We start from the raw sequence: 143,257 nt of genomic DNA, 5'->3' as shown, positions 1-143,257 counted from the left end.
TGTTTATAAGTGATGACATCAATGGTTATTGGCAGCTTTTCTTTCGTCCTTAGTGGGACCTAAACTAAATGGTGCATCTTACAATGAATGCATTTTAGATTTGGCGAGTTATCATTTAGTTGGTTGATGTACTTCTCTAAACCCATTGAAGCAACACCATCTTCAGGCTTTCATTTGAGTTTTTTTTGGCTTCCCTTGGTTTCTATCCTGCTCCTAGCACACTTATCACCTTAAATGAACATCAATCAGTTACTTGTCAATAATCTTGAAATTAGCAAGCTTAAGGCTCACTTGACATTTGATAACCTTTTCTTCTGTAATGAATTATAGATTAGGATTCAATGTGCAATACTTTTTAAGAGGATAGTTTGAAGGAGTGAAAAATTAGAAATGGACTAAATAGGCAACAATGAAGGATAGGTTTAATAAATCATGACACACCTACATGACAGCATGCCATCTACCATGAAAAATCATGTTGGCAAAGATCTACATAAATGACAGGAGAAAATGTTTGCATCTTATTAATACACTAAAAAAGCAAGTCAGACACAGTGTGATCCTGATTATGTTAAAATATTTATACACAGATATATACACAAAATATGAGTTTTGTTTTCTTTGTAGTTTTTTCTCTATTTTCCAAATTTCTGCATGAATTTGTATTGCTTTTATAATCAACAAATTATGTTAAATTCACTACACGTATCTGAGAGCTGGGAAATTCTTCACTGTGACCTTTTTAGGGTCAGGCAGGACTTCTTTAACTTTCATTGGAATTTTGCAGTCCTAAAAACAGAGACTAAGAGTATTCGCAGACTGTTTCCTGAAGACAGGGCCATTAGCTGTGGCAGAAAGAAGGCCAACAGGATGCTGAGCTTTGTCAAGAAGGATACTGTCATTGCCGTGCCTTCCTCATACCATCCGTGGTGCCAACACATTCTACTTGCTGTGTCTCAAGTAAAAATAATAGAGAGGTCACCCCAAGATCCAGCTCATGGAAGACAATCTGTCTCCCTTTACAGAGGACTCCTCATGTTGAAAATATAGAGGTTGAGGAGTTACACTGGACATGTTTATGAAGCTATCCAGGGTGGGAATAGAGTAAATCCAGATATGATTTTCAACACCTTCCCTATGAGAAGAATGGAACATCCCTGGAAGCACGAAATGGGTAATTTTAGAAAAGAATTTCAAAGAATGAAAACTTTCCAGAGACATTAATACTTTCTGTAGAGATTATTACCATCCAAAGGTGGTACAGGTGGGTCACAGAAAGGCATTAGTGAAGTTAGTGGTGTTGGGCATATGTCCCTAACCTGGTGGCTTCCAGCCTTTTTGCACTCGTGGCATAATATTTGAAACACACTTAATATGATTAAAGAATTCAACATAGCACATGATAAGCCAGTAGTTACTAAAACACAGTCAATGACAGGAGTTCAATAATGTCTTTCAGTATCTATAGAAGCATCCAGTTTCCTCATCAATCGCTTGGGCTCCTTTCAATGCTGTGGTTCTTATGAGTAAGAGCTCTTTATTACCCTGACACACTGTCTCACATTCTCTCCAGTAGGTTCTTACACGGTCCACTGAACATGTGCTCTTTCTTCAGAACTCACTTCTGTCCCTGTTAGGGGCTGGATGTTTGTGTCTCCTCAAAGTTCGTATGTTGCAGCCCTAACTCCCAATGTGACGGCATGTGCGGGTGAGGTCTCAGGGAGGTCTTTAGCTTTAGATGAGGTCACGAGGGTGGGGCAACCGTGATGGCATTAGTGTCCTCCTAAGAAGAGGAAGAGATGAGAGGCCTCTCTCTCTTCGTGTGCAGGCGCCAAAGAAAGGCCATGTGGGCACACAAAGAGAAGGTGGCATCTGCAAGCCAGGAAGAGGATTTTCACCAGAACCCCACCATGCTGGCACCCTGATCTTGGGCTTCCAGCTTCCAGAACTGTGAGAGCATAACTATCTGTTGTTTGAGCCCTCTAGTCTATGATATTTCATCATGGCGGCCCAGCAGACTAATACAGTCCCCTTGCCCACAGCAAGCTGTACCTGCTCTAAACTGAGTCACACAGTATATCAGCTCAAAGAGCCACATGACCACCGCTGTCCTACCAGGGTGTATACTCAAGGGCAGCAAAAATAAATGTCACACTTATTCAGATTTGGTGGCCACTGGGTCAGGTTGGGGGACAGTGGTCACACAACCCCGCCCCAGCCTCCGCTCTTAGGGTGTCGGTTGTCCACACACCCCAGCACAGACAGAGCGCTGGCAGCGCTGGGCTACTTGCACCTTTGGTCTGACCTGAGGTGACACCTCTTATATTTTTGCAGAACAAATATTTGTGAAATGAGTGAGTGAGGTATTCTTGGTGTTTCAGAGGTCCCATTGTCAGTAGGATATTTTCTTTGGTGGTATCTCTGGAAATCTCTGGGGTGGTGACAACCCATTCATTCTCCTTTTCCACTTCCTATTGCCAAACTCCATGTATAAAATGAGAAAAAGGCGAGGGTGAGGAATGCCACATCGGGAGAGAGAGGGCGTAGTTCTGGGGGAGACCACTTCTTCTGGCTTAGACCAGCTTCTTAGTCTTGGCTTCATGCCAAAGCCTAACTAGGTTCTAAAACGGTGGATCAAACTAAAAGTGTGTGTGTGTGTGTGTGTGTTTTGGGGGCTGTTTCGTGGGTTTGTATTTGCATATGGGCTAGGTTGTGTATTGATGCCCTCACAGACTAAGCTCTCAAGGCTTTGGTCCTCACAGAATTATGATAATCCTGATGGAGTAGGAAGTGTCTGTTGTGTGTCCTTGTGGGTGGAATGTGAGTATAGGTGGATTCCGGGTGATTCTGATTCACGCCTCATTTGAGAACTACTCATTTAGGGAATTGTCGCCTCACTTTTGCTTCCCCGTGAAAGGGTCGTTTTGACGTCATTTCTCTGGATCTCGTTCATCCACATGCCGGGCTCATCATTTTCTAGGATTATTATCAAAGGGAAAAAAAGCCCAGCTCATTCCTGTGCTGATGGAACACCAACTGGCTGATTTTGCAGAGCAGCCTCTGGCTGTCGGAGAGGCAGGTCACCTGGGTTTCTATTAATTAAGCGCTGAATCCCAGTGGACGAACAAGTTCCAAATCCCAAAGTTCTTCAAGTCTTTTTCATGGGTAAGGCTGGGCTGAGGTTTGAGTTTGCTGGATGGAGGCTCAGAGTCCTTGACCCTGAAGGTGCTGCCTGGGGAGGGGCAGGACAAGGCCCAGAGGGGCTGGGGTGTCCACTGGAAAGGAGCAGCAGGCAACAGGTCAGGCCTGGAAGGGAGAGGCCTGAGCCTCCGGCCAACCAGAAAGTGTGTAGGTACTTGAACGAAGCATGAGAGAAGTTCCGTGTTCTCTCTTCACTGCTTCGTAAGACGAGCAGATGAACTGTGTCAGGAGCATGCGTGCGTGGTAGGCTGTGAAGGTGGAAACCCACAGCGAGGTCACTTAGTGTATTCGTTTTCTATTTGCTGCTGTAACAAGTTCCTGCAAACGTGGTGGCTTAAAGCACGGTGACTTTCTTATCTTACAGTTCCTGTAGTCAGAGGTCTGATGCAGGAATCGCTGGCCTGCAAAAAGCAGGGCTGCCTTCCTTCCTGGAGGCTGTGGGGAGAACTGGTTTCCTGGCTTTTTCCAGCTTCTAGAAGCCACCTACGTTCCTTGGCTCAGGGTCGCCTTCCTCCATCTGCAAAACCAGCAACAATGAATCTTTTGGGGCTTTTCTTCCTTAGTCATATTGTCTTCCAGCTCTCCTCTTCGGCTTTCCTCTTCCACTTCTAAAGTCCCTGTGATTACACTGGGCCCACCTGGATCATCCAGGCTACGCTTCCATCGCAAGTTCAGCTAATCAGCAACCTTATTTCCATCTGTGACCTTCATTCCTCTTTGCCGCATAACTTAATATATTCATAGGTTCCGGGGATTAGGGCACGGGCATCTTTGGGGGGCCATTATTCTGCCCGCCATACTTGGTTTTGGTCCTGGTCCACCTTTACCATCCGGGGCAGGCACAAGATTTGTGTTTTGGCAGCAACTCACCTCCACAAATTGAGATCTCAAAGATCCCCTCCTTTCAGTTCTAGCTTCTCCTTCTGCTTTCCTCCTGGAACACTCCCAGAAGTGTGTAAAGAATAGTTTTAGAGAAGAATTTTAAAAGATGCAGTACTAAATGTGCAATTATCATAGGGCCTAGCAATTGACTCCAGAGCATTTACCCCAGAGAAATGAAGGCTTATCTTCATGCAAAAGCGAATGTTTATAGCAACTTTATTTGTAATGGGAAGAAACTGGAAACAACCCAGATGTCCTTCAACAGGTGAATGGTTAGACAAATAGCGGTCCCTTCACATGATGGAATACTACTTAGCAACAAAAAGGAATGAATAATGGATACAGGCAACTGCTTGGATCAATCTCTAGAGAATTATGCAGAAGGAAAAAAGGCAATTACAGAAGTTTACATACTGTAGGATTCTGTTTATATAACGTTCTTGAAATAAAATTTTAGAAATGGGGAGCAGACTGGTGGTTGCCAGGGGTTAAGTAGGAGGAAGGGAAGTGGGTGAGGCTCCAGAAGTTCCACATGAGGGACCCTTGTGATGATGGACATCTTCTGTATCTTCACTGTATAAATATCAGTATCCTAGTTGTGATGTTGTACCATAGTTTTGCAAGATGTTACCCTGGGGGAATTGAGCAAAAGGTGTAGGGGCTCCCTCTCTATCATTTCTTAGCGTAACTGTATGTGAATCCACAATTTTCTCAAAACTGTAGATTCACATGGAGTTGTAAGGAACTTTACTTTAAAACCAAAAGCTTTTGATTTACAGAGCCGGCCATGGTCTCGGAGGGGTTCTTCCCTTTCAAGGCGGCGCAGGGCGTTCCTAAGGCTTCCCAGGTGCCCTCAAGGAGAGCTGGTGGGTTCAGGGCACGTCTGTAACTCAATTTCGGCCACTTTGGAAACATTCCTTTTCTTCAATTTTGAATATGGTCAACTCATTCATTTCCTCCACTGCCAAGGAGTTATTTTTACACACAGCATCAAGTGCACGGGGCCACGCAGGGTTCCAGCCAACAAGAGGGCACATCCCTCGCTAGGCGCCACCTCGTCTGTCTGCCTGCTTTGTCCCCTCTGCTTCCATACGCTTCGGGAACCCCGCGGGCAGAGGGTGCCTGGTGCTGAGCCCGCCTGCGTGCTGGGGCCTGGCGGAGGAGTGGAGCGGGGGAGGGGAGAGGGTGGCGGCTTCTGTCTTGGGCCCTACGGGTCCGCTTTCTCTCCCCCTCCCCCGCGGACGAGACACAGCCACGTGCACGCTGCGGCGGCGGGAGGAGCCGGTGGGGGGAGCTGGATCAGCAGCACGGGCTCCTGGCTGGCCCCCGGGGTTGGCTGTGCTCAAGGCGAGAGCTGTCAGCTCTGCCCTTTTGAAAATGAGCAACAAAGGGGAAAAGGAAAGAAAAGAGAAAGGGAAGGGGGGGGGGGACAGGGTGGGAGTGGGGGAGGCAAGGGCTGGGAGAACAGGTGGGGACTATTGAAACAGAAGGCCTGACTCAGCCTTTTCCTTTCACTGAATTTCCAAAGCACTGTTTGTTTTAGCTCCCCCAGGGAGTGACAGGAGAGGCTGGGGGCCGCCCCTGGGGACAGAAGGAGCCTGGCTTTGGGGGGTGGGTGGGCAGAGCAGGCATCATCTGGGCTCACAGCAGCCCGTCCTTCTCCAGGGACCGGGGTAGGGGTTTCATTTTGCTCTCTCTCTGGTTTCTGAGCTCCAGGGTAACGTTTGTGAAAGGGCTTTTACCTAGGGAAGCTTCCGGACTACGGAGGCTGGAGACGTGGGCATGAGAAGCGCCGGCCCCCAAAGGGAGAAGACAAAATAAATGCTATATGTTAGAGATTCTAGGTATTGATCTAGAAAATGTGTAGATGAGAAGAATGACAAAAGGTCAGGAAAACAATTCTCAGGCTCTCCCCAGTCCAATTAGTGTGAGACACCAGAAAGTCGCTTTCCCTTCCCAGAAGGATGCCTACACTTTCTGAGGTCTTAGTTCCATAATTAGATTCACAAATAAGGCAGAGTCTGGGACTTGCATTTAGCTCCAGACAAACCACACATCCTACAGGAAGGCCTTCAGGTTACCTTAAAGGGAGTTACATTTGCATTTTATCTCCCCAGGCTCTCTCTTAGTGAATTCACCCTGGACCTGCATGTGTAACCCTGGAGATCAGCGACATGCTGTGTAACAGAGAAGTGCACTTTGTAAACCCAAGGGGGTGTTCTTTTGTTTAAGCAACCATTCTGAAAGCTAATTGGTTTCAAAAAGTTCAGCCTTATCGGACCAGTATTAGTGCCTATGAATAAATGAAGCAATTTTAGGATTTGATGGATTTCTCACTGGGGAGTCAGGCTCAACCTGACTGCGAGCTCAGAATACATTTGGTCAAGTGCAAAGCTGCATTTAAATCAACAAATGATTAGCATTAAAGAAGTGTAAACAAGACTGTCGTTCATGAATTGGCTAACTCACCCCCACACCACACAGCCTGGGAGATTGTCGCCCAGCTTGATCTCACCAGGTCCCGTCCACACTCTCTGTCCCTACTCTGTGTTGGGCTCCTGGCCCCTCCTCTGTCTCCTCCTCCCCCTGGCACCCCCTATTCCTCCCTGGGGCAGCCTGGAAGTAGCTCAGCAAGACTTTGCCTGAGCCTGTCCACTCCCAGAGGTCAGGGAATCTTGCCTTTCCCCTGCGGGGAGCTCGGCGCACTGTCAGGCGTACTTGCTTATTAATAAATACCTTTTGACTTTGATGACAGCGAGCAAGGGAAGGAGGTGGGTCCGGGGCAGGCCTGCAGTATTTTACCTGGTGATTTTGCTTGACATCAAATCAGTGAACTCTGTGTTGTTGGATGTTTGAGGTTAGGATCTTTAAGGATAATGTTCTGTATTCCAAATCTTTAAAATCAAAACCTTAGCTGCCAATTAATACGTAACTGATATTTACCATATGGAGTTTATTTAATTTCAGTAAAAAAACCCTGCAATTATTCTCACTGTTGCTAAGAGCTAGATCCTGTACTGAGCTCTACATGCTGGGTCTGCTTTATCCTCACCCAAACCCTTTAAGGTAAGTTTCATTATGTCACCTTTTTACCCATTACACCCATTTTGTTATTTATGTGTTTTTTTTTTTTTTTTTACTAAGGCTTGGAGAAGTAATTTGCCCAAAGTCACACAATTGGTAGGAAGTGGAATAGTCAGGATTTGAACCCAGATCTATTTTGATCCAAGACCCTCATTTTTCTCTACCATCAATACTGCCTACCCTCCCAAACACAAAATATTGCTACCATTTCATTTCGCTTATTGGCTTTCTTTCAGGTTCAGTTTCTATTCTACCTTTTAACATCCGAACATAGCTCATGAGCCTTGTCGTTAGGCTGGTTGGGACCACGGAATAAACTACGCCAAAAACATAGACAAGAGGTGAGTACTGAAATAGAGTTAAATACTAAAATAGATAAATTGGACTTCATCAAAATTAAAAACTTTCGCACTTTAAATGATGCCAACAAGAGAGTGAAGGGACAACCCATAGAATGGGAAGAAATATTTTGCAAATCATATATCTGATAAAGGACTTATATCTAGAATATATAGAGAACTCTTACAACTTAATAAAAAGACAATCCAGTTAAGAAATGGGCAAAGGATCTGAATACACATTTCTCCAAAGAAGATGTATAAATGACCAGTAAGCACATGGAAATATTCTCAGCATCATTAGCCATCAGGAGAATGCTAAATCAAAACCACAATGAGATACATTTCAGCCTCATGAGGATGGCGCTAATCAAAAAGTCAGATAATAACAGCAGCAAGTATCAGCGAGGAGGTGGCTAACTTGGACCCTTATACGTTGCTGGTGGGAGTGTGGACTGGTACAGCCTCTGTGGAAAACAGTCTGGTGGTTCCTAAAAAGTTAAACATGGAGTTATCATAAGGCCCAGCAATTCCACTCCTAGTATATGTCCAAGAGAATGGAAAACATGTCCGCACAAAGACTTGTAAGTCAATGTTCACAGCAGTATTATTTATAATAGCCCCAAAGTAATAATAACCCAAATATCCAACAATGGATGAACGGATAAACAAAGTGGCGTATATCCATACCATGGAATATTATTTGACAATAAAAAGGAATGAAGTGCTGACTCATGCTACTACGTGGCTGAAACTTGAAGACATTATCTGAATGCTAAGTGAAAGCATTCAGACAGAAAAGACCACATATTGTGTGGTTCCATTTATATGAAAGGTCCAGAGTAGGTAAATCTATAGGGACAGAAAGAAGGTCAGAAAGTAGATTGGTGATTGCATAGGGCTGGAGGGTTGGGAAGGAATGGGGGAGGGGCGACTTCTACAGGGTTTGGGGTTTCTTTTGGGAGTGATGAAAATGTTTTAAAATTGATTGTGACGATGGATGCAGTGTGTGACTAATTAGTGACTCCATGAATACACTAAAAACCATTGAATTGTACATTTTAAATGGATGAATCGTATAGTATGTGAATTAAATTTCAATAAATCTGTTACAATAAAAAAAAAAAAGTTAAGTGCTAAACTCCCTGCAGTGTGGGTGAGAGAAGGGCATCGGGAGAGTCAAGCCCAGCTGCCCCGAGGAGGTGGAATTCGGGCTGGGTCACAAGAAGGAGAAGGATTGATTGTGGAGCAGTGGCTTGAGGTCTTTCCGAATTTGGGGTGGGGGTGGGCAGTATCAGCAAAGGCCTGGAGGCCGGGTGGCCTAGCTTGTGTGGGGGCGATGAGAGGAGAGCACGCAGCGCAGAGCTTCTGCAGGAGGAGAATGAGCGGGTGGGATGGGACCAGGCTGAAGGCGCTGAAGTCCCCGCGGGGCGCTTGACTCGGCTCCGCGGGCGGGGGGACACTGCAGTTCCTTGAGTGGTTTGATGAAAGCGGTATTTTAGAAAACTTCGAGCTTCATTTGGCAGAGGTGTGCGAGCACAGTGGGAGTAGCGAGAGACTAGAGGCAAGAAAATGGGTAACTTGTCTGAGTAAGTCTAACGAAGGGGGCTGTCATATTTCCCATTTAAAGACACCCCTTGTCACTCTGGTCCTGTCTCCCTGCAGCCCCTGCTGCCCACCCTGTGCCAACCGCAGGGGCTCCCCTGTCTCCAGATGCTCCGCTGTTCCACACCATCACCTCTCCACACACCTTCCTCTGGCCTGGAGAGCCGTGCCTCTTCTCCATTTAGTCAACCCCTATTCAACTTTGAGGACCAGCTTGAATGTATTCATGTTCCCCCTGGGGGGGATAAAGATCAGGATGGAGGGTCCCTGGAACAGGGAGAGCCTTACAGGGCGTTGGGGGCAGTGTTCCAAGGAGCTCTTGCCAGGATGGACAGCTCAATGGTGGTCTGGTGGGTCCTAGGTCATGGCATGCATCAAAGACAGAGGACAGGGCAAACATGGGGCTTGAGACATCGCGGAGAACCCGTGACCAGGAGAGCCGAGAGGGGAGAGGTTCAGGGTCTTATCTCAGTCCAGAAATGGCTTCGCAGTGGGTGTGTCCCAGAAGTAGGTGCTGTTAAGGAGCCAAGCTGGGCTGAACAAAATGTCACTTCTCTGGGCTCTCCTTTCAAGAGATCTCATCACTTCCTCCTCTTGGCACTTGTATTTGTCATACCACGCCTTAACATGTGGTGTTAGTCTTCACTCACGTCTCTGTCGATTCAGTTGGACAGTGGACTCCTGGAAGCTGGTGACTCTGCCGTTTCTTCCTCTGTGGTTCTGCCCAGATCCTAGCATCCTGCCTGACACATTGTGCAGGGTAAATGCTTCTTTTTGTTCTTTCAATCCATGCTCACCTCAGGAGGAAACTTAATGGCTTTGAGATGACTCTGACCAATTTCCTAAAGTTCTGGCAGCTCAAGTGGTCAGTGTCTACTTATTTCATGTGGTCTAATTAGGGACGTGGACACTGTGTCTCACCCGTTGTCTTCTGCCCTGGTTAATCATGGTCTTCTGATTCCAGCTGACCTACAATGGTAGGAACTCAGGTGAATCACAAGTATTAGGACCTCCTTTTTTTCCTGTGACTATTATTTGGAGGAGTGGTGTTTCTGGGTCATCTACTTCTTTATCTGTTAGATGCTCCTTTTCAGTCACGTACACCGAGCAACTACTGAAGTGGAGTCGCATTAAATAACCTGAATTCAAATATGGTCATGTGTCACTTAATGACAGGGATGTATGTTCTGAGAAGTGCGTCATTAGGTGATTTTGTCATTGTGTAAACATCACAGAGTGTACTTACACAAACCTGGATGGCATAGCCTACTACACACCTAGGCTATATGATACTAGTCTTAAGGGACCACTGTCGTCTATGCCGTTCATCTTGATCGAAACGTTGTTATGCAGCGCGTGACTCTATATGTAATTAAAGGAGAGCAAGAAAGAAACACTGAGCAAGTGTATGTGGTGAAGGGAGCCTGAGATGGGTGCTGTCAGTCTGCCACCACCTCCCAGCCTCTGTCTCTGAGTACCTCCCCTAGTGCCAGCAGCTCACCAGGTGAAGGGTGGCCCCAGGGCCTACACCATGGCCGCTAAACACAGTTCAATGAACTCAGGTGCAGCACAAGCAAAGAAACTCTGACCTCTTTCTGCACTAGATTTAACACACACTTTGCTGGACCTGTTGAGAGATGGTGTGCGCTCAGCAATGGAGGGAACTGAAAGCTTATGTTGGCCGCATGGGATAGTTGCCTTAGGTGCTGACTTTGCAACCAAATCCCCAGGTAAGATGCCTCACTGGAGCTACTTTTCCTACCTTCAGTGCCTGTTGCAATGGTGAAGTGAACTACGTCAAGCCTTGAGGGGGCTCACAGTCACTTCCCTGTCCCTATTCCACCCCTATTCCACTTCCTATATCTTTAGAGGTGACCAGATGACCCTACCCTGCCTGTCTCTCTTTATAAATGATTTGACATGTGAGGATGAGGAGGAAGTGGACCTGATCCAGTAAATAATTTCTAACAAATCCAAATGTAAACTTTTGATGGCTCCTATTCTTTTTATTTATCTAGAGGAAAGAGCTCTCTGCTCATTCCTGGCATTGAACACAAGGTTGAGTCACCCTCTCGTCATATAGTGGCTGGCACACCAAAGTCAACCACCATAGTGGATTTAAACAATTGCCTTAGAGTGTTCCTTGTTTACCATCCATCCATCCATCCATCCATCCATCCATCTCTCCATCCATCCATCCATCCTTCCGTCCATCCATCTCTCCATCCATCCATCCATCCATCCATCCATCCATCCATTCATCCAACCTATTTACTTACTTTAAATAAAAAAGTCATCTACCTATGGCAAAATTTTATATAATGTAAAAGGACTTATAGTGACAAGCAAACATTCTCTTTTCCTGCTCATCCTTATTCCTCCAGTTCCTCTTCCCAATTTTTAGGGTATACTTTCACAGATATCCCTTGCCTAAAAACTATTATATTTAAGTCCTTGTATTTTATTTATTTTTCTTGTATTGTATCATAAAACATGTACTGTTTCACCTTTCTTTTTTTCACTTAACAATATATTTTGGGGATTTCCCATTTCTTAAGCTCCTCTTCTTTTTCACTCCTTCCTGGCACTTCTTTCTTAGCTCTCCACACTGGAGTTCAAGTGGCCTCTTTAGCTTTGGCCATGTATCTGAATAACAGCAGTAGCAACAACAGCAAATACAGAGCACTTTGTATATACGAGCTCATTTAATCTATACAACAAAATCATCTCCACTTTATGGATGAGAAAACTGAGGCATAGAGAGGTCACAGCGGGGGGTGAGCAGTAGAGCTGGGATCTGAAACAGGCATCCTGACCCTGGAGTCCACCAGCCCCACCCTGTGGAACACCTGCCTTGGCCGTATGTGTTCAGCTCCGTTTGCTGTATTGATTTCAGTATTTCCTACATCCACAGGTGAGAGGCTCCTTCTTTTGGGCTGGGCTCTGCCCTCCACCTCCTGCTTGGGGTGATGAAATTCAAACCGAGTCTGGGGATGATAAACCTGGGAGTCGTGATGCAGCACATACTCCTGGAGGTAACTCAAATGTTTATCTGTAACTGCACCTGCCTGATTGGGGAAAAAAATTCGGTCATGGCAAGTCCCCTAACATTATTTCTCTGCTCTGGCTGAGGTATCTTTGGGAACTCTCTCCGGTCCTCCCTCTGATTTCTCCCACATAGGTTTTGGAAGCTTGAAGACTGTCTTGTGTGTGCTGTGCAAATCAGTCCTCTTGACCATCTCCCCTGGAAGACACCATCTTCCAGCCGCCTGTCCCGGCTCTCTGCCAGGGTGCCTCTGATTTTGCAAATGCCACAAGAGGCAGTTACGTTCCGGATGACTGCCAAAAGGGGCTGCCACTGCTGGTGCCTGCCTGCTCTGTAGCAGGAGGAGATAAGTGTCCTCCAAGAGCTCTGAGCAAAGTGCTTGGAGAGGGCACTCAGAGGTGCGAGAGAGCCTTTGGATCTGGGGATTGGGGACTGCTCATAAAAGGGGGCCTTTGATCTGGAGACCGTGTCAGGGGATGTGGGCTGATGCTATTCTGGGCAAGAGGAACATCCCAGATGAGACACACATGTGTCATCTGAGACTAATGAGTTGTCTTCTGTGTAGATCCTTGGACTTGGCTGGAGCTCCCCCTCATCTGCCCGTGATTCAAATCCTACCTGGTTGCGTGGGGTCCAGGTAAAGCTCTGCCTCCTCCCGCTCAGCCCATCTTGGAGTTCAGTAGCATTATCATCCAGGAAAAATCAACAAGTATTTATTGAGTGCCAGCTGTTTGCCCAGTACTGCTTTCCATGTGGTGTATACCCAGAGGCCTCTCCCTGCCCCGTTCCTTCACTGGTGTTGGGTGAGGTGACGCCACAGCAGGGTACCTCCTGAGTCTCCTTGCCCTCTCCTCCTCCCAGGCCGTGACGTTTTCTTCATTATTTAGCATCCATTGAGTGGCATGGCAGTCTTAGCCAACGCACAGCCTGGAGCTGGTTTTCCTGGAGCCCAATTTAGATTAGGTGATTGGAGGTGGTAAGACAGAGCATGAAAGAGAGGAGAAGATGGGTCGGTGGATCCGGCCGCATCAGAATCTCTTCTATCTCAAGGTCCTGAGTGGTGTTTTGACTCTTGTGCATGGATTTGTGAATTACTGGTCAAGTTCTTTGAGAGTAAAAAAAAAAAAGGAAAGAAAAGAAAAGAGCAGAGAATACCCTCAGTCTGGACAGCAGAGAAATCAGAGCAGTTGGACTACTTCTCCAAAAAGGCAGCAAAGGGCAGGTGGGACTCAACGGGGACCCTGACATGCTGGGACTCACACTCAAGTTCTCGTCACTTCATACTGCTGCTTCTTAGAGTCTGAGATTCTCAATGCTGCTTACTTGGAATCCTCCGAGAGGATCTGGGTCTCTCCACACACTGTGGAGGCGGCCTGCTCATGGGATTTCAGGCTATGTAACTAGGTTAGCAGCAAAGGAAACCACATCCCAGCCTCATAAAGAGGGGCCATGGCCACAGAGGTGGGACTGCTGGCCTTGGGGGAGATGCTTGGAGTTCCTTGATGTTTGAGAACAAGAGTCAGTCCTTATTTTCTGAAAAGAAGTGGAGTAGCATTGAAAAAGAGCCAGCCCAAAGGACCCGGAGTAGGGCGTTTGGAGGGGCAGTTAAAGTTCCCAGCCCATGAGCTTTTGAAAATGATAAGAGTTGCTGCACTTTTAGAGATTTGGGGGTGCTCTGGATGGCACTGGAAGTCTGTGGAAGCTGAGTGGAAGGGGAGGGAAGCGGTGCCTAAAAATACTCCGTGGAGGAAGGGCCCATGAGGTCATCTCCCCAGGATACTCCATCCACCCTGGCTAGACTCTGGCTCCAGTCCTTGTCCAGCTATGAGTACAGTCATTTGAACAGAGCTGGAGCTCAGGAACGAGTGATGACTGACGGGCAGTTTGAGAGGGACATGGGGAACCTGGAGAGGGTTCAGAGGAGACACCCAGAGGTGATGAAATGGCTGGAAACTGGAGCTCAGCGGCAAGGTCAAGGCAGTGGAACTGGCTCCACCTGGAGCGGAGCGGGTGAGAGTGAGGGCTGGGGACCAGCCATTCCTAGTGCCCGAAGCTCCGGCTGGCTGTGCTCCAGCTGTGCAAGGCTAGAATCAGAGTCACAGCGTGGTTCTGCTCTTGGGAGTGGACTGTGAGTTCCTGGAACAGTTGAAATCTCATGGCGAGGCCGAGCTGCATTTTCAGGTTATCAGCACAATTTCCTCTTTCTGTAAATGAGAGTGGCTAAGACTTACAGCCATTGCAGCTAGCAGATCCCGAGGCCCTCCCAGCCTAGAAGAAAGACTCGTGAGGGGTGTGTGTCAGACAGCTGGTGCAGAGGTGGTGGAGACAGTTTTGAACAGGTGGGGAGCCTGCCTGGTACCCATCAATCACCCTTAGCGTGAGGTCACCCACTTTGACACTGGACCCTGGAAGGGAGGATGGGAGTGAGGCCAAAGTGGGTGGGTAAAGACTCTCTCTCTGGGGGAAGGGAACAAACTCACACTTATGGAGCCCCTACCCTATGCCCAAAACTTTACGTGGGTTTCCCATTTAACTTTTCAACAACCCTATGCGGGAGGAAAGAGAGGGATTATTCTCCCATTTTATAGATTAGGTGATGATAGCAGAAAGAGATCAAGCAATTTACCCAAACTGGCATCATTTGTGGTACAACTGAGGTTTGAGCTGGGGCAGGTCTAAGTCCAGAGCCCATTTCGAGGTGGCGAGGGGAATCTGGAGCTTGCAGTTAGATTTCATCAGTACCCAGGAGAACATCCCTAGGTCGAGCTCACTGCTGACTCTCAGGGTCCATGTCTAAATGAAGAGAAGGCCAGCTGAAGCTTCTCCAGCACCTCTCCCCATCTCTTAGCTTTGAATCTGCTGTAAGTGGAGGGTTCAACTTGGAGCATCCTTGAGGTGCCCCGTAGGGTGAGAGGCAAGCTGTGTGGGAGGAGGAGGGATGCGGTTTGTGTGTCTGGAAGCAGCAAAAGAGATACAATGCCCAAGCTTGGATTTACAGTGGGTGTCTGGTTGCCTCAGCATGGAATCTGAACCGAACCATTTTCCATGGGCGAATTAGCTAAACAATCCAGCCCACAAAGGGAGCAGCTCTGATATGTCAGTTAACAAGCTCAGAGGGGTGGGGGCTGGGGGTGGTGGTGCATGGAGCTGGGAGGGGAGGGAGGGGACTGCTGGCGAGAAATTGACCTTCTCTTGTCTGGCTGCTCTGAGTCCAGCCTTTCTGCTTGGGAACCTGGGAGGGAGGCTGGTCTGATTTCCCTGTGGTCTGAACGGTGGGAAATTTTTTTGGTGGCAGATTATAGTTTCCTGAGGCAGTTTGAATTACACCTGCCCCATTTCATTTAATTAGGGCTGGGGTTGCTGTCTATTGTGTCCAGTGGGCCTTGCTGCGTGATTAAATAGTAACATGTTTGTTTTCTTGCGGGTGGGTTTTTTTTTTTTTTTAATGATGAGGTTGGCCAAAGAGGGGAGAGCATAAGGAGTGATGATGAAACCATCAGAGAAGAGGATGTTAGAGGCCAAACTCTCACCCTACTGAGCCTGCAGTGGGGACTCTGTCCCTCCTTCTTGGACCAACTTCTACACAATGTATTCAGAGCTGCCTCTGTTTTCACATCTATTCCACAGCCTGGCTTTCTTTCTCTTTGCCATATACCTGGGAATCAGGTATTTCCTCCTTCAGTCCTGCTTGTCTCTCCCATCCCTTCTCATTTTACTGTAGTTTTCCATCCAAACTCTCCTTTTTTCACTCTCTCAACAGCTTCTGGCTACTCAAGATCATTAACAGGGAACTTGTTGAATAAGCCATGATACCGTCTTGCCATGGAATGTTATGTAGCCAAGAAAAAGAATATAAAGAACTCTCTGTATATTGATTTGGAGTGCTTGTCAAGAGATATTGCAAAGAAAAATATGTTGTAAATAGCGTGCTCCTTTTGTGCAATAAAGAGAAGCTTGTATGGGTACATAATATTTCTGGAAATATACAAAAGACCCACAAACAGTGGTTACTTCTGGAGAAAGGGAGTAGAGCCTGGATTTGGAGAGAGATCGACTCATGTTGCATTTGTTTCTGTGCTCTTTGATATTTTTCATTATCATGTGCATGTCTTACTTTTTGCAATAAAGAATTGATTTATAAAAGGAAAACATGAAATACGAAAGCATAATACAAGACAGTACATGGTTTATTACCAGGTGAAGCCATGAGTAAGATCCAGCTTAGAGGATCTGGGTTTGAATCCCAGTTCCACGAAACATTGAATATATGACTGTAGGCAATGTACTCAGCCTTTCTAAATCTCAGTTCCCTCATCTGTAAAATGGGAGTAATAACAGCACCTACTTTATGAGGTTTTAAATCATATAGTTTTCAGGGAAGGCCATTGTTGGTTAAATATATAACTAAATGGATTTAAGTTTCAATTTCCTTATACAATTTTCCGTGTAAATGCAAGATCATGAAAAAACTTGGTAAGACCATGGTTCTTGATTTTCCATTTAGAAAATGATAGAGCTGGATAATGAAAGCGCTAAATTCTGAGGAGAGCGAGAGCATTGTTTACCTGGGATGTTCCTAGGGGCTTTGGGGGGGAGGTGCAGACAGCTGAGCCTTGAGGGATGAAGGGAATTTGGTTAGGCTGCATGGTGAGGTCGTTCCTGTTAAGGGCAACAATGGGGTCAAAGGGACTGAAGAAAGAATAGAGGATGTTGCTGCAACAGTGAGTCAACCAATTTGGCAGGAGCAGAAGTTTCCTCTAGAGGAGGAGAAATGAAGACAAAGAGGTTGGAACCAGATTGTTGAGGGCCTTGAAGAACGAGCCAAGGATCTCGCATTGTGTTCTAGAGGCCGCGAGAGGCAATGTAGGTGTGGATAAGGGAGTGGTTGGGTTATCTATTGCAGTGTCATAAATTATCCCCAAACACAGTGGGTAAAACAACCATTTGTTATGCTCCCAGAGTGGATGTGTCAGGGATCTGGACTGAGCATAGTGGGAATGGTTTGTCTGTGCTTCCTCTTGTCTGGGGCCTCAGCTGGAAGGCAGAAAATTGGTGGTGACTCGATGGCTGGGACTGGGATCATCTGAAGGCTTGTTTACTCATATGTCTGCAGTTGATGCTGGCTGTCAGCTAAGTCCTTAGCTGTGTCTGTCTGCCAGAACACAGACTCATGGCCTCTCCATCTAGGCTGGGCTTCCTCGTAACATGGAGGCTGGGTTCCAAGGATTAGTGTCCCAAGACAGCCAGGACGCTGTAATGCCTTTGCTAACATAGCTTCAAAAATCATGCAGTGTCTCTCCGCAGATCCCGTTCATCAAGGTAGTTGCAAAGTCTTGCCCAAGTACAAGTGGAGGGGAAGTAGAGTCTACCTCTTGATGCAGGAGCAGCATCTGGGGCCATTTTTGCAAAATACAATCTGCTGTAGAGAGTGACATTCATTCCAAACAAATATTCAGTGAGCATCTGTTATGTCCTAGGTACCATGCTAGATGGTACCTAAGGGGATGGTACCTGGGGATAGAATGATGAGCAAAAATAGCCATGGTTCCAACCTCCTGGGGCTGACAGCCTGGTAGAGGAGGCAGACATTAATCAAATCATCACAGAAAAAATTTAAAATTTCAACAATGGTAAGTCCAGGAAGGGATCGTGGGGCTATGAGCTCATTTAACAGGGTGTGGATCTTACAGAGTCAGAGAGAACAGGAAAGATTCCTTGAGGAAGTGGTGTTAGGGCTGAGAACTGAAGGATGATAGAGGTAGAGTGAGCAGAGTGGGAAGGAAGAGCGTTCTCTGTGCTAAGGTTTCATGGCAGGTGGGAGAAGGCATATGTGATGACTATTTGTATAGCCCTGGGGACAGAGGACAGTGGCAATGAGAATAAATCGCCATTTAGTCTATTGAGAGAGAAATTTTGAAGAAAGAGTCAGCTGACTGAACATGGGGAACTTAGGAGAGGTGAAGGGTCAAACGTATCTATGAAGTTTTGGGTCAAGATGAGAAGGAAAATGACGCTACCGTGAATGGAAGTTGAGAAGTCGGGACAGGCGACAATTTGGAGAGTAAGAAATTGTGTTCAGGTTGAGAGATGTTGATTTTGAGGCAGTAGTGATATAAAATAACAGAAAAATGTGTAGAGGGTTGCCTGAACTGGTAAGGGGTAAAACTGTAGACTTTGGAGCAACTGATCGAAAACTGAGGGTTGAAATCATGGGAAGGAGTTCAGTTTTCAAGGGAGAGAGAGCCGTAGATTAAGAAGGGCCTGAACTCTGGGGAATGCCTGTGTTTAAGGGGAAAGAGGATGCAGAATGGCAAAGAAGGAGACTGAAAATCGTATGAGGTAGAAGAACGGGGGTAGGGAGTCATCTGGAAAGTCCAAGGAGGAAAACGTTTCAGGACGAGGAGGTGGTCTATGATGCCACGTGCAGCAACCAGGACAAGAAGAGCTAGTACTACACAAAAGCCCAGTATACTGAACTGGAAGGCTTGGTATAGAGTTTTCCTAGGGGGCTGGAGACAGAAGGAGGCAAGAAGGGCAAGTCAGGGTAGAAAGCGGGGTAAGGAAGTGGAAGCACATGATGGAAGTGGCTTGAAAACTTTGTCAGTACAAGGAGGAACCAAGTTATGGGGAGAAAGCAGAGCTGGTGAGGTCAAGGGGAGGCTGGACAAGATTGGAGAGACCTACTCTCACGAGAGAACATGAGGAAGGAGCTGGAAAATGCTGGAGAAGGAGCTAGGACATGTTAGATACGTTGTCTTTAGAACTTTGAATCTCCCCTTGTCTAAGGATTCCCTACTTATATTTAAGGATGGTGACCCCAAAGGGTCATGGTTAGAGAAGCCCCTGTCAGCTAGAGGAGTGAACGAGTAGAGACTGGTTAGTGTTTTAAATCCATGCCTAACCCAACAATTAACGTAAGATTATACCTGGAAACAACTAGTCTGTATGAAATTTTGCCTCAAGATTCCCTGGTAATGAAGAAAAAAATTCTTTGAATGTTAAAAAGCCCTCCAAAGACCTCTCATATGCTCCCATCAGAGCACTGATGTTATTTTGAAATGGTTTGTTCACACACCCCTCTCTCCTAGCTGGCTCCCTGGCTCTCTAGGACAGAGGTTGTGTCTTATTTTTCTTGAATTGCCAGGACCTGGGATCACACCTGGTGTTTCAGGGTCTCTCTGAGGTCATGAGGGCCTCTTCCATTTCTGAGGACTCCAATATCAATTGAAAATGGAAAAAATGACAGAACTAGGTTATGAAAATGATGGTATAATTCAAATGATAAATGGAGTGAGTTAACGCTTTCGCCACACTTGCATAAAAACAAAACATTCTTGTGTTATTCACAAGATAATTACAGATCTATTTAAAAAATTATTCTTAGTGAAGAATCTTCTTTCAATTCTGCCAGTAATCTCCGTGTTCTGCACATAATCTCATTGGGAGATGACGTCAGTGTCTATAGCTGAGGCTCTTAGGGCCGTGAGGCAAAGGCCACGTGACCTTCCTGCATGACAGTCATCCCCCCAGTCCTGCCTGGCACCCAGCTGGGCACTGTGGAATACAAAGGGCACTCAGGACATGTGCTGTTTCCTCTACTTGGACCACGCAGTCCGTAGATATCTCTTTGGCTCCCTTCTTCATCTCTTTCAGGTCTTTGCTAAAATGTCACCTCTTTGGAGTACCCTCGCTGGCCATTCACTTTTACATTGCAGCACCCACGCCCCTACACTCCCTAACCCTCGTCTCAGCTTTATTTTCCCCATTGCCCTTACCTTCACCCAAGTATGAAGATACTAATACAATCCTATACTGTGTTAGTTTCCTAGGGCTGTCATGACAAAGGACCACAAACCAGGCAGCTTACACAACAGAAATTTATCGTCTCACATTACTGGAGGCTGGAAGTCTGAAATCAAGGTGTTGGTGGGGTTGGTTCCTTCTGAGCACTGTGAGGGAGACTCTGTTCCAGGCCTCTCTCCTAGCTTCTGGTGGCCTCAGGCATTCCTTGGCTTATAGACGGCATTCTCCGTATGTTTTCACATCGCCTTTCCTCTGTACGTGTCTGTGTCCAGATTTCTCCTTTTTATAAGGTCACTGGTCATCTCGGATTAGGGTCCACTCCAATGACCTCATTTTAACTTGCTCATGTGCAAAGACCCTATTTCCAAATAAGGTCACATTCACAGGTACTGGGGGTTAGGACTTCAGCATCTTCTGTGGGGACACATTCAACCCATAATAGTACTCAAGAAGTATTTATTGAATAAATAAATGAGCTCATTTCTTTTGCTTAGGAGGAAAGTGTAGAACCAATCTTGATCTACGTTGGGGGCCATGTGACAGGCAATTACGGAAGACCTCGCAGGGTGGTGGGGGTGGCGGGGCAATGGAGAGGGATGCTCCCTGGAGCTGGTGTGGCTGAGAATGCTGAGCGGTGAAATGCAGGCGATGTCTACAGCCAGATTGGGGTGTGAGTGCCCTCTGCCCTCAGCAAAGGGACCTGGAGGGGCCAGGGCAGTGGCAGAGTGCTCTGCACGGAGGTCTGAAGCCAGAGAGGATATCTGGGGAGAGAGAACCAGATGGAAAACAAGAAGGCAAGTTCTGGAAGGGTCTGAGAATTCCTCTAGACTTGGCAGCTGAGAGGGCCTGACCTCTTGAGGTAGAAGAATGAGCGGCTTGGGAATGTCCTACCTGGGTCACAGGCGAGCCTGGGCACTGGGACCACGGTGCCCTGTGTGTGGTCTTGCATCATGTGATGATAGAATTCTGGGCTATGTGTCCTGCCTGCTTCTATGCTTTGAGACATTATTTTCTTTTCCCTTGGCTTCTTTTTTTCTCTTGACAAAAGTCACTTTTGCACATCCCAACTTTTTCTTGGCTGACCTAAGGCGAAAGGGAATTGCTGATGGGGAGGCCTGTTGGGGAGGGGAGGTTGAAGGCTCCACGTGGCTAGGCAGCAGCCAGCCCAGCTTGAGAGGAGAAGGAGCTGAGAGTACATAGTTCTAGACTCAGGAGGCGCCAGGTCTGGTGGGCTGACCACTGAGCCTTTCCTATTCTGGGCTTTAATTCACAGGATACAGAAGCAGACAAAACAGCTCATCTGTGGCCTCCTGCTGCTGTCAAGTCACCAGACCAACAGGGCGGTTATATACATACAGTCACACAGGCCCAGACTTGGCATGCAGGGCAAAGGCACCTGAATTCAGTTCAAGGAGCGATTATCCATCACCTGCCAGCCTCCGTCAGGGGCTAGACAACCCTGGGATACTGAAATAAGCTCTCAACCTAGTAGAGGAGACAGGCATGTAAATACAACTGAGTGCAGTAGGGAAAGTGTCAAATGAGGTACTGAGCTTCCCTGAATTAGTTTCCTAGGGCTGCTGTTGACTAAATACCCAAAACTGGGAGGCTTAAACAACAGAAATGTATTGTGTCACGGCTCTGGAGCCCAGAAGTCTGAAAGCGAGGTGTTGGCAGGCCGCGCTCCTCTCCGAGGGCTCTAGAGGAGGCGCTTTCCTTGCCTCTTCTCGTTGTTGGTGTTTGCCAGCAATCTTTGGTGTTTCTTGGCTTGTAGATGCATCTCTCCGGTCACATGGCTGTCTTCTCCCGGTGTCTTCACGTCGTCTTCCCTCTGTACGTGTCTGTCTCTGCATCCAAATTTCCCCTTTTGTAAGGACACAAGTCATGCTGGATTAGGGCCCATCCTAATGACCTCATTTTAACTCGATTACCTCTGCAAAGACTCTATTTCCAAATAAGGCCACATTCTGTGTACTAGGGGTTAGGGCTTCAGCGTATCTTTTTTGGGGGGACACCATTCAACCCACAACATTGCTCAGTGAGGGAGTGACTACCTCAAGGTGTGTGTATGTCATGGGTGGAGGATTAGGGATGGTTTCCCTGGGAGATGAAGGTGGAAGGAAAGGCGTCCCAGGCAGGGGGAATAGCACAGATAAGACGACGTAAAGATAAAGTTTTGGGATCCAGGGGAAGAAGGAGCTGACCCCTCCTGGGATCCTGCTGTGTTTGGGCACCATAGTGGGTGCTACATCGGACCATCATTTCGTTGAATCCTCACGCCATGGCCATTACTACCCCCTTTGACAGATGGAAACTGAGGGGTGGAGATAAGAAGTGACTGCCAAAGGTCAGAGTACAGTGTGACCCGAGAGTGGAGACAAGAACCCCCACTCTGCACCCTACGTCCAGTGACTTACCTAAAAAGCATCACGAAGCTGCAGAGAGCTCCTGGGCTGCGACTCACAGGTGGAAGAATGTTTGAGGGCAAGGCATCCTCTCTGGAGCTCCTGACATCATTGCATGAAGATGGGAGCCTGCCCCACTGTGCAAATGCTCCTGGGTCCAGCATCGCAGGAGGGTCTTGAGCTGATCTCTGTATCTCCTGGGAAACCAGCTGACCTCCTGGAGACTTATGGATGCAAGCAACAGCCATGGAGATGGGGCTGAGTGATCACATCCCATCGCCGAACTTGGCTCAGTCTGTTTCTCAGGTAGGGCAAGCCCTGCTCCCAATGAGAAAACTAGCTATTGATTTTCTGTGTGCCCACGGCCTTAAGGGAAGCAGGAAGCAATCAGGAGATCCTAGCTCTCCAGCCTCTGTGCCTATGCCCAGAGGCTCACCCCCACCCGCTGCCTGGAAAGCCCTGATGAATATTCAAAGAACTGCACTAAACAGTATTAGCTCCCCAAGATGTCATAGGACAGTCTCTGTCTTTGGAGGTGGAATATTGTGTTTGAACTTGGGTCCTCCCACTTCCTGTATGATCTTAGCCGTGTCAGGTCTGACCCTCAATTTCACCATCTAGACATTGGCGTAATAATAACTCACAGATTGTAGTGGGTATTGAAAAAGACCACAGATGCATTTCTTAACATTAAAGTGCTCTATATGCAAGTTATTAATCCTGGTTAATACATTTAGGACTCTTCATAGAGTTAAATCAGATAACCTGCCCCTGGAATTCTTTCTCTCTCAAATAAAACCCTCTAAAACAGGAATCTACAAACTATGGCCCACGGGCCAGATCTGTCCTGTCGCCTGTTTTTGTGCAGCCCATGAGCTGAGAATGACTTTTATATTTTTAAATGGTTGGGGAAAAAAATCAAAAGAATAATAATTCACAACATGTGACAATTTTATGCAATTTCAGTTTTCGTGTCCATACATAAAGCTGTCTCAGAATATGGCCATGCCATTGTCTACGTCTGTGGCTGCTTTCACGCTGTGACAGCAGAGGTGAGCAGCTGCGAGAGAAACTGCATGACCCGCTGAGCACAAAATATTGACCATCTTGCCCTTTACAGAAAAGGTTTGCTGACCCCTGCTCCAGAATAACAAAACTAAGCAAATAAAACCTCTGAGCCAAACCTCAGTCTTTAAGCATTCAAATCGGCTGTGTCCACAGTCCTTAAATCTTTGGGTCTTTGAGACATTGATTCAGAGCTGACTTCCAAGAGTCTGAGAGTATCAGCCTGAATGGCTCGTGGCCTGGACAGGGTTGACAAAGCCCCGGGAGGGAGCTGGTGCAGGGTGCCTGTAGCCTCTCCCTCCAGATCCGAGGGCCGGGGAGGAAGGCCTGCCCCTCAGTTGAGCTGCAGCTGTCGAGTCCAGAGCCACACAAATCCCGTCTTGCCTGCTGCACTTTAGCCATTGAAGTCGCCTCCCATCAGCTGGTGGGGCGCTTTGCCTGGTGACAGCTCTTTCATTTAGATATAATCACCTTTTTGTATCCATGTGGCTCTCTGAATGCCTCTTCCCACCCAGAGCTTTCCCCGACGACGGAAAAGAGCTCAGCCAACAAATGGCATTATCTCCTCTGAATGGCCTCAGTTTATCACCTGGACAAGCCCAGAAATTTCCACCTTGAGCTTCTCTTTGTTGTAGCAACAGGTGCTCAGGAAGGGGGTGGGGGTGGGCGAGGGGAAGGATGGGTTTAAACACCGGAACGGGCAAGGGGAGGAAGGCAGTGGAATGCTCTTCGGGGGAGATCTTTAGAAATAGGATCAGCTTCGCTACTCCGGAATGGGCTGGAACAGAATCCTTGCGGGACTCCGGGGTGGCAGGTGACGCCGTAATCCTTCAAAGTCCTGAAAAATGTTCTATGACAGACCTGAGAGTTGTCTGTCCTAACATGAAGGTCTCACAGAATTTTCCTAAAAAATTCTATGGGAGAAAAAGATTCCAAAGGAAGATTTAATTTTCTGTATAGTTTTTAGTTCTGTGTACAAATATCCCTCTGGCTTGAGTGAGTTTAGAGACCACATTGTCTATCTAGCCCTATCTGACAAGGGCCCAAGAGGGTTCCATAACTTCCCAAATGGCAATTCTTTTAGAGGTACTATAATGTTAGAACGTATTGTAAAGTTTGGTATTAGGGAGTCTGGAACTAAAGTTCAGAGAAAGCAGTATAGTGTAGAGAGCAGTGGTCAGCAGAGTTTTTCTAGAAAGAGCTAGATAGGAAATAATATAGGCTTGCGGGCCATGCGGTCTCTGCTGCAACTATTTGACTCTGCTGTTGTGCAAAAGTAGCCACAAATAACATGCAAATGAATAATTGTGGCTGCGCTCCAGTAACATTTTATTTACAAAAATAGGTGGCGGGCCAGATTTGGTCATAAGTTGTTGTTTGCCAGTCCCTGGCATGGAGTTTTAGGCTGCTCTATATTAGCACCCTCTGCTTTTCCCTATGAGATGCTAAAGCGCACACATTGTCTCCATTTATGGCAGGAGGAGCCCTAATGAGCCGGTGTGAGCTGAAGTCATGGACAAGGAGAATCCAGAGGAGGGGGAGATATGGAGATTCCAGGGGAGATGGCGGTGGGCAGTAGAAGGAAGGGGAGGAGCCAGGAGGAGAGGAGCTAGATCTGCTTAATGCAGAGCGTCTGAATACAAGATGCTGAGCTTGGAGTGCACAGTAGGGGTGAGACATGTGGTTCCTTGAGCTGCCTAGGACCCCAAACAACCTCGGTCTTCCAGGCTCCACCTGGGTCACTTCTACTGTGGTCTCCGCTCTTTTTGGCTATCCCTGAGCTCTCCCAGGATTTCTGTCTTCTTTATATCATCTACTTCCTTCTTGTAAACTTCCAATCTCTGCTCTCACAAAACCATTCAAAGCTCTCCTTTAATAGCCCTGCCTCCATGATACCTTTCCAGACTCGTGACATTCAGAATGAGTTGGTTCTCCTCTACGCTTCCTTCGTGCTGGTGTAGCCTTCTACCAGGTGTAAATTCTGTAACAGTGCAACTTTTATTTATGGCTTTCACATCGCTCACTTGTGAGCTTTTCATGTGTGTGTTCTACTTATCTTTACATTTTCAGTGGCTCGTTGGGGAAAATTGTTTGTCAAAGAAAGAAATAGGTGCAAGAAAGAGTTAATTCAAAACTGCTCAATTTAGTGTTGTCTTGTATGGCTTTCCAATGGCTTTGTTAACATCCTCTTTCCTGGGAAGTTATACTGTTTTTGGATGAACGGATAGTGTTGTAGTACACAACTTACAATTATATTTACAGTCGTGTATCACTTAACGACGGGACACATTCTGAGAAATGCGCCATTAGGCAATTTCGTCGTTGTGCGAACATCACAGAGTATACTTACACAAACCCGGGTGGTATAGCCTACTACACACCTAGCTATATGGTGCGAATCTTATGGGACCACCATCATATATGCAGTTTGTAGTTGGCCAAAACGTCGTTATGTGGGGCACGACTCTATTGTAGGTAGTACAGTCGCAAGTGGCAGAATTTCCATAACCAGCCCAGGCTAGAAGGAGGATTTATTGGTTCCTGTAACCAAAGCAAGGGAGGGCAGAGTGCAGCTGGCCTTGGGGACAACTGGGAATGGGGAAAGACAGGGGGACAGAACTCACTGTATTTCACTGTATTTCATCTTGGTTTCTGCCCATGTGCCAAGTTTCACACCTGCCATCTGTATCCCCTAAAAGAAGCGCCTTTTCCCCCTGAGGTTTAATTCAGAAAATCTTAGGGAAGTATCAGTCTACCTTGGATCATATGCCCAACCTGAGATCAGGGAGGCGGATTTTCATAATTGGGATCTCCTGGTGTGAGATAACTGGCATGGGGTGGGAGGAAGACACCCCCAAAGGAAGGAGGATGCATTTCCTAGAAGTAGGAGGAGACATGCCAGGCAGACAGAAGAAGAGACACCCAGTTCGGTGTCTTCCCTTTCTCAGGGCTTGGACTGCACTGGGCGGAAACACGCGTGGACGAATGTGAGCCATTTTTCCTCTGAGGTTCCACTGCTCATCCCTGTCCAAAACTTGTCTCTAGCTTGGGACTGCCAAAACCCTTTTCCAAAGTAGATGCATCCCCCTCATCCTGTTGCATTAAGAACCCACCTTCCATATGTTGTAGGACAGAAACACGATCATCAACTTTCCTCTTCCTTTCTAGTCCACAAACATTGAGTATATGGGTCCCAGCCATCCATCCTCCATTCAACACACGTCTGTCCAGTACTTTTTTTAACTAATAAACTTAATTTTTTAGGGCAGTTTTAGGTTCACAGAAAAATTGAGCAGCAAGTCCGGAGTTCCCATCCAGCACTTATTTCTCATATGCTATTGCGTGCCAGCTTTTATGGATATCCCATTTATTCTACCCAACGACTCTGTGAGGAGGGGACGCATTCTCATCTGTGCTTTTCAGATAAGAAAACTGAGGCCTAGAGAGGTAAAGAGGCTTGACTAAGACCTCACAGCTTTCCAGGGGTCAATCTGGGACGTTACTGGGCATTTTTCTCGGGCATGTTTGAAGAGCAGAAAATTCCAAGGCAGGAAGGACTCTTCCTGACTCTTTAGTGGTGGAATTGTCCACACCCATATTAGATGTTGGGAGAAATAGTGTTGGTCTTGAAAGGTTTTTGAACGCCCTGAACTCAGCGAACAGACCGGATTCTGTTGGGAAATCCATTCGAGTCATTCACCTCAGGTCCCCACTGTGCCCCTGGAGGCGACTCCGACAATTCAGTGAAGTGATGGGGATCTCCTGTGTGGCCCCGTCTGCAACATAGATGTGGACACTCTGATCTTTCAATGCTCATTTCGTTGGCACCAAATGGCAAAGTCCCTGAATCCTGGGGTGCTGGGGACGAGGAGGAGGTGGCTGGCAGGGCTCTCAGATGCCCCCCATCTGCCTCTTCCAGGACGCCTTCTCATGCCCGAAGGAGTCCTGTGGTTCAGCCCATGGGGCCCACAGGGCTACTATTCCAGTTTCTTCTTTCTTTGGTTTCAGTGCTTCCCAGCGCTGGTCTCTTGGGGTTAGGCTGTATGTGGCTGGGAAGTGGAGAGTGGGACAAGGGAGGGGGCAGTCGAGTCTCCACTGGGTGGCTGGTCATATTTTCCAGTTCTTTCTAAAACGTCTGCCTTCCCTTAATGGACACGGAAGTGAGCCAGCCGACTGACTGCTCTGACTGCAAGATTGGTTACTGCTTACATCATCTGGGCAGCCAGACTAGGGACGGGGTAGGGGGAGGTGAGGGAGAAACTGAGCAGGGATTAATCCAGCCCTAAGTGACTTGATAGACAAAGGAGGTGGAGATCAGGTCACCTTTTTCCCAAGCACAGGCCTTGGGGAGGTGGGGAGGAGCCAGGTAGCCGCATTAGTGCATGCATGGGTGCTTCGCAGCTGCTCCGCCCTTGACCAACATTTCAGTTTCATTCCATGCAACTCTATGCCGCTCCATCCTCTGAACACTGGTTGAGAATCTGGACCATTCCAGGAATACTCATGGAGGAGTGAGATAGATCTAAGATGAACTGGCCTCTAGATTCTCCCTTTCTAGTGAGGGACAGAGATAAGCATCGGTTAGCTTTTGCTGCACGATAAACCAGCCCCAGAGTTCGTGGCTTATGACACCATTCATTTGTTGTTTCTTAAGAGCCTGCGCAGCAGCTGGGCAGTTCTGCTGAATCAGACCAGCCTCTGTAGATCTCCCCTGGGCTTGCTCGTGTGTTTGTGGGCTGGCTGGTGGGTCAGCCAGCTGGTCAGTGACGGCCTGGACAACTGGAGCCTTCGTCCACGTGCTCTCTCACCCTCTCCTGGGCTAATGTGGGCTTCTTCATGTGCAGGGCAGACTTCCATGAAAGAAGAGGGCAGCGTGCAAAGCTTCTTGTAGCCCAGGCTTAGAGCACACATGAAGTCGCTTCTGGCCACATTCTGCTGGCCAAATCAAGTTACCAGGGCAGCCTGGTTTGAAGGGGTGCAGACAAGGGCTCCACCTCCTGATGGGAGGAGAGGCAGAGGACTGTGGAGATTTTGCCCTCTACTCTAGACACATGCGCCCTCATTTGTGCACATGAGACTGGTAGCGCTCTATTGCTACTCTTATCACAACTGCTGAGGAGGAGGGAGGGGGAGGACTGAATTCTGACAGCCGTGGGTTGGCTGGGAAAGAGTGTGGAAAAAACTGTGCAGAGGTGGGAGCCTTGAAGGGCAAATAGTATTTCAATGAGAGGAGAAACACACTCCCGTTTCTCTTCCTTTTCTGTTCTGTTCCTCTTGCCAAAATCTGGCCCTGGGCCCACCAGCTGCCACCCGGTCTGATTGTGGGGACTCCATCAGTGACCCCGCAGCATCTCTGCTCCTCGCATCTGGAGACTGGCCCTTCCAGTGGATAGAAAGAGGGAGCTTCCTTGACTCACGTTTTTGCCAAGTGGTGGCATTTCTCTTCTCGCTCTCTTCCCTTCTTGAGCTCCTTTCCTATTTCTCTATCTTTCGCCCACTGTGATTTCTAATGGATAGGGGTCATTGGATGTCAGCAAGGAGAAAAATAAGCAACGCTTTCATTCCACTGCCAATGGGAAACAAATAAATTCATTTCTCTTATTTTGTGGTGGGATCATGCAGACTATCCCAGGCACTGGCATGTGGATTCTAGGTAATTATTTGAGCAGATCTCTACTGCCTTAATAAAATTTGCTGACCTACTTTACCAGGATGATCATTAAAAACAAAAAAGCAAATACGCAACTTTGTTTTAGCCTATGCTTGGAGAACTCACTTTCCTTGAGACCAAAAAAAAAAAAAAAAATCCCAGAAGGAGCCTCAGTCTGAGGTTGGTCCTCTCCAGTGAAATAAAATCTACACTTGGAGAAATCTTTGGACCTCGCTTCCTGCTGCAGGAGGACAATCTGACCCCACCTGTCACTGTAGCAGGAGAAGACAAGAGGAATGCTGAGGGCACAGGTTGTTTTCTTCCGTTCTCCAGTTGCCATGACCAGGAATGTCTGCTCCTGGTGCAAAGAAAGGGGTGGTGCCCTCCAATACTGTTTGGTCTTTTTTTTGCTTCTCCCCTGCCTTTGAAGTTCCCGGGAGTCTTGTGCTTTTCTTGGCCACTGATAATGGAGTGGGCTGGGGTCTTCTGCTCAATTCGTTCCCAGTCTGGAGGATGTGGCTAAGAGTGGGGGTGTGGGCCAAGGCGGCCCCAGCATCTTCCATTCATCCCCAGATGTCAGATCTTCCTCCTCTCTGCTCTTTGTGAAACATGCAGTGTCTAAATCATAAATCTTTTGGTTGCAAGGAGCAGAAACATAACTCCACCTAGCATAGACAATGAGACATTTGTTCCAGAATTGACCAAGACACAGAGGTGCCTCACAGAAATAAAGAAAAAGCTGTAAGAATCAGGACCCTGTCTCATCACTGTTTGCCCATCCCTGCTTCCCTGTGCTCTCTCTGTCTGTTAGTTAATGCTGACCACTTCCCAGAGGCATTCCTCTTCCTGGCAGGTACGTGACCTCCAGCAGTCTCTGCTTAGCAACCTCCGTGGAAAGAGGGTGTTTTTTCTTTCCTGCAGTCTTCTTAGTTCAATCCCAGGGAAGGATTCTGAGTTTCCCTTCTTGAGTCTTGAGCCACTGTTTCCTGAACATGGGCCACTTGGTCATGGGCCCTTGGTCATGTCCCCATCCCTCTAAGGAGGGCTTCAGGTTCTGTCACCAGAAGAAAGAGAATGAGAATGTTTGTTGAACAGACAATAACCAACAAGTACTCTTGCAAGCACAAGGTGATATACTCTTTTGCTCTTTTTTCATTGTTGCCAGAGCCCATCAATGCACTTGCTGTCTACTCTTCACTTGTGTGACGGATTGGTGTCACCCAGTCATTGTCATTCTTTACATTGACAGTGACTGGTTTAGGCAAAAGCATGTGATGTAATTCTGGTCAAAGTGGTATGAGGAGATGCTGACTGGAAGACTTCAGAGAAAGGTTCTCAGTTCGGAAGAAGGGTGATCTCTTTCACCGGCCACTATCTAGTCTATGGAGGATGCCTGGAGTGGCTGGACTAGGACACAGCTGTGTGGACCCAGTCAAAGTCAAAGCTGAGAGGCTGAGGATGACAGAGGAACTGGCTGAGCTGCTGAGTCAAGCAGCTCTGGAGTCACCCTCCCCAGGGGCTTATTGTTTTTGAGAGAATAAGTTTCCTGTGTTGTGTAAGTCAGAGGTTTTCAAAGTATGGCCCCTGGACTAGGAGCATCAGCATCCCTTGAAAACTTGTTAGAAATGCACCTTCTTGAGTCTCACCCAGATCTACTGGATCAGAAACTCTGGAGGTGGAGCCCAGTCATTTGGGTTTCAGCGAACCCTCCAGGTTATTATGATGCGTGCCAAAGTTCGAGAACCACCGTGTGAGCCTTTGAGGCAGGATTGGAGGGGCATTTGGTTCTGTTTACTTGCAGCCCAATATTCGAATTGGGACTTTCATCGTAGAAAGAGCCTGTAAAGGTCCTAGAATCATTCTAATTGTGCCCTCTTATTTCATGCCTGTGACTGAGTTTAGGGAGGAGCCATATGAAAGGCGTGTAGTCTTTCTGCTCGGATGCTGCTCATGATGTCTGGGTCCCTCCTCCCTCAGAGTCCTTCTTCTCATCATTTGTGTTGTCATCATAAGAAATCTTTCACTTCCCTAACCTTGCTTTGGGGGCTGCATAGGGTGCCTCACACAGAGTCTTTCCATGATGCCTTTATCTCAAGATGCCTGCGTCAGTCAGAGTCTTGGCAGGAAACAGACAGCATTCAAACCAGGCAGTTAGAAGAGAGTTTAATAAAGAGACTGTTTACAAGGTGTGGGAAGGATAAAGACCCAACCAGGGACAGTGCAAAGCCCCAAGGCTAATAGCAGCATCATAACCCCTAGGCCTATAACGGCATTGAGAGGGAGCAATTATTAGAACCCAGAATGAGTGGGATAGTGGGTTGAATGGTGGCCCCTCCAAAGATAAGTCCGCGTCCTAACCCCTGGAACCTGTGAATGTTACTTTATTTGGAAAAAAGAGTCTTTACAGATCTAATTAAGTTAAAGATCTTGAGATAAGGAGATTATCCTGGATTATCCATGTGAGCCCTAAATTCATTGACAAGTATCCTTATAAAAGAAAGGCAGAGGGGCTTTGAGACAGACAGAAGAAAAGACAGAGGAAAAGAGGAGGCAATGTGAACACAGGAACAGAGACTGGAGTGGTGGGGCCACAAGTTGAGGAACACTGACAGCCACTGGAAGCCAAAAGAGGCGGAGAACAGCTTCTCCTGCAGAGCCTCCTGAAGGAGCACAGCCCTGCCGACACCTTGGTACCACCTTCTGACCTCCAGGACTGTGAGAGAATAAATTTCTGTCATTGTAAGCCACCACGTTCATAGTAATTTGTTACAGCAACCACAGGAAACGAATGCGGTAGGTCTACGGAGAGGATGGCGTGACTTCTGCAGAGGAGGCTGGTCGACCCGGGACAGGGCTGGGGACTCGCTCCTCGGGCTGCACTGTCTCCCTTGTCTTTGACCCTTGGATGGTGCCTCCCACTGGCTGGATCCAGATGAAAACCACAGGGCAAGGGAGCTCCTTGATGTGGTCCATCAAGATCGCCTCCTGAGACCCAGAGCAGGGGCAAGGTTGGAGGGAGGATCTGGAGGAATGTGTGAAAGCCACCCAGCACACACTCTCTTGCAGGAAAACACAACTGAATGGCAACCATGGAACAGACATGGACAGATAATGTCCGAACATTTACCTGGGGCAAATGTGGCCAGAATCCGTGCTCTGTGAAGTTAGAGAAAAACAGCAACAACAATCACAACGATAACAAAATCTGTCTGGAAAAACTAGCCTGGGAAGTGGAAATTCCAGTGATGTTTCAGTAGTGGGAGAAAGAAGGTTTGATGCTCTAGGGGTGGGGAAGGGGTTCCTTGTATATATCCGTGCTTGGAAGATAGCTAGAGATGATAGTGGGATAAGAGTGGGAAAGGTGTGTAAACAGCAGGTGCTTCAGAGGAGTGAGGAGACAGGGTGGGACAGGGAGGAACTGGAGAATTGCTCTGTGACCTAATGTAGGACTTTGACATTTTTGCAAATTTCTGACCTTCTGGTTCTATCAACAATAGGGTCAATGCTGCGCCATATTGGGCCCTAACCATCCCTTCTACTGACAGGTGGGGACAATCCCATAAGACCTAGCCTCAAAGCCTTGGAGAATTCTGCTTCCCAGAAAGGTGGCCGTTCTGTGCCATCTGGATGAGTGTGCACAGGGTTCAGAGGACAGATGTTGGGCTGGATGAATTAGAGGGACCGTGACATGTCCTGGGTCCTTCGTCCTAGAAGGAAGTTGCTAGGCAGGGTCTGGGGATGGAGTTGGCCTCAGATCCATCACAGCCACTGCCCTCTGTGACCCCAGGCGATGGTTTTGTCTTTCTCTGTGCCTCTCTCAGCACAATGGGAAGAATGAGGTTCTCTCTTTCTGTCTTGCAGAGACTCTGAAAAGAACAGATAATGGTGAATAAACCAAGGGAAATAAATAAATAACAACCAGTAATTTACCAAACTACACAAAATTGTCTAATTACAAAGCAGGGAAGAAAAAAGAAAAGGCAAGGGAGGTGGAAGCTGCAGAAAGCGTGTAAGTGTGGGCTACAGAGGATTAAAGGAGTAAGGATTTATTAGTGGGAGAGACAGCCTTACTCCATCTTTCTCCTCCTCCCAACAAAGGTTGCTTCTCTTCCCAATAATCAGAGACGGAGGACCATCTGCATGGCTCCTTCACTCTGACCTGTGAGCACTCTGCCTGAGGAATCCATCTCAAGGCTGTGAACTGTTTGGAGCTTCTCTTCTATGGTACCTCTCTACGCACCACGTTAAGGCACAAGCAACAACAACAACATGACACCAAGTTACCAAAGGAGATAAAAACTTGTCAGTCACTTGCCAAATGCTCCTGAGCCAGAGAGGTGGGCGTCTGACCCCTGAAGGCCCCTCAGCCTGAGCAGTAATTCCTGTGTGTGCGTGTTTCATCGTGAGCAGAGGCTGTCTCTGAGATGTGCAGAGAACAGTGGGTCCCCAATAGTTTGCATTCGGAGAGTGTGTGTGTGTATGTGTGTGTGTGAGGGTGTGTATGTCTCTGAATGTATCTGTGTGTCTGCATTTGACGCCGGGCCAGCATAGGTGGACATACTTGCATGCACGAGAAGGAGGTCTGGCTTGGCTGCGAGGGATGTACATGTGGGTGAGTGTGAGCCGATCTGGAGTCCAGGCCCGGGGCCTCTGGGGGCCTCTTGCCTGCATGGCTCCTTATAGAGGAGACCAGGTGCTTGGAGTATCCCCAAAGCCATGCAGAGTGCACTGTCATGAGTTTGAAAAATATTCCTGTGAGAGATATAAATAAAGACTCCCAGCCCAAAGCCGGGGTTTGAGAAAGCCATCCTTAAACACAGGATAATTTATAGCTGCTGCTATCCTGTCCCGTGGATGACTCAGCTCTCCTGGTCCAAGCAGGCCGGCCTGCTCCAGTAACCTTTGGGTTTGGCTGAAAGGGAAGAGCGAAAGCCGCTCCAAGGAACCCAATGAGCGAACCACCCGGCTACCGGACCGCTCCTCCTGGGCTCTCCTCCTCTCTTCCTTTTGGGCAAACTCCAGTGACGACGTGGATGAACAGATCCTGGAAGCTGAGAAACAGGACAGTTGGCTCTTCTCAGCTGGCTGGGCCCTTGGAAGCCTATGAAGCTCATTCCCGGATACCTCTGGGATCTGTTGGCCTCCGTGACCCACAAAATGGGCTGATCTTCCGGCTACCACACTTACCTCCGGGGAAGCAGTGATCTCAGAAGACTTCAGACCCGCTTCAGGCTAGAGAGATGTTCTCAGTCTCCGAGACTCTGGAGCCCCGTAGAAAGAATAGAATGAGAGTACTTTTCCCTTTTATTGAAAAAATAACAGTCAAGCGCCAAAAAGGGACTGAGAAGAGGGGCAGATGGAGCTACACTTAAATGTTGTGGTGAATTTGTGGTGGGAGGCAGGCAGAAATGAACAGGGTTAGTGTTTTATTTCTCTCTCCCCACACTCCACCGCCTCCCTTTCATTATATTTTTAGCAGACTTTTTGGCCAACCACGTCTAAGAGATAAGTACAAGTACAGAGGGTGCTATCGAAACCAAAGGATGTGTCATTTTATTTTCTTCTTCTTTTTTTCCTTAAAAACCTTCCAGGAGTGCAGAAAGGACTGGAAGTGCCTGAAGGTCTCTTTAGCCGCATGCTTCACCCCCTTGGATCTCAAGAACATTTTTATGCCAAGGCCCGCGTGCCTGACTGTCCGAGTGTAGGAAAAAAACATCATCATTCAGGGCTATTTTAAAAATAGTTTAGCTCTTCGATTAAATTGCTAAACAGTCCTAAATCAAGTTTTCTCTGTTCTAGTGGATGAATTTGTGCCATTGGTCTAATTTTAACACAAGTCCCTGCATGTTATAGGTATGCAATAATTGTTGAATAGGTGAACAGTTCCTTAAATCTGTAACTAAGTGTCTTCATTCAATGTGCATTTATTAAGCACGTTGTGTGTGAGTGTGTTTCCACAAGTGTGTGTCTGCACAGGGGGTTGTTAAGGATCTAAGCGAGGAAGAGCTGGGGTTTGGATGTGAGGCGAGGCCCAGGTACCCCGCACTTCAGTGGCAGGTGGTCAAGGGGCCTGACCTCTGGGCAGGGCAGAGGCCCTGGTGCCCATCCCTGCTGTGTGCAGGATTTATTGCTAAACTATCATCCAGGAAGGGGAGCAATGGCCCGATCCCCGGGTATTTATTGCTGTACATAGTGTAGGTTTGTGATATATAAAGTTTTCTTTCCTTTGTATATAATCAGTAAACATCTTTTAAAGAGAAGGAAATTTCTCCTTCCAAGAAGGACGTTTCAAGTCAGCCAAGTTCAAGCACATACACCCCCCCCCCCAACCCTGCAAATCTACACAAACTGACTTCATAAATTAGATGGAGACCAGATACTTTGGTGGCTGCATACCTGACCCGCACAGTTCCAGCCTAGCCTCGCCTGGCCTCGCTGGAAACACAGAGGGCCTCCTTCAGACCCCATGGCTCCGTCTGTCGAAGTCTCTCTTCTGTCCCCTGCCTCCTCTTCTTTCTGAGCTTTCCCTCCAGGTGTTGTTTTCTACCTGACATCAGTTTCTGAAGGCCCTCTGCTCATTTTTTTGTTTTTATTTTGAGGAAGATTAGCCCTGAGCTAACTACTGCCAATCCTCCTCTTTTTTTTGAGGAAGACTGGCCCTGAGCTAACATCCGTGCCCATCTTCCTCTACTTTATATGTGGGACGCCTACCACAGCATGGTGTGCCAAGTGGTGCCATGTCCGCACCCGGGATCCGAACCGGCGAAACCCGGGCCGCCGAAGTGGAATGTGCACACTTAACCGCGGCACCACCAGGCCAGCCCTTGTAATAATTGTTAAGTAAGTGCTACGGAGAAAATTCCACAAGCATCTCAGTTAGGACCCTTGAGGTGCTGCTGAGGTTGAGTCAAGCCAGTCTTTCTGCCCTTTCGATAGCTGATCAAGCTGCTTGGATCAATACTATTTGGTTCAGCTTCCAGTGGTTTCTTCTACTCTGTTTGGGGTATGCACAGTGTGTTCAGAACTCATAGACCTGGCTGGGCCCCTGGGATGTCATTGGCTCTCAAGTTCTCAGCCACCGGGCAGAAGAGTCGCAGCCCAGCAGTCCTTGGATCTGGAGGATGTAGGGAGGGCCTTTGGTAGGAAGACCGGCCTTGGATTTTTGGTTTCTCTTTCAGAGAAGAGAGAGGATCCTTCTGTTGGGTTTGCAAAGTTAGCCCTGGAAGTTGACCCTGGAAGCGCCTGCTGAGCACGCTCAGGTTGTCCACGGTTCTGAGTTGAACACTCCAAAGATATAGGACACCACTTTGGGTGCAACAGGTGACTCACAGAGCCAAAAAGGTGCAAACCTTCCCTCCCACCGTTAGGGTTGGAAGGAAGACAGATACGCATGAGATGATGGGGTGGCGTTTGGCCAAAAGCAACGCAATTCTGACCTGACAGACTTGTAGGATGGGCTGCTCATGTGTATCGCAGCCCGCATCGAGGTCATGGGGACCTGGACGCATGGCTAACCCGGGAAAGGAAGATTTGTAGTCCCTGGAGAACGTTCAGATGTGTGCAGAAGGAGAGGAGGAGGTGGAGAGCAGAGAGGGAGCGGCCCACCTTGCGAATCGCTCCTCCAGCTCCCCCTCTGCATTCCCATCCCCCCAAGGCAGAAGAGCCAAGGGCGTGTGCCAGCCACAGCCGGCTGATTCTGCGGCCTGTTTATACTCTGTAACCAGAGCCTGTTCTTGCCGAGGCTGCCTAACAGCTGCAGAGATAAGGGGGCAGGCCGTGGCTGCCAGAGATTGGATGACCTGTGCTGGCGTCTGGCTCTGGGGCAGCTTATCCTGATCATTTTCCCAAGCCAGAGGTGGGAGTGGGAAGAGGCTGGGCTGGCCACCAGCTACTGCTCAGGCGGTGGGGGTGATCTTCCCGAATCCGGGGTGAATCTTGGAGCCCTATATCGCACTTGCCCCTGTGCTCTCTCCAGCCCTCCTGTCTCCCAGTGGGGCTGCTTTCTACCGGGTCAAGGGAGGTGACAGAGGAGTTCTGCATGTTTCATTGGTTTGTTTTCCTCCCTGTTTATCTTTGTCATCACAGAAACAGAAACGAGCACGTGGTGAAGCCCTGGATCTAGATGCTGCTGCCAAATGCATCTTTCAGGCCAGAGTGCTCCTCGCCTTGCCCCCATCGCCGAGCCTCCGCTCAGAAGTAGGTCTCGTCCGTCTTCCCTCCCATGTCGGTCCCCTCAGCTCTCTGAGGCGGTGGCAGGAACTCTCTCCCTCAGTCCAACCTTGACTCCCTGCAGGAGCGCTGGGGTGGTCAGCCCTCCCTGCCGGGGTCTGGTGATGCTGAAAAGTCTTCAAACCAGGCTCATCCTGCTGGTCTTTCAATGAGTGGCGCCTGACCCCCACCTTCAATTCCATATCCGGATCCTTTTCGGTAAGCTCTCGCCACCTCCCAGTCTTCCTTTCTTCTCTCCCATTAATTGCCCCTCTGGTAGCTTCCTCTGACTGTGCCCAGCTGCTGGCCCAGTGGGTATACACTGTGTTCTTGTTCGCAGTCTTCACACCTCTCAAGTATGAGATTTGCAGGTGGTTAGTGTGCTCTTTCCTTTGGTGTCCTGCTTCCCTGCCATCTTTTGGCCCCGGGGGTGGGGGGGGGGTGGGGAATGGGGGTGGGCAGTGCAGATTTAGCTCATCCTGGAACCCAGCAATGGCCTGGCCCATGATCTGGGACACTTACGATGGCCTGCCAAACAGCTCTTTCACTGTCCTGGCCTGTCCCTCCTCTGATGGCAGTCTTGGCAGGGGTGGGAATGGAGCTCATGTGGTGGCCTGAGTTTGTCCAACAGCTGCCTCAGAAAGGAAAAGGTGAGGATGAGACTATAGGGTATGGAAAAAGGAACAAAAAATAAGGCATTTGAACTTAGAGAGATCTGAGTTCAAGTCCACACATGGTCAGTGACCAGCTGGGGGACCTCCGCCAGTTTCCCCATCGTTTAAAATGGGAATAGTGATGCTTCACGCTTCCTGGGGTAGATATCAGGACCAGAGGACATTATGGAAGGGAAGATGCTTGGGAAATTGTTTTCTTAGTGTCTATCTCAGTGGGTGTCAGCAATATTTGCTACATGCATGAATAAAAGAAAGAAAAAAGACCAGATCAAACTAAAGAGCTCCTGCACAGCAAAAGAAACAATCAACAAAATGAACATGCAACCCACAACATGGAAGGAAATATTTGCAAGCCACGTATTGGATAAGGAGTTAATATCCAAAATACGTAAAGAACTCACACAAGTCAATAACAAAAAAACAAAGAAGCTGGTTAAAAAGAGGAGCAGAGGAACTGAATAGACATTTTTCCAGAGAAGACATCCAAATGCCCCACAGCCAAGATATGGAAACAACCTAAGTGTTTGTTAAGGGATGAATGGATAAAGAAACGTAATACATACACACAGACACATATATATATACAATAGAATATTATTCAGCCATGAGAAAGAAGGAAATCCTGCCATTTGTAACAACAGAAGTGGACCTTGAGGGCGTTATGCTTAGTGAGATAAGTCAGACAAAGACCAATATTGTATGATATCGCTTATATGTGGAATCTGAAAAAGCCAAACACGTAGAGACAGAGAGCGGCATGGTGTTTACCAGGAGCTGCCGGTAGGAGAGGTGTTGTTAAAGGTACAAAGTTGCAAGTGGAAGGTGAATAAGTTTTGGAGCCCTAATGCACGACATAGTGATTATAGTCAACAGTACTGTACTCTATGCTTCAAAGCGGCTAAAAGACTAGATCTTAAGTGTTCTCACCACAGAAAAGAAATGGTGATTATGTGACGTGGTAGAGGTCTTAGCTAACGCTGTGGTGGTCATCACATTGCAACATATGAGTGTAGCGGATCAACACGATGCGCACCTCAAACTTACACAGTGTTTTAAGTCAATTATATTCAATTAAATAAAATAAAAGCAAGAAAAAGAGAGGAAGGAAGGAAGGAAGGAGAGCGGAGCGTGGAGCCCTGGCCTGCCTTTCCAAGCATTGCAATCTGAAGCCGACTGGGCCTGGAGGCTGCTGAGCTTGCAGGTTCGGGCTCCAGGATTTGCTGTGTGTCAACTTTGTAACTGGGCCCTCATGGAAGACGGGTTTTTTTCTTTTTTCTTCCCCTTGATCAGAGTCTAAGGGAGGGGAGAGAGCACCTCTTGTAAAGCTGGGCATGTAGCTGTTTAACAACGCTTGGTTCGTGTTCTTAAAGATTTCTCTTCAAGGGAGGGCTGCCTCTCTCCCAGGTCCTGCCCCTCCCACTGTCCCCTCGCTGTCTGTGCTCCACTCTCGTTGTTCTCCCCTCGGTTCTCGAGCTTCCCTGGCCCGCTCCCTCTTCGAGGCCTCTGGCGTGTCTCTCCTGTGCCTGGAACACTTCTGAGGCAGGGCACCTCCAGGACTCTGCCACTTTCCGGCTCGCTGACCTGCATAGGTCACTGGACCCCTTGGGTTTCAGTTTCCTTATCTGTAAAGAGAAAAACTAGACACGACCTTTGGCTTCTTGGGAGAAATAAAGGGGTCAGGAAAGGGAAGCACATGGCCCAAGACCTTGCCCAGGGTCCCTGCATAGCGATGGCAGCTCCTAATTTCTTTGTTCTTGATGAGCTCCCTCCACTCTCTGTTTTGGGGAGCTATCACCCCCCCCATTCTATTCCTTGCTCTGCTTCTCCCTTAGCAAAGATTGGCTTTTGCCAGTTTCCTCACTGTCACCAAAGACAAACCCATCATCTCCCACCCTACCTGCCTGCATCTTTGTCTTACTAGATGTGGGAGAAGTTATAAGGATTTTAGAACTTCACAAGGTCCCACAAGCATATACCTGTGTGAGAGCTTCCTGTTGGGATAATAGCTAGAAGCTCTGTTGGGTGCTTGCCTCCTGCTTGAATTCTTTTTTTTTTTTTAAGCAAAAACACTTCTATTTACTAATCAAAGGGTTGATCCTAATTAAACCAAGACTTTAAAATGGTTGCGTGTAAAATGTTTGTGATAAAGGTAATTGAACACAGCAATGAAAAAAAATCAACAATATGGCGATTTGCACTGAACTTTGCATTCTCACAGCTAACTGCTGTCGAAAGTGGTGAGGAAACTTTCGTTCTGCTTTTTCATAGATCTGAGGACAGGTGACTCGGTTCATAAGGCATCCCGCCACTAATTTTCCATCTTCCACTTTTCTTGTTGTTGTATTTTCCTTTCCCACCCCGTTCCTGGTGTTGAACCAACACACCGTTTGTAAAGTTGCAGATCTGAGTGTTCCTGCCATCAGCTGTAGTTTCTTCAAACTCCTCTCCCAGTTTATGAGAAACCTGTGTTGTTTCAAAGTCTTGTCAGTTTTTATGGTGGGGCTGTTGTCAGCAGAGGTGACACATCTAGTTTGACCATTACATCCATTTGTCACAGAGCCATTGCTACACCTACCGCCTTCACGTATTCCTCAAAGTCTATGCTCTCCACCAGGTACCATCTTTCTCCCAGCTGAATGGTGGCCATGGCGGGCATGGGTGTGCTTTCAGGGTGGGCAGAGCAGGGTCTGGCTTGGGGAGTGGGCATCAGGTGGCCAATGGGAGGTGCATCCTCCTGCTTGAATTCTTCTTCTTTTTTTTTTTTTTTGCTGAGGAAGATTCACCCTGAGCTAACATCTATGCCAATCTTCCCCTATTTTGTACATGAGCTGCCACCACAGCATGGCCACTGACAGACCAGTGGTGTAGGTCTGTGCCCAGGAACCGAACCGAAAGCAGAGCGTGCCAAACTTAACCACTAGGCCACTGGGGCTGGCCCCTTCTGCTCAAATTCTTAATAGTAGAGTTCACAAAACTCCAGCCCCCCTATTTCTGACAACTTCCACCTCATGGATGGCTCTCCCCTTATCAGAAGTAGATCTAGAGATGCAATCAATGGGTGATACCCATTCTCTGGAGACCCACCACACCAGCTGTGGGCCTTGACCTTGGGGTGGGGAGGGGGAAGTGAGAAGAAATTCTCTTAGCAATGTTCCATAAATTTTAGTGTGCAGAAAATCACTGGGGTGCTTTCTGAAAAAGGCCAGTTGCCAATCTCTCCCCCACCCTCAATGACTATGGTTCCACTGGTCTCGGGAGGGGCCCAGGAAGTTACTCTTTAATGAGCTCCTTGGTGGTCGGAGGCGGGTAGTCTAGGGAGCCCTACCCACAGTTGCGATTGCTCATTCCTGGTAAGTGTATCACTCCCAGGTTGTCACCTCCGTCACAGCCAACCTGAGTCAACCTGCTCAAGCCAAAGAAGCTCGGGTTGGGTGAGGTCGGCTGTTCCTTCTCGTTCCAATGAAAGCAAGGCTTGGGCCGGATTTGTAACAGAGTTGTCACATAAGCATTCACGGTTGGACAGGCATGATTACACATCTGCTCTGTTAGCCTAAATGAGGCCCCGCTCTGTCCTGTGGATACTTGGACCTCCGATGTTTGCTCAAGACAGAACCCACACAGTCCTGAAGGCGGGCTCCTGTTATGCTGGTCATCAGCACCAGGCCATAAGGAATCCTCCTGACTAAAGGCTGGACCCGGGACCACTCAGGGCCCGAGTCCCACAAGCCATCCTAGGTACAGGCCGAGGTCTTCTGGGGTTCTTACACCCTCGTCACTCAAGGTGGGGAGTGTTTCTAAATTATTTTAGCCAATTTACACATTGTGCTTTCTTTAATTTCACAAAAAGAACCCATTTCCATCATTCTTCATGCTAATAAACACATCACTAATTTCACAGGTAAAAACCTACTTTTGACCAAAAAATCAACAAAAAGTCTTAGATGTGATCTTGGTACTTGAAGGACTTGTGTGGCTGACCCTGGAATCATGACTTATCCTGCGGAGTCACACCCTCTTCAGCGCTTCCTCTGACCCGAATCCTGGCTGGGATCCTCCCCCTGTTTCCTTCTCTGCCTTCCTGGGGGAACACTTCCATGACAAATCATCGCGTAAAAACCCTCCTCTCAGGGCCTGCTTCTGGGGAACCATCTAAGACAGCCCGCTACACATTTCTGCAGGGCCTTGGTTCTCAGATTGGAGAGCTGATCTCAATCACCAGAGGAGTTGTGAAAAATGCAGATTTCGAGGTCACGTGCCAGATACTGTGGTCCAGTAGGGTGGGGCGCAGGAATCTGCAATTTTCTGAGCTCTCTGCGGGGACCCTGCTGTCCGTGCCCTTTGAGCCTTGTCTTGAGAATCACGACTGCAGCCCCTCTGGACGCACCAGTTGCGCCAGTAATGGGTGGATTGCTAGTTTGGGCTTCTGCAGCCCCGCCCTGTCCTGGTATCTGCTGACCCCACAACTCCCAGGGGCTTGGCTTCAACCAGGAACAAATTGCTGCAGCCTACGGTCCAACTGGCACTCCCTTGGTGTCAGGCTGATCCTCCAGGCCCGTGTCACTTACACTCGGCTCCAAGCCAGTGGGGGTGCTTTGTGGACACCTATGTGGTTGAACATTCGAGACCCATGAGACCCATCTTTGGCTGCTGTGCTTCTGTTCTTTCTTCCAGGTCCTGCCCAAGTTGCCCCATTTTCATCTCTTGGTTACTGAGCCATATACACACGCACATGCTTTATGTCTCAGATCTCCGCAGCATGAAAGTGGGACAGAAGCCTGAAACAGCCATTTCTGGCAGTAAATCTAGTAGTTACACACGCAGGCATTATTGTCATCCTTCCTGGATTGAATCCGGGACCCATCACTGACTAGCTGTGTGACTCTGGGCAAGTGATTTAACTTCTCCGTGCCTTAGTGTTTTCATTTGAAAAGTGGAAATGATAAGAGTCACTACCTCTGGGAATTTATTTGTTGCTAATGAGTGAAATGCCTGGCACGCAGCGATTGCTCATTACACATGAACTGATCGTAGTGTGTGGGCAGGGCACACTCCCCCGGTTCCCAGCCCGCCGAGTCATGAGGGGGTGGAAACCAGTTGAACAAATGTTTTGTAGCTTTTCCTGACTGTGTTCTGACTGTTGACAGACATGTAGAGATTTTGACTGTAGGGACAGTCAGGGGACAGGGACGCTCCAGAATTCATGCTGGAGAGCAGCCTGCCCCACATACTCACGCATCTACAGCACCTTCTCATACTCTCTGCACACTCACACATTCTCACACACATTTGTCATGCACTCACACTCGTTCTCACACAGACATGCTCACACATGCTCACACTCACAAGCACCCTCTTACATTTGCACACACAACTTCTGGAGTCAGAATTAAAGAGGCTTTTGTTGGGAGTGGGTGGGGTGGCAGATCTAGAGGGAGGCACAGGAGGAATTCAACAATCTTTCGTGGGACCTGCTCGTGACAGGACTGGGGAGGCAACGGGTAAGCCAGACTTGATTCCTGTGTCTTCTGAGTGAGGCGTCCATGGGCAAAAGCAATCCTGTTACAGAGCCAAAGAATTAATCCCCATACTAGAGATTCAGGCAGAATGTGGTTGGAGGGGGGTGGCAGGGCCGATGAGATCTGCCTGGGAGACAACGCCCCACCACCAAGGGAGGAGAGAGAGAGCTGTGTGCCAGGCTCTGGGCTGCATGCTTGCAACGAAGCATCTCATTTCATCTGCTCAACAACTGGTAGGCAGCACTGTGATCCCATTTTATAGATGAAGAAACTGAGGCACAGTGAGTGTGTGGGAGTTGAGTGTGACCCAGGCATCCTGGGTGAGGAGGGCAGCCCGCCCCCAGGGTTGCACAGAAGGGGTGATGTTTAAAGCCCAAGTGTGGGGGGTGGGAACACGGGAGGCAGAGACAAGGCCTCCTATGGGAATGTGGGTGGCATGTTCCAGCAAAGGGGAGGCAGCCAAGGGAAGTGGGGGTCAGGTCTCGGAGCAACGTGGATACTTGTGTAGGGAGCTGGCTTTTGGTTTTCCCCTGTGGGAAATGGGGGAGAGTGGAGGTCTGGAGGACATGGATGGTTTTTATTTTAGGAGGAGGATTCTGACGGGATGGATGGAAAGGATCAGAGAGCAGAGAAGGAAAGCCTGGTCAGGAAGCTATTACACTGATGTGGTCCACATGAGGAGAGATGGGGACCTGTTAAGCCCAGCAGCAGCCAGTTAAGGCCACTGCAGGGGTCCAATGGGCAGGGCTTCTGGCTGATGGCAGGAGGTGGCCGCGGAGGAGAAGGAAGGGAGAGGGCAAGTTTGATGGGAGGTTTCTAGCAAGGAAGCTGGAAGGATGGTGGGGCTGGTAACGGAACTGACAGCCCAGGAGGACCAGATGTGGGCGGGAGAGGCAGGGAGGAACACGGCGTGGATGCGCTCATTTGGAAAGGGCTCGGGGAGAAGGCGCGGGGGACTCTCAGCCACGGGAGGCTCTGCCAGCCCTGGGGCCTGTCGGACAGGCGCGTGGGGCAGTGCCCTGAGGAGAATGCCCGTGTGGGAGGCTGGGAGAGCTGCCAGTGTGGCCGCCAGAGGGGTCAGGCAGAGTATTGCGCCGAGAAAGAACAGTCGGTGTGTGTTCTGACACTGCGCTTCCTCGGCCCCTCCCTCCTAGGAGCCAGCTGTCTCCTTCAGGCCTGCTTTCTGCAACTGACCTCTTCCCCATGGCCACCGATGAGGCCCAATTCCTACTGCCAACCGGGGGTTCTCACCACACCTTTGCACTCTCAGGAGGAACCAGTGGGCTGTGTGTAAACCCTTCTCTTACGGGTGACCAACTGTGACTGAGCCAGAGCTGGGAACTACTGTGACGAGGAAGAGAGGTAGCGAGAGAGGATCTGTGGCCTTGACATGGATCAAGGTCTCCACTCTGCCCAGCACTGGGCAAAGCCCTGGGGGAACAAAGATGAGTGAGACCCAGTCCCTGCTCTCAAGAGTTTTGGAGACCAGCAAGAGAGAGAGAGAGCCACTTGCAAACGCGCCCTGAGGCCATCAGAGTGTAGTGTAGATGTTGTCATTGCAACACCAGTGGTGAAACCAGAGAAAAGGGACTGATGGAGTATTTCTGGGAGTGTCAGGAAACACTGCCGGGAAGGAGGAAATCTTTGCGCTGGGCCTGGGATGAAGAGCAGGCTTCTCTCGGCAGACAAGAGCAGAGGGTGGGGTGGGGTAAAGGGAGGGGCGGGCAATGTCGACAAAGAAAACCACTTGCACAGAGTACATCCCCACTTCACAAAGGTATAACCTGTCCGTGCCTCACCTCACACCCCTATTGTGTACCTTTTGCTATCTGTCCTGGGTTTCCTGATGGCACAAGATGAATCACACCTGGGAAACCACTAGGCATTCCCTGCTATGCAACTTGGAAGTGCAGAGCAGTTGATGCCTGGGCTGTGGGCAGCCCTTAACCAAGAGGGATGGGAGCTGATGGGTTAAGCGCTCCTCCCCTTTCTTCCCTCAGGTGGACAATCCCAAGATACAAATCATAAAGTTTTTCAGATGGACACAGGATCAAGCATGTAGTTCCCTTAACAATGGTCAATTTAATAACCCATCCTAGCATTAGCTCTCCCTTCTGCCCTGTTTCACTTCCCTTGTCCCTTAATCCTGATCCTGGGATCACATTCCTGAATAAACTACTCACACATAAGTCTTCATCTAGGGCTTTGCTTTCTCTGGGCAACCCAGGCTAAGACAGTTTCCCAATTTGCCACTTTGGAGCTGTGAGATTTTAGGTTGGTTACCTAATCTCTTCAAGACCTGTCTTTTTCCCCCTCTGGCATGAGAGAGATGCTCCCTGAAGCTCTTGGAATCATAGAATTAGGACGAAATGGGGCTCAGTTAAAGAAGAGTAGGAGAAATGATTGTCAGTAGGTGGATCAGGCAGGATCCTGGAGGTAGGAAGGAGATGGTACACTTGGAAGGAAGGGTTAAAAAGAGTTTAGCAAAGGAGCTATACGGTGTGGGCAGGGTTGAGGGAAACCAAGGAGTGGTGATACACGCAGTAACTAGCAACAGAGGGAAGCTGTTCCCATCCCTGCGTGCACGGTTGTCAGGCAGCTATAAGAGACGGCTGCCTGGCAGGTGCTATGGTGTTTTCTAGAGGAATTCAGCCACTATCAAACTCAAAAACCTGCGAGGAGGGAGTCAGGGGGATGAAAAGCCCCACCTTTCTTTCCTCGCACCTTCCATCACCTACTGATACCTTCTATTGTCTGAATGCAACCAGAAGCCAGAGGACAAGGAGGCCCAATTGATCCAGTCCATACAGGTCAGCCTCCTGGGGCACAGAGCAGGCTGGAAGAGGGTGGAGAATGGACCTGGAGGGGCAAATGGAGAATGTCAAATCTAGTGGGACTCAAGCATGTAACTTTATTTGAAATATATAACTGTAGTAACACATACAACTGGCATGGACAGATTTGGGGATATGATTGACTCTTGATGAGTAAACAACTCAGTTAGTGGGAACAGAAGTGCATTCAGGCATGAGAGAGCAATCGATGTGCTGTGGGCTTTTCCGGTTTCCTTCTCCATGGAAATGGAGGACAGAGTGTAGTCTGTGAGTCGGTTAGCAGGGGTGGGTCAAGAGAGCTGCGCTACTGTACCTCCTTTCCTTCCTGGGGTGGATAAGAAGCAGAAAAGATTCTGTTAAATACAATTTGGTATCGTTTATTCAGTGCTGCCTCTGTACCTATCACTGAGGACTAGATGCTGTAGGGAGAAACAGAGGAAAAACAAGATACGACCTCAAGTCTCCTGGAGCTTACATTCTAGGTGGGGAGATAAATTCCATAGATGAAACAGAATAATAAAAAATAGAAAAAATGAAACGCTAACGTGTGGGATCCAGATGAATCACAAGGAATTTGACTAGGGAGGCACCAGATCCAACTCCGTGGTTTCTTCTCTCTTTTTTTTTTTTTCTTTTCTGCTTTATCTCCCCAACCCCCGCCCCCGTACATAGTTGTATATCTTAGTTGTGGGTCCTTCTAGTTGTGGCATGCGGGACGCCGCCTCAACATGACCTCGCGAGCAGTGCCGTGTTGGCGCCCAGGATCCGAACCCTGGGCCGCCACAGAGGAGCGCGCGAACTTAACCACTTGGCCACGGGGTCGGCCCCCTGACTCCGTGGTTTCTCCGTGGTGCTCAAGGGGCTCCCACCTGGGCGGAACTAGGTTAAAGCCCTGATGCGTGAGTTTAGAGACCAGGGTGTGTCGAATCGAAATTGGGCAATGGGACTAAAGAGAATGCATCATACTTGGACTCCCAATTTCCTCCCTTTTGGGTGGAGTCCTCTTGGATCTCCTTGTCTTAACTGTGTCTGTTGGAGGCTCATGTTGGATTCCTCAGGGCCCAGACTGATGAGGGCGATAGGCTAGAACAGCACTGGGAATCCTTTGCTCTTTGCGGATATTGCATGTGTCCCGGGCAGAGGAAAGCCGTTTGCGAGCCTGTGTGAGTGATGTTCCATTCCAAGGTGGCGGGAGTGAATAAGAGGTCCAGGGTCCTCAGAAGCCCTGCTCTCCCAACACACCCACTGTGCAAGCGAAGGATTAAACTCATTCCTTCTCCCTCAAGGGTTAGAGACGGCTTTCACAACCTGTGTTCTGTGGGATCTAAAGGCCCAGGAGGTGATACGACATATTTCATGAAAAAAGGAGTTTCTTTGCTGTATAAGTTTAGGAAACACTAAATTAAACAAAGTTAAATAGGCTTCCTTATGCAAGGTCTCTCTGAACCTTTAATATGATGCTGTGTATTACGAAATTTCTGCAATGGGCTAGCAGTGGCACGCAGTGATTCCCAAACTTATTTGACCAAAGCACTGCTTTTTTATGAACACTAGCATTCTGAGGAATAGTTTCAGAAACACTCAATATGTGTGGAATTTGCCTTTTAAAAGGAGACCCTAAGAGAGGGAGAACAATGTTTAATGCTACGGGACTTCTGCTAATATATAGCATTTCAGACATTAGTGGGCAGTTGGGGGAATTCTCCCAGCATTCCTGGAATCTCCTCTCTCCTCCATTGGGCTGAAGAGTGTGTGGTGTTGAGGGAGGCTTTAGATGAGGGGGCAGGTGGTGGGGAGAACTCCTGCTGATAAACAGAACAAGATAAGCCACAGGTAGGGGATTTTGGAAGCTCTTTCATAAAGGGCTGAATGAACAAGGAGAGGGGCAATGTGGGACTTCCAAGATGGCGGGACTTGGGGGATCCGAAGGTGATGCCCTGTTTCCTGACAAAGGCTTTCACTTCTTCAACCCTAAGCCCATAGTGTGTATTTTGTGATTTTTATCCCCTCAGGGAGCAGGAGAGAAACTGAAGAGTCAAGAATCTGTTGAACTAGAATACACATTTTTACCAGGGTTTCTAGTTCACAGAATTGTCTGGCAACTGTAGCTCAGCTCTCTGAGGAAGGAACGCCCCCAGCATATTCGAGATGCTGAAGAATTTTTCTCAGAGCCTCCTTGCAATCACCACAAGAAATGGACAAGAACAACTGGCTTTGGCTTAAAAATAGGAATATTCAGGGATCACAGAAGCCCCCAAGCCTGGGTCTCTGGATGACATGTATTAAGTTGAGCCATATAAAATTGCCCCTTTCCTTGCATCAGAAATGGCTGAATGTTGGCAATTTTATATGGTTCGGCCTATAGCTGGCAAACATTTATGGGAGAGCCAGAAGGGAGAAGAGTGTGTGTGTGTGTGTAGCGGGGAAGGTGTGACTGGGAAGCTAGTCTTCCATGTAACAGAATTAGTCTCCCTGCTGATAAAAAGGTGGAAGAGGAAAGCTCTCATGTGCATATTTTCAAGGGGTGGATACCAAGATTAGACGTCCACGACAGGTCTGGACTCAAGGAGACAGACACAGAGGTTGTAGGCATTGGCTCTTAGGATTAGATGTGGAAAGGTGCTGTAGACACTGCTGGTCTCTGGGAGTGAGGCATTGGGATTGGTAGTGAATTAAGTCACAAGCATAAGTGACTTCGAAATAAGGAAGAGTTAAACAAAGGAGTAAATATTATTAGGAGAAATTGAACTCAACCTTAGGGTGGTGGCTTCTCCCTTATTCTTTGGCCTGTCTCTTCATTTGTCTTCCCGTTATACCTGACATCCAAAGTGGTGGATGGGTAGGACTGGGAGGTGGGTATATAGGAGACATGGTTAACACAGGGGAGTGTAATCAGCTCTGGGGGGTGACATTAGGAGTCTTCATCCCCATCACCTCAGCTAGTCCTTTTCCAGGACAAATAACAGCTGTAATAATGGTGTTTTCTAATTTCCATAACACTTTATAATTTACAAAACAGCACACAGATATTATTTCGTTTATTTTGATTTTCAAACAACCTGTGAAAAGGGTATTGCAATTCCCATTCTCCAGATTAGGAGATTATGCCTCAGAAAGCAAATTCCCCAAGGATGGTAATTGGCAGAATCAGACTCAAACCTATGTCTTTGGACTCCAGATGGAATATTGATTTTGTTTGATCTCATGGAGGATGACCAAGGCCATCACATAACCAGGAACTCCTAAGGCAAAAGCAATTGTTCAGATACTGGTAGGGGCCAGGCATGAGAGAAGCTGGTTGAATATGGGGCAATAGGGAGTGGTGGGGACTGTGTTTCAGGACTGATGAGCCCATGCCCTGCTAAAGGTGGTAATCACTACTCAGCTCCAAGTGATTATTTCCAAGAAGAAGTGCCAGACTGATTTTTTTGAGAGAAGCTGGAAATTCAATTAAATATTTGTTGAGTGCCTGCTAAGCATCAGGCACCTGGGATAAAGCACTGAATAAAATGGATTAAAAAACTCTAGATTTTTATGTAAACTTGTCCAATTTTTAAGTTTTGGGAACTAATAGAAAGCTAAGAAAATATTGTATAGGCCAAACAAAACACATCTGTGGGCCATATTTGGCCTGTAGGCTGCCAGTTTGTGACTTCAGTTCAAAGACTGTGATGGACCAAGTGTTCGCCGAAGAAAGGACTGTGCATATTGGCCCAGTAGGACCAGGGAAGAAACTGTTAGCATTGCCATTCAGGTTAGCTTTTTGCCTTGTCCTTTAAAAATTCTTATTTTTGTGAATGCTGTATCATGTACATAACTGATTTGTATAGAGCACATGTGTGTCCTTATAAATATTTCCACAGATATTATTTCTATTGAAATAACAATAGATATTATTTCAATATCTTTTGTTTAATAGATAGCTTATTTAAATAGGTATTAAATATTTCAATAGACATTATAATACTTCAATAGATATATAGGGGGCACATGACTAAAGTCCTTCTATTGATAGAGATGTGGATCAGGAAAGATTCAAGGCCACTGGGAACAGTCCTTAAAAAGCAGATATTTTACACCCCCTGCCTGAAATCGGGCTAAAGCTGTGGTCTCCAGTTGAGTGATCCAAGGCTTCTGGGAATGTGGGAGTGGGCAGAGTATCTACAACAAGATTGACTCAACCCAGACTATCCCCACTGTTCCTTCTGCCAGAGCACTGTCTTATGAGTGAAAACTGCAGGCGCTGCTGAGTGATGGAAGAAACAGCTGGATGATGGGGCCAGCACCCCCCGGGCCAAGGTTATGGGGCTGTTATGATCATGGTTGTTTCTACTTCTGAGAAAATGAGACATGCATGTGAGACTATGGCTGTGCTGGCGAAGTGAAGGTTGAGGGATAATTGAATACTCACCCTTCAGTGTCAGGAAGGTTGTTATAGAAAGGCAGATGATCAGACGCTCTTAACTTGCTTAAGGACAGAACTCGAAGATGTGAATGTAAACTGCTAACAGGCAGGTTCAGGTTGCAATTACTGAAGACACTTCTGACAGTGAGCTTTGTCCAAGTCCTATTCTAAAGCCTGTCTTGGACACTGTACTCACCATCTGTCAGTAGGGTGGCAACAAGGTGTTCTGAAGAGGGCATTGGACAAGGGGCCAGGAAACGAATGCCCTAGGTCCCCATAGACCTTTTGGTCTCCATGACCTTTAACAATGCCAGATTTGTCCTTCTTTGGATCTCATTTTCCTCTCTTGGATAGAGAAGGGCGTGGTCCACGGCCTTAGGGCTTCTTCCTTCTACTTCAACCATTAGTCTCATGTGAAGTGGCTAAGAGCTGGAGAGTACTTTCTTGGGCCAGAGCAAGTTGTCTCTAACCCAAGTCAATATACTAGCTGTTGTAGCAAGCAAATCCCAAAATGTATAATGGTTCATACATGGCAGAAGTTTATTTGTTGTTCACAAAAAAGTGTAAAATGTGTTTTCTAGATTCACAGGCCATTTTTCTCCAAGTGGCAGAGGGATCCAGGATCTTTCCACCTTGAGATTCTGCCATCTTTAGTACATGGCTCCCAGGTGGCCATGCTCATCTACACCAAGCTGATAGAAGGGAAAAAAGCATGGACAATTGAGCCTGGGATATTTATATGGGTCACATTGGGAAGGTGTGCATTATTTCTGCTCAAATTCTGTTGACTAGAAATCAGTCACATGGAAATGCTTAACTCCAAGGGAGGCTGAGCACTGTCATTCAGCTGTGTGCCCAGGAAAAAGAGAAAATGGATTTGGCCAATAGGAACCAATCTATGCCACAGAAAGGAGAGCTAAGAAGAGAAAGGATGGTATGGAGTGGAGAAGAGTAAGATGGGGGTGATGTTAATTATCTTCCTGTTTCTAAAGAGCGTGGAACAGTCCTCAGCTGATGAAGAATGGCAGGGCCTGGACTTTAGAAGATCTTCTGGTCCACAGGGAAGATCCTTGAGCTAAGACTCAAGACACCCTGGTTCTAGTTTTGGCTGTGTCTTGACCTTGGTACGGGACTGCATAGAATTTACTTGACTATGATGCCTCGATTTCCTTACTGTAAATGGCAACCAAAATAATTAACCTAGTTCCTCCACACGATTGTCTTAAGAGTCAGGTATATCAACATCATGCATGTTTCGAAAAAAATACAGGAATAATTACAATCGAGAATGAGGTTAAACTGCAGGTAGAGAAAATTGTTAGATAAGAAAATAAAACTTGCCTCATAGCGGAACAAGAAAGTTTTTAGGGAACGTGTAAATGACTTTAAGAAACGAATATGAAACAATTTTGAGAATAGCCAAAAAAGAACTCAAACTTGGGGAATGGCTTGTCGGGGGGTGGGGGAGGACATGAGACAAGCCTGTGGGTTCTGACTCTACAAGCAAATTTCTTTTTGATCTGAACGAGTGACTTGCTTTCCCTCTCGGGTGTTCAGTATCCTCCTTGTAAAGGAAAGGGATGAATTTATTAAATTTTGCTAAAGTCTCATTCCCAAATGGTCTGCTTCTGACTGCATTCAATCTTGTCTGAGTTCAGGGATCCAATGATGACAGCAGCTGGCAAATGGGCTCCAAACACATTCGATTGCCAGGTGAACACTTTAACAAGGAAGTCCAGTCGATGCTTTGAGCCTCCCACATTCGTCCAAAGCATTATGGTTATCTTCCCTCCCCCAACTTTTCCTCCTGTAGCCTTCCACATCTCAGTGCAAAAGGCAGCTATGCTGGGCGTTCTCTGGATCCCTCACTTTCACACATAGCTTGCATCCCACTGACCAACAGGTCCTATCACTCTACCTTCAAAAGACTCTCCAAAGCTCATCCCTCACCTGCCCACACCTTAGAGTGAACCTCCGTCACCTCTCACTTGCACTGGGCTACCTGCTCACTCTTGCCCTCTTATCATCTAGCTTTCACAGAACAGGGCGAGCTCTTTATTCTTTTCTCTATTAAAAATCTTCCAGTGACTTCTCATCACCTTTGGAATAAAACTGAACTCCTTGCCTTGGTCTACTGAGTTTTCTGACCTCATCTCTAACCCTCTGCTGCCCTGTTGTCCACTTCCCAACTCAGCTGTAGTCATTTTGGCCATTCTTCCACACACTTGGCTCATTTCTGTCCCAGGGCCGTGGTGCTTGCTGTCCCTTCTGCTCAGGGCACTCTCCTCTGGATCTCCTCTGGCTCCTCACCTTGCACCATTAGGCGTTAGCTCAAGTGTCCCTTCATTGAGGAGGCTTGAGTGTCCACTTTCTCCATCCTTTTCCAGCCCCTAATCCACTGAACTCTTCCCCTCACCTTTATTATTTCTCCTTTAAGTACCTAACACTCCCTGAAATTATTTTCTTACTTGTTTGCTTGTGTATTTTCTGTCTCTCTCCTCTAGAATGTTAACTCCATAAGTGCAGGGACATTTCCTGTCTCCTATACAACACGTTCCCTGTGGCGTATATAGTAAGCATTCAATAAATAGTAATTGAATGAATGGATGAATCAGTGAAGAGAAACTGACCATAGGACCTCCACAGAAACTGTTGCTGCCATTGGCCGACATTCTTCAGCAAACGGAAGAGCTGGGGACTTTGATTTGATGGCCAGAGATGAACCCAGGCCAACCTCCCCCAGCCCAGGGTGGTGGCACTTGAGCCGGGCAAGGGTCTCTGACACTGGAGGCCAGCTGTCTCTGCCCTGTAGCCCTGATCAGATCCTGGAGCTCAGAGTTCTGTGCTGCACCTCCTTTCTCTCTTTAGGAGGCACTTGGCTGGCCTCCCCAGGGGTATATTTGGCTTCTTCTTCAAGGCACTTGCTCTTGCTGTTGAGAAATGACTAAGCAGATTCTCCATCTCCCAGTGGCCAGCTGCCAGCCTGTGAGAGTTGACGCTGCCAGCTCAGACCGGTTTGGGAGGACACGTCCTCTTTCTGAAAGAGCCCCTTTCCTTTGCTCTGCATTTAGAAAAGACCCAAAGCAGACACCCCATCACTGCCTTCTTTGAAAGAGCCTTACTCACCTCCTCTTGATGGGGTTCTAGGCTGACCCCGACAAGGGAGAGGAAGGCAGAGATTAGTATGATTCCTGCTCTCAGGGTTCAATGTCCAAGTCATGCTGGATGTTGCAAAATGAGTGGTAGAGAATGTATGGATGGTAACATAATAATAACAACACCATTGTTTGCTTACTGAGTGCTTACTATGTACCAGGCACGATGCTAACCTCTTCAGGTACGTTAGCTCATTAGATTCTCACAATGATCTCAGGAGGTAAGTGCTGTGACTTGATAGATGAGGAGCTGGCCACAAAGAAAGGTTCAGGAACTTGCCCAAGGCAACACGGCTCATAAGTGGAGGGATTGCAGTGAAGCACAGGTCTCTGTTTCCAAATATGTGTGCTCGCTCGTCCGGGCTACGCTCCTCCACACCGCTGCACACATCCTTCCAAAAGCTGAGTGCAGTGGGAACACAAGAGTAAACCCAAGCAACTTTTCTCTGCCGCCATCCCCTTAGTTCACACCAGAAAGACCCCTGCCAAGATCAGTGGGAGGTTAAGAGGTTTAATGCAGAAAATTGGTTTAGAAATAAACTAAATTTGGGAAATACTGGGTGTAAATAAAGTTAGAAAAGACTTTGCATAACCATTAATGTGTTAACATTGATTGCAAGTCTTCAAGGAGGGTTAGATCATGTGGCTATTCCGAAATTCAATTGACCAGGGAACACTTTTTCCCCTCGGGAGTATCTTGGGGTTCTAGAGTTCCATGAACACTCTGGAAATTGCAGAGCTCTATTAATATAGTAACTGACCTATGAAGGTGCTGGACCTTCTTCTTTCCATCCCTGCTTTCCTCATCTGAAATCTATCCATCCATCCATCCATCCACCCATCCTTCCATCCGTAGAACACCTACCACGTTCCAGGCACCATACCAGGTGTTTTCTCCTACGTCATCTTATCCATTCTCACCACGACTCCGTCTTATAGATAAAGAAGCAGAGAATCAGCAAGACCACAAAGCTGGGCAGTGAGAGGGCTGACATTAAGACTTGAATTTCCAAATCCAGATGTACTGATTTTCCTTCTATACATCAGAGTTTCCTCCTTCAGTTACTTATTCAAATTCTGGGCATTTGTCAAAATCGCAGCTCAAACCCTACTTCCTTCAGAAGGGCATGTGTCCCTTCCTCCCTCTCCGCCCCGTGCATAGTGATCCCTCTCTCTCCTAAACTTCCTTTAAACTCACCATCTCTATTGGAATTTGGCACCCACTTTGTCAGATTGCTGGTTAAGGGGTGAGCAAGTGTGAGTGTGTATGTGTGTCTTGGCTCGCAAGTGGAGTTTAAGTCAAACACTTGGCACATATCATCTCTTTAAACTGGCACATCAACCTTACGAGGGAGGCACGATTACATGCATTTTATAGATGAAGAAACTGTTGCACAGTGAGGTTCTTTCATTTGCCCAAAGTCACAAAGCAAGTTGGTGATGAAGCATGGCCACAGGACTCACATTTCTTCCACTACTCTATGCTGCCTCTATCTAGTTCAACTTGTTTCGTAGCTGGGGGAACTGAGACCCAGAGAGGGGAAGTGACTAGCCCCAAACCACACAGCTTGTGACTAGCAGTACTAAGACCACCTGTAAAGCCTCACCATCAAGAGCATTTTCTCCCCAGCAGGCTGCCTGCCGGGGTTTAACACCAGTCCCCCCATCACTGCCAGTCAACTCCTGTTACCTGGATGCTGTGGAAATTGTACCCTGTAGCTGCAGACACAGCAGGACCCTGGTAGCCTGCTCCCTGGGGAACAGCCAAGGAAGGTCAGCCTACTAGCCTGCAGACCCAGCACCTAAAATAAACCAGGCACCAAGCCCAAAAGAAACCGCACAGCCTTCCAACAGTCCGGCGCCAGACGCAGCTTCAGACTCCCAGGTTCCCTTGGCAGAGCACCGAGTGCTGCCCTTAGTGGCTACTGCTTCTTCCTTTTATTTTAAAGAAAATGAGTTCCTGTCTCTCTGGATCTAGAATCTTGGGCTGGCAGGAACTGAGGCCACTAAGATCCAGGAGATCCTTGGAACGATGGGGAGGAGGAAAAGAATATTCTTCAGATTGTTGGCTCCCAAATTTGAGTGCTTATCAGAATCACTGAGAGAGCTTTTAAAAATGATCCAGGTTTCATCCCAGACCTACAGGATCAGAATCTCTGGGGCCTGGGCCTGGGATTCTGTATTTGCACAGGTTCCCCAGGTGAGTCTTTTCTGGTCCAGGTTTCTGACTCACCATCCCAAATACGCTCCTTCCGTTTCCTGGTCCACTTGATCTCTGTCTCCCATTCTCGGCTTTCACTTGGAGCACAATTTTTTTCACTTGTGCAATTTAAATTCTAAATTGTCATTGCCCATAGCGTTGTGGGTTGGTGAGGTAAAAAGACTTGGTAGGGTTTGTGCCATTTTTGTAAATGGGGATTTCAAGTTTTGCCTTTCAGTTGAAGTTTAGGAAGCCTGTTCTGCAAGAGGTATGGGTCCTCGGGGGAATGAGTTCTGAGGAAATTTGTTTCCTAAGAAGCCTGTCACAAGGGCACTTGGTATCCAAGACTGTCTGTAAAGGTTAGAGGTTGCTGGGGTGACCACAGCTGCCAGGAGACGTGCCATTGCATTTAAATTCCTCCAAACACCCTTGCCGCAGCTGGAAACACCTGTTGAAAGAAGAGAGTTTCTTTTCTTATTTAAGAAGAGGTTGGAAAGTTACTTTCCTCTGGCTCAGAAAGCGTGAGGGGTTTGAGTTGGGGGTAGAGGTGACTGTTGCTTTCTCCTCGTGCCCAGGGTGAAGAAAGAGGACTCATATGGACTGGGGGACCCTCCCAGCTCATCAGAGAACCAGACAGGAAGCACAAATGAAGCGGAAGCCCTGATGCACTGTCTGAGGGGCGAAAGTCATGCTGGCTGTGGTGAGACCCCCGATGGGTGTGGACATCAAGCTGATCTGAACTCCTGGGCTAAGTTCTAGATGTATGCTCTGGCCTGGGGAGGACGTGCTTCCGTTACAGGGCTTCTGGGGAGCGAGTTAGTGCACCTCTGTGGAAGGACGCTTGGCTTGCATTCTGCACCTTCCTGCTGGCTGGAAGACTGTGTCAGCTGAGCTCTCGCCACAGTGTCAGGTGTTGTGTCAGGTGCAGGGAAACAAAAATCCCCAAGACAGAGCCTATACACCCAAGGAGTTGCTTCTGGAGGAAGCACCTAAGTGGAGATGGCAAGGGCTGGTAATCTTGTTTGCTGACTAGCTTGTTGAGATTGGCTGTGTCTGCCATGGGTGTGCGTGCCTGCGGGAGGGAGAGAGGGATGCTGTTTGCTGTGTCTGGATCTAGATAAACCGTACCACGATCTTGCTGCTTGAGGGAGCTGTGCGTGCGCTGTGGCCTGGCTCAGGGCACACCTCCAAAGGTAGCGCCTTGCGTGCTGCCCCAAGATGATGAGGCGTCCAGGGAGGCAAGATGGGGGAAGCAAGTCTGGACAGAGGGCCTGGCTGTTTCAGGGTAAGGCCACAGGCCCTGTGTGAACTCAGAGAAGTTTCCCTGTTTGTATCCTTCATCGGAGCCCTGGGGACAGAGCTAGGCTTTAGCAATACACAAAGTGGACCAAGCTTTTCTTAGGGGGTCCCCTGTTTTGAACCTTTTGGCTCCTTTGGAAATTCCTACCCTAGGCCCCCCTTTATCTTTAAACAGGTCACTTTTTTCAGAGAGGAAAACTGTCAGACAAATAAAGTATACCACTAAGGATAACTTAAACGGCTTCTAGAATTCTACTTAAAAAAAGGGTCTAGAGAGAGAGCAATCCTTAATCCAAAACAGTGAATGTTGGAGATTTAGACATTTATCTAACTAGGGAGATTCTTTAGGCCATGGGTTGGCAAACTTTTTCTGTAAAGGGCCAGATAGCAAAGATTTTCAGCTTTGCGGGTCACGTGGTCTCAGGGCAACTACTCAACTTTGCCATTGTTCCGAAAAGTAGCCACGGATAATACCAGCTGTGAATGTGTGTGGCTGTGTCCCAATGAAACTTTACTTATGGGCACCGAAATTTGAATTTCATGTAAGTTTTGCATGTTATGAAATATTTTTTCTTTGCATATTTTTAAACCTTTTAAAAATGTAAAAGAAATTCTCACCTTGTGGGCTGTACACAAACAGGATTTGGCTCGTGGGCTGCAGCTTGCCAACTCTTGCCTTCCCATCACCTCTGCCATCACAATCTAGGATGAGATGCCCTGTGTCTGGGTGAGGTCACTCTGCTTGGAAATTCTCTTTTGTATAGCCTGGCAATTCATCCATTTAGTCAGTCAAGTACTTATTGAGGACCTACTATGTGTTCAGGGCTGTGCTGGGTGCTGGGGATTCAGAAGTGAATAAGGGAAAAGGCTTGCCCCCCAGTGGCTTACATTTCCCTGGCCCTGGGGCGAAGATTTGGGGCCTAGAGGCAAGGATTTGAGTTTTGGTCTCAGTCTTTGCTTCCCTGCTCTTGGCTCTCTTTTAGCCACTGTCTTGGGGGCTAAGCACATTTGCAGTGCAGTGCAGAGGAGCCTGAACACAGGTCCTCTAGGGACCAGCCACAGGGGAGCCATGTGGCATGCTTGGAACTAATGCCCTGGAATAGCTTTAGTGTTCTGAATTTCCAATTAAAAAAGTCCAGCCAAAAAATAAAAATGAATAAAATAGCTTAAAACCCAAGACCTTTCGAGCTCAGTGTACTCTGGCAAAGCATTCCAGTGGGATTCTGGGATGGTTTTCAAAAGCCGTGGCTTCTCTTGGACTTTCCCATGGCCTATTTCAAGACAACCACTGCTCTGCAGATGCTCCCTCAGGACCGGGTCATGGCGAAGGCTCATTGCAACAGCAGCTACCACTGCTGCCAGGGCTGAGAGGTCAGTGCTCACATCCCCAGCTCAGCCCTCGTCCCCCAGCTCTCTTCCATTCCCAGGCAGGTGATTGAGAAACTCTGAATCCTCCTCTGAGACCAAGAAGTCCCCTCAGTGATGCAGGGGAACAGATCCGGCTGCATTCAAACAGAAGAGAGGCTAAATCTTGAGTAGGAAGCTGCTCCCAGCCCGTGGGCCCTCCTGATTCACAGGACATCTGTTCCACGTCTCGCCTCTTTGCTGTGTGCTGGAAGGAGGGGGTGGAGAATTGAGCCTGGAGAGAAGGCAACAGAAAGATGAGGGGTGTGGTGTGATCCCTGCTTCCAAGTTCCCTATAATCTGACTAGATGGGAACTTACATGAAACAATTAGGAAATCCTAGGCAGCAAAGCCTTTGTTCCCTCCTAAAACTCAAACTGGCCTAGTCACCAAGGAGCCATGTGACCTTGATGTCCTCCAGGTTCTTGTGTAGACAGTGAACAACTTCATTACATGGTTATGTGATTGTAAAAGGTTTCTTCTTGTTGTCAAAGTCTGAAGTTTGCAATACCTGCCTTCTCCTTTCCTGGCTCTCCCATTTTTTCCGGCATCCGTCCCGTGTCTCCTACTCCCCCTGCCTCGTCTACTCTGATCTGGCTTAGAGATGTTCAGTATTTGCTCAAAGCTCACCTAGGAGTGCCATCCAGGCCAGGTTCCCAGGAAAAGAGGGCAGCGGCTGTGGAAATGAGGAGGAAGAAAAGGGATGTGGATTTTCATTAGAATGCTCCTCTGTCTACTACCCTGCCCTCAGCCGGATTTCTCTCAGTAACTGAATGTGGATGGGTAGTCATTTTCATGGCTTGATCATGTGTATTACACCATCCACATTCATTCATTCAGCACTTTTTGGTTGCATGCCTACTACACACCAAGCACAATGCCTGGGATAGAAGAGTGGGTGAAGTGGACCTAGACTACTCCTAGATGGTGCCTTCTACTCCAGATCATCTGCCCTAACGCTCTCACTTTGTGGTTGAGTATCCTGAGGCTCAAAGTGGGACTGTCACTTATCCAAAATGAGTGAAGGGCAGAGCCCGGACACAAACACAGGACCTTTTAACGACCAAGCTTCCTCACAACCAGACAGCAGAAATTATGTTTCCATACATTGGCTTAGCTTTGGAAATGTACAGAGTGTGTCTGATCTCCATCCGCATCAGGGGAGGGGGCAGGCATAATAATTACTATTCATATAATTATGAATAGACTCCACATGATTATTCATTTTTCAGATGAATAAACTGAGGCTCAGGAAGTTTAGCATTTGAATGGAGGTCACATGGCTAGAGAAGGCAGAGCTGGGAGGAAAACTTGGGTCTTCTGATCACCTACAACATAGATATTCCCACCTGCACCAGCTACCCATCCTCCTCTCTCCTCTATGGCTCCCTGGCCACCTCTGGTCAAAAAGGAGTGAGAAGAACCCCAAGCCATCTCAGTAGTCTGCTGTCAGAATGCAGGAAAGAGGCAGAAACACAGAGACCACCAGGGGAGGGGCAAAGGAAATTTAGGGAAGTCTGGTAGCACGAAGAGAGGTGAGGGGTACTGGCAAGATCGCAGAAGAAAGAGGCATAAGACAGGTCAGATCAGGGAGAATGGACCTTGCTGATAATTTTAACACCCTCCAGCATAAAAATTGACATACCTTGTGTGGGTCAAAGCAGTTGTCATGGTTAGGGAGGTGATGGCATATGCAGTGTGGTTTGGACCGCTGATAATCATGGGAGCTCTAAACCTTGTCTGTGATTTGCTTACCTGAGGTCTGGTGGCCCAAGTGTTAGACTACCTAATTCACCGTTGAGTTCCTGCTTTTGTGTCAGATTCCTTCTCACCAACCCCTCTCCCACTGGGAACCAGAAACAGTAGACATGTGACATGCTTCTAGAATTCTGTTTATGCAGGTAGAGTTCTACATTGACGAGAGTTGGTAAAAGAGAAGGACAAAATCTCAGGCTCTCTCAATTGTTTTTTACATGACTTCTCCCAGGCTTTTGGGAATTCTCATGGCATCAAAACTTCCAGAACTGAGTTTATGAGTAACCCATCTGTTAAATCATCTGTTTTTAAATCCAATTTTCTATCGAATAATCAATGAATATGTAACGAGCAGCTTCTATGCAGGCATTATTAGACCAGCTGACTTGGGGGATAAGAAAAGAACATACTTCCAAGACTTTTCAACTAGCTTATAAGTCAAGACTAGTGTCAAGACTTTATGTAATTCTTCACTTATTTGCTTGGTAGACTTTTGGGGTTCTGGAAATTCGTCTGCCACCCATCATCACTCTCTCAGTGGCTCTGTGTTGTGTAGAGAGATTACAGCTTTTCCATCCATTTGACAAACCAGCATATTGGGCATATGCTATCTGCTAGATATGGGGATGAAATATTGGTCAAAGCATTCTTGGTCTCTGACTTCAGAGAGCCCGTGTTTAGTGAAAGGAGAGAAGCAAGAGCCAAGAATAGAATAACTCAATTATGAGAAATCCTAGGAAGGGAGCAACGAAACTGTGAGATAATGTAATAATGTTCAGGGTAGAGTGGAACCCAGGATATTCAGATGGGGTGGGAAAGGAAGGCCCTGAAATAGGGGTGGGGCCTGAAGTTTGACAGTGATCAACCGTGAGGGACAAGAAGTGGAGGAGAAAGTAGAGGGCCCAAAGAAAGACAATGAGTCCTTCAGTTATCTCTTGTTACATAACAAACTACCCTCAAATTTAGTGGTTTAAAACAGCCATGTATCATTATCTCTCACAGCTCCATGGGTTGATTGGGCTTTGCTGGGTGTCTGTTCTCCCTGCGGGTCTGTGCTGCAGTTGTCGTCAGATAGCACTTTGGACTGGAGTCATCTGTAGGCTCCACTGGGCTGGATATTCAAGATAGTTTCTCCACTTCTGTGTCTGGTGCATGGGCTGGGCTGGCTGGAGTAGCTGGAGGTTGACCATCAATGCTCTCACTTCACATGGGTTTGCCACGTGGCTGGCTTGGGCTTGCTCATGGCGCGGAGGACTCGGGATAATTGGATTTTTTATGCAGAGACTGGCTTTCTCCAGAGAGTGCAGGAAGGAGAAAACTGCCCATCTGGTTAAAGATAGATCTGGATCCAGACTAGCGTCACTTCTGCAGTGTCCTATTGATCAAAGCAGTCACAGGCCAGTCTAGATCCTCGGACATGGATTAGAATCTACCACTCAGAGGGAGAATGGCTGGTGCATTCAATGAAAGAAGGGATTGATGGTGGCCATCTCAGAGACAAGCAAAGGCTTTGAGATATGAAAGGTTTGGTGTGTTAGTGGACCAGAAAGACAGCCAGTATTGCTAGTGTGTGGTGTGGGCGGCTCAAGATGAGGCAGGAGTGATAGGCAGAGCAGAGTTCCTATAGCTAAGCTGTGGTAGAGAATTTAGATTTTTTTAAAAAAAAGTCATGAAAGCCTTAGGTGTCCTGCTTTCCAAAGGCTGATCATCACATGGGGCTTCTTTCTTCCTTCCGCCAATCAATCCTCGCATTCTGCCAGTAGGTTATCCTAAAGGCCAGTACTGGGCTTGTGCTCCTGTGTATCCCAAATTTTCAGGGAATCCCCATCTGGACCAGGCAATGATTTTCTAGCCTGGTTTTCAGGGTCCTCTGCCAAATTGTGCACTTACATTTTTCTCACACTTTTGACCAACCTGTCATATCAGGCCCCTTGTTTCCCCTGAGAGCTGACTTTTGTCTCCCTGCCTCCATGCCTGGTCACATCAGTCACTTTGCTCATAGTGCCCTCCCATGACCCCATCTCCATCTGTCAAAATCCTACCTTCCTTTACAACTAATCTCCAATGTCACTTCCTCAAACTGAGTGTGACCCCTCACCCCACAAGCCTCCTCGTTCTTACTGATTGGAAAGTGCTGCTGTGTCTCTGTTTGTCTAACCCTCACTCTCACGGGCGCATCCCTGTTGACTCCAGGTCTTCGAGGACAGAAAACATGACTTCCTTGCTTCTTCTGCCCCCAGCCCCATGCCTCGAGCACAGCAATCATTCAGTGGATGCCTGTTGAATTAAACTGCAGTTTCTCTGAGACACTAGGCTCCAATTGTCTCTCCTTTCCCATGGCAAGTTTCAGCATTCAGCTCCCAGCAACCCCTGGTCCATGGCCCCAAGGCTCCTGGCAGGTCTTTCCTGTAGGACTGGGGAGCGGCTGTTCCCAGACAGCCAGGCCTGCACAGGCCAGAGCGGCTCCCCAGGAGATGGAGAGCTTCTGATTCTGCAGGCCCCCGGCTCCTTTCTTTCGACTGCCTAGCACTTGTTTTCCTTGGCAGGAGGAGGCCCTCAGTCACCACTTCATCTTCCATTTATAGGCATATATGCATCTTTGTTATTCTTTTCATAAAATGACAGTGTTCTCAGCTCAGAGAAGAAGGCGAGAGAAAGAGTTGAGGGCCATGCAAAGCAAAGAAGGCATTTGATATAAAGCCTCCAGGGCTTCCTGTAATATTTCTGTCCATCGTGGAGAAAGGAGGACACTCTTCCTGCCTCTACTGCTCTCTTGTTTATGCTTCAGTCTGTACCATTAGCTCCTCGAACTTGATCGATGGGTTATTGTGGGTGAAAGGAAGGCCAGGGCAGGGACAGTAAATGTGGCAAAGACCCTCGTTATCTAGACAAGAAAATGGGCACGGCTTCCCCGCTTGACTCCATGCCTCGCTAGCCCTTGAGTCTCTTTTCTGACAGCAAGTGCTCTGTGGCTAAGAGTCAAGCTCTGTGGATTCTGGATTTGTCCATCAGTCAAGCTACACCTGTACACGAAAAGGAGGAACCGTAACAGCAAACGTTTATGTGGTGCTTCCTTTAGGCCAGCTACTGTTTTCAGCTGTTTTTAAATAGTAACTTATGTAAACCTCTCAGTAACCCCGTGAAGTCGCACTGTTATTATCCCCATTTTACAGATGAGAGAACAGAGGCAGAGAGGGGTTAAGTCATTTAACCTAAGGTTACAGCGATTGTCAGTGGCACAGATGGGATCTGAGTCCAGGAAGGCTGGCTCCAGACTCTGTGTCTTTAACCACTCACAATGCTGCTTTAATTGCTCATCAAATTAAGATGTTTAAATAACCTAACAGGATCACTGAGTTCTTCTTACATCCTCAAATGCACTGGAAACAACAGTGTGTCTCAGGGTTGTGGGCAAGAGCCTGGACAAGTCTGAACCAGTTCTTGGCACAGGTAATTCAATTTGGTTCACATTCTGACTTTCCCACAGGTTTATGATCCTCAGTCTAGTGTTTTGCACCTCTCTGGAGGGGTAGATTAGCAAAGGGATTTTCTCGTGTATCCAAGAGCAACCTGCTTTTCTTGGCTGAGACTCATGGCCTGGCAATTCACTCAGTAACCAATTAGTGCATTTCTTCTTTCCTGTATTCATTCATCAAACTTTGATTCTGTGTCTTGTGTGTAAGACACCATATGGGCAGGAGAAGGATGAGCGGAAAAAAAAAACTAATTGAAATAGACACAGTCTCTGCCTTCAAGCTGTGGGTTTTGTGCATCTGTTTACACTTACAAGCAAACCTGAGAACCCAATTGCGTCTGTCTGCATAGTCTTTTGGGTCATCATTTAGTACTCTATCAGGTGCTTAAACTGGTTCCTTGGAGTCTAGAACAACCTGCATTAACAGATTTTTCTGAGGAATCCCACTGGGGCATAGATGCTCTTAAAGGCCAATGGCTTGCCAAGCTGTCCAAACTGGACAGACCAGTGATGGCAGATCCCTGGCCTAGGCTGCACAGGACACTCTATTCAGCTGAGTCAGCGTGCAGACTCTGCTCATCTCCATATGGCCTTCTTCTCTCTGTGTCTCATTTCTAAGTGCACTAGTCATGGGATTTAGGGTGAACCCTAAATTCAGGGTGATCTCATTATGACATCCTTAACTTACTTACATCTGCAAAGACTGTATTTTCAAATAAGGTCACATTCACAATTCTGGGCTTTAGGACATGGAAGTATCTTTCTTGGATCCACTGTTCAATCAATGACACAGACTCAGAATTCTTCTCAACCCAATGTTCCCAATAGTTTTTATCAACTTAGTAGTATTGTCATATAAAATGAAACTTATTTGTTTCCTCAGAGTAGTATCATCTACGTCTGTGTCCGTGTATATACACATGCATATAAGGATAAGAAATTTTTGCCAAAAACAGTGTTTGCAAAGGAAAGCAAGTATGTATCTTCTATAAGTTAGGGTTCCAGAATCCAGCTCAAATGCTTCAAGTGAAAAAAAAAACAAACAAAACTAGTGGAGAAACGAATGAAGAACTACTCAAAAGGTGTAGCCAGGTTTGAGGAAACCGATAAGAAATGCCAAGGCACCTAGAGACTAACAGCAATAGAAATCTCTCAACACACTTAGGTGTTAGTGAGGAAGAGGGGAATCAGTGTTATCAGAATCTCAGTGAGAATTACCTGGTCTTGGAGGGACAGATGCTGCCAGAAATGTGGCCCAAAGTAGGGAGGGAGCAAGAAAGATAACCTTGTCCTCTCTCCTCCCACCTTCTGATCTCCTGCTGGTGTCTTCTGTTGGCCAGACCCAACTGGAACCAGTTGGCAAGTGTGCCTGGGTATAGAGCCCATAGGGGTTAGTCCTAGGAGCAACCTCTGGGCCAATAAAAGCAGAGATGGGTCTGCAGTGAAGACTGACGAGCACAGATCTGTACATGGATTAAGAGAGCCTGTTGGCACATCTGCTTTACACATAGAGTTGTAGAATCTTGGAAGTGGACTAGCACTTACAGATTATCTACTCTAATTTTCCATTTTTCACATGACAAATTATGTTCCAAAGAGGATAATTGTCTGCATGTGTGCATGGGCACACTTGCCTGGGTGGGGTATGATTTTCTGTCATCATCCAGAAGTTTAAAAAGGGTGAGTAGTGGCTACTAAGCATTTTTAAACCCTGAAGATCTCAAGAGAAATTAAAAAGTAAGTGAAATGAACTAAATGAAAATGAAAACACAACTTATCAAAATTTGTAGAATGCAGTGAAAGCAATGCTTAAAAGGAAGTTTACAGTGTTGAAAGCGTATATTATAAAAGAAGAAAGATCTAAAAATCAATAATCTAAGTTTCCATCTTAGGAAACTAGAAAAGAAGAGCAAATTAAATCCAAAGTAAGCAGAAGGAAAGAAATAATATGAATTAGAGCAGAAATCAATGAAATTGAGAACAGGAAATCAATAGAGAAAATCAATGAAACCAAAAGGTGGTTCTTAGAAAAGATCAATGAAAGCAACAAGCCTCTAGCCAGACTAAGAAAAAGGAGAGGAAACAAATTACTAACATTAGAAACGAAAGAGGGGACAGCAATAGATTCTATGGACATTAAAAGGATAATAAAAGAATACTATGAACAACTCTTTACTAACAAATTGGATAGCCTAGAGGAAATGGACGACTTCTTTGAAAGACACGATTTGCCAAAACACACAAGAAGTAGACAGTCTGAGTAGGCCTATATCTATTAAATAAATTGGATCAATAATTAATAACCTTCCCAAACAGAAAGCACTGGGCTCAGATGGGTTCACCAGTGAATTCTATCAATCATTTAAGGAAGAAGTTATATCAATTCTCTACAATCTCTTTCAGAGGATGGATGCAGAAGAAATACTTCCTGAATCATTCTAGGAGGTCAGCACTACCCTAATACCAAAACCAGACAAAGACATTTCAAGAAAAGAAAACTATAGACCAATATCTCTCATCAACATAGATGCAAAAATCCTCAAAGAAGCTATAGAAAATTGAATCCAACAACGAATAAAAAGAATTATATGTCACAACAAAGCAGGATTTATTCCAGTTATACAAGGCTGGTTCAACATTCAAAAGTTAATTAATGTAATCCGTCACATCAGCAGGCTAAAAAAGAAAAATCACATGATCATATTAATACGTGCAAAAAACATGCATTGGATTTAACAAAATCCAACACTCATTCATGATAAAAACTCTCAGTAAACTAGGAATAGAGGGGAATTTCCTCAACTTGATAAAGAATATCTACAAAAACACTATAGCTAACATCATACTTAATGGTGAGAAACTAGAGGCTTTCCTACTTGGATCAGGAAGAAGGGAAGGATGTCCCCTCTTACCGCTCCTTTCCAGCGTTGTGCTAAAGGTACTAGCTAATGTAACAAGACAAGAGAAGGAAATAACAGATATACAGATTGGGCAGGCAAAAATAAAGCTATCTTTGTTCACAGACAACATGATCATCTATGTTGAAAATCTGAAAGAGCTGACCAAAAACTCCTGGAACTAATAAGCAATTATAGCAAGGTTTCAGGATACAAGGTTAATATACAAAAGTCAATCATCTTCCTATAAACCAGCAATGAACGAGTGACATTTGAAAATAAAAGCATAATGTCATTTACTTTGGCACCCCCAAAGATGAAATTTTGGGTATATATCTAACAAAATATGCACAAGATCTATATGAAGAAAACTACAAAGTGCTGATGAACAAAATCAAAGAAGTAAACAGAGATATTCCTTGCCCGTGGATAGGAAGTCTCAATATTGTGAAGATATTAGTTCTTTCCAATTTGATCTATAGATTCAATGCAATCTCAATCAAAATCCCAGCAAGTTATTTTGTGGATATCAACAAACTGATTCTAATATTTATATGGGGAGGCAAAAGATCCAGAATAGCCAACACAATACTGAGGGAGAAGAAAAATTTTGGAGAATAACTCTACCCAACTTCAAGACTTATTAGAAAACTACAGTAATCAAAACAGTGCGGTATTGGCAAAAGAATAGACAAATCAGTGGAATAGAATGAAAGCCCAGAAATAAACAACTCAATCTTTGACTTTTCTTGTGTTGCTTTGTAAAGGGCATTCTCTGTACTAATTTTTTGTAGTTACAAAATAATTAGCAAAACAAACAAAAATGCCTATAAACATAGTCAACTGATCTTTGATAAAGGAACAAAGGCAATACAAAGGAGCAAAGATAGTTTTTTGCAACAAATGGTATTGGAACAACTGGACATCTACCTGCAAAATAATGAATCTAGACACAGATCTTATACCTTTCACAAAAACTAACTCAAAATAGATTACAGATATAAATGTGAAATTCAAAACCATGAAACTCCTATAAGGTAACAGAAAAAAACTTAGATGACCTTGAGTATGGCAATGCCTTTTTAGATGTAACACCAAAGGCATGTCTATGACAGAAAAAATTGATAATCTGGACTCATTAAAATTAAAAGATCAGCTCTATAAAAGACAACGTTAAGAGAATGAGAAGACAAGCCATTGACTAGGAGAAAATACTTACCAAAAGACACATCTGATAAAGAACTGTTATCCAAAATATACAAAGAACTCTTAAAATTCAACAATAATAAAATGAACGACCAGATTAGACAATGGGCAAAAACTCTTAATAGTCACTTTGCCAAAGAAGATATACAGATGGCAAATAAGCATATGAAAAGATGTTTTACAGCATATGTCATTAGGAAAATGCAAATTAAAAAAAAATGAGATACCACTACACACCTATTAGAATGGCCAAAATCCAGAACACTGACAACCTGAAATGCTGGTGAGGATGTGGAGCAATAGGAGCTCTCACTCTTTGCTAGTAGGACTTAGGAGTGCAAAATGGTACAGCCACTTTGGACAGTGGCAGTTTCTTACTCTTACCATATGATCTTACATACTCTTACCATATGATCCAACATCGTTAGTATTTACCCAGAGGAATTGAAAACTGACATCCACACAAAAACCTGAACATGGAAGTTTACAGCAACTTTATTCATAATTGCCAAAAGCTGGAAACAACCAAGACGTCCTTCAGTAGGTGAATGGACAAACTGTGGTACATACAAACAATAGAATATTACTCAATACTAAAAAGAATTGGCCATCAAGCCATGAGAAGATATGAAGCAAACTTAAATGCATATTATTAAGTGAAAGAAGCCAATCTGAAAAGGCTACATATTGTATGATTTCAATTATGTGGCCTTCTGGAAAAGGCAAATTTATGGAGACAGTAAAGAGATCAGTGATTGCAGGGGGTTGGGGAGAGACGAATAGTGGAGCACAGTGGATTTTAAGGGCAGTGAAAATACTCTGTAGGATACTATAATGATGACTACATGTCATTACACATTTGTCCAAATCTACATAATACGCGACGCCAAGAGTAAACCTTAACGTAAACTACAGACTTTGAGTGATTATGATGTGTCAATGCAGATTCATCAGTTGTAACAAATGCACCACTCTCGTGGGGGATGTCGATAACGGGGGAGGCTCTTCACGTGAGGGAGCAGAGAGTATATGGAAAATCTCTATACCTTCCTCTTGATTTTGCTGTGAACCTAAAACTGCACTAAAAAATGAAGTGTTAAACACAACCAACCAATCTCGGGGCTCTGAATCTGAAGAACCACTTTGTATCTATAGCAGATTCTAGCTGGTTATCTTCTCAGCATCCATTTTCCCTTCTTCTTTCTCAAAGGCCTCAATTTTATTTGGGAATTCAAGTGGTTCAGGGGAGGTGCTTTTGCTGTTGGCTCAGTGGGGGCTTGGTTAAATAGGATCCCCTATGCCCTGCCAGTGATGATCAATCCTGGAACAACATGTGGCTTAAGGTAGTCAAGTCCAAGTGAGTTTTAGGACTTTTGTTATGAATGCTGCGACAAAGATGCTCCTACATTCCTTCTAGATGTGAATGAGGGAGCTCGTGACTTGGGGAGCTGCTGGCAGCCATCTTAAGAACAGTAGGCAAAGCAGTGTTAAGATGAAGTTGAAGTTAGGCAGAGATACAGAAAGAGAATAGGTTCTAAGTAAAACTGTTGAAGCCAGTATACCTTTCATCTTTTTAATTAGGTGAACCAGCAAATAAGGTTAAGGTTTTTGAATCAGATTTTCTTTTACATGCTGTCAAAAGAGACAGCAGGTAGATGCATGACCTCTTCTGGCACATACTCTTCTGAACATGAATGAATCAGTTAGCCTCTTTGATTACTTTCATGGAGGCAGGTGGAGTGAGAAATAATTAAAATGCATTTTTTAAAAGTTAATTCTTTCTCTGTATCTCATTTTCCTTGTCTAGAGAATGCAAATGGCCACCAGGTGATTATACTGGGTCCCCTGAACAAGTGTTCTCAAAAGAGTGGAACCAGAGGGCAGTAGAGGGAGGGATTCTGTATTTACTTCTCACTAACAGCTTTCTTTTACCATGCTTACTGTCTTAAGGAAGCAGGCTCTCTCTCTCTCATTCTTTCTCTTGGAGATGGAAAGCCTTCTAGTTTAGAGGGGAGGTTTGAAGGGGAGGGTATGAGGAAAGGGTTGTAGAGTGTGGGTAGGAGGAAAGACTTTAGTGAAATTGCCAGAGATGCATGTTAAGAGAGGCAGAAATCTCTTAGAGATTTCTCTCCATTTTGTAGGAAGGTAGACCGAGGCTTAGAGTCGGATCGTGTTCCACGTCAATCAAACAATCCAGCAGCATCACAGAGGTTTGAAGTCCGGAGTCCAAACTCCCCCACCAGGCCTCTCCCTCCGGAAGATCTCTGCCTCCTCCCCGGCCTGTGAAACAAACCAGATGTTCTGGAGAAAGCACTATGTCAGTATTCTAGGTGGAGGGGCCTGGTTCGAAGATGCCATTTCCTCAGCTCACTGTGCTGGGCTGACTCTGGGCCCAGTTGTTTTCTAAAGACAGGTGGCAGGCTTTTGGGGTCTTTTGGAGCTTCCTTCAGAGGAACATGGAAGCACATGTGACAGGGTCTCATAAAAGTTGAAGAGGGAACTGAGGGCTGAAGCATGGCCGTTGGTAGCAGTCACTGAGAGTGTAAAAGATGAGAGCAATTAATGGTGCATAGAAGCATCGTCCCCTTTTGCTTCAGCTCCTGGAGTTCTAGTCAAGGTCTTTGCTACACTACAGGGGCTGGGCCTTTTTGACCCAGTAAGATCTTTTCTCTTTCACTGCAGGATTGAAAAAAACGGGGAGGGCAGAGCCCTAAGGAAGGGCTGAGGGCCTGGAGGGGGATGGGGCATGGCAGGGGTGTAGTAGTGGTGGTGGGGCATAGGAGAAGATTTGGGAGATTGTGCCAGGAATAGTCGTAGACTTAGAAAGTTTGAGAGCTGGAAAAGATTTTTAGACACCGTCTCTCCCACACTCCTCATTTCCAGGAGAGGAGGCTGATTGATTCCCAGGGATGGGAAAAAGCAGTAGCCTAAGAGGTCATTGTAACCTACTGGTAGAGCTGAGACTAAGACTCAGGCCTCTTTACTTCCAGGCTGAATGTATTAGTTATCTATTGCTGTGTAAGAAATTACCCCAAAACTTAGTGGTTTAAAGCCATGAACACCTAGTATTTCACAGTTTCTGTGGATCAGGAAAACGGGTGTGTCTTAACTGGGTCCTCTGGCTCAGCCTCTCATGATGCTGTAATCAAGGCGTCAGGAGGGGTTGCATTCTCATCTGAAGGCTTGATTGGGAGAGTATCTGCTTGCAAGCTCACGCAACAAGCTCACTTGTCAGGGTTCTGTTTCTCACAGGCCGCTGGGCCAAGATCCTCAGTTCCCCATTGGCTATTGGCCAGAAGCCTCCCTAAGTTCCTCACCATATATCATTCTCCATATGGCAGCTCACAGTGTGGCAGCTGGCTTTTGTCTGGGTGAATAAGTAAGAGAGCAAGAGAGGGTGAGCAAGACAGAAGCCAAAGTCTTTTTCTAACCTAAACTTGGAAGTGACAAAGCATCACTGTGCTGCATCCCATTCATTGAAGCAAGTCCCTGTGTATAGCCCATGCTCCTGAATATCAAGAGGCAGGAATCCTTAGGAGCCGTCTTAGAAACTGCCTACCATGCTGAATACTTTTCACTATTATTTGCTGCCTCCTGCAGCAATATAGCAGAAAGGTCTAGGAAAGACGAAACTTAGGAGATGGGTATTCTGTTACATGGCTACTCTGCTCTGCTTTTGAGTTGGAGAAAACACTCTTCTCCTCAAGGAAGAGAAGACAAGAGTTAGAGGCAGAAAGTACACTTTAAACTCCAGAAAGAAGTAATCGTACAAATGGTTGCTAAATACTCACTTCTTTTCCCCTAATATAAAATTTTCTTTCTTCACTATTGTTGTTTGGTGGATATTATAGAAAAAGCAAGGCAGTTGATTTAGAATCTGAAAACCTGAGTCTAATTATGACCTATAATCCTAGACAAGTCACTCACCCCCATGGAGCCTCAACCTGTTCACCTGATCACTGGGATAACAATGCCAACTTCATAGGACTTATTGAATGAAATGGAATATCCTTCAAAGTCAACAAGATGCTTTCATATAGGGTGACTTAACTCCTAAAAATGGGCCTGTTAGAAAGCTGAATGTGGATCTCCCTCCTCATGCACCCTAAACTTTGAAAGAATGTGTTTGGTAGCCAATGTGATAAGGCAGGAAACAGAAATAACTGGTAGAACTATGGAGGAAGAGCAGCCACAATTCTTGTTATTTTCTCATTGTACGATGGTGCATTAGTTTGCTAGGGGGGACATAACAAAATCCCACAGACTGTGTCTTAAATGGCAGGAATTTACTTTCTCATGGTTGTAGAGTCTGGATGTCTAAGATCAAGGTGTCCGCAGGTTTGGTTTCTTCTGAGGCTTCTCTTTTTGGCTTTCAGATGGCCACCCTCTTGCTGCCTCTTCACATGGTTGTCCCTCTGTGCACACATACCCTGTGTGTCTAAATTCCCTCTTCTTATAAGGACACAAGTCAGACTGGATTAAGGCCCACCCTAAAGGCCTAACTTTAACTTAATCACGTCTTTATAAACCTCAACTCCAAATACAGTCAGGCTGTGAAGTACCAGGGTCAGGGCTTCTGTATGCAAAGGCTGTTGAGTGGAGGACACAATTCAGCCCATAACAGATGGAATGCCTAAAAAATTGAGAGAATGAATCTATGAGAGCTCATAAGAGATCAGGAAGGTAGCCAGATACAAAATAAATATATAAAAATCTAGAGCTTTATTGCATATAAGTAATGAAAAATACAATGGGAAAAAGATGCCGTTCACAATAGCCACCCATCTTCAGTCCAGGAGCGCTTCCACGCAGGCACAGAGGAAGGGCATCTTATGACTCAGGGCTTCGTTTGGTCACCTGGGCACAGAGAGAGCACAGCTTACAGCCAGAGTCTCATGAAAGATCCTATGAAAATATTCCAAGCCTCTTGTCCTCCAACTTCTAGCCACAGGAGCTCAAACCCAGAGCGTGCTGCTGTTATGTGAGAGAGAAATGCCTCACCATGCCTCTGGGCCTCATTCTTGCTCAGCTAGGACACTTGTTCTCACAAACTTCTTGCTTCAATCAGCTCTGCTCCAACCTGGGGCCATATTAACACAGGGAATATTACCCCCCTCCCGAAGACCTTTTCCTCCCGGCAACCACATCTCTAGACCAGAAGCCAGTCTTTACTTTCCATTTAATCATTAAAACCCTCATTTGGGAGATTTCCTGAGAACAAAGAGACTCTCTATACTAAAGGGCAGTTGACGCTTCCATTTCGTGCCAGATAGAAATTGCTTCCAGCTTGAAGAAATTTAAAAAAAAAGGTTAAATATAGAAGTAATGTGTAATAAAATTGAAACAATATAGATAAATCAAAGGTCCTCTTTGTTCACCACTTAACTTCATTCTCCCCAGAGATGATCACTGTCAACAGCTTGGTGCAAATATGAAAAAAATGTATAAACTTATGTGTGTGTTTGTATATATGTGTGTGCTTGTATATCTGTATATATAATGTATATGTGTTTATACACACCCCCCTTATTTTTACTTATAAAAAGTTCTTTGCTCTTACTCTTAAAGGGGATCATACTGTATGTATTGTCTTGCTACTTGCTTTTCCCCCCATCTACTAATATGTCTTGGCTCTCCAAGTCAGCGTACATATGTATGTTTGGATCCATGCACGTACATATCCACTTTTTAACTGCTGTAGAATTTATCATGGTGTAGATGTATCTTACTTTCTTTGACTGGTCTCCTAGAGTGTACAAAAAGAGGGGAGACCCTTATTAGACTTTACAGAAGGCCCACTTTTGTTATTTAAGGCACTTTATGTGAAAGAGCCTTGTTAACTTTCAATACTGCTATGATTATTATTGAACACTTCCTGCGTGAAGATGTAAAGATTTCTTTAGAATGTCTAGAGGTGACATTTCTGAGTTTAAGAACTTGCCTATTTGCATTTTTAATAGATCAGTTTTTGAATTTTTTTTTTGGTTTCAATTTCTACCCTCCAAAGTTTCAAAAGTCTTGGGGTCTGAGTTTCTGCCTGCACAGCCCAGATGCAGCCCGTGGTTCCTCTCACAGTGTATGGGTGCCTGCATGACTTGCTGGCTGCATTGTTGAACCTGTCACAATTTTCTTCCTTGACTAGACTTTGAACCAGGAAGCGACTCCTCACTCACGTTCTAAATCTAAAGTTTCCTTGATGAGAATTAGCCTCATGATACCGCTCTCAGTTTTCTGATTAAGACTCAAAATCTCAGTACACAGTCTATCTGTTGGAGGATGATTTATAGACACATAGCTTGGTATGACTTACCACAGGTCAGAATAAAAAATGTCAATCTTGTGTTTCATTCTGGTTAGCTCTGCCACCTTTCCTCATCCTGAGTCCGGAGGATGCCAGATTCTTTCCAGGGGTGTTCTAGGTATAAATCTTCCCAAAAGCAAGTCCGAACTTTTCTCCCAGCTGCCACCTGGCCCCTGCGGGCTGGTTGTTGACTCTCTTAGCCCTGCCAGCGGAACCCTCTGCATTCCTCTCTTCCTCAGACCTGCACTTGGGAGGGAGCAAGTCCCTCACGTTTGCTCTCTCAGCTCAGATGAGTGTTAGTCTGAGGTTTGAATGACACTCCTTCCTCCGCCCCATCCCTTCCCGAGGCAGAATCTCTTTATTTTGTTCTAACAGCCTTAGATTTTTCTGGGCCCGGCCAGCTCTCCAGATCAGAACTCAACCCTCTTCTGACCAGCTTTCTCAAATACGAATTCGCTGTCACCAGGTGGCTGCATTTGCAATGAGAGCCACTGCAGCCTCAATGAAAAATGTAGCACGTAACTGAGAAGGAATGGATCCTTAATAAATTCAAGTATCTAACAAATGCATTTAAGGAAGAGGTTATCCCAGTTCTGGCGGTGGGGAGGGAGTGCTAAAGACAGCTGCCCTGACAGCACCCTCTACTAACAGTTCTTTTTTGTGTGAGAACCAGGGTGTTCATGTCTCTCAAACTCTGGTTCAGTGCTCTTTTCCACTCCATTGTGCCACTTTGGCTCTCATTTTCTTATCTAAACATAAGAATCTGGTCTAAAAGAACTCTAAAGTGACTTCTAACTGCACTGTTCTTCTTTCTCTTCCTCCTCCTTGTGGGAGACGTTTGTGGTCCCTTGTCAGCAGCATCACCTCCACCCAACCATCTGTCCATTCAATGCATGTCTGTGAGCAACTATTATGTGCCAGGCACTGTACTGGGGGCTGGAAACCCAGTGTAGCACAGCACAAAACATCACGGTGCCGCCCTTGTGGTTGTGTCCAGGCCTGAGGACCAGTTTGAGTTAATGGAGACCCCTCTTCCCTCTTTGGCCAAATTGATACATTTAGAATTCAGGTGTTGTGGACTGAGCAAAATTGGGAACTCCTGGTGTACACCCAGAAGGGCCCCGGACAATAGTTCGCATCTTTGAGGTACTTAACACACCCTTGGTGAACCCCTGCCTCTTTAGTGTTGATGCCCTGCTCCCCTTATGGGCATGTATCCTGAAGGGCACAAATGATACCCGGGATCACTCTTCCAACTTAAGGACCAGCTCTAGCATCATGGCCTTTCACCCTGTAGACGTTTACGGAACACTGGCTGCCGCCCTGGATGGATGTGGGAAAGCATAAATACAGTTCTCATACAGAGTAGACATTCAATAAACTGCCATTGATTCGGTGGGGAGGATATTGTTGCAAACTGAGAGGCATTGTAGAGAGCATCACGAAAGAGACAGAGCAGATGATGGTCCTGTCTTCAGGGAAATTATACTCCACTAGGGTCATGAGACCACACCCCAGTAGCTATAATACTGTTGTGTTCAGTGAGGACTTCTATTAGGGCAAGCACAGTGAGCTGGAAATTGAGAGGTGATAAAGCCCATTCATTTCTGGTTGCGTTAATTAGGAAACTATTCTTGGAACCGTGCTTCAAACTATGGGAGGAATGTTAAAGAGGTGACAGTGAGAAACGAAAGAGGTCTCTTTCCAGAGGGGGGCCTCCCCTTGGTCTCTGGCTTAGCTACCTTGTGTCAGAATCCATGGAAAGCGAGGTAGACCTAGAAGGGAAGGTACTCTCTTGTCTCTGGGAGCCTTGGGTCTCACCCATTGGCTTCCATCTGTTTATTAGGGGTGAGGTGCAGGGACATGGAGAAGATGGCCCTGGGACGGTCCTCTGGGGGCCCTAAGACATTCTGAGTCTGTCTTTCAGCTGAGGAAACTGAGGCGTGGAAGTGGACCTCTTTAAGCCCAAATAGCTTTGAAAATGAATTTTAATTAATTGAACTGCAAGCTAAAAGAAATAAGAAAGAGACACCTCTCATTTTCTGAATCTTTGCTCTTTGTCCACACCTGTCCCCACTTCACGGGGCGCCTTCACTGGCCCTTGCAAAACCCCAGGCTGGGCATCAGGCCAGTTTTTCTTAGATGATATCCAGGCTGCTGGATCACTGCGCCCACCACTGTTCCCCCAGCCGGAGGCCCCACCCTCCCCTCTCCTGGGACACACAAAGAGCTTCTGTGACTCAGGCTAGAGCTCACAATCCTCTCCTTTCTTTCTAGCAATGCTGAGTGAGGCTGTGGGCAGCTTCTCATGGTGGTAACCCTTGCCTGATTTGCTATGTCAAGAACAGCATGGAAGTTTCTGCTCCTCAGTCCCTCGGGCCACCCCTCTAGAACTACATGCTTATTTTACTCCAGTATAGACCCTTTTGCAGAACCTTCAGGGGCCCCGTTTGGCTCCAGCTAAAGCTGAAGGCAGGGGTGGTCTGAAGAGGAGCTGATATTCATGAAGTGCTCATGCTGCGTTGACGCACTGGGTGTGAGTGGTTTTGCATATGGATCCTGTGCAGATCCTCACGGAGACCCTAGAAGAAGGTGTCCTCAATCAGTTTTACCCAGCAAGTGACAGAGGCTCAGAGAAGTCGCATAACTTGTTCAAGTTCACAAAACTGTGGCAAGATCTGAGTCTAAAACTGGCTGCTGCCAAAGCCTTTGGTTTTTCTGTTATAATTCCTTGCTTAGGGTTTGAATCAACTGGCCTTGCCCTTAGGGGTCAAGAGAGATGAGGAGTGTTATCTGCTTCTCCTCCTTCCTGTCTCCCACCCCCAAGCATAGTAGTGTGCTCCCATCAAAATCCCCCTTCATTTTGGACACTGACGTGGTCTGTTTTGGGGAGGCTGGAGCAACGTGGGGGGCAGCAGAAAACTGCTCTAGTCCAGCCTCCGTCAATAACTGGGCCGTCTCAAGCGTGTCTTTTCCAGTCTTTGGGCCTCAGTTCCTCCACCTGCAAAACAACGGCCACAGCCCAGCGGTTAAGTGCACAGATGCGCAGCCAACAGCTTGGTGCAAATCCCAGCTCTGCTGCTCCCCAGCCATGTGACCTTGGACAAATCCTCGGATCTTTCTGTGCCTCAGTTTCTCATCTTTGAAACAGAAATCATTATAGTATCTCATGGGAGCGTGATGAGGGCGAAAGAAGTTAGTATGTATAAGGCTCTTAGGAGAGTATCCAGCATAAGTGTATTGCCATTATTATTATTATTCCTAGGTGTAAAAATTTCTAAAATTCTATTTCAAATAAATATATGGAAAACAACCTAGTTAGAATTTAAAGCTGAATGCCACTCTCTTGAACTTTTCTTCTCTACTTTTTGTCTTTATGAGTGTGAGTGTGTGTGTGTCTGTGTGTGAGTTAGCAAGTCGAGATGTGAATAGACCACGATGATAATTAGATGTCAAGTTATCTCCCCTCCCATGTGTGTGTGACATATAGAACTTGATATGGCAGAAAAACAAAACATCTTTTACTTTTGTACATTGAGTCCGTTCACCAGGAGCCAAAAGTTCTCTATGGGTAGAAATATACAGCTATACAGTGGTGGGCAATTTTGACCCCAGACATCCAGAGAGGCAATTATTTAGGCACACCTGGGACAAAAAGAATGACCACAAGAATAACAAGAATAACACAACAGAACACAGGAACCACTTCCCAAACTTTAGACGCAGATGATTAAATTAATCAAGACAGAAGACATTGTGTGCGTGTGATAGAGGGTAGGTGAAAGTTGATGACGGGTTATATTCATCTCTCTGCAGTGCTTGCTTAGAACAGGCCCTGACTAGTAGGCTCTGCTCTAAATGAAAAGAGCAGAAAGTCTGGGCGTCACTGAGCTCTGAAAATCCTGGGGCCCCTAGGCCAACTCTGTCTAATAGAAATATAATGTGAGTCACATTTGTGACTTTCAATTTTCTAGTGGCCACATTTTAAAAAGCAAAAAAGAAACACATAAAATTAACGTTAGTTATTTAATCTGGTGTGTCTGAGATACTGTTCTAACATACAATCAATGTAAAAAATTATTACTGAGATAGCTTACATTCTTTTGTTCATGCTAAGTCTTTGAAAGCCAGTCTGTATGTTACCGCGAGAGCACATCTCCATTTGAACTAGCCACGCTGTGAGCGCTCAGTAGCTACATGTGGCCAGTGGCTCCCATTACTGGATGGCGTGAACCCAAACCCTTGAAGCTTCCATCTGCTCGATCAGCCAGAACACGTCTTGCTTCCTAGACCTCTGGAGTGGAAGGAAGGAAAGAGGGAAATCCTCTTAGGAGTCAGGCTGGGGAAGATGGAGTCCCCATGAGGCCAGGGCCTCCTCCATGCACCCCAAATTTGCCTCACTGTACTCTTGACTTTCCTGGAGATCACAGCCTCCCTCTCGAACCTTCCCTGGAATCGATGACTCCCAGGCATGTTTACTTCTGCTGAAGTAAAATATTTACTTTTTAAATATAAAACATGCACACCTGCGAACGGGCCTTCCCACTTGCCAGCAGCAGCCATGCACGTGGCTCTGTGAGTCTTTCCCATTGCTGTTAACTGTTTCAACGTGATGAAAATGTTCTACGTGGGGAAAGAAATGAAGTTGAGAATGAAGCCAACTTCTGGTTCTGGCAGTGAAAGTCAAACGTATGTTATATGTTTTAAGCAAATTCTTTGTGCTAAGATGACAATTTTACAGGAAAAGCTGTGTAGTATAAGGGTGTTCACAGATTCAGGAATTCCAAAGAGTTGCTGTTGTGTGCTCAGCTGCTAAGCTTTTACCCCATGGAGTGAGTGCCCTGGAACTGCTTGCTTTTCAGGGCAGTCATTTCTTGCATTCTGCTGTAGACATTGTTGTACCTGGCAGCCCGGCCTACATCACCCCTTCTTTGGTGGTAGTCCCTTGGTTTTTCTTTCAGGACCAACCCTGCCCACTGCAACACAAGCTTGGCCATCATTTTCTCTCTCCTGGGTCCCAGAATTTTTCAGGGAGTGATGTAAGAATGGAAAGCAATTGGAGTCTTCGATGCGAAGAGAGCGCCCTTGAGTTGCTGTCTGCTTCCTGCCTGGCTCCCATGGTGAGGCCCAGTTGTCCATCTTTTCCTTCTGTTCTTGAGCAATTCTACATCCTACCGGTCCATTTCCCCCTCTTTTAAGTTATCTGGAATCTGTTTCTGTTGCTCTCAATCAAATGCAAACGGGTGCACATTTTGGGCAGCAGGTGGGCCGTGATCTGGCAAATTGAAAAGGAAAAGGGGAAGGCTCTGGATGCCAAGGTGGCAAGGGTGGGAGGGGCCTCACTGTTCACAGAGCTGTTTCTCATCTCTTCTCTCCTTTCTTCTGTCCCTGGGAAGTACCATCCCCATGGTGCTGGGGCCCAGGGTTCAGAGGTGGCAGAGCCAGCCCTCTAACCACACTCTATGACATTACTGCTTTCCACCCCTAGGAGAGAAGAAGTCGGGGACATGGTGGCTGCTGGGCTACATTTCTTGAATGTTATCCTTTAGACTTTTATGACTTTTTTTTTTAAAGAATTGGAAGGGATCTTAGAGAGAGCCCCCAAAAAGGGGTAATGAATTAGCTCAGAAGTTTGGGCAGAGCCCAGCTTGGGCCTGCTCTTTAGGCCTCTGAGCCAGTGTCCCATGTCCCCTCGCTACTCACAGGCTGGTCCCTGGACCAGCTGCATCAGCGCCACTGGGGAGCTTCCTAGAGATGCAGAATCTCCGGCCCAGCCTGGACCTACAGAGTCAGAATCTGCATTTTATCAGATTGGTTCCAGGTGATTCTATGCACGGGAATGTTTCAGGAGCATTTATGTGCACCTTGTGTGATACTGTTCTTGTGTGTCCCTGAAGGAAACGGTAAGTCAATAAACCGAGGCCCGTTTCTAGTCCTGTTGAGAAGCGCTCCCCTCGCGAGAGCTTCCACAGTGAGGCACTTCGGAGGGGGAGCCCTGCGCATCGTGAAATTGAGGGTCTTTATGTTTTTTAAGAAAAGCCATCCACGTGTTCGACCTGAGGACCTTGTAGCTAATTAATGACAGAAATGCTTGCCTGCTGCTAATGGAAAAAAATAAACCTGACCCTAATCAGTGAGTTTATTAATCCATGCTTGGTCTTTTCACCAACACCCCTACTCAGATTTTATTTTTTACTACATTTTGCGTTGAGAAGTGGGTTCGTTGATTGGCTTCCCAAAAAACAATGGCTATTTCTGTGTCCTGATGTGATCCTCCTGCTGAGCTTCTGCTCCCAGGAGTCTACGGTCTAGATGGAGAGAGAAGATCATCCTCAACTCCTACATTTTATGGGGAAGCAGAACAGCCACAGGGAGAGGCAGGTGCTTCCTGATCTCAGGAGCTGGCCTAGGCAAAGGGTCAGGAGAGGGAAGTCTAGGTCACAATGGGAGTCCGGAGCTCTCTGCAGAGCAAGTAGGCACCTTCGGGGAAGTCTGTCCACAGGGACGGGGCCCGGCCTCAGGTGGTGTGGCATCCTGAGGCTACAGTGTGAAGCAGGGTCATGAGTCAGGGCCAGACAGGCACAATGATACCTAAAAAGCCAGCTCAGAGGGATAGAGGAGCAGGCAGCCAACTTACTCAGAGCCTCTAATTTACAGCATTTGGTATTCTTATCAGCCCTCTGTGAGGTAGATATTATGACTGATGTTTTACAGATAAGGAAGATGAGGCTAATGGAGGTGAGACAATTCACCTGGCTAGTAGAACCAGTGCCCATCCACTTCTTCTACTGTGCTGGCTGCCCAGAGATGTCTCACTCCCTTCTCCCTGAGTCAGGCTTGGTTACAACGATGATGGAGCTAGGCCGTGGGAAGAGATGACACGGCCCCAGCTGAAGGAGAGGAGGTGTGCAATAAACCTCCAAGGGAGGGTGTGGAATAAAGGAGGACTGATAGATGGGTCAAGGTCACAAGCAGGAGGAGCTGGCTCTGATGGAATCCAGACACTGACGTTTCAGTTCTGGACCCTTTCTCTTGTGCTATGCTGCGAGGAGAGGACTGTCACCTGCCACGCTTCTGGGACACTGGGTTAAACGGCAGGACGGCTGGAGGGCTCAGGTCAGGGAAAGATCTCACATCCGGACTCATGAAAGTTTGCAGAGGGAGGGTGGCTGGGAGGTCCACAGGTGAGGAGAGGCTCTGTGGAGGAGAAATAGCCTGCTTCCTCACTCATCAACCTGGTGAAGCAGACCGGCCCGGGCACTGAGACCTGGTGCTCCCAGAAGTCAGAGATTAAGACCCTACCCTGTTTGGTTCTTTCCCCAGGGCGGGCCCAGCAAATGAGTGCTCAGATTGCAGAGCCAGGCTGCTGCTGTCCTCTGGTCTCAAAGGTCAGAACCTTTGGGTGACCCCAATAGCCAAGCCCCAGGCCACATCTGACTTGCACCAACTCCCCCCAGGGCACACAGATTCCCCTCCCAGCTACTGGTTCTGGCCTTTACCTCCTCAGCACAGTCCTGAGCGTTTCTCCAGAACTTCCTGTTTGCCTGCGGCTGCACAGACAGGACCGGTCCCACCCCGGTCATCTGGCCAGGCCCAGGGAGAGAGGTGGGAGTCAGCTGCGTTCTCTCCACAGCTCCTCTGGGTTCTTGCCACCCACACACGGGTCCTCTGGGACCAGTTCCATTGGATCCAAGTCAGTTCACAAGAAGGTCAAGGTGACCCAGAAGGGCTTGTGGCCAAGATCCTTAAACTTTTTTTTTTTTTGATTTTTCAACTTTCCAAAAAGGCAGAGTAAGTGATGACTTCAGGACATGGAGTTCCAGAGAAAACTGGAGAGAGGAGCGAAGTCTCCTTGATTGGGGAGATGGAGAAAAATGCCCACAGAGGGTGTGGTCTTTTAGTGTCACCACAGTCAAAAGACCCCTGTGCTATTTACCTGTGTGCCCGCCTGCCTGGTGAGTGCCGGGCCCGCGGGAGCTGTCAACAGAGTCGCAGAATGAATGTTCCTGGAGGTCAGCAACTAAGTCAACACCACGGTTGGAAAATTTCCAGCATGTGGGCCTGGAAAATGTTCTTATTGCAAACAGAGTTTTCCAGGCACTACCATTTCTTCCACAACCTGTGTAAGAGGGCAGAGACTGAATTCATGAGGCAGGAAAGGCTCTGGCTGCCCTTGGGCTGGTCACCAAAGGCCTATCCAATCATTAATTAGATTGTGTCAATGTTTGAGAATTGTTGAAACAGAACATTGTACTGGAACATTTTGTCTGGATATTTTACTGTCCTGCAAATGACATGAAAACATGCTTTTAAAACTGAGGGTTCAGAGACCCTGAGTAACTCAGTTTGGGGCCTCTCTGCCAGTCAATTCTGAAGGGACTTTGGTCTGTGACAACAAGTGGGAGAAGCAAACAGCATGCTAAAGGAAAGAAGAAATTTTGCCTGCAATGTTGTGTTAGCTACATTGCCAATTCTCCAACATTCTCTGCCCTTGATGCCCCGAGGGGCTGGTGGTTATGTTCTGCATCGCCAGGGGCTGCCTTCTAGTTGAATTTGGTGAATGGATGCACCAGCGGGTGACTGGAGCGCTGGAGGAGAGAAATGTCAGGTGTTTCCTCTGCTTCTGGACTCTGGCAGTAGCTATGATCTCCTATACGGTCTTTATCAAGGGGTCCATCTGCTGCCCCCACTTCATCACACACACAGCTTTGGCTCTCACTGGGCTCCTGTAACACTATCCTTTTGCCCCGTTAGAGCCACTGTTGCTAGGCTCTAGTTGTCTTGCCTCTGTGAATAGTCCCGTTGACACAGTCTCTTCATTTGAGCCCTCTGCAGGATCTGCTTCTCTGCCGGATCCTGACAGAAATAGGCCAACTTCCTGGTCATAACAAGTTTCTTGAGGGAAGTAAATTTCACACACTCAGCATTATTGCTGTTGCTTGTTCCTTACGTTTGATTTTTCCTTATGGGAGAGATTGTCTTTGTGCATACTGGCAATCTGAAAGACGGCAGGGTGCAGAGCAGGGAGCTGTGGACGAAAGTGCTGGAAGGCTCCCGCACACAGGTGCAGCAGGTGAGCTGTGCAGCGGGCAGGGTCAAGAGATGGGAAAAGGAGGCTGGGAAGCAGTGCAGGGTAGCAGAACACAAGCATAAGAGACACAGACATGCTCTGCCCGGATTGTGGAGCATGTGGTCCAGCAAACAGCTTGCAGCTGACATGAACTTCCGGGTCTGCCTCAGCGCAGAGGAACGCCTCATGCAAGCTCATCCCTTACCAGAGCAGCTTGACTGGGCAGGCAGGGATATAAAGGCGTGCTAACTGGCTATCCTCCACTGTGGCTGATGCTTCGCTCAACAGCTTCCTCTGCACAATCCTGCATTTCCTTCTTTCCTTCGTGAGTATTGGCCTCTAATAAACGTCTTGCACCCAAATTCCATCTTACTCTCTGCTTCCTGAGAACCCATCCTACGACAGTAAGTTCAGTAGAATTCATAGCCAGAGCAGCAAAAGCCGACATTAAAATAACTGGCTTTTGTGTGTTTCAAGGAGCCTTCAGGCTTTCTTTACATGGAGGCAGAGGAACTCCCGGAGGGCACAATCTCTTGTGCTGGCCATTCCTGCCGAGGGATTCCAGTTCTAAGAAGTTATAAACGTGTGGAGGGTTATTTGAGAATAATCTGAGTCTGGGTTTGGTTAGAAAACCGGGACAAACAAAAGGAACATTTAGGAGGTAAAATTATGGAAGATGAGGGTTAAGGAGGAAGTATTTTCTGTATCCCTCTTTACAAAGCGGAAACAAACTGCTAGGAGGGAAATACAAGTTTGAGGAGTTTGAAGTGTCTGTGTGCCTGATGCTGACTTTGAGCTCTGGAGCAGTATGTGCAATTTCTAGGGAAAGGAGACAAGCCAAGGCAGCTGGAAACATCTTTATTCACTTTGTGACCTGGGCTTCTCATCCTTTTCTGTTGCACTGCTAAAATCAGACCCACGGAGACATCTTTTGTTCCCCTCCCAACATCCCAGTACCTACACCCTCCCTGGGGCTCAAACTCAATGGGCTTGTTGAAAGTCAGCAGAGCTCGCCCGAGAAGGAGTTGCCCTTTCCCGGCTTCGTCACCTGGTCCCATGTCTCACTCCCCCACTGCTGGAAATTTCACGTCTAACCTCCTGCCCCTCTCATTCCTTCCTGCTTATACCCTTTCCTGGTTGCTTCTCAGAATCCAAGTGGGTGGCTTGGTTCTGTGGGTGGCTTGGTTTAAATACGAGTCTCAATTCCACCATGTGCCACCGTGGTACTGCCTCTGAGGCAACAGGAAGCACTCAAGAAAAATATTACCCCCTTCTGAGTGGGTGGATGCTGAGGGGAGGTGTCAGATCCCTGGCCGGAAACGTTATAACCCATATCAGAACCCAAGGTCAGGGCAAAGTCAGGGCTTCTGCCAAGAACCGTTCTTCCCTGTGGATGGTCAATAGGGTCCACCCAGACTGAGGTCATTCCTGCTTCCAGACACACCTGAGGCTCATTTATGACATCAGAGTTGCACCGTCTGCCTTGAATTGAATCTCATGTCCCTGCCTCTGGTCTTGTGCATCTCAAGTCCAACATAGCTACAGAGACATCTCCCCACCTCTAACAGCCTGCTAAGCCTGCCCATACAATCAGATGAATTAGAAGCCCAGAATGTTCTCACCTCTGGCACATGCCTTTGGCTTTAGCTCGTGTTTTCGTGTGTCTCCGTGTGCTATAAGTCACCTAACAAAACCTGCCTGTATCCTGTGCCTCCCAGTCGGCACTCTTCATTTCTCCTTTTCTCTCCCTTTCCATATTGGGGAGGGAAATAGCACATTGAGAGCAAGACCTAAATATGGTGATGGTGCATGGCCAGAGTCGGGGCACATGGGGAGAGAGTCGCAAGGACAAATTACTTTGATATTTTCCAAGTCATGTTTAATGATTTCATACTGGCCAATTCTTCCCCAAGTCTGCCCAGCTCAGGAACCCATTTTCCAACCAAAAGATCGAAGGAAACATACTTTTCAGTTTTCAAAATTTTATTGAGATGTTGGGGAAAAACAGCCAACATATACATTCATTTCGTCACGATTGGCATTTTATCCACATGATAGGCTCTCTCTGGCTTTGATCTGACTTCAGGTCTCCTTGGCAGTCCCCCTTCGGTTGTCCTCTCGCTGCCTGGTGTTGTTTGAAGTCCACCAGGGCAGAGCCCGCTGGTGGGGTCACACGTGGGAGCGGTAATTGCGATTGGCTGTGGAGGAAGGACATGTGTGCAACAGGGACGCGGGTTAGAAGGTACACATTCATCCTCTTCCTGCCTGAATGTGAATTTCATCAGAAATGAAATTCAGGCTGAGCTTTCAGGGTCCTGTGACAGCTAACTTTAAGAGGGCAGGCCCGGGACCGCAGGTTCCCCCATGTTTGACTGCTCCCCTCCTCATCCCTCACTCACCATCATCGCCCCTTTTTCTACTCTTCAGGCTGCCCTTCCGGTATTTTCTTTTGCTGCCACCTCTCTTGACTCCCTTGTGGGGAGCTCGGTTCTTGCCCCTCCTCATGCCATGACTCTTTAGTTTGCGGCTGGTCGACATTGTAATTTCTGCCAAAATGAGGGGCTTTGCAGGGCCGGGAGGCCGCGGGCCTGGGTATTTAAGGCCTTAGCCATTGTGACTGTGAAGGGGCGTGGCTCAGCAGGAGGGTGGGGCTCCACTGTGATGTAACCAGCCTTTGTTACACTTTGGTCATAGATGTGAAATAAGGGGTCCCTTTAGTGCAGCTCAAGGCTACCCTCAATTTTGAGGTCCTTTTTATGTTCAATGAGGCTTTTCAGACAGGTGTTACTGAGACAGGTGTTAAATTCCAGCCCTGTGCTGGGCTGGTGTCTGAGGAGTGGGAGAGACTGTTAGAATGCATCTCCTGCCTGTAGGAAATGTAGTGGTTGTCGAGTGTGTGTATATGCACGTGTGTTTGAGTCTCTTTGACAGCTTTGGGAGATTACAAATGTATGCCTATAAGGACTTGACTCTAGGAAATCCAATTCAATATGGTGAAAATATAAATATTCCCTCTCTTTCATCTAAATCAGGATTTTTCAACCTCAGCACTGCTGACATTCTGGGCTGAGTACTTTTGTGGGACTGTCCTGTGCATTGTAGGATGTTTGGCAATATCTCTGGCCTCTACCCATTCGATGCTAGTAGAGCCCCTGGAGATGAGAGAACCAAAAATATTTCCAAACAGTGCCTTGTGGGGAGGGGCGCAATCATACCGTCATCCTTGGTTGAGAACCATTTCTCAACCATCTCAAAATTGTCAGCAAATATTTATCGAGGTCATAGTGTGTGCCATGCACTTAGGTGTGGGGAAAATAGTGGTGGATAAGAACAGACATAAACTCTGTGTTCATGGGGGCTTTCAACCTAGTTGGGGAGAAAGCTGTTGATCAGACATCTGCACAGTAAGTCAGTAAATAATTACTTCCCAACACAGTGTAGGATAATTACATACCAACATGGCACAGGATAGAGTTGGAGAGCAAGGCGGAGACTAGACAAGGCTCAATCACATTGGGAAAGCCATGGAAGAATGTTTAAGAGGATGACCTGATGGAATAAGAGGCTGCTGGGTCGGGGATGAGTTGATGAGGAAGCAAGTGTCTAAAGGGAGAGGCTATTGCCAATAGTACTGGTTCAGGAGAGAGAAATATTTGATAATGGTTTGGCCTGGGCCAGAGAGGGTGTTCGTTGGGATATAGAGATGTAGACGGGAGACAAAGATGTGATGATGGATCAGATTTAGTTGATGAGAGCAGAAGGTGTCAAAAGTGTGGCTTTTGCTGCTGTGCAATGTGGCTATTTGGATGCTGGTGCCACGCATTGAGATAAAGGCCAGGCATGGGGACACTGATGATCGTGAGTTTTGGTCTAAGACATTTCAGATGTGAGGTGCCTTTGAGATTTTCAAATAGAGATACTGAAGGATTGTTGGCATATGGGTCTGGAGCTCAGAGCAGAAGTCTAAGCTGGAGACACCCATGATTCCCAACTTCCCTGATAATGAATTCATCATCAACCTTTTCTTCTTCCTCCTTTATACCTTCCATTGAGTCCTTATGAAAATTATTTTAGTAAATTTGATAACTATTTCTTCTTTCTGTCCCTCCTTCTCTCTCCTCTGCCATCCTCCTCATTCCGGAACCAAGCACCTTACAAGTGGGAAGTTCTTAGCAAAAGCTGGTTGAAGAGAAGAGAGAATGTAGTTCAAGCCCCACTGTCTGTATTTCTGATGTCTAGAGATAAGACAAATCATGTTTTGAAACCCAGATTCCTTGAAAAGCCGTTGTAAAGGAGACGCTTTCCACTTTCCTGTTTCCGGGCAAGTCTCTCTGGAGACCTTCTGTTGAGAGTGTTATCCACCCAGAGAGGGAGGGGTCTAGGAATCAGGCTGCTGCCTTGTCTCCTTGGATCCTGGGAACTTTTCTGTCCACTCCAGCCTAGTGGTTCCTCCTACAAGTAAGCTCCATGGAAGCAGGAATTCAAAAATTGTGTTCACTACTGTATATTCCCAGGACATTGAACAGTTCTGCCACCGAGTAGGAGCCCAATCAGGATTTGTGGACAATTTGCTGAATAAAAAGTCCTATTTTTCTGCCTATCCTATTCCACCCCATTTTGTCCCATCCCTCCAAGGAAGATTTTCCTGGCTTCAAATTTTCATTGTCCTTTGAAATTTGTCCTAAGTCCATGGGTAATATTGTCCTCAAAGTCTGAACAACCAGCCCTAATTACGTGAAACCCTGTCTTGTGGCTACATTGTTATGTCACATTTATGAGTCTGATCTCAGCAAGAGGCAGCGTGTTTGGTTCCTGTCCTGACTGCACCATGAACATCACTTCTGTGGACTTCAGCTCTCTTTGTCAATAAACTGGTTGGGTTTGGTGATCTCTGAGCCGCTCTGACTTTTGTGGTAGCCTCCTTGTAGTTAGGACTGAAGTCTTTATTTCTACTTCGTTTCCCACAGGTACTGACGTGATCCACAGTAGGTGGTCAATAAACATTTGTTCATTCTAGCTACTTTGGTGTTATGAGGACAAACAGTTTAAGACAGAGTGGCTTTGTATATTAAGTGGGAGCATTTCTAGATAAGGAAGGTGAAAAGAATATTATCTCTAAACAGGCCTTCTGTTGGCCTCTCATGCCTGAGCCTGCTGGCTAAAACATTTGCAGAGGAACCGGCCTCTTTAGTTTGAGAGGCATTTTCTGAATGGTCCTGGGGACTGGATAATATTTCTCTCCTCCAATCCTTCCCATCCCCAGAAGACCTGCTCTGCCAAGGAGAAGCTGAGATCACAGGTTAGAAGGCGGCCAGACTTGAGAACTGATGAAACAAACAAAGAAGTCTCCTTTGCATAGGGTTAAGGAGAAGGTGTAGTTTCAGACACCATGCTGAGAAACTCAAGCAGCGGAAAGCCCAGTGTGTGTGGGGGCAACTCACAGGCCAGTCGGGAGTGGGGCTCTGGGGGTGTTTGGGTTGGCTTCTGGGCCAGACTTCCCGGAGTGAGGACACAGCAGGGTTGAGCATTGGGCACTGCTACCTGTCTCTGTTTCTCTTTCCATTTCTGCCCCAGTGTTGTCTGAGCCAATGGCAATTTAGATAGAGCACAATGAGCTCCCCTCTGACCTTTAGTGGACATAGAACTGGCTTTTGCTTGAGAACCGTCTATTACCCCAGTCCGCTGACTGTCTCTTCACCTTTTCTTCTGTGCTCTCTTTTTTCGTTTTTCTTTTTAGATGAAGAAACTGAGGCACAGAAGAGCTGTATGAGCTACTTCAAATAACCCAGATCAAGAGTAGCAGAGACACCCCAATAAACCTGTTTCTTCCATACTATGGCTTCCTGGTGGGTCTTGGTTTTTGTTTTTCTTGATGAAAGGAAATAGATATTTTCTGATAGGTACTGGGAAATAGAGAACTTTATGAATTCCTGGACTTTTTAGAAGAAGAGCTATCAGCCCCTTCTCTTTTGGGGCTGAGTGTTATCTTGCCTGGAGACAGGGTGGATGGACAGAATGGTGTCTTTATCTCTTAGAAGGATGGCCACAGTGGAAAGGCTTGGAGGCCAGTGCTCCCATTGGCCCTTTCTTAGGTTAGGAAGGGGCTTTGGGCTCCTTCACTGTTTTGGAAGTCAGATCTCTAGTTGGGTCCCGTCTCCCCTCTCCAATTCAAACTCACTCCATTAATTTTCCTGGGGAGTCCAATGGCTGGACTTCCTGGGGCTGAGTCTTCCCAGCAGGCCGGGAATTGGGGCTTATTAAGAGGGAACATGGAAAAGTTGCTGACAGTCCTTACACATGTTGATGACTCAGTCTGAATCCCTCTCTGAAACCTAAGTCTCTCCAGATGTTGACCTCAGCTGGGAAGTGGGGACCTTCTACTCTGTTCACATGCACGTCCCATCTTCTCTGCCTTTGCTGCTGCTGCTGCTGCTCTTCAGGCAGGCAAGGGGGGAGGGGGGGGGAGCTCAGGGATGGGCTGGTGGAGGGGGAAGCTGCTGAAAGAGGGGAGTCACCAAGGGGCAGAGCTCTCTGAGCTTGGGACTCATCTGGTGTGTCAGTTGGCAATAAAGAGAAACAAAGAGCCCAAGGCCAAGTGGTGGTTTTCAGAGAAAAAGGAAGAAGGGACCTCAACTCCATTCGCCTCTTCCCATCCAGTTCTGCGAAACAAGGGAGCATCTTGGTTCCGACCATGGTCTGGGTTCTGCCTGAAGATTTGTTGGGATTCTCTCCCATTTGTCTTCCAGGCTACTCTCCCATCCCTTCTGACTGTGTGCCCAAACTGTTTTCCCACAAGCAATTCCTATTTTTCAGGAAGAGATTGGGCTGCTAAAACGCAGAAGACTCATCACGTGGGTGGTGGCCCTGGGAGGCTCCTGGGGGACCATCTGGCCCTGTCCTTTGGGAGGTCAAGAGGCTTATCTAAGGGCTTCACCCAGGCAGTGAAAGAGCCATGACTGGGCCCAAGACTGCTGATTCCCAAGCTGAAGACTGCCCACCACTGCATACTGCCTTCCCTACTTGACTCTCTGCTCTATTTGCTTTCTCTCTTGTCCATGTGCTGCTAGGATCACAGTGAAGGAATCTAATCCTAAAGGGAGAGGAAGAACTGGGAAAAAGCAGAGACTCTTCTTAGAGGTAGGATGTGAATTTGGAGGTCCTCTGGACAAATTGAAAGCTCTCATTTGGTGAAAAGTCAAATTCTCATTTGCTTTTTTGTTATTTTTGGATTTCAGAAAAATGATTTGACTATTTCCTTTTGTCACCACTAACAATAAGGCCACATAGTGTGGTAATACACAAATAAAATTCAAATTTTGTGTTTCAGAAGGTTCCAAATACAGTTTTCACATTAACAACAACCGTTCACCCACTGACCTTAATCCCCATCTATAAGATAGTGAAGAAGATGCTGTTCCTTCCCAGAATACTCTGGGAATACAGCTCCCTTCAGCCATATGACAAAAATAGGCCTACATCTTAGGGTATTATCAAGGAGTTGTTATGGTATGAAAATATTACACGCATTAAATCACTTGGCCCCATGTAATCTTTAGGAACGAATGTGTTTTAATCCATCTACCAACTGGAGTGAGGAACTTTGCATTGGGAGGGTTGCTAGAGAACAATTTCATAATAAATAGATCTGGTGACAAAGGGTAACTTGGCCAAAGTCACAAATTATAGGCAAAGTTGGATCTCAAGCCCAGATCTGCTAATCCCCACTGTGTCATGAGGCACTACTGTTGAGATTTCTGGCCTGTTTTTTCCTGTTTTTCTCTCTTCATGTTCTGAGAGCTGCATGCCAGTGTCCATTGCCCTCTTGAAATCATCCCACCCGCCAAAGAGTCATGTCATTGAGTTTGAGGACACCTGACCTTATGAAAGTGGGAAAAGTTGCCACTCAAAGGGCCTAAGGACCAGAGAGACAGACTGAAGTTTTCATGCATGAAGGTCAATGCCCTCATAATTGATGACTTCAAAGCACTGTGACCAACATGCTGGTAGAGTACATTGGACAGAGAAGACACTCAATATTTCTGGGGTTATTTTTAACATAAATGCCTTGTTATAACTCTACTGATCAAGGTTGGGTCAAGAAAGATCACAACTCAGTTGCTCTTTGACTTGATTTGCTGACACTCCACTTCCCACTGTTAATGGTGCTCAGTTGAGGGTGAAGAAGGAGAGGAGATAGGTTGCAAGAATAATTTCACTTTGTCTTTTGAGGATCTTGAAAAATAGACAGAGAAGGCTTGCTTGACAATATCATTGCCTATTTGGTTTCCATATTGTTCTTTCGGGCAGAATTCTCAAATTTGGAAAAGTAGATTTAGTTGCATTTATACTAAGGACAGGGAAAAAGAAACTCCCTCACTGCCTTTTCTAGTCCTAGAATTCTGTGGTCCAAAGCACAAAGCTCTAGTGACACTTTGCCCTGCACACACTCTACGCGGGGTCAGCAGGGATGACTGGCCTAGTAAAATCTTCAAAACAAAGCCTTCATTTTCAGCAAGAACCAAATAAAGACCCAGATTCTTTGAGTGTTGCAGTGATAAGATTTTATTGGTCAAGCAATTCCCAATACTGGGCAGCCTTATTTTTGTTTTGGGGGGAAATGCGGAAGGTAATGCCACTGAGATGTCCTGGAGTACTGGTAAGGACTGTGTCACCAGGCAGAAATATTTGTTTCCTCAGTGGACCACTGTCCTGAAATAGTGATAGTGGCATTTTCTTCATGTTACAAGGAAGGAAAGACAAATTTGAGGTTATAAAGCTCCCTGGTTAGCTTAGAGGAATCTCAGAAGGTGCTTCGTTGGGGGGGGGTGGGGGGAGGCGCACATGAGGCCAACTTGACATTTTCCAGATTTTTCCTTAGACATTTGTTACCCCTTTAGCTACCATTTGGTCTGGCTTGCTTGCAATTTCCTGTGATGCCTGCTCCAGGTAGGTCATGTCTCCCCAGAACCACCTACATTATTTGTGGGTCCCAGTTCAAGATGGAAATGCCTCTTGTTAAAAGAACACTTTCAAGATGGTGACGGCAGAGCATAAACCAAGCCTGAGATCCCCTGAGCATAGGGTCATTTGTGACGGTTCAGGTCCTGGGACTATGAAGCCCGCCCTGTCCCTCCTGATGTAAGGCATTTCTCATGGTAAACATCCACATAACTACATTGAAAGATCCTTATTCATCTTTCTAGTCTAGGATAGCTGGTCAATATCTTATTCACAATTGGGGCATGATGAATGCTTGCACATGGCTTGCTTCTCACTGAGGCCATGCCATGTGCCTGAGAATGAATGAAGCCTCTTCAGTAATGGCTCCATCACCCCCTCCTCCCTCCCCTCCTCACACACGTCCTCCAACTACTCCCTACACTCCTCCTACACTCCCTCAGAACCACACATTCAAGAGCCTTGCCCATTGCAAGCCTCCTTCTGCTCCGTGCTCTTCTTGGTGGTGCTCTTCTTTCTCTGATGCTCCTGCAGGAAGCCCACCGAGTCCGGGGGAGGGGCATTGCTGCTGTATGCTGGTGTGGTTGCACATAGTCTGGTAGATGTTAGAAGCTTCATGCGGGCTTTCCGGTCATTTACCTGAAGATGGTATTCTGAGCCTTGAGACGGGGATGGGGGTGGGGGGCCACCTATAAAGAAACTAGGCCACTGTTACTTAGACTTCCCCAATCTGGGATGTCACAAAGTCTATATGAGATCAGCAGCCAAACCTACAGCAGAAGGACCGAGCAGTGAGACTCAGGATGACTTCCTCCAACATTGAGTCAGACTGATTTTCTGGATCCAAGCCTCACAATCTACTAAATTTGGGCAAATTGTTGCACTTCTCCTGGTTGTAAAAATCTTCTGTTAGTTAAAGCCAGAAGGACAGGGACTTAACGGCAATCCTGTTATTTTACTAATGAGGAAACTAAGTGCCCAGTTGGACTTTACTTCCTTGCAGGCTCAGAGCTTCAGGAAACTTCTCAAGGATGCATAAATACTGAACAGCAGAGCTAGGAATTAAGCCCACATCTACTTAATTTTAGTACTTGTTCACAATGTCTCCTGCTGTATTTGCTGCCATGGTAGGGAGAGACAAGGAGATGAATCACATCTCTTAGGTGGGTGACACCCTTAGGAGGGTGACATATTTTACTTAATGTTTACTATGAACAGAGATATGAACAAAAGACTTGATTATCAAAGCCCAGAGGAGACTAACTTGAGTCAGTCGTGGGGATGGAGAAGGGGTGAGTTATAAAATACTGGGGGGACTGATGAGATGTGGAGGGCCATGAAGGGAAAGTGTGAATCCTAGACTTCTGCCCTGAGTGAATGACTGCTAGGAGGATAGAGGAACAGGAGCTATATTTGGACAGGAAGTATTGGTTTTAGTTTTGCACAGATTGAGATGTCTACTGGACAGATCCAATGTCCACTTAGATGCCCAGAGGACAAATTCGATACAGGTAACTAGCTCAGAAGAGCAACTGGGGCTGGTGATGTGGATTTGGGCACTGGCAAAGTAGAGTTTTGTGTAGCTGAATTTATGGGAGTAGATGTGATGGTCTAGGGACAAAATGATGGGATTTATCAGCCTTTGGGTTTTTCAGAGGAGAGAGCTGAAGGAGACTGAGAGAAGAGAAGAAAACTCAGGAAACAGGGGAGTTGCAAAATAACGGGAAGGAGTTCAAAGATGGAGCTGCCAAACTTGGGGTAGTCATAACACTTATCTGGGACCTGCTAAGAGTCAGGCACTGTGCGAGCACTTGAGGAGCCTCACCTTGTTTTTCAGTCCTCACCTTTCCTGACCCCGTGGAGCACTTGACGATTAGGTTCCTGTGGAGACAGAGCAGTGGGTGTGGTCAGGAGTGCAGTGGGTAGAAGAGAGGCAGGAGGTGAGGCAGTGGAGGGCGAGGCTGGATTGAACAGAGGAAGGTAAGCCTCTCTCCAGCAGCCACCCTCTCCTTCCCTTCACAGCTGAGCTTCTCAAAAGAGGGGGCTTTGTTCAACCACCATTGCTCTGCCATAGAAAATGGCAGGCTTCTCCTTGCTCTTCTGGCTTCACTTTACCCATGGGTCTTTCACCCCTGCCTGACCTCAAGCTTCTCTTTCAGCTGTAGAGAAGTCTGCAGTTTGGGATGGACATCCAGTCTCAACTAGTCCTTGTTATTTCACCTCTCTGCCTTCCTGCAAGCACCTTACACTCTCGGAGTACCAAGCCAAGATAAGGGCTTCTGCCTGGAACAGTGCCTGGGATGTGGTAAGTACTCTAGAAAAATTAACCCATTTAATCCTTACAGCAACCCTGTGAGGTGGGTACTATTATTGCCATGTTCCAGGATCAGGACATGTTCTTGCCCAAGGTCCCACAGCTAGTAATCAGAAGAGCTGAGGTCTTTTTGTGTAAGAATCTGAAATACTTTCTCGTGTGAGAATATTTTTTTTTTTTTTACATATTTTGCATTCTTTTTTTTAAAGTACCTAGCACAGAGATAGGCACATAAGAGGTTCTCAATAAATCCTGGCCAGTTGAGAGGTGGAGTCCTATTGTTTATCTAAACAAAGTTCTGGAACGAGGGTATCATGTTTGCAAAGTGAGGATTTATTCAAGCTCTTGGTGTGTTTGTGCAGGGGGAGGAGGATCCATGTTGACATGTACCTAAGCTGGTGAGTTAGGCATATTTTAATCACAATTTGGGATCCCATGAAAATGTCCACATTACTTCCTTTTCACCCATCCCTCACACTGACTCGTGTCCTCATGCGTACATAGGAAAGACGACACAAACACAAAGAGCCACAGGTAGTTAAAGTACAACTCTACCTCCCTCTCTTTCTTTTTCTCTCTTCCCAACCTTTGTTTCCCTCCCCAGGATTGAAATCTTAGAGGTTATGCTAAAAGAATGACAGGAACACTGTAGAATCCTCTGCCTCTTAGAGTCTGCAAGAGGCAGGAAACTGGAGGGACTCTGGGAACTGCTTGGCTTAGCCCCTCCCCTGCCTCCACCTGAGGTTGATCCTCTTAGAGGGGGTCAACCATTACAGCTTTTTTTCAGGAAATGTCCTTGACACTGGGCTTTAAAGGAAGACAGGACATGACTTATCTCTTGGGGCCTCTCTGTCAGCCTCTCCCTCTGGATGGAACCACCCACCAGCCACAATCCTTAGGCTTGAAATCCAAGTGTGTTCTTGGACTCTTTCCTCTCTTTTCTGGTCCTTCTTGAGTCTTCCTTCCCGATGCCCACATTTTCCACACTCCAGGGTGGCAGACCTTAATCAACCCTTGTTACCTTTGGACTACGTTATTGTGGAGGCTGCTTGAGTCTCTTTATTCATACAAACTATTGTTCAGTGAAACTTCCTAAAGCAAGATTAATCTTATTACTCTTCTGTTCAAAATGTTTGGGAAACTCCTTACTGTCTACAAGGTGTAGCTCATTTTCAGATTTCCTATCTACCCTCCCAACCCCAACCTTGCTTTCTAGTCTTTTATACTCTCCCTCAAACATCTGCTGTTCTAGCTAAACTGGGTTCTTTAAAAAGTAGGAAAAGACAGGTGTTCATGGGAAATTCAGTGTGTTACTTGTGCTGTTACTTCTTAGCGTCTTACTAAATTCTTATATGCCCTTCAAAACTCAAAATAAAGGCCCCAAATTCTATGATTACTTCTTCAATGAACTCCCATTATTCATCTTTGGGGCACATTTTATCTCATTTACCAGATTCGGTTCAAAATTTTTTATTTCTGTGCATGTCTTCTCTTTCCAGACATTGAACTTCTTGAGGCTGACGCTGTGTCTCTGTGAGGTTCTGGGGGGTGGGGCAGGGGCAGTAGATCAAAAAGATGAGTTGGACTAGAGCTTTGAATTCTGCATTGTTGGGGCTCGGAGTGGGGACAGGGAAGGGCAAGGAAGGAGAGATTGCAAAGGGGCACAGGGAAACTTTTAGGAGTGGAGAACATTCTCATTACCTTGATTTGTGATGATACGTTCACGGGTGTGTACCTACGTCAAAACTTATCCAATTGTACACTTCAAGTATGTGCAGTTTATTATATGTCAATTATACCTCAATAAATTCATTAAAAATTTCATATTGTTCAAGTCCTTGATAAAGAGCTCTTTCTAGAAATAAGACGATGGGACCAAGAATGCATACCTAAATATGCCAGCAGGTAAAGGCGTTGAAGATGCTGGACTTATGCCTGAAAGGCCAGGAGAATTTTACTTGGTTTGTATCGTTCAGAGTGGTTCCTGTGGGCTATACAGTTGGGCAGCCACCTAGATTCTAGCAGTTTTAGTAAGTGCTTTCTTGATTTTATTCAAATGTCTCAGTATTCCCCAACCACCCAACCAGGCTCTCATGTTGACTTTCAGCCATTATGACATGTTATCGTCAATCATCAGGTCCTGTTAGCAAGAGGGCCTATGTCATGGCCGCCTGTCTTCATATATAAAGGGAGTATGAGTGGGCTGCTTTGGACAAATGGACTTGGAGTGAGGGAGGGGGAACCAAAAGAGGCTGCTGTTACAGCAAGAACCCCACTCCTGGCCAGAGTTGGGGGATGTGAGAAGATGGTGAAATCCCTTAGATGTAAGTGTTCAACATGCCATCTGAAGGATTTACCAAAGAGACAAAAAGCAAAGAAGTTATGCCGGAACAGGAACAGGAAGACAAGGTATTGATGACATTTTCTGATTACAAGAGACTCTCAGACCTGAGGAATTGTCATCCTAGCTTGGCAAATGTTCCAAAATGTCACACCTTTGTCAAAGCACAGCTCTCCATTCACCTTCCAGAGACTGTCTCTCACTTTTCCCTAGCACTCCCTCCTTCCCCCCAAGAAACCAGCTCTTCCCCCACTTCCCCACCAATCCTGCAAAGAACTAGATTTTCTGTGTTCATCACTTGTCTTCTTGATGCTGGAGAGCCTCCTTCTAATCTTGCGCATTCAGAAGAGAGGTTGACATAGCCCTTGGACCTACCTTTTTGAAGGTGTGTTTCTCAAACTCTTTGAAACCTTATGTTTGATGGAACCTCTGGGAAACTGAGCCAGGGAGGTCCCTATATGAAAAGCACATGAGTCTCCTGAGCATAAATCTTACACTTTCTTATTCTTGTCTCTTTAGTCAGCAGCAAATGTCAGTGCTCTGGTTGAAGCCGCTGCTTGAATCCATGTTTTTCCACATCGTGTTTTCTTCCATGGCCAGTGAAAAGAAAAACCTCTTTTGGTGCAGGCCCAAGACCACCATAATCATCATTGATTTTTCCTCTCTGCCTCAGGTCTCTAAATAAAATTCCTCTCCTTTCACTGACAAATGGTGTATTTTGTGTGTTTTTGTTTCCCTAGAGAATGGCTTGTGGCAACCTGGAGTACTCCTGCCTCTTTTCACGTAATAGGATGAGTGGGATATGATGGGTAGAGAGAGAACCAAGCGAGTCAGGAGGAAATACGTAATTTTTTCCTTTGTTCCTGTTCTAGAGATTTGGTAATGAAATGTATGATTGGGTTTTGGTTTGGGATAGGTTGAGATGCTTTCTGGGTATGAAAAGTGCTTACTTGGTTTGAGAGACCTTCTAAACCGGCTGGGCCGGGGGCCCGACAACCAGGAAACCTATAACCAGATCTCCCTCAGCTTACACCTGTAGCTTCATTTGTTGGTAATTCGTAATGAAGATGCCCACTTCTCTAGAAACAAGCCCAGATCCTGTCAGCATGAAGCTCAGGAATTGTAAACACAAAGAAGGGCAAAAACATAGCATAGCCCTAGAATGGTAGGTGTGCGTTTGGAACTTTTTAAAGGACATCCTCAAGCTTCTCCCAATAGTGTGCTCTAGATACAATGTAGTCTGGAGCTCTTGGGGTCAAATCATTTTGACAGCTGTGTGGAATCCCTTGTGTAATTGAACCTGAACCTTGTGTAATTCACATAAAGGTACCAGGTCATCTCCTACCCCCAACCATCGCCATTAAACCGCAAAAGTTCTGCTAAGCCACCTGCCTTTCCTCAGGCATCATAAATGCAGTCTTCAAAAATCACACGCCAGCAAGGCCAAGGCAAATCCTTAAGGTTAAGGTCTCAAACCTCAATCTTCCTGTCTTCTTTGGAACATGAAAGATGCAGAAACTCAAGAAGAGGCAAGAACTGGCTTTTTATCATTCAACCAACTTAGGTAGACCCCAGGGTTTTGTCGTATTTCCTAGATGTTGATGAGCTGCTTGTTCCCAGAGAAGCATGAGTCTCTTTGATGGCCGCTTTTGTGCTTGGGTAGTCATATTTGGTCCTCGTGTGGGGGTGGGGAGAGATGGTAGATTGAAGACGTTATGGCAGGCCCAGGAGCAGAGGCATCTTGCAATAATATGTTATAGTTATATTGTTAGATGTAAGTTTATCTTGTGGTGGTATGTTGTAGTCATATATTACACTATATCTTGTGATGGTGTGTTGTAGTAATGTGTTGTGCATACACTGGTGTAGCCTTGGGGAGGAGGCAAAAGCAAAGGAGGTCAGTAGCCTTGCGTGCTTCATTCTGGTGCTGGTCATCTGTCCCACACTCACCATTTTTGGCAGATTTACATAGAACTTGGCCCTTGTCACAAGTATGTGCCCTCTAAGAGCATATCATCTAGAGTCAAACTAACAGTGCAAGCAGACCTGCCTACCAGGTGTCCAAAGCTTGAAATTAAGAGCGGAGTACTTTGAATCTTAGCGTCTAAGGCATTCAATATTTATTGATGAAAGTCCTGTATGAAGTAAGAAATCACGACTCAGTTACACCTCACAGCAGCTTTTGTGAGTGATGTCAGGGGACAGGGCTATGTGACAGGGTCCCTGAAAGTAATGGCACATCTTAGTCTTTGCAGGCGAAAGCAGCCATAGTAAGTGACTGGCCGTGGCCGTGTTCCAATGAGACTACAAAAACGTCTAGAGCTGTGCTAACCATTATTTCATTTATCTCAATTGTTCCACTGAGTAACCATTATCACAATTTTACAATTGAAACAGGCTGCATGATTAACTTGAAAAACCACAGACAGATCGAGGTAATAGAGTGTATTTTCTTCAGTGTTCTTTCTACTCTCGGAGAGATTGTCCTGGCTCTGCCTGTGCCAGGACCCACCTTCTTTGGGTCTTGTCTAAGTGTCCGTCTTACTCTTCCTTTCCCAAAGAGGTTCACTACCCCTTTGTGGTAACTTGTCCCTTCTGTTCTATTCCTTTCACTCTTTCTGGATGTCTTTCTGCAGTGGGCCATCTTTCTACTTGTCTTGGTGGCAGTCTTGGACTTGCTGTAAAAGGGTCACTTTTTTGGGGTGTGTAGGGGCGTGGGGCTTGGGCACAAAATCTGCTAGTCCTAAACTAGATACTCCTCAGACAGTTAAGCCAGGACAGGAAGAAGACAGCTCACAGGCTACTCACAGAGTCAGGCCTCGTGTGACGCGACGTGGTCATAATGCTATGGCCACTCTTATTCTTATACCTCATAATAGCAGGTGCTGAGACTGGCCCAGAATTAAAGCTCATAAACTTATGAATTTGAGTGCAATCCTTCTTTCCCTTTGACAGCTTACTCTCTAAAGTCTTTCTCCATCATTTCTGCTTCTCAAATTTTTGTAGTTGTCCATTACTATGGGCTTTCAGTACATTCTCCACTTACCTCAGATTATTTCACTCCCATAATGTATGTACAGCTGGTGGCGTAGGGGCCAGCTGTAGCCAACAAATATATTTTCTTCGACATGCTATGTGGGCCTACATGGGGTGGACCAAAAACATTTGAACTAGTTGCTACCATTGAAGTCAGAAGCTTTCACATAAAATCTAGACTTTTGACTTCTTCATTGCTCTTAAAAATTCGTCTAGCAACACTGGATCCCAACCGATTAGAGTTCAGAAATATCTTTTAGATGGGGCATGCACAGTTTAATTTGTCATTGTCTCCACAGATCTGTGCTTGTTTTACTTATATTACTGGCCCAGACCCTGAAGACATTAACTCTGTAACCTCTGTTCTAACCTTTGGAATTTACCACCCGTTGGCTCCACTTCTCTCTTCATACATTTGTCAGAGTCCAGAGGTCAGTTTGATGTTCTAAGCAGGGGAGCCAAGGATAAGAATCTGAGACTGTGTAGAGGGCAACCTTCTTCTCTTTGGATTCTGATTCAGATCCTTGAGACGACACATTATTAGAGCCACTTCATTCCTAGCCTCAGAATCCTTCCTCTCTCCTGAAGCATAGTTTGAAATCCATGAGGCAAAAGGATAAGAAAAACGATTGTCTGTCTAGAGGTGACTTGGGTTCCATATTGGGAATGAGAGACTCATAACAAATCTTAACCCTCCCACCCCTGGCACTCAGTATTGTATTTTGGTGGGGATAACACTGTGGTCTCTAAAATACATTCCCCTTCTAAATACCTGGAGGAGCAAGATAATTGTGTTAGGCAGAGAATTGCCCCATAAGTGTTTTTCCAGTGTCATGAATTGCTGACCGGCGGGGACCCTGTCTGGCTTCTGTGTCTTTGGTGTTGGACAATAGTAATGGCAATGATGATGATAATGTTGTGACAGGATAATTCACTGAATTATTAGCTTGTGTGTATCCTCTGAGCATTTCCTCTCTCTTGTTTGAAGCAGAGAGCCACATGTCCATACTGGGCTTCCTAGCTTTGGGTGGAGGACGAAACAGAAGCTCTTTGAAGATAACTTCCTTCCTGAGTTTTTGATATCCAGAAACCTAAGCTCAAGAGGGTATTATGTTTTGGAGGTGATTGAATTTTACTCGCTCTCTGAGAGAGTCTGAGATAAGGATGTGAGTACAGGTTTTATATTGGGAAGTAGATTCTAGGAAGCAGGGTGAGGGGATCAGGTGTGTGGGCAGGGGAGGGAGAAAATGCTGTGTTCCTGAGCTGATTCCTATCGTGAGCAACTGGAGTTCAACCCACTGGAGAGCCTCTGAGGAACTATGTGGAATATCCTTCAGAATTTTCCCTCCAGATGCTGGGAGGCCAGGACATTTCCCCATTGATTTCCATCCTCTGCTAGTTGAAATTTCCCTTGGGAATGTTAACCCCCCCCCGCACCCCCCCCCCAAGGGCTGCCTTGCACCCTTGGGAGGTGGAAATGCTCACTCTCTGTCACTGTCTTCTCTGCCCTTTAGGGCCTCAGCCAAAAATGAGACAGGAAGCACGTCATTTTTAACATTTAACATTTCACACTGTATGTATCTGTGTGTGTGTGCGTGCACGCGTGTGTGTCTGCATAACATTCTATTATTTGGATTTACATAATCTATTTAACCAACATCCTATGTTTAGTAGTTTTCTGATTATTTGCTCTTTTATTCAAAAATGTATATAAAGATCTACATATTTGTTCAGCATTGTTTGTATTTTTTATATTTTCTTAGAATACGGCTATAGAAGTGAAATTATAGGGTCAAAGACTATAGATCCCTAAGACTCGGAATGTATTGTTTTCCAGAGAGGTTTTACTGACTATAGTCCCCTCAGCAGTGGGAGAGAGCATTTAGGGTGAACTTTGGCAATGACCTGAGAGTAGGTGACTAAGAGAGATCTATTGTTTGGAGAACTTTTAGCATGGTGGAGGCCTCTAACTATTTAGGATAGGTTAGGGGACTCTTCTACTTGTATAGAAAAGGGATGGAACATTCATTCTGGATTCCCTTCTTCCCTGCTCTGAAAATACTTCTTCCTAGTATCAGCTGAAAGGAGCACATGGCTACCATATGTGTGTGTGTGCACATGAAAGGCATCAAGCAGATTCTTAGAAGAGTCTCCATTTGCGGACAGTTAATTGAGTTTTCAAAGGTTCTGAATTTACCACCACTTGTTCACCCATGTAATAAATGGGTTACCAGGTGCTCTGTATTCAAATTTCCATGATTGTGTGGGAAAGGATAAGCTGGATAAATGTTAGGATTCTTGGAATTTCAGTAAATATCACCAAATGCTTTGAAGAAAGTCTGACAAAGAAAAGGCGTAAGCTATTGATCAATAGAATTGGAAAGGACTTCATTTTCCTTTGTCTCTTCTGTTTCCCAAGAATTGAACCAGTAATTAAAGAAAGAGATAAAAGATGGAGATCAAGGAAGAGGAAAAACAAAGATCAAGGTAATCCAAATTTCAGTTCAGCCCCTGGATTAGTGAGCACGGACCACATTTCTTGATTAGAACTCAGGAGAAGGATGAATTGCAGCCACATCTATATTTCCAGTGGCTCCTCTGTCTTCCTTTTTGACCTCTTTGCCTCTCTTTTCTCATAGGCTTAGAGTACATTTGTGTCTGTTACCAACAAAAAAATGGGCCTGGGTGACCCTGGAACCAAGGAGAAGAGAACCTAAGAATTCTCAACCCCCAAATACACTGATTTCTCCATTTCCTCTGAGGTTTCCCACTAGATCTTTTGAAAGTTCTCAATAGGAAGATAGTTTGTTAGTGTTGCAGAAGAATTCGGTAAACCACCGATTTCCAATCCTTCTTGGCAGGCCATTCCTCCAGAACACCAGGGGGAGCTGTTGTGCTGCCTCGTCCTGGCACCAAAATTGTTCCAGGTGGGGCCTGGAGATAGACACATATATCCAAACCATCAAGACATGAGAGCTTTAGGACATACTAGTCACAGGGAGCAGAATGTTTGAAATTGGGAGGGTCCTAGAGCTTCCAGAACTGCGGTGGCCAGTGGCGCATGGGGGAAAATGTAGTTTCTGTCACACGTATGTTCTGTCACCTCTGCAAACTTCTCCCTCTGAGTACAACCATTCACTGTGCTTTGTTTCAGGATGAAATCTACAGATAAAACAGGTGAAAAGTGAAGCCCCCTAAAGTAATAAAGAGAGAGCATCTTGGAGGGGAAGAGATGCTAACAGAAACACCTCTGCCATAATATAGCTCATATTCCATGTCTCCCAATTCTTGGAATGTTTTATTCCATAATATTTTCCAAGGGCCCAGACCTGTGGTTGGAACAATAGATGCTCAGCAAATGCTTATTGAAGGAATGACTCCAGTTCCAGGGTTAGTCCTGCCCCTCTCTGATCACTTGGTCCCTCTGGGATTGTCTCCTTGTTTGCCAATGGGTGCTGGTGGGCAGGAGGAGAAAGTGAGGTTGTACTAGCTAATCACTGGGGTCCTCTCGATTGGGGATGTTCTATAGTTTCCATATTCAAGGGCCTGGTTAGTTAAGTGTCTTAAGCAGGGCTCTTCTTTATTGTTTCCTAGAATAAACCAACCCATATATGAAAGAGAAACAGTGCTATTCCTGAGTGCACATCAGAGTATGGGCATGTTGAATCAAAACAAAAGATCTCTTTTTAAGTTTTGGCTCAGTCCTCTGTTCATTTCCAGGTGCCCCTGGAACTCACACGCGCTGCAGGTAATGTGATTCTAATGTCTCTGTAGGTGAACAAATTTAATCTCTTTCTGCACGGCGGCCCCCAGTTTGGCTGGGCCAGTGCTCCTTCCTGTTTGCTTTCTGTTTCTCTGTAGGCTTCCTACTCCTATTGGCATCACTTAGCAATGCTCGTTCACCCTGGCAGTTCTTGCCAGTAGCAGCTGGTGTTCCGGTTTGCAGTTTTTCCAACACATCCAGAACCAGGCTCATTGTTTCCCAACAGAAACACCACCACCAGTTGGCTGGCACCCCCTTCTCGGGGTCTGGGTGCCATCTCCACAGGGCCCTCTGCCCGCAGAGCGGTAGGCCTTTCACACGGCTGCATTTCAGCTCTGTGGGTGTCTTCCTCCAAGCTTTTAAGTTTTAATAATTCTAATACTCTCTTTTGTTCCCCTAGACTAAGAGAGTTAGCTGATTCCTCTAATTGCTACTCTTTGATATTTTAATTTTCCCTTTGGCCTTTTCTGTCTTAGTGCTGAGTTAATAATTCTTTATATTAAATTCTCCATGTTAAAATGACTGGTGTGGTTTCTGTCTCCCAAGACTAGATCTTGACTGATACAGACCTAGAACAAGGGAGCCAGAGGTCATGACCTCCCAGGCATGCTAAGCTTTACGCTTGTGTGCAGGTGAAGTGGGTTCAATCGGCCAAAGGTAGTCCTGCAAAGGGGAGTCGCCTGGGGCCCTGGGGTGGAAAAACACACCAAGGTTGGAGGAGCACGCAAAGACCCCAAAAGTGGATCCCAGGGGATCTGTACAGAGTCCTGGTGGTTTCTGCTACATGGACATAGAAAATGCCAGGTTACAACACCCCAAGGCTCGGGGGCCAGCTGGTGATTCAGGCAATTGGTGCTCTGTGAGCTCAGGGAAGGGAAACACCAGTCAAGTCAAGGAGAATCCGAAAGTTCCCTAGAGAGGTAGACAGAGAGAGGCGAACAGCACTTTCCAGGCTGGAACACTGGTGACAAGAATGGTCGAGGCACATTGAGGGGCACAGATTTGGCTCCAGGGAGGCCTCGTACACCAGGCCAAGGAAATTGCTTGGGGCTTTGCTTCCGTATGTTGGTATCATATCACAACGTCATCCTTAAAAGTCACATATAAATGACTCACCTGCTGTGTACACCACCCACTAGGTGCCAGGAACAAATTAGGGTTGAAACAAAAAGATGTGCTTGCTCAAGGAAGGGATCGGTCTTCCCTGGACTAGCTTTAGATGAGCCTGGGATGGCACCTTGGCTGCTGGCTCCTCTTGGAAGACATCTGACTTGGTTTATTTTTTAGATAAATTTGCAATTGATGATGGGATGTCAGACAGTAGGAGGTGTTTGGATGTATGATCTGTAGAAATGGCCCCTTCAGATTTGCACTCCATGTCTTCTTGGTTCCCTAAGCTAAACATGAGCAGTTGGGCACACCTTGTCTGAACTACTCCTTATCTCTCCTAGATCCAGGCATGGACAGGATACATGATCTCCACACACAGATTTTCCAGGATGGTCCCAAGAGCGAATAAGTTGGTTTGGGAAGTGTGGTCACAGTGGCCTTGCGCCATACTGTCAAAAGGCACGGGTCCTCCTCTCAGGAAGCCTGTGCTTTAGTGACTGAAGCTGCTTTGTTTTATGACTTGGTGCTTTCACAGCCAATGCACGTGGCCACCACAGAGGTACAAACACATGAGCGATCCTGACATCTTTCCTTGATCCCATGGGAAGAGGATGGGTATGAAAAAGGGCAAATGAAGGGGGTGTGGTGGTGAGGGGGCAGCTTGGAGAAATGGAGAGTTTTCAGCTCCCCACGAGTGGTAAGTGGGTCCAGCGGGCATGCTCCCTTGGGAAGAAGGAAGCTTGGAGAACCAGCCTTCATTCTGTCACTGTCACCTTCTTCAGCTCCTCTTGGTCTCATGTCTGGTGGGAGGGAGAGTGCGCTGCAGAACCACTTGGGAGAAGTGGAGCATCCTTACTCTCAGTTCCAAACCCTGCTCGGCGCAGACGGGGTTCCGGACCAAGATCCGCATTTGTCCTTGACTGGGTAACTGTGAACTGAGCAACCACAAAGTCGGTGGGGGCAAGTGGAGGAAGAGAAGTTCCAAAGAGACGACAGAAGAACTTGCAGGGGTGAGGCAGGAGAAAAGATGAGCAGAGGAGAAAAGATAGCCTTGCAGAGGTGAGAGGCACAGGGGTGGGGAGACTGGAGGAAGGAGGGAGGAGGAAAGGCAGGAGACAGCACGCCAGGACCTTTGTTCTCTGCCTCTTGGGGTGCAGGAGGCTGGGGTGAGCCAGACAAAGGCTCGGCTCCCTTTGTCTTTGCTGGCACTGGAGGGTCTCCTCAACCCCAAGGCTCTCGGGTCCTGGGTGGGCAGGGAAGGAGGCTGCGGGAGGGAGGGGCTGGGAGCTCTACCTCGGAGGCCTGGTTTGCCTCTTGGGCCCAGGAGTCACTGCAGCCTCGGGGGAGAGGGGTCCTGGGCCTCTCCCACCGCGGAGCGCTACCTGCCAGCCCTGCTTGTTGTGCAAGCAGGCGGATCTCTCCTTTCCACCGTGCTGACTTGCAAGCCTGTTGTCTGCCTAAATTTTTTCTTCCCCTCCTAGCTCCCCCCTCTTCTAATTCTCAGAACTCACTCCCATTGGATTCCAGGAAATGGCTGGTGCAACTTTGTAACCAAATCCCCTGAATCCTTTTGTATACCGTGTCCGCTCCTCTGCCCCTCTGCAGTGCCCTTCACGGCTAGGTCCGGTTACAGAGAACAACTGTCCAGGCCAGGCTGGCCCTGAGACTCTCCAGGGATCCCGCAGCTTCCGGGGGCCCTTCCCCCTCACTACTGGCCCGCCAGCCCTCCTGAGGGAGCGGGACTGTGGAGGCAAATGCCCTGAAGCCCCAGACCTTGCCTCACACCCACCTCCCGAGTGAGTGTGCAGGGGGAGGAGGGTCCATCTTGACATGACCCTAAGGTGTGGCTCCCCGCGGGGCTCCCCAGCCTGGCCTCTGTCCTCCCTCCCTGACTCTTCTCTAGGGGTTGTGGGCTCTGGGACAGATGGTCAGAGGACATGCTTCCATCATCCTCAGAGAAATCTCTGGTGTCTAACCCGGCTGAGGGCTGCAGTTTCCTTTTCTGCACCTTCCTCATCTAGATCCTTCCTCTTCTCTGTGGGAATACTTTTGACCACGTCTTATTCTACGAGAGATGGGGATGGACTCACTCAGGGTTAGCAAGCTTTTTCTGTAAAGGAACAGACAGTAAATATTTTAGTCTTTGCAGGGCCACATCCATAGATGACATCTTCCTTTCTTTTTCCACCTTGCCATGCCCCCCGCCCCCCACAACTATTTAAAAATGTTAGGAAAAAAAATCCTTGTTCAAAGGCTGTACAAAGACAGGCCGCAGCCAGATTTGGTCATAGTTGGTTGACCCTTGGACTAGACGATCTCTCTTACCTGCTGAAAATGTCTTAAAAATTTGTTCTGGGCCTAGACAGACCGAGCTGTGCTGACCTCTAACTCCTGTGTGCGTCATCCTGGGAGTGTTGGCAAAGGGTGCCAGAATCCAATAAGTTTGGGAAACAGAGCCCTTCCCATACGACTTCACAGAGCCTTTACTGTGTCAAGGGGAGCTGACTCTCTCCCAGACTGCAGGAGTTTGCAGTGTGTTTGTCTGTAGAGCTGGCTTTAAGAAGAATCGCTTGTGTTCTGCGAAATACCCTTGGAGAAGCATTTTCTAGATGAATCTTCTCCTAACTTTGCCTTTGACTTCGAAGAATCTAATTTTCATATGGAGTTTGGACCCTGTCCCCAGCAGCACTTAGCACGGTCGCTAGGAGGACACACCTATTCACTGAGCAGCCTCCTCCCGCGGGGCGGAAGGGGCAGCAGGCTCTCCAGGCGAAAGAGGTCTGGACCTTGTGTGTGGAGGCAGGGAGGTGCCCAAGAGCCTGGATGGGGCAGCATGTGGGGAGTGTTGCCCCAGGCCCCAGGTGATTTGAATCAGGGTGTTTTCTATTCCCCAGCCAGCAGAGTTGGAGAAGTCATTCATTATCCCACATGGAACACTGAGAGGTCCCCTCCAAGCCCAGCACCCCCATGCGGGCACATGCAGTCCGATCAGAGTCAGGTGACAACCCCAATGGCCAACTTGCTGTGAGGGGAAGTGCCTGTTCCAGTCTGGGAGGCCTGGCTCCGGTCTTAGCTCCACTAAGTACCAGCTGGGCAGTGTAGCGGTGTGTAGTGGGGGTATCTCTGCCTCTCAGGTCAGCTTTTCTCAGCTGCAGCACTAGAGAATGCTCCTTGAGCCAGCGTCATGACTTTTTGGTGACAGTCAAATGAGAGAGAGCATGTGTCTGGCAGGACACCTGCAGAAGAGACGGGATGATCACTGAGCACCCTTGGGTGGAGACTTACAGCCCCTCAGAAGCTGGCCCAGGCCAGGCCTGTGGCCACTGTCTGTCTCTCCTCTGCAGGAACTGCAGGGCAGAGTTAGAACCACGTTCTCTGAGCTCCCTTCCAGATTTCACGGAGGAGGGACACGGGAGCCGCGTTAGAGAGAGACAGGAGAATATGGTTTGATGAGGAACAAGGAGCCCTTGGCCCTGTGGCTGTCATCTGGAAGCAGGAATAGGGATGGCTGTAGGGTGTCTGGCTGCAGGGCTGTCACTCCTCAGGGGAGCGTGTGCAGTTTTACTAGACCTTGGTGTGAGTGCCAGACATCTTGCTAGCAATTCAGAGGGCAGGAATTAGGCCCCTTGCCAGGGTGCCCCTCTGTGATGTGGGTCGAGGTTGGGACCAGGGCAGCAGCTGGCTCTGGGTACAGTCTGGGTGACTAATTGTGACTGGGGCAGCATCTGTCAGCTCGATGGGGCAGATGACTGTAGACAAGGTTCTATACTGAGAAGGCACTAAACGGGGGCAGAGAGCCCCAGGAAAGGCGGTGACTTGGGATGTTAAAAAATGGCTCAACCACCTTCATCATCAGAATGAATATTCGGCTCAAGTCTTAAGTCCAGGGAGGATGGCAAAGAGAAGGAAACAGAGAGGTGGACAGTAGGGGGAAGCTGGCAACGAGTGAAGTCTTCAGACAGGCACTTGGGGGTTTGGGCATGAGTGGACGAATGGTGCGGGAGCTGGGGTTAAAAATGGAGGTCACATCTCTTTAATACAATTCCAGGTTAAGGAGAGAACAGAGCCAGCCCCAGGGGAACGGGAGGTGAAGCTGGGCATTCCTTCCCTTTTCAGAGACCTGGGAACTCTAGAGCAGGAAGGGGTTTGCTTAAACACGGCTCAGTCCAGTCTCCTCACACCCCAGACAGCTCCTTAATAACACCTCAGCGTCTACACTGCTCTCAGTTGCGGGGAGGGAGAGGGTCATCCCTCCCGCTGCTAGGGGCTTTCTTGGGTGTAGGGTCTCCTGTGGTTTTTGTTGCCTAGGGAACCAAAATGAGGGAGATGAATGAGGGAAATGGATCTGAGGATGTGGTAGGTTTCCACAAGGGCCTGTGGCAGTGGTTCTCAAAGAGTGGTCCTCGGACCAGCAGCATCAACATCACCTGGAAACTTGTTACACATGCAAGTTCTCGGTCCCTCCCTGGACTACTGAGTCAGGAACTTGGGGGTGGGGCCTGACCCCCTGTGTTTTCACGGGCCCTCCAGGTGACTCTGCTCTTGCATAGAGATGGAGAGCCACTGGCCTAGGGTACGCAGTGGGGCAAGGAGGGAGACCCAGAGGCCCCGCCTTGACTGGAAACCACTTGAGACCCACAGCAGAGCCACCAAGGAGGCTCTTGAGAGAACTCTCTCTGTTCTTCCCTGCCCTCCCCATCAGCTACAGTGTTCCTTAGGTCTCCTTTCCCCTGGGCACATCCCATAGTCACTCTTCTGGGCCCACAGCCTTATCTGCCGGTCCCAGATAAACAGTGAATTGGCCTAATCAGTCCGACTGGACGGGCTGGCTCCAGGAAGGTCTGCTCGTGGTGCCACTGCCAGAAATGGAGCAGCTCACGCGGCTGACCCCCTCCCCCCACGCCGTGAGGCCCCCTTGCCACCACCATCTCTCCTCCAGACATTGCCAGTCTTTGGTTGGACTCTCCCTCCTTCCCAATCAGCCCCCAGCAGTTTTATTCCCAAGAGAGATAAGAGGTGACTATCTAGGGCTTCTGTGACAATTACAGTGGCAAGAGCCTCTGTGTCAAGGTCAGGCTGCCTTCTGGGTGGCTGCTGGGGGAGGAGAAAGAGGAATTGGACTGAAGCTCTCAGCCTGTCACAAACAAAACAACGTGTCTTTGTCTCTCTCAACAGTGTTGCAAGATAACTGACACTTTGAATCACTGCGAACGCTCTACCTTTATTGAGGAATTGGACCATCTTTGAAGCCACTGCTTTGCTTATTGTGATAATACATGGTTAAATAAATCGATAGGGCAGGCTTTCCCCACATTGCCAAGAGGTGGAAACAGGATCAGAGGCATTTGTGGACTTTCCTCAGGCACTGAGTAAGTCCTTGGCTGGAACAGGGACCAAAAGCCCCTTTGCTGGTATTGTGGCAGGAACCAGGACTAATGCCCATTAAGGCCTCATCTGCGAGGGAGGTCGGCTGATGGACCAGATGTGCCTCCCAGATGTTCCTCCTAGGCTCAGCCTGTGTGGCATGAGGGCCTAACCAAGGGGATTTTTAATCCCGGGGAAAATGGTTGTCATCCAGGGCTGGCTCAAAAACTGGCAAAGTCTGCTGTGAGTGAAACCAAGAAGTAGGGCCAAAAAACAAAGAGAGGTTTCCATGAGATCCTGGGCAGCGGCCGTGGGGCAAGGTGGGGCTGCGGCCCGGAGTGAGGGCGGGCAGGGCCTGTCCACTCATGTGGAGGCTGCCAGCATGCTGGTCTGGGGCGTCCTTGCTGTGCTGCTGCTGACTGCAGTTTCTTCTCCTCTCTGGGTCTGTTTTCTCCTCCATCGGCCTCCCTGCTCCAGAACTGGGAGGGAGATAGATCCAAGTACGTGAGGAGAATATCTGGCCAACAGTCAAATTCATGGCGGAGGCCATGACTGTTACTGAGGGAGGTGAGTTTAGGAGGTGGCTGTCGGGATGTCTGGAGGGCCCAGAGGAAACCCTGGAGCCCTGGGTGTGTTTAAACGTGTCTATCATTCTAGGCTCAGAGGAGTCTGCTCCTGCAGAACCTCAGTGGAGCGGAGGGGTTTTCTGCGGTTGAGGCGGGGAGGGCCCTGTAGCCCCATGCCCTTCTGCCTCTCCATCACCTCTCTCAGTGGTTTCTAAGGCAAGATGCAGGATCCTGGGGCTTCCATGGAACACAGTTTAGAAATCCCTGGGGAAGCCTAATTAATTCCACAAGTTATCAGGCAAACTGGGGAGCCTGTGCCTCATATGGGCTCTTGGGTGGCTCCAACTGCTCCCTCAGGAGTCTGGCCAAGAGCAGGGGGTTGGGAGGCCTGTTCATTTGCCAAGCCAGGCCTGCTGCTCCACAGCCCAGGGGTCGGCCCTGCTGCTAGAAGGACGGAGGTGGGAGCTCCTACCAGGGCAGGTGCCACCAGTGACTGAGGAATCCATTTCCCTTGGGGGCCAGAGGGGTGAAGGGTTGACAGTGCAAAGAAGCAGGAGCTAAGCCAAGAAGAGCAGCCACTTCTCTGGATCCTCTGACTTTCCCCATGTGGGTCCCAATAAGCCAGACTTTGAAGCAGTACCCCACCACCGCTCTGCAGAGTGCCAGACCCTTTGGATCTTTACTCTAGGAGCCCCCCTCACTTTTTTTCCTTCCTTCCTTAGAGCAAGTTTGGCAAACATTGCAGCCTGTAAGCCCTGTGGGAGACTCACGATGCCCAAGAGCATAGCCAGGGTCCGGAGAAGGCTTGCATGAAAGAAACCAGTTCTTTGCATAGCCGTGTCTCACTTTTCTTCGAGCAGCACCTGATGATTATCCCCGGGGCTTGGATTTTACGTCAAATTCTCCTTATGCTGAAGTCAAGTCTGTTCATTCATAGCATCCTCCATCACTGGGGCTCTTTGCTGTTTGTTGGGTCTCTCCCTTAATAGGGTTTGATCTCCACAAGAGCAGGGACTTTGTTTAACTGAGAACAGTGCTTGCACCCAGTGGACAGTCAATATTTGTTGAACAGAAGCATCAGTGAGTGGCCTGGGTGCCAGAGAAGGCAGCAGTCTGGACCACATCTTTACCTGTGCCGCCCCCCCGCTAGGAACGCCTCCCCTGTCCTCTGCTCCCCTATTCCACGCCTATCGCTTCTCTCCAGTCTCTGACTCACCCCGTCTAAGGAGTCTTCTTGGCTACCCACCACCTGCCACCGTCCATCCTGGGCCACACTCCCTTGGACACCTGTTCCTACTTCATCAGACCTTGCTTACTTGGCTTTCTTCTCTGGGTAAATTAAGGAGAGCAGGTTCAATTCAGGGAGCAGCCTGAAGGCTGAGCTGTGATGACCGATTGGACCCGTCTGGGATGGATGCTGAAGATAGAGACAATCACAGGCCCTGAGCTCAGGGGCCCCCTGTCCAGTGGGGGTCATCTCCCACTGGGTCCCCAGAGCCAACTGTTCAATTTTCAGGGTTTTTTCAAGCCAGTTGCCAAACATGGCCCTTTGCTAAATCAGGGTTGAACTGCAACTGTAGGCTTGCTACAGATACAAGGGTTTGGCAACAATCCAGAAAAGCATTCTCTGGGAATCAATTGGCTATACAGAATTGACAATAAAGAGTTTTATATATTTTATTATTATTTGTTAATTATGTGCTTTGTATCAGCAAAATTTATTTTAAGTATGCTTTCGTCTTCTGGTGAACTGACTGTGGAACATTTGCCAGCTCCCGCTGGGCAGCACCCTGCAGTGGGCCCGGTCTGTGTCCAAGTGCTTCAAGGGAGGAAAGTCAGGAGCTGTGCGATCAAGGGGAAGAGATTTGCTTGGCCCTGTGGGGTCGGAAAACTCTCCCCAGAGTTGGTGAGCTGAGTCTCAAAGCTGGAAATGACCTTAGAGGACGGTCTCCGGGAGGCTCACAGACTTGCTCGCTGTCACAGACTCTGCCACGGCAGTGTGAGTTCTAGCACCCCGTTCCCTGGCACATGCCACACTAACGTGCCAGCCTCGTCCTGCTCTCGTGGATCCGGATACCCTGTTCTCTTTCCTGGTGCTCACAGGCTGAGCAGACGTTCTCAGCCTGTCTCCAGGCCTTTCCCAGGCAGGGGGGAGGGAGGTAGGAGGGGAAGGGCAGGCCAAGCCCACGTGGGCCTCACGGGGGCAGGGGGCATTCTGAGGTAACATCTGCCGCAGCTGGGCTCCTGGCCGTCCAGACACCCTTCAGTCACGCTCTGACAGATGCAGTCAAATAAATCAGTTCACAGCAGGAAAGGGCTTGGAGAGTTCCAAGTCTAGTGAAATCAGATCTGCTCCGTGGGGACAGAGAGAAGCCATGTCTGCGAGAGCCAGGAGGGGCAGGCCCCAGGCCAGACTGGGTGCTGGGGCTCCGAAGGGAGCCCAAGAGGCCGCTCCCCAGTGGGGGTCTTCCTGCACCTTCCCCTGGGGCCCCTCTCATCCTCTCCTTCCTTAACCAGACTTCAGAACAGTCCATGCGGATGGGTGCCCTCGATGAGAGCATGCAGCTGTCCTGCGCTTGCCCCGGTTCCTGACCTGCCCCTCTCCCCATCAGCGTGGCAGCCACTGAAGGGCTGCCGGGGCTGCGCCACTGGGTCATGCGTGCATGGGGTGGGCAGGCCTGGGCATGGCTCACCTGCTGACTGGCTGCAGGAATTTGAAGCCCGCTGTTTTCCAGTCACCAGAGTCAGGCATTAAGAAGACTCGCTGTGTTCGAAGCTGTTCTTGCGCATGCTATGTGTTCCCAGCAGACATCCAGACAGGCAGCGGCTTCTTTTCACGGCACAGGGTCACAAATTTTCCCTTTTCAGGAACTTTCCTTCTGGGCCATCATATTTCCTTTTCTTCTGGGCCATGAAGTACAAGGGCTCTTCATAAGCTCCTTTAGTGACATGCCCGACTATCTCTAGTCCGGGTCTGCATACCTTGAGGGCTGAGGGGGGTAAGGCTCTTTCTGTTGTCTAACTCAAATCTCTTTAACCATGACTTTAACACCTTCCTTTTTATTATGGACTAAAGGAAGCTTGAGCCTAAGGTAGCTTGCTCCTGCTCAGGCAAGTTTTATTTCTCAGATTCAGAGGAAAACCTGAGCCTTATTTCTACTCAGCTTGGGGACTGCCAGTTGTGTTGGTTGGGGAGTGAGAGAAGGGGAGAGATGAGTCATGCAGGCTCCTGGGGCATCTAAGATGGGGTAGCTGAGCCTTGAATCCGGAAGGCCGGGCTCCTGGTCCAGGAGTCCTGGAGTCCAGGGGATGGCTAGAGCAGGACTGGAGAGCCAGGTTGGGAACACTCATGCCAGGGCAGAACCAGCTCGCTGGCCGTCCTCTCATTGATGTATGGAATCCAGGCCACGGCTTTCTAGCCAGGAGCCGTATGAAGCAAACCTGTCTTATTACTCACACCCCAGCCAGCCTTCTGGTGGCTGATCGCCGCCAGAGAGAGGCCCGAAGCCAGCAGGTGAATGGTGCCCCCGACGGAGGCTTACCTCACCCGGCTGGCATCAGGGCTGACTCAGAGGACAGGGTCTCGTATCACTGCTGCCTCCCGTGCTCCCCTTGGCAGTTACCTCTCTGAGGATAGACCAGGCCAAGCTCTGCCGCGCTTATGTAACGGGCCCGGACTGCGCCTGGTGTGCCTGCGCTGGCAAAGTCCAAAAATAAAAGCTATTGACCAATAAAGATTTGAAATGCAATTTGGAGGGTGGAAAATGGGCAGGTCTGATGGCAGCAGGTATTGCTAATGCCAGCGAGGGGCAAGAACTATGCAGAGGCCCTCTAAGGCCTTTCCTTCTCCATCCAGCCTTCCCCACGTGACAGCTCCCTCTCATCTCTTCCCGTAAGTAACAATAAATCCACCGCCTGATGGGCGTATATTCCTATGTGGTTTAAATAACGTCCCACAGACAGCTGTGCTGAGGACCATCTGAGAGCATGGGAGGGGGCTGAGTGGGGATGGTCCTTGCCATTTTATACACTAGGGAGAGACACAGAGATTCAGTGATGGGCCCCGCTGGTCAGAGGCAGAGCTGATTCTGGAACCAGATATTCTGACTCCTAGTCTGGAACTCCCTCCTGTGTGGCAGCCCCCCTGCCCCTACCCCTCTGTCTTGTGTCCCATGCCTCATCAGGCACCCAGTGCTTGGGTTAATGCCTGGTGGACCTGATAACCAACCCATGACAAGGCTTTATTAGATAGAGGCAACGTGGGTGATCAGAAAGGACATACTTCTGAGTGGGTCGCATGGTGGCTTTTAATGTAGAATTCCCAGATTTACCAAATAAAAATATACATGCTCAGTTCAGTTTGCATTTCAGATAAACAATTTTTTTTTTAGTCAAAGTATATCCCAAATATTTCATAAGACATACCTTATACTAAAAATCTGAAATTCAAATTAAACTAGATGTTCTGTATTTTATCAGGCAACCATATTTTAATGGCCCTAAACCATGAGAACATCCTTTTCCTTACTGCTAAGGCTGGCTCTGTGTGAGAATATTACAGTTTGCTACCCAAGGAGGATGTCTTAGAAAAAGTCTGAGAGCTGATTTTCTGGGTAGATCTGAGTTAATTCTGTGGAATTAACTAGGGGGTTGGGGGGGGGGTGAGTTGAACTAAAAACCCTAGAGTCCATCCAGTTTACATAACCACTGCATTGTCAGCCATTATCTTTTACTGTCTCCCAGCTCTTGGAGGTTCTGTCCTGTTTTTGTTTCATTTTGTTATGTTTTCCACTCTTTTGTGCCTTTGTGTTTCAGTTTGTTTGATTTCCATTGACCTGTCTTCAAGTTCACCGATTCTTTGCTCAACTGTGTCAGATCAATGACTGAGTGACCCACTGGCTTTCAGCAGCAAGAACCAACTTTCCAGAAATGGATGAGGTGGTAGCTGTGAGAGACTGGCCATAAGGAAGAACTTTCTGTGGTGGAGGCTATGAAGTGCTGGAAGAGAAGATTGGGGGAACCTGACCTCCAAACACAGCTCATGTGGAGTCCTGTGGTGAGAGGGGCTAGGCTCCAGGTGGCTTAAGTCTTTTCTAGCCCAAACATTTCACCTACTGTGGTTTAGAAGTGAAAGGAGAAGTTTTCCTGCTGTTTTTTCTAAGGTGCCAAAGCAAATCCCACATGGAAACTGGGCAAAGCCTTGAGCCCAATAAAAGGTAAGTGGGAAGTAAAAAACATTAGAAAGAAAGTCAAGGTGAGATTTCCACCCCTAGGAACGAATCAGATAGAAGAAATGGCTCAGTCTGCTGGCCTGAGGGTTCTAAGCATGTGGCTCCATTGTGATTACAGAGATGACACATCCCCTGGGTCAGGGAGCCTTGCCAAGTGAGAAGATGCCAGATGGGTCCTGGAGATAGATGTCCATATTCTAAAGGCCACAAACACCTGGAACCATAGCACATATGCTTTGCCCACATTTATTGAGTGCCTATCTTTATTGAGGTATTGGTAGTAACTCTGGGGACTATAATGTTAAATAGGACTCAGTCCTCACTTGATGGATCCTTTAGCCAAGAAATACCTGGAAGGCTTCCCCTAGATCTTTGTATTAATAGTTTTTTGTTGCTGTTATTGTCATTCAAGTTTCAGCTTAAATGTCAACTACTATGACAGGCCATTCCTAAAAGTCTAACCTAATGTACCCTCTCCATCATTTCACATAGTCTTATTGCAATCATGAAGACCTAGCATTTTCTTGGGGGCTGGCCCTGTGGCCGAGTGGTTAAAGTTCTGCACACTCTGCTTCAGTAGCTTGGGTTTGTGGGTTTGGATCCCAGGTGTGGACCTACTCCACTCATCAGCCATGCTGTGGAGGCATCCCACATACAAAGCAGAGGAAGATTGGCAATGGACAATGGATTGGCTCACGGCAAATCTTCCTCAAAAAAAAAGACCTAGTATTTTCTTGTTTATTATTGGTTTATTTGCTCATTGACTGGCTATCTTTCCCTTCTAGAACGTAAGCTCCTCCTGTTCTTGCTGTATTTCCCTTTTCTGGCAAATAATAGATATTTGATAAAGTTTATTTAATGAATGAAGAAAAAGAAAATTCTTTGGTCATAGCTTTGCTGCTCTACAGTGTACTAATATTTGACCTAAAGAAAATTCCAGAACTCCTTTTAACTCCTTTTAATTCTGCTGTATTTTTGTCCAACTTCTTATTTAACAATCCAACAGGTGTTATGCAAAAACAGAAGGCAAAATAGTATCAGCCTGCGAGCCTTCAATTCTGCCTGTCTTTGTAATTCTTGCTTTACAGTGACTGATCCAGCGGGGCTTAATGGATGCATTTCTGACTGATTGATTAATTGAGGTTTAAGCTCAGGGAGGCTCTGACACAGTTGGGACATTCCTTTGTGCATCGCTATTCCTCTCTCTCCTCCAGTTGTTCTGAATACCACTCCTGTGTGGTAGATGCACGTTTAGTTCCTAGAAACCTTAAAGAACAAAGAACACAAATTAACAAACTAAATATACACAGCAATATCTTTATCTGATTGAAAAAGCTACACTTCATATTTAAACAAATCAATTTATGGCAATGCTTTGTGAAGCGTATCTCTTGCAGGAAATAACAATGATTTTAGACACTCAAACAAATAATAAAATCCAGCAATGGTTGTCAGTTCTGTGAAGTCTCTCTCTGAGTGCCTGGCTGAGCTGCCGGAGGAAGCAGAGTCCTTTGCAGCTTTAAGGTCAAAGGTCCTGTGTCTACAGGTGCTAGGGTCACAACAGAATTTGACCTCAGATCTTTCCAAGCCAAACAGACCTGACTTTTTGTCCAAAAGTGACAGGATGAAGGAGTGGGGTGGAGGAAGTGGGAGAGAGGGACTGAGAAAGAGAGAGAGATGGACAGACAGACTTAGAGGTAATTGATTAATTCATTCAGTTATTTATTCTACCACGTTTATCAACCTCTTACAAGGGCCGGACACATTGCTACGCCTTGTAGGGCCTGGCAAGACGAATCCAATAAGGCCGCTGACCTTGCATGGTGGTGCTTAACAGAGAAAGGACACAGGTGTTGGAGTTGGTTTGCATGGAGATAATGGGTTTGGACTGACATAGATTGGTTTTGAGAGGCCAGGAGGATATTGAGTAGGAGCCATCCAGCCATCGGTTTACAAACTATAAATAAGACTTTTCTTCTGGACTCTAGATTTACAAATCCAATTGCTAGCTGATGTTTCCTCTGGGACATTTTAAATTCAATGCATCCGAAGCTGAATTTCACCCCTACACGTCCTTCTCCTCCATTGTTCCATCCTTTCTGCATGGCACCACCATTGGCCCAAGCTGAAAGCCTGGGAGGCTCCTTGACTCCTCCCTCATTCTCCAAAAAGTCTCTTGAATCTTTATCTTCCTTCTCTCGGTTTTCAGTGCCTGTTTAGACTTCCATCACTTCCATCTGGCCTCCCACAATAGCCCTTCCTCTCACTGGTCTACCTACCCTCACTCTGGCCCCTTCTTCTATTCTCTCCCTGTCGCACAGCAGCCAGAGTGACCTTTCAAAACACCAGTCTCATCGTATCAGTGTCCCCAATGCCCTGGTCACCATGCTTCAGTGGCTTCCTCTTGCTCTCAGGAAGATGACCAAATTTCTAACACAGCTTCCAAGGCACATCAGATCTGACCCCTCTGGCCTCGTCTTCTGTCTCCTCTATTTTCTTTGTTTCAACCATATGGACCTTGTCTAGCCACATACTCGCCTCTCTCCTTCTTCTGTAGGGCTTTTGCACACGCTGTCTGTAATAGGCAGAATAATGATTACCAAAGACATCCCTATCTTAGTCCCCAGAAGCTGTGAATATGTTACATTACATGGCAAAAAGGAAGTGAGCTTGTAGATGGATTTAAGGTTGTTAACAAGCTGACCTTAACATAGGGAGATCATCCTGGATTATCTGGGGGGGTGGGGGGGGGGCTCAATATAATCATAGGGGTCTTTAAAGGTGGAAGAGGGAGCCTGAAGAGAAGGTTGGAGTGATGTGCTATGAGGACTCAATGCATCATTACAGGCTTTGAAGATGGAAGGCAGCCACAAGCCAGAGAACGGAGGCAGCTTTGGGAAGCTAGAAGAGGCAAGGAGCCTTCAGAAAAGAATGCAGCCCTGCCAACACTTTGATTTAAGCCCAATGAAACCCGTTTCACTCGTCTAACCTACAGAAGTGTGTGATAATAACTGTGTGTTGTCTTAAGCCACCAAGTTTGGGGTGAGTTGTTACAGCTGCCGTAGGAAACCAATACACACGCTGTCCCTTTGCTTGGAATATGCTTCTCTCCCTTGGTTGCCTGCTTAATGCTTCCAATCTCAGCCCAAGTGCCATTTCCCCAAGATTCCCCTGACTAGGTTCTAGCCCCCTTTTTAATAGACACTCACAGCTTTGTCTTCCTCACTTTTTAAATAATTTCGCAGCATATTGTGCTGGTTAAAAGCCCAGATGGACCTTGGAGCCCAATGGCCTGGGTTTGAATCTTGCCTCCACCCCTGTTATCTGTGTGACCTTGTGGGAGTTGCTTATCTTCTACATGAATACCTCTGTTATCTCACTGATAAAATAGGAATCATAATAATATCTCTCATAGGACTGCTGTAAGAACTAAGTGAGTTCGTGAAGCACTTAGAGCAGTGTCTGCCTGAGAGTAAGACACTCCAGGAACAGGCTCTTGGTGGTAATCTCTCCCTGCCAGATTGTACCCTCTTTATGGACAGGGACTGAGGTCACTTCTGCTTGTCATTTTATCTGGCACCTCCCTAAGGTTTGGCACGCATGAAAGTCTGTCTTCTGAACCAATATAGTAGGGAAGCTATATACATATATATATGTAGAAAGAATGAATAAGCGAGTGAAAGAATGAATTCAGAATTGGAGCTTAGCAGAGGATGAGTCTGAACACACATATCAGAAATGACTCTTTTCCCAAATTGGTTACCCTAAAGGCTGGATTTCCCAACCTTAGCACAACGGACATTTTGGGCAGGATAATTCTTTCGTGTGGGGGTTGCCCTGTACATTGTAGCATCTCTAGTCTCAGCCCCCTACATGCTAACAGCACCCTCCTCCACATCCCTTGAGATAACCAAAAACGGATCAGACACTGCCACACTTCCCCTGGGCAGAAAAAACAGCCCCTAGCTGAGAACTGCTGCTCTAAGGGGGCAACTTTCACAGCAAACAAAGATGCCAGCGTGGGCGAGCTTGCGGGGGCAATGCTGTCCTTGGCCATCTCGACCTGGCAGGACTCCCAGGGGTACCTGCTGCACAGAAGCCCCAGCCGCTTATCTGCCTTGGCTCAGCTGAGTTCAAGGTCTCTGAATGTGAGAGGAGGTGGGGCTGCTCTTCTGAAAGCCACAATATAATCGCTTTCTGAAAGCAGGAAGGGTTTATCTCAAGGCAGATAGTTCTTGAACCTTTTAGAAGACAGATTTGCATGCTAATCTAAATGCCAGAGAGATTTGAATAAATAGAGCAAAATTTTGGATAAACAGCTGACCTTCACCTTTGGCTTCCTTCATTGTCTGCTTGATAAGAAAAGGAGTTCATTTGTCTTTTTCCCCCACCCTATAAAGTGGTTCTCTTTAGATGCTGCTTATTCTTAGAAAAGAGTTACTCGGGTAAATCCTGGCAAGTGAACGTGTGAATTCTCGGTGTTGAGGGTTGAGATGTGCGACTGAAGGAGGTGGTGAATCTCCTCTCCAGAGAGTCTTATAAAAGGTCTGGAGTGTTGTCCTGGTGGATTGTTCTCGGAGGTGCAGACAGACAGGCAGAACAAATTCCAAGCCTCCCTCAGGCTGGGGATCCTCTGCTTGTGAAGGGCTGTGAGGTTCCGCAGGACAGGCAATGGCCAGCTGTTGGGACCGAGGGCCCTCATTCCTCTCCATACTGCTCCTTGCTCCATGACCTCCTTACTCAATAGAAAAGAAACCTGTGTTCAGAGCACGTAAGTGGGAAGTGAGGTGATTCTGACCTCTCCTCTATAAGGGGTCCTGAGTGGGGGCCAAACCAAGAGCAAAGTCAAAGGTATCTGAAAGAATCTCAGGAAAAACCAGTTTCTCCACTTTCTAAGGTGGCTGGAAGGATGGGGAGATAAGCTTCTAGGTACCTGGGAAGAAAGAAAGCCCACGGAGAGGATCGTGTCTATTTTTAAAGTGGAGGTGGAGCTCAGTGAGCACTGCAGGTCCTGTGCCCCCTAAAGAGCCCACACGACCTGTCACTGTCCTCAGGGACCGGTCCCGTGGACTGCATTGATTACTGTCCCAAGGATGGAAGTCAGCAATACAGGAACTAATCTCATCCCCAAACACACATCTGTGTTGTACATGTACTTTGACGTGACAAACCCCAGTTAGGGTTTGTTGATGCAGTGTCTTTGTCCTTGCAAATTGGTGCATTGTTGGGGGGAGGGCTCATGTGCAAGCCATAGGACTGGTGCCAGGAAGAAAATGAAGTGAAAGAGCTAGGACCAGAGAGAGGGGGATGCTGGTAGGAGGGTGAATGTGATTTCAGAAGGTAGGACTGGGGAGACAAAGATGGTTACAAGGCCATGGGGTGTTTTGCGCAGAGAAGCTGGAATGTGGCCAGGCTGATCGACCTAGGTAAAACAGAACTTAGAGATCACAGAATCCAATGGGCCCATTTTACAGATGAGGAGAGGAGGCCAAGCAGGGAGGTGATTTGCTCAAGGTCAAACATCCGAGTGGGTATGGAGATGGCAGTCACGGGGGCCCACTGTTTGATCATAGCCTTTACCTACTGCATCTCCAGCTTTGCTGATGTTCCACCCACTTAATGATCTCGGAATAAGATATCTATACAAGATAGATAGGGAGTAAATGACAATAACTTTAGCGTTTACTTTTTTGGGACAGTCATTTATCAACAGAAATTGCCAAGAAACTATAGGATTCTTTGCAATCAATAACTTACACATTATTTTCTCAGGTAGTTTTTTTTTTTTTTTTAATAAAAGGGAACCATTTGTTTTAAAAAATAGAGATGTATTGGGGCCAGCCCAGTGGCACAGTGGTTAAGTTCTCACATTCTGCTTCGGTGGCTCGGGGTTTGCGGGTTCGGATCCCGGGTACAGATATGGCACTGCTTGGCAAGCCATGCTGTGGCAGGCGTCCCACATATAAAGTAGAGGAAGATGGGCATGGATGTTAGCTCAGGTCTAGTCTTCCTCAGCAAAAAGAGGATTGGTGGCAGATGTTAGCTCAGGGCTAATCTTCCTCAAAAAAAAAAAAAAAATCTCCCTAGATGATTCTCATATGCAGCCAGGGATGAGAACCTGTAGATCTAGTTTCAGATCTAAACCTTCTAGATCTAGCTTCTAGACTACCCGCCAGGGGGACATTTCTGCTTCCTAGCGTTCTAGCACTGGGCTACCTACAATGACATGGGAAACTTCCAAGACAGAGCAGAATCAGCTAGTCTGTCTCTGCTCCAGGCTTGTGATCTTTGGGACTGCATCTCCTATTGACACAACTCAAAGGAAGCAGTGTGGTAAGCAGAGTTCTAAGATAGCTCCCATGATCACTGCCCCTTTGTGTGGATGCCCTATATAATCTCCTCTCTTAGAGTGTGAGTGAGACCTGGGAGTTGCTTCTAGCCAATAAAATATAGCAGGTGTAATTAAGGGCCTATTCCGTTGATTTTTGAGTTGACCAAAAGGAAGATTATCCTAGGTGGGCATGACGTAATCAGGCAAAATTCTTTAATAGAGGCAGTGGGCCCTACCTGAAGTGAGAGATGCTCCTTGCTGGTTTGACAAAGTTCCCTAGTCAAGCTTCTGGATGAGAACACAGCCCGGCCACTACCTTGCTTGCAGCTTGGTGAGACCCTCAATGAGGAATCCAGCTAAGCCATGCCCGGGATCCTGACTCATAGAAACGGGGAGATAATAAACATGTGTTGTTTTAAGCCTCTTAGTTTGTGGTAATTGGTTATGCGGCAAGAGAAAACTGATACAGGTAGTTTGGCAAAATGGAGAACAAACTTTGTAGTTAGATACACTTGGGCTCAACTCCCAGCTATGCTACTACCCGTGTCACTTCTGATGAATTCAGTTTTCCCATGTGTAGAGCAGAAAAAAGTAATTCCTGCCTTGCACAGGTAGGAAGGGGATTGTGAGGTATTCAGACTTTTGCATATATTATTGATATGCTCAATGTAGGACATTCTCAATAGCTGGAAGCTCTCAGTCTTATGTTGAGCGTAGTTATTAGTGTAAAATGAATAAGACCAGTGGTCTTCCTGAAGGTGTTTCTGACCTGAAAGTTTTCACTTTGCCTATCGTCTTTCCGAAGAGAAGAAACAGCTCCTCTTTACTTCCTTAGGAGTGGGACAACCTCATGCAAAGGAAGCTCTCCTGAGAAGGAGTATTGCTACCATCCACCAGCTAGTATTCTATTTGTTGGCAGCTCTTATTGGGTTGGGGGTTGGGCGAGGCTTTCTGATGTCCCATTTGAGTCTCTTCTGCTTATAGTGGAAACTCATTCATTCGTGTTTGTTTTCTATTATAAATAGAAAGTTGTTATCTCTTTCAGATTCCAAACTGACAGAGGTTTGGAGTTTTAGCCATTAGAATAATAACTGTCAAGCAATTTATAGCGCACAAGCTCCTTTCCATGAGCATCATTTCACTTAATCCTCACCACAGTGCTGTGAGGGAGGCATTATTTTCTTAACTTTATAAGTGAAGGAATGAAAGCTCAGAGAGTGTAAATGACTTACCCAAAGTTCCAAAGCTCAGGAGGAGGAGAAAGGAAAATTGCTTTCCAGGCCGTAACTCCAGTGTGCTGTGTTTTCCACTGCACAACGCTGCCTGGCTTTCCAATTTTATGAACTAATTTCCTTCCTTTCCTCTCCGAGATACCAGCCCATTTGGTTCCACGCCTCTGAGGGGCTTAACACCAGCATTACTCCTATGTCTTTCAAACTCAAGAGCTAGTTAAAACTATTACCAGCCCGTTAAACCAGCCACCTGGTCACCATGTTGCTCGCATCGCCTCTCACTTCAGATCGTGGGCATGTGTGAGCCATGAGCACAAGCCTTTGCTGTTCTTCAATTACCCAGGTTTGTTACTGATCAATCATACTCCTGATTTTTCTTAGTTGTGAGTGTGTGTGTCTGTGTATGTGTGTGTGTCTGAAATGAGCATGCATACTGCAATTGTTTCCCTCAAGAGAAAGCCAAGTTTTCTGAAGAAATAAATAAATGCACAAAAACACAGAAAGAAAATTTACTAATTTGCTATCAAGCAACTTAAGAAATTGAATAAAAATAAACAGTGTGGGCTCTGAGGTTACAAGACAATCCACAGAGGACTAAGTAACGGATAAATACACCCGCTGACTAAAACACGGCACCCTCTCTTAGTGCTCTGTCTTTGTTAAAGACATTTTATGTCTTCATGGTACAGCATATCCGTTTAATTTCCATTTCTTTCCCTTGTTTGCTAGAACTTTTCAGGATTTCTCTCCCCCGCTGCTTTAATGGGACAGGCTGGACAATCGTTTTGCTTTGCTGCTGGTAATGAGCATGCGAAAAGGCGAGTTTTCCGTGTCTGCTCGCTGCAAGAATGGTCAATGGGATCTTACAAGTGGGGATGCTAACTTGGGAGCGCAGCCGCCCAGGCAGGCCTGGGAAGTTGGAACATTTGAGTGCTTTAGCTAATGTCTACCAAACTTGGTTGGAAGGGCTAAGTGGGTCTTCCTCAAGTCTTTTTCTCAACATGTGAGATTTGAAAGCTCTGTCCACCCTCCGGGAAAGAAGCTTCCTTCCTCCCAGTGCTGGCTCCAGGAGAGCTCCAGGAGGAGATTTAAAACTTCGCCCTCGATAGGCGTGAAGTTTCTGTTAAGCAAGAGGAATAAGTTCTAGAGATCTGCTGGATAACATTGTACCTATAGTTGATATGCTGCATTATACACTTAAAAATTTGTGAAGAGGGTGGATTTCATGTGAAGTGCTCTTACCACAATAAAATAAAACAAAAATAAAATATAATACAAATAAAATAAACTTTGGCCTCAGCATCTGTTCTCTCTTCTATGATTTCAGTGCAAAATCCTCAACTTTTCTCTAGTAATTTCACCTCCTTTCTCTATTTCTCATGAAAACTAAACACTTTTTCTGATTAGCCCTGACAGAGGAACTCGCAATTCATGCCCACTGGAACTCAAGACCTCATGAATGAGGAAAGCATAGATCGTAAAAAGATCCATGCACTGTATATTCAAATGCTGTATTAAGGGGAACTGGAGATTTAGAAATAATTAGATGTTTTGGCCAGTTATAAAGAAAATTCAGCACTTGGTAAAATCTTATCATTTCCTTAAGATTTAAATATTTTTTTATAGACTTCTACATTTCCGTAACAATTTTAAGTAGAATTGTTGCTGAAATATACTACATTACAAAGTTTAGTATTGTTATTTGCAAAAATATAGTATTGGAGACTGGTAGAGATTCAAAACAAAAAAAGTGTGATACCTTGAATAGAGACTAAATGAAGAAGTCCACAGTTGACCTGACTGTGACATTTATGTATATCTTATTGGTAAGAAGTGGAGAAGAAAACAGAGTGCAAAGCAAAACGTTGGACTAAGTCATGCAGGTTCCACCAGCTGAACCATGTGGGACGGGTCCTTGGAACATCTCTGGCAGCAGGTTATTCATTTGTAGAATAAGAGTTGGACACCATGATCCTTTGAATCCATAAGACTCCAAGATCTGGGATTTTTTTGAAAAGTTGAACATAGCTTTACAATGGGTTCTATACCCCCAGCCCCTCCTGATCTCCTCTTGCTCACCACATCTGCGGAGGCATCATTAAACACCAGGATCTGGACCAGCTAAAGAAGAGGTTGATTTTGCATTTAGAGTCCCTTTACCTTCCTCTGATGCTTGATTGTTTTCATGCCATGGGTGCTAGGATCCTTCCTCTGTCCAGCCTCCAAGCTAGGCCTGCTCTTCGGAATCAACTCACGCACACCCCCTCATGTCAACACCATTTTGGCCAAGGGCCGCTGGAGCAGCTGCTGCCCAGGCGGGCTCTGCTCAGGCCCTAAGCTGACACATGACAACTTCTATTAGGCTGAGGTCCTCCATGGGAAACCAATGGGCCCTATCAGCCATTTCCCTTCTGTTTCCCCATCTGCTGGCTCCCAGGGAGGTGGTGGCAGGGCTTAGGTTAAGAGTGCATCCAAAGCGAGGATATGGCCAAGAGCTGGAGGGCCCTCACTCTTCCTCATTGTCACATGCTGCCTGGCAAGAGTGGAATCTGTCCCATAGGAGAAGATGGGGTGACTCAGGCTAGCCTGGCCCCTGCTGAGGGTGTCTAGTCTGCCTCCCACCATCCTTGCCAGGAGTCTCACACAGAAATCATATTTTCGGCTTGGGTTAAACATGACCAGGTGTTTCACGGAAGGCAATGCCAGAAGATTCTTGGCGTGCTCTTTGCACTTGTTTGAATGTTGTGGCTTTTAATATTGGTTCTGATACTGAAGTGTGCGTGTGTGTGTTGCAGGTCTCTTCCCAAGGTCTCTCAGTATGTTCCTATGCTTCAGACAGAGAGGCGTATAACATGTGCAGGGTAAGGCTGGGGCAGGCTGGGTGAGGGCGGGGCCTGGGGGTCCTGAGAGGGGCCAGGCCATGTGTTCTGCCGGTTAGTGCACTGGGCTGGCAAGATGGGAGGCTGCTGTGCTGGGACCCCCTCTCTCAGCCAGAGGTCCCACAGACTCCTAGATGCTACAGCTTGAAGGGAGGGGCCTAAGAGATGACGTGGTTCAACTCTTTCATTTTCTGAAGATGAAAATGAGGCCCACAGTGGCAGTGGCCGTGAAGGGCACATCTAGTTGGTAGTCGGAGCTGATCCTCCAAAATCTAGGCTGTGGGTGTCCAGATCCTTACCTATCTGTCACAGTCTCGGTGTCCGGGGAGAGTCTATTGATTGAATGAATAAGCCAGCCTAGTCTTCTGCATCCCAGGGGTATGCTTACGTGATGCTTCCTGCTCCACCAAGAAAGACCTGAAGATTTCTTATGGTTAGGGTGACCACATGTCCCTGTTTCTCCTGGCTTACCCTTATCCCTATCCGTCTCAAAAGTGTACCAGTTTAGACAATAAATCATATGGTCTCTTTGCTTAGAATCTTCTCATTTTTCTAGAATGCCTGTTCTTCAAACATAAATATTCCTGGATCAGAGTTGCCGCTGGATCTGCCTGCTCAGAGCTGACTGGAAGGTTCTGTTGTTGAGTTTCTGGTTGCAGGTGGTGGGAGATCCAGTGGACAATGCATGAACTAGGTTAACCAGGACTGCCTTCAGCCTCGGAAGGGTTTCAAAAGCAATTCTCTAGAATTTATTTTCCTCATCTGTAAAATGAAAGAACTGTACTGAGTGAGTCCTGAGACTCCTGAAAGCTCAAAACTCTGCACCTACAAGTTAATTTCAGTGGGCATCCTCGTCCTCTCCATGTTGTCCCCCTTCACTAACTTCCACAGTGATGTGATTAGGGACACATCTGATGGCACCTTAGAGCTTGGACAGTCCAGATGCCCATTTGAGAGAAAGTAGCTTTATAGCCAAGAGTGCAGATGCCTGCCCGACCCGTTTCCTTCTGGTTCCCAAGCCACGCTGGGTTTGAGGAGAGCCCAAGGATGCATGGAAAGGCTGGACTCCCATTTCCAAGTGACAAACTCTTCACCCTTTGTCCCTCTTGTCATCTTTCCTGGCAGGAACAACTGGGGGATCCCTGGAAGGAAGGGTACGGGCTGTAGGGGAGAGCTGCTGACTTCCAGACAGATGGCTGCTCTCTAGGAGTGCTACCCCAGGAAGACGAGTGGTGAAGGGGTCCCCATCTTTCAGGCCCTTGGACTAACTTGATACCTGATCTTGGGAGAACACCGTCTCCTTGGGGAAACTCGTTCTTAAACACATCTGACGTGTAAGTCATGGCTTTGTCTTTCCCAACAGGGAGAAGACGCCTCCAGCTGCACTTACTGAGAGCTGGGGAGCATCATGGGCCTCACTGAATGGCAGTTAAGAGAGTTGACTGCCTGGGTCCAAATCCTATTCAATCACTCTAGCTGTGTCACTCTCAGCAAGTTTCTTTCTTAATCTCCCTAATTCTCAGTTTTCTCTTTTGCAAGAAAAATAGCTATTCTCAGAGGGTGATTTTGAGGGTTAAATGAGATATCCCCACCACAAGTGGAATACAGTGCCTACAGTGACAGACACTTTGTAATCGTGGTGAACACACTGGATTTTTGGTATTCAGAATTCTTTGATTCACTGGAAGGAGTCCATGGCTTGACCCATTCTATGCACTTGAGTAGGCAGGGTTTGGGCATTGAATCAGTGCGGCTGGAGGAAAAAGAATCCTGCTGCCAGCTCTGGGGTTGCTGCTCTCATCAGTGAGTCACCGCTAGTGGGCTTTGGGAGGTCCTGGGCTTGGAAAGGGGACCATGTGCCTGAGCCTCAAGCGGACGTGGTCCTGGCGGGTGATCCTCAGGCTCCCCTTTCAATGTCAGGGAGGGAGATGCAGGGAGGCTGTGAGGGACTATCAAGTTCTTATGATTCTGATGTGTTTACGGCAGTAAGTAAAATTCGTAGGTCATTTACGACTGTTGCTTCCATCCTCACCCAGTTGGTCCTCATTAGCCAGGCTGTGTGTGGTCCAGAAAGAATTTGACATGCACAGTGGCACCTTCTCCCCCCAGACCTAGGAGGCTCTGAGAGGAAGGCCAGGAGAGAAGTGGAAGGTGAGGCTGATGGTTTACCTGACTCAGCATCCGGGCCAACCTTGAGTGGCCTGACTGCATTCTCCTCCAGGATGAGGTCATAGGAGAGCAGGACTGGGGTGAGAACTGACTCATTCGTCTGGATGAGGTCCTGAGTCCAAGGGACCTCTGGGGTCTAAAAGTTCTCACCTCTGATCTTTTCCTGATGCAAATTCAAAATCCGAATGAAGTCTGGCTCTCTGAAGAGAACCTTTAGTCCACAGAGGGCATCAAGAAGAAAGCTGTCCACAGGTTGGGGTGAAGGAAGTCACCTCTGGTGGCCTGTGTCCATTCAAACCTTATAGGAGTCTGACAACGGTTTTTTTCATGGGTTAAAGAAAGGGTTTGCTTTACCCCAAACTAACCTAAGGTACTGTGAGGTAAGGCTTAAGGGGGGGGGGGGGGTCCAAGGTTTAATGTAAAACATACCTGGGCCTGGTCTTGACTCTGACATATACCAGCTGTGGACGCTGAGCCTGAGTCCTCTCTGCTATACCATGAGGATAATGGCTTTCACAAAGGCCTGCTGGGAAGGGTCAATGAGGTAATGTAGTAGGTGCTAAGCACAGTTTCAAGTTCAATTTCAGATAACTTCTTCCTCCTTCTTTCTTAGTTCCTTAGAGTTTTCTGTCTCCCTCAGGGTCTTTCTGAACTGATGGTCCACAGCCAAAAAAGGGCCGCAGGGCAAGTCAATAAGAGAATGAGCCACGTAGGAGGGGCGGCTGAGCACGACGTCCTCAGGTCTGAAGTAGGGGCTGGTGATGTGCCTGGTTAAAAAGGAAGTCATCTCACCCAGGCACCTAAGGGGCCAGGTCTCCGTGTTCACGTTACACAAAAGTTATTAGAGAGATAAGTGTGGAAAAGCTGTGCTGTGGTACGAACGACACCAGGCACAGATAAGCAGCGACAAGGCTTCAGGGGAACAGATGAAGGTTAGACTCCAGGAAGCTTTTCCAACAGGGGAGAGGGTGAAGTATTGGCATGGCTGTGAATGGAGGGAGTGATGTCCTCTTCAGGAGGGCTATCATAATAGAACGTTCATGGATATGGGCTGAGAAGAGGGTCTTCCATAAGGAGGCAGGGGATGGTTGACTTTTCCAAGGCACTTAGCCACCTGAAGTGTCTGTCAAGCGCTCTTCAAAGGCACCGGGGTAGGGGCTCTTATCAGTTGGGAAACCATCATAATTCATTCACTTTGCAGAAAGAGTGGAAGTCCCAGAGGTCCTACGCCCAGAAAGTGGCAGAGCTTAAACTAGCTAGAAGTCACATTCCCTGACTTCTAGCCTAGTGGTATGTGGAAGGCAGCATCCAAATAGCCCCCAGGGGTCCCCGCCTCCTGGTGTTCACACCCTTGTCTGATCCCCTCACCTTGAGCATGGACTTATAGATTTGTTTCTAGTAAATAAAATACAGCAGAAGCAATGGGATGTCACTTCTAAGATTAGGTTGCAAAAAGACTGAGGCTTCTGTCTTGGACAGTTCTCTCTCTCTCTCTCTCTCTCTCTCTCTTTCTCTAGGCATTAATAAAGATGTGTTGATTGACATAGGAATTGTTCCAGCCATAAACTGGACCTTTGGTACGGGGAGGGAAAAAACAATGCAGGACTAGATCCCATCTCTGCAGTGGGAGTGGCGAGACTTAGATGCTCAGTAAGCAATGACATTCTCTGTATCTGGGATTCTATGAACATCCGCATTCAGTTGCACACAGATGACTTCAGTTTCCCAACTCCCACTCTAACTACATGAAGTCATCCAGCATCTAAGCTGCTGTCTTCTTCCATGCGAGGTACCTCAACTGTTTGCTCAGTAGCCAGAATAATCAAAGCAGCCTAGTCTCTGCCATGGATGAATGAGGGTGAAGGAGTGGGGGCTAGTTCACCAGCTGAGAGAGCTGTGGTTAGTCTTTTGGCTTTGTGCTCACCCAGAATGACAAAGCACCGGCAACTGGGGGCTGTCCCTGAGGCATCTGACCTTTTCATCTCTGGAAGTCTGTGGTCTTACGGGAAGAATGACATAATGGTCCTCTGTTCTTAGCGGACTCTGGCAAGGCTAAGCTGGGCTAATGGGGGAATCGTAAAAGCCGTGGGGTAAGCAAGGGTCCTCTGAAGGTCAACTTGTCCATTCTCCTGCCTCCAGGAAGGGCAGCTAATTATCAACTTTCAGAGATGCAATAAGGAGAAGGTGAGTCTGACTTTCACTTAGGGTGTGCTGGAAGGAAGATTCTAATTTCCTAGGTTAATAACCTTGTATTTCATGTCCCTGATGATCAGTTCGTCCTGCCTCTATTTTCATCCAATGGTTCCCTGTTTCAGCCTCTGTCTTCTTGTTCTGTCTGAGGTTCAGTTGATTCTGGAAACTAAAGCCTTAATATCCATTAAGCAATTGCTTTTGGCTTCTGTCACACTCATACTCCTTCAGATTTCTCTTCATCTTGAAGATTTTCATTAAGAACAGAATTTACCTTACTGAAGTCTGGGCAAAGCGTAGATGGTGGGATGGTGATGACAAATAACAGAAGTTAAGAATTGCATGGACTTCAGGGCTGTGCGGTTCTTCTGGTCTTAAGCATCTATTTCCGCCTGAGGAGGAGTTTGGATGATTGAATAAGCTCTGAGAAGGTGAGCCATCCAGAGAAGGTCACCCAGGTCAGGGCAGATCAGAGCCCAATACCTGGACTTTTGCCTTCTTCTCTCATGGTTTTTCCAAAGATTTCAGTTTCATAGGCCTGGATCAATATACAGGATATGACTGCTTGCTTTTCTGGAGAGAAAAGAGGAAAAAAAAAATCCCATCCCCTTCCTAAAAAATAAAGAAGAGTGAAAAAGCTCTTTGGGCTTATTAAACAGGCAGTTACAAGGCTTCTTGGACTTCAAATAGCTCTTACCAAAGAACGTTTTCATGAGTTAAGTGTAAATGAATCAGAAACATATGGATAAAATTTCCTTGAAAATACACAAGGGTTTCAGAATCAAGGAGAGTCACCCTCAGCCCCAGCCTGGCCCACCCTCTTTCAGCTCTGGGCTTGGGTGTTGGGAATTTACCTCCCTTCTGTGGGGTCATTGATGGGATTGCTCACCCACTGGCCACCCAGCATGCTCCCAGCTTCTCCCCTGGAATTCCTCCTCATCTGCTGTGGCTCAGTGACCAAGTGGCTGGGGTGGGCTGAGAGAGGAAAGGTCAACTGTGAGAGAGGTGATTGAGAACAAGGAGGGCGGTGCAGGGGGTAGGTAACCCGAGTGCTCAGAGGACGGGCCACGTGCTGTGTGCAGGAAGGATGGCATTCGTGGCTGCAGGCTGACTTCACACGTGGGGCTCTTCAGAAAGCAGTTCAAGATGTTTTCTTTCTTTCTAAGCAACACGAAACTCTCTTGACCCATGCTGACTGTTTTGTGTTTTCCAGGTTGCCAGGGTTTTCTGGAGCTTGCTTGTAAGTCTTGCAGGGTTTGGGACAGGCAATGCTGAACTCCCCAAGATGAGGCACTTATGAATGGAAGCCATGCTCTGGGATTGACTTAGCTTCTCAGAGCACCTTCCTCTTGCCTCACACAAAGTCACTCAGACTTCCTATGCCAGGTAAAAGTGTCCCAGGGGAGATGGAACGACCCCTCTGTGTACCTAGAAGTCTTACAGCCTGATGCAGCTTCCTGGTTAGCCATCCTAGAGCTGAGCCATGTCTGCAGGGGGTCCAGTTCCCTCTCCCCTCTTGCCCTCCACATCTTCGAAGGTTGACTGTTGCCTTGGTACAGCTAATAGGGATGTTTCGTAACAGACTCATTCAGAGGGTGTGAATAGTCCCCATATTTTATTCTTTAAGCCTCATACTATTTTAGTTTGTGTTTCCTCCAAAGCATACCTGGAATCAAGACTTTTGCAGCAAAAGTTGATTTATGTGGTGATTCCAGCAAGCACAATAAGGAAAAGGAAAAGCAGGATAGAGAAGGGAGGAAAGTCAATGAAGGGTGTGCGTCAATGAGCAGGTTGCCTGTGTGGGCAACTGGGCTCAATCTTGATGGGGACCCTCTGAAAGGCGCTCACCTCATAAGGAAGCCAGGGTGTTTATCCACCAACTGCCACCCCTCCCGAGAACACTGATTCCCCAGGACATTTAGCCTACTCCATGTGTGGGCAAATCATGTTCCCGAATCCAGGGAAACCCTAGGGCAGAGAGATGATGGTGGCTGAGGTAGGCGTCAGCCGGCCTTCAGGGAAGGGTGAGAAAACATGGTCAGGGCACAGACGTTACCTCCTACAAGTACCCGGATGTGCTCTCCCTCCTCTCGCTCTGTCCCCTCATACTCATCCACCTCTGGCTCATGTTTTGAATGTAAGAGGAAAGAGGGGAGTAAAATAAAACAGGTGCCCCACAGTGCATTTGTTTGTGGGTACCAGGGAGATGAAGGTGTAAATGTGTGCTTGAATTGCCTGCCAGGCTATTGCTCAGAGTGTCTGGCCCAAGGGTGGCCATGCTCACAGGCCCCAAGGATCCACTGCAAAGCAGAGCAGAGGCTGAGCTCTCCAACCTGTCCTGGCTTTCAGTACATCAAGTCTGACACAGTCATCCAAAATCTTGGTTAGTGTTCCTTTTATTTTCCCCCCCCCCCATCCTTCCTGGGAACACCAGTCAGTCCCAGAGCCAGATTGCTGCTCCGAGAGGCCAGGGAAGAGGACCAGTACAAAGTGAGCCCCTCCTCCCATGGTGGGGGGAACAGTATTACATCAAGAGCTGTAATTAGGTCTTCACGTTCAGAGAAGACAGGAAAGGGAAGAGGTGCGACAGCCAGTGGGAAGCTGAGAGATTGAAAGGTTTAATCTTTAAGAGGATCCTGTCCAGATTTGATGGCTTCTCAGGGGCCTTCTTGTCCTAGAAGTATAAAGTTTCTCTGTCATGCAACACTGAAGTCCTGCTTTAAGGCTGTCACGTTGGCCCATTCTTTATTTCTTCAATATCATCCCACGCTCCTTAGCCCTATAAAAAACAATAGCTTTCAGAGGCCAAAGACAGTCTCAGCCCTCTCCTGGAAGGTGAGCGAATCCGGTGGGCCTGAAGGAGGATTTCCGCCAGGTGAGGGTGAGGAACAGCGTTTGGCTCTGGGCCATGAGGACAGAGCAGTGAAAGGAACAAGACGGGAGATAACGAGGAGTCGGGTGGGAGAAGAAAGAATCATGCCTTGGCCACCTTCTCCTCTCTCTCCTTCCCAGATGATTCAAGCCGTCATCACTTCCCCTCTCTGATCCCTGGGCTCGCAGCCACCCCCAAGCCTTTCCTGCTCAGCTTGGCTGGAAACAGATGCAGACTGACAGATGTCTCCTTCAGGAACTATGACCCCTTCACACCCGTCCCAGGGCGGCCGCTCCCTTCCAGGCTCGTGGAAAGAACAGCGCTTCATGGAGCTTCCCCTAGTCGGCCAAGCCCAAGGCCCTCCAGCCGGTCCAGCCCTGGGCTGCTCCCCTCGCAGCTCTTTCCCTTCCTGCCTCTCACCCTTCGTCATCCACCCCCGTGATGGCTGCCTCTCCTTTCCCCAGGAAAGCCGCCCCCCCACCAGCAGCACCCTCAGTCCCGTTGGCTCCCAAGGTCTTGGCTGTGACTGTCCAGTAACCTCTCCATCAGTGCTCCTCGACTTCCTGTCAGATGCTCCCGCATCCTCGTCACTCCTTCCTCTTGCTGTGATGATTTGGCTAAGGGGGTGATGCATCCTCTCAGGGGGCTCCTCAACCACCCAGCGCCCACAGCTGCTGCCTGCCGTTCCTCTGTCAGTGATAGACCCTTTCCACATCTCAGGGGGGTTGTAAGAATCAGACGAGACCGTATGGACGAAAGTGCATCATAAACCGCAAAATCTCCAGAAATAAACGGAGTCATGCAATCCGTTTTTACAGAGAAGAAGACAGAGGTTCAAGAAGCTCACCTGTTCCTTGGTGGACACAGGTCTAGGCTCCATCTGGTTAGTGGTATTCACACCTTACTTACCACGCTTATTACTGGAGGAGCTGGATGAGGTGCGGAATCTCGGGACCTCCTATAAACTCTAATCCGGTGAGTCTGAAGAATCTAGATTTAAAACACACATCCCAAAGGGTTCTGATGCAGGAAGTCCTGTTAAAAAAAACGTCGCCCAAGTTGTCTGACCATCGTCCACCCATGCCTAGGTCACCAAGGGGCATTTAACTCTCTGTACTTGCTTTTGTGAGTCCGTTTTGTATTTTCTAAAGGACTTGGTTTGGGGGCTCTGGCCCATGGGCTGACAGCAAAGAGTAATTGGCAGCAGTGCTCAAAGCTCTCTAGAGGATGAAGTCAGAGTTCTCAAGGCAGGTGGGGCGGAGTGGGGAGAAGAGCGTGTCCCATGCCCCAACATGGCTGAGGAGGCCCCCTCTGGGCACAGAAAACAATGAGAGTCGTGAAGACCCTCCTCCAGGCCAGCCAGAGAGGGTAACACTGACAGCTGCTCCCTCCCTGTCCAAACCCACCCCTCTCGGTAACAGCCCCACCTCCTGCGCTTGCACCTAACACCGGTATGCCGGGTCTTCCAGGGTGCTGTGTGGGACAATTTCTTGTTCGCCTGTGGGGTCTTCCCCTGAAGACCCCAGGGGCTCCCCAGGGCAGTGGTGGGGCCTGAAAAAGCTCCTGCTGTTGAGGGAGGTCAAGTCACGTGCAGGGAAGCAGTCAGATGACTGCTTCTGCAAGATGCAGTTGCAAGGTGATGCTGACAGCATGATGGGAAACACAGCGTCGCCAGTTCTCAGAGAGTCAGCTGGGTCCAGTGTGGAGAGGTGTGGGGCCCAGCCCTGAGCCTGGAGGCACCCAAGCAGCTGGAAGGACGGCACCCTGTAGTGGACAGTCATAAGGAAGATGGGAAGAAGGGGGGCCTGACACTGGGGTTCTCCTCTTGCCCCTGCAGGAGCTGGCTGTGCGACGGCTAGTTCCCTCACTTCCATGGGCCTTGGATAGACTGGGGGGAGGGAGCAAGGTCATAAGCATTGGCTGCCCAGAGCAACACATGTTCCATCATGCGGATTGGCCCGAGCCAAAGGTTTTCAGACTGTTTTCGGTGAAGAGAGCTGTCAGTTGCTACAGTGTCCCATTGAGGAGCCTGCTGGGAGGAGCGCAATGTTGACCACAGTCACTTGTTCTCCTACTTTCTGGCATCCTAGGGGTTTCTTGGGGGAATTTCTAGGGATTTTTTCTGAGCTGAAGGGGACCTTTGATCTGGTCCAGTGGTTTTCAGTGAGTAACTGCACCGTGGCTCTCCCCATAGCTGTGCTGGGTCAATCAGCCAGGGCTAGGCAGCCATTGGTGGTCCAAGGGCCTGAGGCCTGGAGGGCTCAGGGCGGGCCAGGCTCGCAGGTCAGCCTAGCAGTGGGTGTCTATTTAGTGTGTTCCCAGGAGTGCTGGGCAATACTCACAACCTCCAATCTTGCATCGTGTCTGAGATTCTCCCTGAGGTTTTCACTGCGATGCACAGGAACATGACTCATAATTTCTTATTAGATGAGTTAGTGAACACATTTACGTATTTATTGGGTCCCGATGGCTTCCTGTCTTTGAGTGCTCAGAGAAAAACCTTTGTGCTGTAAGTCGTTCCAGCCGACGCCTTAGCTGGGCTTAACTTTCCGGGTCACTTTCTCATCCCTCCGAGCAGCTGGCTACAAGGTTCTGAGGAAGATGGGAGACACCTGCAGGGACGGGGATTTGGGGCAGAAGAACGACAAGAGGAAGTGTCAGATCCTCAGTGAAGGCGTTTGCCCTATGGGGACCGCCTGGAGGTGCCGCCCAGGTGCCCCACAAGGGCGGGACCAGCTGCACAGCTGTGGGGGTGCAGCTAGCGAGTGGTTTCCTGTGGTCAGCTCCTTCAGAGGTGCCTCAGCTGCAGAGAACCGCTCTGCCGAGCTCCAGACCTTCTCGGGCAGCCCTCCCGTGACGGGGCATGGGGCGGCCTGCGGACAGGCCAGTGCTGTGTCCATGAGGACGAGGCTGAGCAGCCTGCTCCTGGAGCCCCCCGAGCCCGGCCGAGGCTCGGTCAGGCCGTGCTGTGCTTCAGCTTCTCCCTCTGCCCAGCCCTGTTTCAGGCCCCTCCTCTCATGAGTGTTGATCCCTGTTAACGTGCACCCAAGCTCCGGCCCAGTGTCTGCTCTCAGAGAACCCAAGTGGGACATCCTTCTTCAGGGTTCTCCCAGGGGTGGTTTAGAGTCGTGCTTCAGGCCCAGGCCCAGCCCTCAGGCAGCTTACTGCCCAAAAGGCTGATAGAGCAGGTGTGCAGCCCTCCCAAATACATCCTGACAAATCAAATCACTAGCTACCAATGTGTGCTGATTGGCAGTCTCAGAGGGGGCTGTCTGTAAGCATCCATCTGCCCAGAACAAAGGCATCAAGCCCATTCCTGCCTCAGGGCCTTTGCACTTGCTGTTCTCTCTGACAGGAATGCTGGAGTCTATGCCCAAATATCACCTTCTCAGAGAGATCTTCCTTGAACCCCCCCCAACTGAAAGGATCCTCTACCCAACTCTCAGTCGTTCCAGCATGTACTGTGTTATTTGTTATTTTCTGTTACAGTGAAAATCAAAGATAACTTTGGATACTTATTTTTTTCAGTGCCTGTCTCTCTCCCCTAGCATGTAAATCCCGTGAGAGCTGGGGGCTTTCTACCTTGCTTCCTCTGTGCCCCAGGACCCAGCAGGGTGTCTTGAGCAAGTATTTGATAGACAGTGAAAGAATGGAAATGAATGGCATGAACAAATGTTTATTGAGTGGCAATAACAGAATCTAGCTGGAATTTAATAATATTTTGTTTCCAACATATTTATTTCTGCTTTTCCTTCTAGTTAAGTGATACTGGTTTTCACTTATAGCAGGGGTAGACAAACTTCTTCTGTAAAGAGCCAGTTGGTAAATATATTTGGCTTTGCAGGCCATGAGGTCTCCATTGCAACGGCTTAATTCTGTGGTCGTCATACAAAAGCAGCCGTAGACCATAAGTAAACAAACTGGCGTGGCCGCGGGACAATAAAACTTTATTTGAAAAAACAGGTGGCTGGCTGGGTTTGGCTGACAGGCCATTGTTTGCTGTCCCTGACTTAGAGTAGTAATATAAAATTTCCCGTAAGATAAAAATTTATTGAAGTAAAAAAAGGAAGTGGATTGAAATAAAAATATTAACTAAATAGTTTTACAGAAACCATATGCAAATTCCTGAAGCCAACAAGAACTCGGTTCTCGTTTTTCTTGCATCCTCTGCAGCCACAGCTGTGGGCTGAGGGAGGCCGGAAGGAGAACCTCCTTGAACTTAATGTGGCCAAACCTGGTGGGGGGCTCGCACGCGGTATTCCCAAGGGCCCGGCAGGGCCAGAGCTCTGCTTTCTCTCCCCCTGCTGTCACTTCCTCTTATGTCCTTTCCTCCCCCAGCTCTGGTTCCAGAACTAGGGGCTGCCATCAAATGCTCTTGCTTGGGTAGCTATCCTTCTACGGGGTTTCAATGCCCCCAGGGCCAGGATTAGTCACAGTCACACTCTTCTCTCTCGAAAATGTGCCCTGAGTATGGCACGGTACTGGGGAGGTAGGGACGGCAGAAGGTGACAGTTGCTCAGTCTGAAATCCCTAAGACTTTGGGCACAAGAATGGCTCAGATCTGCTGAGCACTCGCCATAAATCAGGCTTGCTCGAAGCACTCCACACCCAGCAACTGATTTGATCTTCAGTCATCTTGTTATAATAATAAAAATAATAATATTACCACCGTTTCACAGACCCGAAAACAGAGGCATGGAAGCCTGATTCAGCTGCCCAAGATCACTCAGCTGGCAAGAGGCAGAGTCCAATTCTAACACACGCGTCAGCATGCGTCCTGGCCGCTGACATATGCAACTGTGAGGTTACAATGTCTCTCTAGGATGGCAAGGCTGGGCTTTCCCAGTAGTACATGGACACATTCACTATTCTTTCTCCACAGATTTTTAAAAAAAATCATTTTATTTATTATTATTTTTTTTATCAAGGTGAAATCCACATAACTTACAATTAACCATTTTAAAGTGCACAATTAAGTGGCATTTCGTGCATTCACAGTGTTGTGCAGCCACCGCTTGTGTCTAGTTTCAATACTTTATCATGATTCCGGGAGATCCTCTCACAGCCATCAAGTCACCATACTCCTACTCCCCCCTTCCTCCATGTACCAGCAATCGCTAACCTGCTTTCTGTCCCTATGGATTGCCTATTCTGGATATTTTCTATAAAAGGAATCATACAATATATGACCTTTTGTGTTAACTTCTTTTTTACCTAGCATGTTTTCAAGGTTCATTCAAGTTGTAGTATGTAGCAGCACTCCATTCCTTTTTATGGCTGAATAATATTCCATCATATGCGTATACCACAATTTGTTACTCTGTTCGTCTGTTGATGGCATTTGGGTCGTTTCTACCTTTTGATTGTTGTGAATAGTCCTGCTACGAACATTCATGAACAAGCATCTATTTGAACACCTGTTTCAATTCTTTTGGATATATACCTAGAAGTAGAACTCCTGGGTCACGTGGTGATTGCATATTTAATTTTTTGAGGAGCCCTCAAACTGTTTTCCACAGTGGCTGCATTTAGATCCCCATCAGCAATGTATGAAGTTCCTATTTCTCCACGTTCTCTCTAATACTTGTTATTTTCTTTATTTTTTTCCCATTATTATAGCCATCCTAGTGGGTTTGAAGTGGTGTCTCATTGTAGCTTTGATTTGCATTCCTTAGTGATCAACGCTGTTGAACATCTCTTCATGTGCTTATTGACCATTTGTATATCTTTTTTGGAGAAATGTCTCCTCAAGTCTTCTGCTCTTTTTTAAAATTGGGCTGTTTTCTTTCTTGCAGTTGAGTTGCAAGAATTCTTTGTATAGTCTGGATATTTGACCCTTACCAGATACGTGATTTGCAAATATGTTCTCTCATTCTGCATGTCTTTTTACTTTCTTTTTTTTTTTTTTTAAAAGATTGGCACCTGGGCTAACAATTGTTGCCAATCTTCCTCTTTTTTTTTTTTTTAAGGATTGGCACCTGGGCTAACAACTGTTGCCAATCTTTTTCTTTTCTTTTTTTTTTTTTTTTTTCTGCTTTATCTCCCCAAACTCCCCCTGTACACAGTTGTATATCTTAGTTGCCGGTTCTTCTAGTTGTGGGATGTGGGACGCCACCTCAATGTGGCCTGACGAGCAGCGCCATGTCCGTGCCCAGGATCCGAACCCTGGGCCGCCGCAGCGGAGCGCGCGAACTTAACCGCTCGGCCACGGAGCCGGCCCCTTACTTTCTTGATAATGTCCTTTGATGCACAAAAGTTTTAAATTTTTATGAAATCCAGTTTATCTACTTTTTCTTCTGTTGCTCATGGTTTTGGTGTTAAATCTAAGAATCCATTGCCAATATGAGGTCATGGATATATACTCCTCTGGTTTCTTCTAATGGTTCTAGTTTCAGCTCTTGTAATTAGGTTGTTGATCTGCCCCCATAGTTTTAAAGAAGATCTGGCACAGGCCTCATGACAGAAGGGGAGAGAGACTTCAACAGAGCCCGACCACTTCCAGTGAAAGTGACACGGATGCTGAGAACCATGAGGGGTGTGTGTGTGCACACGCGTGTTGTAATAACACACGCTAGACTTTTCCAGGCCCTCTCCTCACAGACGGGACAGGCTCTAGGCAGGGCTGCTGCCTCCACACCTCACACCTCTCTCTGAGAGAGGTGAGGACAAGAAATTCTGCTCTAAATCCGCAGATGTGCATTTCTACCCAAGAGGCCATGCCGCCGAGCCTCTGGCTGGGCAGAACGAGAATCGGAATTCATGGGTTCCATTCTCTGCCCCTCATTCCCACGCTCTTGCTGGGTGACTCTTGAGAAGGAAAAAGATGCCTTGCCTCTGCCTCCCATCCCAGGGAGCTAGAACCCGATGAAGCCGAGAGGGCAATCTGCGTTGCTCAAAATGAGATACAAGAAAAAGGCAATAGCAAAACATCCCAACAGCAGAAACCATGCTCACCCTGCAGTCTCCAGCCAGAGTGAGTTAAACTACTGTGAATGCAAGGCTTCTATCATCAAACATGAGTCTCTGCGTGAAAGACCGCCAGTTCTTCATTAATTCCTTCAGTCATTTTCATGTTCATTTCTTTGTTCTTCAAGTATTTGTTGAGCAGCTCCTGTGTGTCTGGCACGGTGGTAGGCCCTGGGATTCATTGGTCATCGTGAAAATGTGCTCCCTGCCTGCATGGAGACTATGGCCTGATAGTGAGTCAGAGAGTAAAAAAAACAGACAAAGGAGACCACGTCAGAATGGGAGAAGTGCTCTGGAGGAAGGAAGCTGGTTGAGGAGGCTGCATTTCAGGTGAGACGGAAGGATAAGAAGGAGCCAGGCAAGCAAAGAGCATTCCAGGGAAAAGAGACGGCACGCAGCGAGGCTCGGAGCGGGGGCAGAAGTGCAGCGCCTGGACGTCTGGAGAAGGGTGGAGCCCACGGCAGGGTCCAGCCTGCATGAGTCCTTGTGGGCCAGTGTGAGGGGTTAGTTTGAATTTAATCTTTTTTTCTTTTGAGGAGGAGTAGCCCTGAGCTAACACATCTGCTAATCCTCCTCTTTTTGCTGAGGAAGACTGGCCCTGAGCTCACATCCATGCCCATCTTCCTCTACTTTATACGTGGGATGCCTACCACAGCATGGCGTGCCAAGCGGTGCCATGTCCGCACCTGGGATCCGAACTGGCGAACCCCGGGCCACCAAAGCAGAATGTGCGCACTTAATCCCTACGCCACCGGGGCGGCCCCAGTTTGAATTTAATTTTAAATGGAGTGGGCAGTAAACAAAGGGCTTTAAACTGAGGCTGAAGCGCTCTGACTTCCTGTCAGCCAGGTGGAGAAGGAGTTGTATTGAAAGACTTTTGGAAAACAACTTCCATTCACAGAAATCTTGTGTCCCACCTGAGCACGTTCTTTGAATTGCCTGAACTTATCTCTACAAGAGAACTCAGCCCCAAGGACCCAGAAATAAATGAAGTCAGACCAGGGAAGAAAGAGATGCAGTAAAACAAGAAAGAATTTGAGTCAATCAGGACAGGAGCGTGGACGGCCACATTTTCACCGCTGCAGCATGCTGGCTTTTGGGTGACTCTGGTCCTCTGGAGGACTCCGGTCCTTGAGGATAAACTGGGCAATTTGGGGGCTCCGGGGGTGGTGTTTCCTGTTTGGCCTGGAGCTGGTCTTGGGCTCTTGGGGAAGAGCCTTCAGTGGCCCAAAGAAGGAAGCAGCTGAGGGGCACTGGTGGAGGTAGCATGGCGCAGGGGACCAAGCCCTGGGTTTTAGTTCTTGGTCATCAATTCACTGTGTGACCTTGGGCAGGTACCTTCCTCTCTTGAGCCTCTTTCTGCAAAATGATGGGGTGAACCGAGGATCCTCAAGGACACTTTCTAGCCCGGAAATCCTGTGCTTTTGTAGTTTTGATGCATCCACACCTGTGTCATTCCTCTCTTCTGGTTGGATTGAGAAGGTGAGAGGGGGATGCCCTCTGCCATTGGATTAATAGACCTAGGGAAGATGTAGAGAGGTCACATGGTCTAGCCTCCCACCTCCAGGAAGGCCAGTCTTACAACCTTCCAAGCAGGTAGATGTCACTTGGGCTTCCAAAGAATCCCGGGAGCCTGAGAGGCATGGAGGACCAAACATGACAGAATGACCCCTTTCTATTCCTGTGCCTTCTATTTTACCTTGTCCATCTTTGCAGAAAATAGTCATCAAAGCCGTTCTCCTCTTTCCCACTAACCTTCTGGCTCTTTCTAAACTAGAGGCGTTGAGTCAAATCAGTAAGGATGTGCTAAGGGCTGCCTACTTGACTTTCATGAGAGTTCCTAATGGTTCTACAGAGGATGAAAGAAGGCAAGACTGATCTTCCCTTTCAAGGGAGACCCCCTAACTTCCACTAACCCCTTACAACCCAGCCACAGAAGCCATTGCAATGTAATGAATAAAGAGCTGGAATAAAATACTTAATTCTACAAATAAGGACACAGAATCCTAGAGAGATGAAAAGACTTGCTTGCAGTCTCATGGCTGGTGAATAGCAATTCTGGGACTTGAGTTCAGTGTTGAAGCTGTCTGCTATCCACTCTCAATTCTTACTGCTCGAGGACAGAGCAGGAGGTGGGACAATGGAATCTGGATATCAAGGTAAGCAGTGGGCTCTCTCTTCTGAAGATCTTTAGGAAAGACAGAGATTCTCATCTGTCTGAAAAAGAGGCAGGTCCTTCTTTCTCAAGGGACCCCTATCTCTGTGATGGAGTGAGAACTCTTGGCTTCCCTCCACCAGGAGCGATCTTCTGTCCCAGTGGCTGTAGTGAGCAGGCTGCACTCCTGGGAAGCTCAGATGTGGCAGGGTGCTTTCCTGCAAACACAGTCAGCCCTCAGGATTTTAAAACTCAGCACCCTGCAAATATATGCACACATCACCATCACCATTGCTATCAGG

The 143,257-nt window shown here is 47.3% G+C and overlaps 1 protein-coding gene, 1 long non-coding RNA gene and 1 pseudogene across 11 annotated transcripts; 1 reads left to right on the top strand and 2 right to left on the bottom strand.

Moving 5' to 3' along the window:
- The first annotated feature begins 36,766 nt into the window (after nucleotides 1–36,766).
- LOC123278507 (uncharacterized) lies at nucleotides 36,767–125,016 on the top strand. Of its 10 annotated transcripts, none has more exons than XR_011495572.1 (8): nucleotides 36,767–37,506; nucleotides 56,647–56,771; nucleotides 79,370–79,528; nucleotides 89,216–89,324; nucleotides 90,546–90,615; nucleotides 94,596–94,741; nucleotides 115,746–116,146; nucleotides 119,009–125,016. It is a non-coding gene; the product is annotated as an uncharacterized lncRNA (long non-coding RNA). The 10 variants fall into 10 exon arrangements; XR_011495569.1 differs by lacking the exons at nucleotides 115,746–116,146; nucleotides 119,009–125,016 and adding an exon at nucleotides 97,611–97,986 and having other exon boundaries at nucleotides 36,767–37,275; nucleotides 37,352–37,506; XR_011495570.1 differs by lacking the exons at nucleotides 115,746–116,146; nucleotides 119,009–125,016 and adding an exon at nucleotides 97,611–97,985 and having other exon boundaries at nucleotides 36,767–37,275; nucleotides 37,373–37,506.
- On the bottom strand, nucleotides 38,671–40,608 carry LOC106838463 (fatty acid-binding protein 5 pseudogene; annotated as a pseudogene).
- On the bottom strand, nucleotides 85,829–86,506 carry TNP1 (transition protein 1). Its single transcript, XM_070489142.1, has one exon. The coding sequence runs from the start codon at nucleotides 86,014–86,016 to the stop codon at nucleotides 85,870–85,872; it is 147 nt and encodes a 48-aa protein (XP_070345243.1). The 5' UTR covers nucleotides 86,017–86,506; the 3' UTR covers nucleotides 85,829–85,869.
- Nucleotides 125,017–143,257: the final 18,241 nt, after the last annotated feature.

Source organism: Equus asinus, chromosome 19 (genome assembly GCF_041296235.1).
Source record: "Equus asinus isolate D_3611 breed Donkey chromosome 19, EquAss-T2T_v2, whole genome shotgun sequence".
In the NCBI taxonomy this organism is placed as follows: domain Eukaryota; kingdom Metazoa; phylum Chordata; class Mammalia; order Perissodactyla; family Equidae; genus Equus; species Equus asinus.
This window is presented reverse-complemented; position numbering and strand designations above follow the sequence as displayed.

What these genes read in the sequence shown, in the direction of transcription:
- TNP1 (XM_070489142.1), bottom strand. Translation starts at nt 86,016, where the DNA reads ATGTCGACCAGCCGCAAACTAAAGAGTCATGGCATGAGGAGGGGCAAG.